This window comes from Myodes glareolus, chromosome 7 (assembly GCF_982192425.1).
Source record: "Myodes glareolus chromosome 7, mMyoGla1.1, whole genome shotgun sequence".
Classification (NCBI taxonomy): domain Eukaryota; kingdom Metazoa; phylum Chordata; class Mammalia; order Rodentia; family Cricetidae; genus Myodes; species Myodes glareolus.
Window position 1 is genome coordinate 62,412,334 of NC_142032.1, and position 143,888 is coordinate 62,556,221.

A 143,888-nucleotide genomic window follows, 5' to 3' on the forward strand; every position below is an offset into this window, starting at 1 on the left:
CGGGGGTACCAAGGACTGGGGTCAGTGTTTAATAGAAGTGAATTTCAGTCTGGGAAGATGGAATGTTCTAGAAGATGGTGGGGGTAGCTGTAAGACATTGCAAGTGTGCTTCTTGCCACTGAGGTGTGTGCTTCACAATGATAAACAAAAAAAAATGTTGAGTCAGGGTTAAACTGTGTATTCCTGCTGGCCTCTAGCTTACAGTCCTTATGCCTCAGTTACCCTGCTGGCACTATAGGTGTAAGTCATCACATCTGCCAAAAACTAAAATTTTAATGTTTAAGTATTTTATTTCTGTGAACGTCTGAGTGTGGATATGCACATAGGTGTGTGGACACCTACAGTGGCCAGAAGAAGGCATCAGAGACCCCAGGGCTAGAAGTTAAATATATGGGCTACTGTGATCCACCCAGTGTGGGTGCTGGGAACTAACTGGGGTCCTCTGTAAAAGCAATACATGCTCTGAAACACTGAGCCTTCTCTCCAGGCTCAAAGAGAGAGAGAGAGAGAAACCATTTTAAATAATAAATAAATACGTAAAGTACAAAGTGGCCAGCCATCACCTGAGATCCAGAGAGGAAGCATCCAGAAGGGCAGTCCTGGCACATAGGCCTTACTGTCCCTAAGATGGAGTAGAAAGATGCAGCTTACAACCTCCTCCACCTCAGGACCCCAGGTCACTTTGTATAGAGTGCTGGTCTTTGGAGAACATGGGTGAGATCTTGATATTTTCCCTATTGGACATTAAAACAGAAAATTATACGATGCATCCTTCACTTCAAAAATAATAAGTACATTATATAACAGCACACCTAACACTTTTATAAAAAAATAATAACTTTATTTTCCAAGAGAAGAAAGTTGAGGAGCTAAGAGGATAATACTATTCCTCTTGTTTTGTTTGGGGGTTTTGCATCTCCCAGGGCAGGTTCCACCCAAGCAGGTGGGCTCTTCTGGTGCCTGTCCCAGCTGCCAGAACACATGACCTTGGGGGAACGACCACCTTAAACATCTCCTTGGTCATCAAGGACCCCGTGACCAGCTGTCAACCTGGGAGCAATCCCGTGATATTCCAAACGTTAACACCACCTACGTATTGATTGCTCACAGTTCTCCCTCAGAAAAGTCTTTAGACTAGGAAGCCACCCTCATGCAGAATTCAGATTTTCTCTAAAAAGCAAGAATTTATCGTAGCCACTAAGGCCATCGCTTGTCTTTACTTGGTCCACTGGAAGAAAGATTTCTGCCAAGAAGCTGGGTATGTGCATTCTCCCTACTACAGCAAGAGGCTCTTCCAGTCAGCCCAGTCCCATGAACACCAGGCCAGCGCACATGGTGCTCACACTCCAGAACCCAAAGGAGAATGCAAAATAACTCAATGACACGAGCTTCCACGACCATCCCACCTTCATCTGCTCTGTCCCTATAACCATGGGAGGTCAAGGAGTCTGTTACATGGGGACACACGGGGTCGGTACAGGTACCAGGTCAGTGGTGTCTCACCTTACTTTGAAAATAATTGGTCAAGACCTCCCTGGAGACTGATAGACTCCCACAGAGAGCTGTGAGGGTAGTGTATCACTCAGGGGGATAATTAGTGTCACCAGATGAATGTCTGTCCTTATGTGGGGACTCAGCCCAGTTGCAGCCAGAAGGGAGCCAGAAAAAAAGTACTGTCATTTCCCCACACTGGTCCCCTTTCAAAACTGAAGTCAATAAGAGTGGCCCTGGTGGCCACCCTGTACTTCATCTAAGTTAAGCCAGCCATAGGAGAGGCCTGCCCAAGATGAGCCACTGGCCCCTGGTCCCACCTTAGAGAGCTGCCCTTTTTGATCTCTGCCCTGTGTGGACTTCAGTCTTCCTGCCCAGCCGCTGGCAGCCTCTCCAGGTCGGCACCCATGTCTAGAGAGAAAATCAGGTGCAGCCCCCAGCTTTACGAAGGAGCTTGAGGACCGGCAAGCAAGAGCACCAGCGCCTTCACGGAACAAACAAGGCCGACAGCTGCAGGCTAGGCCGGGAGGAAAGTCCACCAGGAGGGTCAGTTCTCCACACCAGGGCTTCACCCCACCCAGCTTTATGGCCAGGTCCTGTTGCGGGCACAGGTCCAGCACCACCACCCTTCCTCTTGTTGGCATCGTCCAGGAAGCATAGGGCACAAGGCACCACGACTTAAGAGCTAGGCCTGGCAGGGAAGGGAATTTATTTCTTGACAGACCTAAGAGCTGGGGCAGTGTAGAAGAAAATGGGACTATAAATTAACCCCCTAGCATGTGTCCCTCCCATGCCAGGATGCTGGGTGTCTTCTGGACGGGGGTAGATGTACCAGGAATGACAAAAGTGACTAAAGGGGATGGGACCCACTAATGGTTGTCCACCAGTCCTGGAGGTGTAGTCTGCTATCCTCTCTCCAGCAAGAGAAGGGGAGGATGGAGGTGTGGAAGGATAAGCTTGAAGATTTCCAGGAGACATTTTTTGAGACAGGGTCTCTCTATTATGTAGCTCTGGCTGTTCTAGAACTCAGTATGTTCTAGACTGGCCTCGAACTCACAGAGATCCACCTGCCTCTGCCTCCCGAGTGCTGGGATTAAAGGTGTGCGCCACCACACCTGGCTTGCCAGGGGACTTTAGGCAGGGAAATAAGGACAAGGTTGTAGGTCAAGGGTCAGGGCCTGAACTACAGGGTAGACCTTAAGACTAAAATGTGGGGGTCAAGAAGTTCAGGTAGGATGTGTTTTTAAGGCCAGGAGTTGGAGTGATCTGTGAGAGTAAGGACTTGGGCTCAGGAATCTAGGGAGATGCTGGAGGCTCAGACACTGAAGATGCAGGACACAAGGCCCTGAAGTACAGAGAGAGAACTGAGCAACTGGGTACCCATTCTACACCTGCAGGGCTGTCCCATCCCACCTTCAAAGAAATCTGCCTGTTATCTCCCAGGCCTGAAGGGCAGTGGATTCAGCCCTTGGTCCTTCTCCCTGGACAGGAGGCACTAGCTGCACCCAGCTGTCCCCTCCCATCACTGGGGGCTACAGGGTCACCAATGGAGACCAGCTGCCCTGAAAACACAGCTTGAGCAGGTACTAGGTGTCTAGGTAGCCTCTCTGGCCCTGCCCAGGGGACACCCAACAGGCACTGAGCCCTATTAAGACATTACTACTGAGTCTGCCTCTGCCTAGGTAAGAGTTCCTGGGAAAGCCACTTCCTCCATGCCGCATGTCAGCTGCAGAGAGGGGTGCAGTTTTTACACCCACCACTACCCACATGGCCTCTGTGACTGGCCAGGGAGGGGAGTAGACCCTGCTAGTGGCTTAGAGCCAACAGGGCCTCAGTGACCCTTCAAGGATCTCTCACCCTCAGCATGCTCTGATCACCTGGCTCTAATGGGCTTGCCCAGAATGCTGACCTAGGGTGAGGGCAGAGGTAACCTGCCCAGGGCACCTCACCTGCTACTCTGATACCCCTAGATACACCATGGTGTTTGAAAAATACCCCAGTCTTGAATGGGGTACCTGGGAATCTGCAAACCTAGCCAATATCCCAGCCTCTCAGAAACTTCAATGCTCCTGCAGAAGGCCTGAGGGCCCAGCAGGAGCACAGCAGTGTTTCCATACCCTTCATGGAGTGGGTAATGGCTAATGTGAGGCCTGTGGGCATAGTTGATAGTTTGAACATTACCACAAGGGTTGTGATCTGGTCTGAGCCGGGAGATAAGACGGGAGGAGAGCAAACAGACTTGGGTGGTGGAGACTCTGTGTTGGGGTGTGGGTAGCAACAACCATGATGTCTTGTGAAGTCCCAGCGATGCTTTGGTCTCCAGGGTGTGCAGGACCACACACTTGGCCAAACCCAAAGCTGTGAAGGGCAGGAACTGTGCACCCGCTTCCTGATGGAGTTTCCAGAGTCAAAACTTCTGGAATTGGCCAGCAGAGACCACTGGAGAACCTGCCTGGGCCAGATTGGCTGGACTCCCTGGCCCTATGGAGCCCCCCAGAAGACCCAGGAGATGATCCTGCCTAGCTCTAAGAAGGCAGGCAGAGCCAGGTTATGAGGTCCTAGGCTTGACAACCTCCTACCCCCATTTCCTCCCTGCCTAATTCAGGTTTTCCTCTCTGAATCCATTGTTTACTTACTCTACCCAAGCCAGCTCCAGCTAACCTGGAGGCTACCGGTGTATGAACCAAGGAAGATTACAGAGTGCCATACTAAGATGCCTTCAACTACCAGCAGGTGGCACCTGATGTCCACACAATGTCTCAGAGGAAGGCTGGGCCATCAGTGCTGACCAAAGGAAATATTCTGTCTTATGAGTCTCAGTCACCTCTGGACACACCAGGCTCCATTGTGGTACATTCTAGAACAGGCCAAACTAGTTAGGATAAGAGAAATCTGAAGTGTGAGGCTGGCGAAGCATAGCTGAACAGGCAAGGGGGACACAGGTGTGTAGGTATATGCAAATTAACAGAGCTGCATGGGTAAGAGCCGTGCTATCCGATTTAAACACATTATACCTTGGATTAGTTTACATTTGTTTTTTTTTTTTTTAAAAAAATCATGGTGACAAAGTACCTGAGACAAACAATTTACAGGAAGAAAGATTTGTTTTAGTTCATGACTTCAGAGGACTCAGTTCACAGTCACTTGTCCCACATCATGGTGACAGCACTGTGTGGTGGGCAAAGCTCTAACCTGTAGAAGTTAACATAAAACAGAAACAAGAAGTCCAAGCTCAACTGTGCTGGAGGAAACCACACGCAGAGAGAGCACACCTGGGTCGCTTCCCCCAGCTCTCCCCTGCTTCCCCCAGCTCTCCCCTGCTTCCCCCAGCTCTCCCAAGCTTCCCCCAGCTCTCCCCTGCTTCCCCCAGCTCTCCCCTGCTTCCCCCAGCCCTCCCCTGCTTCCCCCAGCTCTCCCAAGCTTCCCCCAGCTCTCCCCTGCTTCCCCAGCTCTCTCAAGCTTTCCCCAGCTCTCCCCTGCTTCCCCCAGCTCTCTCAATATTCCCCCAACCCTCCCCTGCTTCCCCCAGCTCTCCCAAGCTTCCCCCAGCTCTCCCAATATTCCCCTCAGCTCTCCCAATCTTGCCCAAGCTCTCCCAAGCTTTCCCCAGCTCTCCCAAGCTTCCCCCAGCTCTCCCAAGCTTCCCCCAGCTCTCCCAATATTCCCCCCAGCTCTCCCCTGCTTCCCTCAGCTCTCCCATTCTTGCCCCAGCTCTCCCCTGCTTCCCCCAACTTTCCTATGCTTCCCACAGCTACGTCCTATTTCCTGGAGTTCTCTAGCGCCTTTAAAATGGCTCTATGAGCCTTTTCAGAAGACACTTTATATTTAAACCATAACACAACTTGATAACCAAAAGAAACATACATGTGTGTATGCATGTGCATGGATGTATGTGTGCCCACTATGGGAGGAGCCTATGTGGCCCACGTGTGAGAGTAAAGTGCATGAGCATGTGAGTACATGTTCTCATAACCATGAGAACAGCTGCAACTGTCACTGCTGTCTTCCCTGAGGTCCTCTTGCAGTGGGAACATGCGCAACAGGCCCCTCAGGCGCTGACCCTGTCCTACTTTGCTTTCTACTGTGGTGATAAACAAATGACCAAAAGCAAGCTGAGGAGGAAGGGGTTTGTTCTGGCTTAGGGGCTACACGCCATCATCAGGAAAGCCAGGGCAGGAGCTCAAGGCAAGAACCTGTGGTAGGAACTGACACAGAGGCCACGAAGCAACATGCTACCTGATTTGTTCTCATTGGTTCCAGTGGTGGTCCTACCCACAGTGGACTGGACTTCCTCACATCAGTCAATCAGATGGAGGTATTTTCTCTGTTAAGGTTTCCTCCTCCCTGGTGACCATAACTTGTGACAAGCTGTAAAAAACAAAAACCTCTAACCCGCACAGTCCCCATCATTCATAATACCTCTGGGGTCCACCTTGTTGCTGGCCCTCTGGAAACCAGATGTGCAGTTTCATGTTATCTGGAACCACAAAGGTCAGAGGTCATCTGCTCTTCCATCCCATCTTTGTCTTTCTGACCCTCAGACCCAGACTCCAGATGATTATGATCTAACACAGTCACCAGGACAACAGGGTCTATCTCAGTCAATAGAGGCAGAGGACACACAGGATGAGCCCCAAGGTCTTGGCTCCTCCACACCTCCCTGAATGACCGCGGAAAATCCTCAAAGGCAATACAGGTATTTTTGGTACATACCACTGTGACTCTGAACATCACTGGAAGGGAAGCAGGATCCACCAAGGGCCAGAAGCACCTAAATGAGGTCCTGTGTAAAAATATGGAAAAGTCCCCTCCATTATTTTTTTTCTTGAGCCTTAGGTATGCTAGCTGAATGTTCTGCCACTGAGTCATATCCCTAACCCTTCCATCTGTCACTTTTTAAAAATTTTTTAAAAGATTTTATTTATTTATTTCTGGTTTTGAAAGACAGAGTCTCACACTATGTAGTATTGGTTGGCATAGAACTTGCTATGTAGACCAGGCTGGTCTCAAACTTACAGAGATCTGCCTGCCTCTCTTCCCAAGTGCTGGGATTTAAGATATGCATCACCATATCTGGCCTGTTTTTATTTTTAATTCTGTCTGTGTATGTGTGTCTATGTGTGAGTATACACTCCTGAGTTGGGATACCCTCGGGGGTCAGAAGAGGGTGTTGGGTCTCCTGGAGCTTGAGTCAGTCACAAACAATTGTGAGCCCCCTGAGGTGGGTGCTGGGACCTGAACCTCAATCCTCTGCAAGAGCAATACGTGCTCTTAACCACAAGCCATCCTTCCAGACCCTGTCACTCTTATTCATTTTTTTATATGAGTGTTTCACCTGCAGGCATGTGTATGTACCCTGTACATGCCCAGTACCCTTGGAAGTCAGAGTGGGCATTGGATGCCCTAGAACTAGAGTTATAGATTACTGCGAGCTTCCATGTTGGTGCTGGACGCTAAAACCAGGTCCTCCGGAAGAACAACCAATGCTCTTAACCATGGAGCCATTGCTCCAGCCAGCCCCCTTGCCCCCGTCACTTTTCTGTTTTAATTATTTTTCAAATTTATTTTTGCAGTGCTAGGGATCAAACCCAGGGTGTTGTGAGTGCCTGGCAAGCACTCTAACTTTTGAGCTACATCTTCATTGAAAAAGATAACCTAATTAGGCCAATAACAGTTACAGAAATCTGCATAACAAAATGATACAAAATATGGGTGGAAAGGAAAGGCCCCATCAGAGCTTACACAGGGCATCTCTGGGAGACAGACTGTGGTGGGAGACACATGCTGGACCCCTAAGGTTTAGGGACTAGACTTTAGGCTACAGATAAAATTAACAACAAAGAATGATAAGCTAGATGTGGTGGTGCACATCTGTATTCTCAGCACTAGAGACAGAGACTAGAGGTTTGGCTCTACAGCAAGTCACCCTGAGCTATATGAGACTCCACCTTTAAAAAGATGCAAGTTGAGCAGTGGTGGCACAAGCCTTTAATCCCAGCACTCCAGAGGCAGAGACAGGAAGATCTCTGAGTTTGAGGCCAGTCTGGTCCACAGAGCGAGTTCCAGGTCAGCCAGGGATACACAGAGGAATCCTGTTTAAAAAAAGAAAAAGTAAAAAATAAAGTTACATTACAGAAGAGAGAAAGGTACCTGTCCGTCTCCCTTCTGTTTTTGCTCAGTACCACAGTGGAGGAAGGACGGAACAGATGGGAAATGAACAGCAGGTGGCAGACTTTGCCCCAGACACATCAATAACACGCCAGTCAAAACATGCACGGCTTGCCAGATAGGATCAAAAGGCAAAATTATCCTATACGGCATCTAAACTCACTATAGCAGCTATCATGGTAATGCTGGTCTGGAATCCCAGGACTACGGAGGCTAAGACAGAAGATCAAGGCCAGGCTAAGCTATCTATATAGCAAGACCCTGTCTCTAAAAAGAAAAAAAAATCATTATAAGGGATAAATAAATTATTTAAAGGATAGAAAAGGATCTATCATGCTTATGGGAGGGCCAGAGTTCAAGATTATCCCAGACTCAACAGGCTCCTGCCCCACGAGACCCTGCCTCAAATCCATTGCATTAACAGTGGGCCCTCTTTCTTCTAGAAGGCTTGCCAACATTCACATCAGACAGGATAGGTTTCTGAGCAATGATATTACCAGGTACAAGGCTACTCGATAATGAAAAGACTGCCAAAGATGTGTGACCTCCAAAGAGTTCTGGGCTCCAATAATGAAAGCATAATGTTAAAGAAACACTGGTAAATACGATCCTTTCAAAGTGAAGAACACCTGCTCTGGGAAAGATATGAGAAACATAACAAAGAGGCCACGACCTTGATAAACTTGCAGATAACAAAGGACTTGAAGGATGGGGACAAAGCTCAGAAAGTAGAGTGCATGAAGCTTGGGTTCAATCCCCAGTTCGCACACGTGCACACGTGTGTGTACACACATACAACTGAAGGACTTCCAAGTGAACCATAGTTAAACAAATAATTCAATCTGAAGATAGACCAGGGATTTGAAGTACTTCATTGAAGAAACAGAGTCAGAAAACAGTAAATAGAGGAAGCCCACTGAAAGCTGCCCTTCCACAGCACTGCGCACAGTGGGCACCGTGGACTGCCATTCTGTAGCACTGTGCACAGTGGGCACCGTGGACTGCCAATCTGTAGCACTGAGCACACAGTAGGCACCATGGACTGCCATTCTGTAGCACTACACACAGTGGGCACCATGGACTGCCATTCTGTAGCACTGCACACAGCGGGCACCGTGGACTGCCATTCTGTAGCACTGTGCACAATGGGCACCGTGGTCTGCCACATGGCATCACTGATCGCATACCTAGAGAGATATGAAGGGCCTAGAAGTTTCTTGTGCTCCAATGGGACACAGTTCAAAGACACCAGCTATGTAGCCATGAAAAACTTGATCATGGCAAAGTGTGAGTACCTGAACCTCTACCCACATATTCCCAACAGCCCACCTGAGGGTAACTCAAGCTGGAAACAAGCCAAGTAATCAACAAAGGAAGTGAGCATGTTCCAGGCTCCAAGGGTTTGGACACAAGCACACGGACATTACATTTATTTTCTTTTTTTTTGTTTTATATTTACACTTTTATTTATTTTTGGATAGGAGGACAAGCAAGCCAGAGCACCTATGTGAGGTCAGAATACATCTTTTGGGAGTTCGTACACTCCTTCCACCATGCAGTCCAGGATCCAGATCCGGGCTGTCAGACTTGCACATGCACTTTTCCCTGCTGCATCATTCTGCTGCCCCGGGACATTAAAGTTATTTCCTTGGTGCTGAGACACGTGCAGTACCACTAAGCTATACTCCCAGCCCTACGAATTTCATTTCTAAGGCCAGTCTCAGCCTTTCTTAATCTGACACTGGGCAGGAGAGGCTAGAGCCCAATTCCCTAGGACCCCAGAAATCGACCTGTTCCCATAGTCTCTGCTTCACCCAACCCTCTGAAGCTACAAACAATGGCCAGTGCCATAGTCCTTCTGTGCCCAGACCTTCCCTCCCACCGGCTGCCTGCACTGTTCTGACTGTGGCCACGGTGTTTCTCATGGCAGAAGCCACGACTTTCTAGAAATTCCCTGCAGGATCTGTGGCCTCAGGGCTGTGGCCTTTATGCATGTCTGTTTATCAGGCTGCTGGCAGAGTCAACACATTGTCCTCAGACTCCACTGAGACACCTTACCCAGACCCCATGTAAGTGCACACCATCTTCCTTATTCCCATGGCTAGTTCAAAGCCCCCTCACTGCCATCAGCTCTTAGGTTTGGTTTACCCTTTTCTCCCAGCTGACTCTAGGTCCAGAATGCTCTGGAGTACCTGCTGCTGGCCGAGCCTGGCCTCCACAGTCCTCCCCAGATGACAAGGAAGCCTCCTGTAACTTTGGCTGTTACTGACCTGATCTGAAATGCACCTGGCATCAGGGGCCATCTGACTGGCGTTTCTGGGGCCCTGGTGAATCCCCAGAATGATCCATCTGTGACAGAAACTTAAGATGCCTGGGGAGGAATGGCCTTGTGCCCCTCCAGCTCAACACCTGACCTCTAACTTCCAAAGTCACGCACGCAGTCTAGGACCTTCCTGTACTTCTCAAATCCCCCTCTGTAGCTCCCAAAAGTGGGCAAGTCTCCCCTGACGACATATGCTGCCAGTGCTCGCAGGACGGACGGCAGCCCAGGAAACCACAGCCTGACAGGTATTGGTCCACAGTGCCACCTGGGGCAGCCAGGGGGTTGAGTCCTGTGTCCAAGCCAACGCTCTCTGTTTTTCACTCAACATCCACTGATCGGCACTGCAGGGGGCAGGGCAGCTTGGACAGGGCTCTCTGGCAATCAATCCTGTACTGTTTCCTGCTTGCCAGGCTGAGGGCACCCTTACATGAGGCCTGGAAGCTGAAACATTAGCCAGGTTTGGATGCAGTCCATCCTTTGGGATCCTGACGTCTTCCCAGGGCTAGGCTTGGTAGTGCCCGTGTGATTTTGGAGTGCCTGTTGTGAGCATGACTGAGAGAAGGCTTGTGATGCATCTAAGCAGTGGGAAAAGTCACATCATGGGCTCCTGTCTGACGGTCGATGGGGTCGATGGGGTCCAAGGGTTCCCCTCCCACTTGCACACAGAATGAAGGGTATGAGGAAGTCCAGCATAGGACTCAGAGGTGCAGGGTCTTCCCTGACCCAACAGACAGCTGAGTCAGACTTCCTGTCAAAAGGTGGGTATCTCAGACTGGGGGTGTAGCTCAGTTGGTAAAACATTCACCAATATAGACATAGCCTTGAATTTGATCCTCAGCACCTCCTATATCCAGTCTGGTGGCTGACTCTCAGCTCCTGGGAGGTAGAGGATGGAGGAGATGTAGTTCAGGTTATCCTTAGCTACATAGCAAGTCAACACCAGTCTGGGCTACATCAGACCAGATCTCAAGAAGAAAAAAGAAGATGGGTGCCAGCTACAGCCACCCTTACCCCAGGCTAAGACCTACTGGCTCCCTGGGAGTTCAGGCCCACTGAGCACCCCTTTCTGATGCCACCCCTATTACCTGCACTCCTTCTACTAAGTACCAATACAAGACATCCATGAACAAAAGGGACTATAGGGTCCCAGCCAGAGGAGTATGATATTGAGCTCTCCATCCATTTCAGAGTACAGTTCCATCCCACCCAGGTAAGACCTACCTTAGGTAGTCACTTCTCTGCCAAGGCCAGAAGTCAGGGCCCTTATCCAGAGGGAGGGGCTGATCACAACCAAATCCCAGGCCAAGAGACAAAGCCAAAGCAAGTGGTGGAGTCTAGGCACTCTGCTAGGTAGAAGCTGAGGAAGTCACCAAAGGGGGCTGTGGAGGGCACATACACCCTCAACTGTGAGCCACAGCACAAGATTTCCTAGTTTCATTGTTACCTTCATCAGAATTAACTCCAGCAGCTCAGGGTAAATTCTACAAGAGCCAGAGAAACAAGAGTTGGCGAGAGTAGGGGACCAGAGGCCAGGAGTTAGATAGGATCTTGAACATTCTGTAGAGCTAGTAGGAAATAGCACAGCGTGGCTCCAGGTAGGAGTACCAGCCGGTAGGATCCTAGGGCAAGAGTTGCAGGTTCCTGGAGAAGGTGGACCAGGACGACTTTATCTCCTGTGTACTCCCAAGACAACCAGGAGGCCAGGGCATATGAGAATTGGGGTTGGGGTGGGGTTGGCAGACCACTGATACTTGGGACAGAGGGGGAGGAGGGCACAGTCCCTTCTGGTACAGCTAACGAAGCTGAGGTCCCACTGAGCCACAGAGGACAAGGCTCACTGCCACCTACTACACACAGGACACAGCAGCATGACTCCCACTCCAAGGCTTGAAATTCCTCAGCCACTTGTGTTCAGGGTCACCAGTTCCCACCACCTCCTCACGAGCAGGTGCCTATGAGCCAGCCTTGAAGCTCACTGACCACCAAGGTATAGACAGCCCACCCCCAACCTTCAAGAAACATCAGGCCCATGGCCCCACACTCTATACCCAGTTCTTGGGAATTTTGAGCATCAACCTCTACCCAGAGTCCATACTGGCTGATTGGTCCTGGCTCACCCCCCCTAAAGCAGGGCTCAGCCACAAAGGAGAATTCCTACTTCTGGTGTGGACATCTTTCACAAACACCCTCCCGCTAAAGTCTTTCCATCTGATGGTGTATGACTGCCAAGCCAAAGGAATTAGGAAAACACCGGCTCTTCCCCCAGAGAATGTCACGCCTAACCCAGATGAGCCCAGAAGCCAGGGACAGATGGTCTGGATGGTCTGACCAATGTGTTAACTCTTGTACCTCTATGAAAGAGACAGAGCAAACCCAGAGTTTGGGGCTTCTTCTCTGAGGCAGGAGTGAGGACCCAAACATAATGGAGGATGCTGGAAGCACCTGCTAGGGACAAGAGCCCCCAACCCCACAAAGAGGCCTGCTTTTAGCTGGGCATGATCCTGGGCCACCTCTCTCTAGATCAGTGGTTCTCAACTGTGGGACATGACCCCTTTGGGGGGACCTTTCAAGGGTTTGCCATCAGAAAACACAGATATTTACATTACAATTCACAATAGCAGCAAAATTACAGTTATTAAGCAGCAATGAAATAATTTTATTTTATGGTTGGGGGTCACTACAACATGAGGAACTGTATTAAAGGGCTTCAGTATTAGAAAGGTTGAGAACCACTGCTCTAGACGCTGACTCTAGGACCAGAGCTGGCTTAGGCCATACTTCAAAGCCACGCCTAGGCCCTGGGAGGCCACTGTCCAGGGCCTGACCACACTGATGGATGTGGAAAGCAAGGGTCTGAGCTGGACATGAGAATGGACAATCATACACTTGTCCAGCTGTAGCTTCCGCTTTCCAAGCCCGCCAGCGGAATCTGGGGCTTATCTCTGTGATAGCTGAGGGAACAATGGCGCACACACACTTACCTCCCGGTCAGAGCTATCTCAGCCGTCAGAGCTGTTTGCTCAGTGCATTCGCTCTCCCAAGTCAAAGGACAAAAACACTATTGAGCCGTGATTTCCCACCAATCAAGTGTGTTGCAGAAGGTGGGCCCTGATGCCCTCCTGGGGCCCCTCCTCGCCAGGATGGAGCCATCAACCCGGGAAAGGCCATGCCGCTCCCTAGAGCTACCTTCTTGCCACAGGTAGAAGCACAGGTGTATGCAGCCCAAAACAGCCCAGAAGATCCTGGAAAGCACAGCTCTGAGCCACTCATATGAGCTCACATGCACACGCCCCTGCAGACTGTTAGACAACCACATCCATCCAGCCAAGCAGACACAGGGCTCCTAGCCAGACAGGGTCATAAGCCCGTTCTACATGACTGCCCTGTGTCCGGGTCCACCCTGAGTCCCTCCTCACCTGCCCAAGCCCAGCTGCAAGGCTGCAGTCAGAGCTAAACAAGTTCCATTTGTATCACTTTGGGTGAAAATGTCACTCTGTTTCCAGTTTCTCGCCTGAGTGGGTGCTGCTGAGTGCTAAGAAACCACCAAGAGGGCAGGAGGCACGGCTCTGTGGTTAATATCACAGCCCAACACTGCCTACAGCTGGAATCCCAGCTCCAGCTCCGACTCCTCCAGCCTCGCTGGCATCTGCACTCACATGCCCATACACACATAAATACCACATACATATAAATCAAAATATGAAAACTAAAAAGGAGAAAAATTGCTAAGAGGGTAGAGAAAGAGTTCAGCCATCGAGAGCCCTTGTTGCCATTACTGGACTGTTATCTCAGTGGTTAAGAGCACTGGTTGCTCTTCCAGAGAAACAGGGTTCAAGTCCTGGTACCAATATGGTAGCCCACAACCATATATAACTCCAGTCCCAGAAAAGCTGATGCCTTCTGGCCTCTGTAGGTACCAGTCACACAATTAGTGCTCAGACATACATAGAGGCAAAATACTCACACACATAAAATAAAAATAAATAAACCTTTTTTTTTAAAAAAAAAAAAAAAGAAGCACCTATTGCTTTTATCAATAATCCAGGTTTAGTTTCCAGTATCCACACAGCAGCCTATAACTGCCTGTAATGCACTCAGGTTCCAACCCTTTCTGGCCTCTGCAGGCAGGCACCTACATGCACATGGTGCACATATACACACTATGGCGCTCACACACATGTGCACATACATGCACACACACACACACACACACACACAAGACAAATAAATCTATTAGATAGAAAGATGGGAGGAAGGAAAGAAGAAAGTATAAGAGCAACAACAGGCCACCCAGAAGCACACACAGCAGTAAATGACCACTCCGCCCCCCGAGGCTGAACTCGGAGTTTCTGTAAAGATCATGTTATTTCTCTGATTCGGTGGAGAGTTGCTGGTTTCTTTGAGGGATGGTGCTAAGGTCAAAACGAGGCCTCAAATATGCTAGACACACACTGCATCACAGTGCCACACCTAAAGGTCAGAACATCCTGATAAAGCTGAGGTTTATTTACAGCAAACAACATCCGCTGCTTTGTCACAGGATCTGCGGGGTTTGCTCTGAGCCAAGGGAGAAGAGAGTCTTGAGAGCTACCAGTGTAGAGACGGGAGACCAGAGGAGACAACCCGGGTCCAGGCTATGGGGCTTGTCTTAGGTTGGCTATGAGATAGGCTCATTTGGGAATCCAGACTCAGGTAGGGCTAGAGCCAATACCAAGCCTGCAATGGACACAGCTAAGGGCTGGTCCTGAGTTCCTTCAGGGGTGCAAGTGTCTCCCCTCAGCACTCACTGGAGTGACCAAAAACACCAACAGGAGATCTCTGTTTCTTGCCCCTGACTCCCAATGGGACTGGACAAATTCAGTGGTTTGTTGGATCCCAACTCATATTCTGGCTGAAAGATAGTCTCAAGGAAGAACCTGCTCTTTCCTCACCCCAACCTTAACCCTGATTCTGGCCCTCAGCCTAGCCTTTGTCCTAACCCTAGCATTAGCCCCTTAAGGGCCTGCAATGCACCCCACCTTTGGCCCCCACCTCTCATATTCCCAGGAGTCCATCTTCCCAGTAGGTTTGGCCAGCTATCTAAGGGAACCCCACAGCTCACTCAACCCACAGAGATGCTGCAAAGGTAACTTCACCTACCGAGCAAGAACACAAATCACAGCAACCAGTGCTGGGGAACCCCTCAAGTACAGGTAGCAGGACCCCTCCCCAGGTGATCTTTCTCCTGGAGAGAAAACTCACAATGAATGGAGTAAACCTGGCAAACAAATGTTTCTTGAGGTTCCAGGATCCAGGGTGGAGGCTGGATTACCTGGCAGGATCAGCAGGAGGCCCAGGCTCTCTGATACCCCCCTGGACCAGGCCCATCCCAGGCACCCAGGTGTGTGACTGATGGTATCCATGGTGATCTGGCAGTTAAGACGGATTGTGACAGGACCCACCATGGCTCCAAGGATAGCCTGACCGGACGCAAGAGGTGTTTGTGGGCCCCTGGAGTGAATGTGTAAGGCCCCCCACTGGGAGTAGAAAGATAATGGGGCCACAGCCACTGCAGAATTTTCCAATGAAGTCTTGAGCCCTGATAAAGCAGAACCCCATATCCTGTTTGGCCACTGCTGTGCCCAGCAGGCGGTGGCGATCACAGGCCTGGAGTATGGGGCACAAGTGGGTGCGGCAGGGGAAGGGCACACCATCCCTATATAAGCTTCGGAGAGCCAGACACTCAAGTCGCAGCAGAGGCAGCAGCAAGACTGCCTAAGCGCCCAGCAGTAGAAGACCGGGGCTGGTGGCCACCTTCTGCTCCAGGAGTGCCACCATGCTCAGGGGTCAGCAGCTGCTGCTATTGCTGTTCTTCAGGGGATCACTAATCAATGCTGGTGAGTGGGCATCTGCCAGGTTATGCCCGGGGGAAGGGGCAGGCACCCAATGCCCTCCACAGGACCCTGTGCATGGGGGAGTCTTCAGGTCTTCTCGCCTCATTGACTCTGCCTAAGACGGGCTAGCCACGCAGACACTGATGGATAGGGGGCAGAAGCGGCCCGACAAACTACTCAAACCTGTCTACCTCCTGTGAGCTGGGTTTGGTGGCCAGGAGAGGAACATGCTCCCCTGAAATGGGGGGGGTGGGGCTCCCTCTTGTACAGTCTCAGCAGTTCTGGTGACAGCAGCACACAATGGTAGCAGCAGGGCAAATCTGGCATTCCTGCCCTCTCTCCCATGGCTCTGGCCCTGAGAGGTCTTTGAGGAGCCTAGGGTATGTAGGGACAGGGGCATGAGTCACCCTAACAGAGTTGCTTCTTTGGTGTTGAAGTCAAAGTTTCCAGGCTCCATTACTCCTGACATCACCCACTAACAGAACTATATGGTGGGCTCCAGGTCTCAACTTCCCCTTCTGTTAACGTGGGGAGGCATCTTGTGCCACCCCAACCCACAGTTCTGCATGCCAATCACCAGCTGTCAGAGACTTCTGCGGGGAAATCATATAGAGCCCACCCTCAAAAAAAAAAAAACAAAAAACCAGCCTGGGGGTAAAGGTGCTACGAGGGTCTCAGGCTTGAAATAACATGATGCCCCTCCCACCAGGCTGCTCTGCTTCTCTCCAGCAATGGTCTTCCCACTAAATAAGGCCAGTTGTCCACAACAAAGGTAGCACGGAACACCACAAAGCAATGCCTATAGGCCCTACCAGATCACGTGGGACTCTGTCTTGCCCCTTACCCAGCATGTGCTGAATAGAACCAGGTCCCTTGGGCCCAGAGCCAGGGATAGGGGACTAAGTCCCAGGAGGGCCTGAGGGGGGCTGGGGGCTGAAGGGACAGAGCTGCTCCAATAGCAGGCTGAGTGCCACCTCTGTGCAGCCTAGAGGGAGGGCAGAGATGGGAGAATATGAAGTTAGACAGGCCAGATGGGACCTGAGGCTACAGAAGCTGGGAAGGAGACACCTGAGGCAGTGGGATTAACCCGAGACAGGTAAGGTCACCAAACAGACTGAAGGAAAACCAACGAATGAGTCCCCTTGGGCCATGGCAGAGGAGTCAGCTAACACAAGGTGCAGATGGTCTGGTCGAAGCAACAGTGATGCTGGTAATCTCCTGAACATCTTCAAAAAGGCCTGTCGCTCAAAGAAAATCAGGGAAGCCAGACTCAAGCTGGGGCTCGGGAAAGGGGAAACTTGTCAGGGGAGGGAGCCACCTACATGGGATAGGAGCCCCTTGGGAGCACACTAGACAAAACAGTGAGGCAGTGGAGCCAAACCCAGGTCTGGGACCAAGAAGGACCAGGACCTGACCATTTGCTATTCACACCTCCTAGAATGAGGTGGCCTCCAGCGTTCCCATCCTGCCTGAAAGACAGCGAAATCTGAGCTACTGAGGGTGTTGACCAGGGAACCTAGCCCCTTCTTCACACCCTTAAAAATCACTGGATAGGGCAGGTGCCAGACCCCCAGGTATTGCCAGAGAGAGCCTAGGTCCCAAGAAGCACCCAGAAATGCCATGATAGTTCTTCCTCAGCACAAGTCACATAAGCCCTGGGCTGGTCCATTTTGCTCTTGATATCACTCAGAAGTGCACATATTCAGGAAGTGACTAGCAGTAGTGACAGAGAGAGCATCTTGCCCAAAGCTCATGGGATGACGTGAGGACTATCTGGCTGTGACATCTGTCGTGTTAATGGGGAAGCTGATTCTTGGCTGATCTGGTTAGCTAAGCAAGCATCCCCTTCCTCTCTCACTGCTCCATGTGAGACCCTCCTGGAGCTATACTTGGTTCAGGAGGATGCCCATCCTCAATACCCATCCTGTTTCTTGATCAAGAGTGTGTATATGCGGAGCTGTGCTCCCCAGCTAGAAACAAACGCCCCCAAACACCTCAGGAGAGCTTGGGGTAGGGCCCAAGTAGAGAACTAAATCCCAAAGGGTGGAGTGTGGGGGCCAGCTGGTCAGCAGGGTGGAAAGTGTGTCAGATAAGGTGCTGGCAGAGGGACCAGGACATTACAGCCCATGGGAACCCCAGAAGAGCCCGGCCTCACATAGTCATCTTGTGGTTGCCTGTCCCTGACTGGCGGTCACCATGACCGATGCTATTTGGCAATGGTTACCACATTCCAAGGGCCCACTAGAGCTGTCTTAGAGGCTGCCAAGGAGGAAAAAGGGAAGAGAACCAAGCACAGGACCCCAGATGGGAGAGTAGGCAGCTTCTGGGTAGTTTACGGGATAGACCCACAGGGAGACCAGACAGCCAGAGCAGGGACACACTGGGTGTGGCCTGGCAGAGGAGACAGCCAAAATCTGTCTCAGCCCTCTGTCCTCTCCTACGCAGTCACCTCTCAGCACACCCCAGGCCCACCCTCTTGTATCCTTCCTTACCAGAGTTTCACGGAGATGAGTCCTGTGCAAAGGAGATCCCCTCGGAGCCTAGTCCTACATTTAGAGTCTGTATGCAGGGCTCTGCAGCCTGGCTCAACTGAGCAGTGAATGGGAAGTGATCCTGGCAGACAGGCGTCCATACCTAGGATATCCCTACCTGACATGGCACTTGCTCCCCAGGGATGTCCTGCTAGCCCTACTCCAGCCATAGGACAGTGCGTCTCTCCAGCATGCCCCAGAGTGGCAAGCACTCTAGGCCCTGTTCTCATGTTACGCCCTTAGCGAGGCTGCCCTCCCGTTCCAGAATGCACAGCGACAGCTGACTACTCTCCCTTGCTTTGTGTGCCTATCCCTCCAAGTCACTTAAGCAGCATGTGTGTGCTGTATGAGTGGGTGCCACCTTCCTGGGACCCTGCAGGAACAAGCCGTGTGCTGTGAATATGGTGAGAGGCACCAAACAGGAGCTTCATGCAGCCCAGGCCAAGCCAAAGGTGGAATATTTGAATGAGTGAACTAACCAGGAAGTAATGAGAGCAGGAAAGATGTTACAGCTGGGGAAAAACTGAGTTAGGATGCCAGGGCTCGGGCTGGACTCCGCCCTCTGTCCTCCCTCAGAGCCTGCTACCTACTCAGTTAAGCATACTGCGGACAACTTGTGCCGTTCACAACAGGCTGCCGCTACAAATGGCAGGCAAATGGGGGGTATGCACTTGGGCCACAGCACTCACCACGAGTCCTGCCCATGCAGGTCTGGACACCACCTCCTTTGCCAGCCTAGGTCCCTGGAAGCTGAAGGATTCTCCACAGACAGGTGAGAGAGCCAACAGCAACCACATCGCTGTTGACCAGAGTACCAGAGGCCCAATGGCCCCGTGTGCAGAAAGGAGGGGGGCCACACCTCAACACACACACACGCACACACATGCACACACACATGCTTGACTGACCACACCCAAGTATAGCATGCAGGTCTTGGGAGTACTGTGGTTTGGGGTTTTCTCAAGAAGGATCCAGCAATGAAAGTCACAGTTCAGGCTCCAGTCAAGAGCTCTCATCCAAGGCGCTGTGACCTCTGTGCCTACCCCTGGGGGACACTGAGTTGTAGCTTCCTGCCTTATAGGTGCCTGGACTGGAGATGTCACCGATTCCAACACTGAGGATAGTCTGCAATCCTGTAAGGCCTAGACAGAAGGCAGACCCTGGGCTAGAGCTGGGTGGGCATGTGGGGTTGGGGCTACGGTGGGTTCTCCAGGGTCCCAGCTTCTGGGTCAGGCTGTCCCTTGTCTGGTCACTGGACCCAGGACTGGGAATGTATTATTTTCTTTGCAGCCTCAGAAAAGGGCTGGTGCTCCACGTGGGGAGCTGATCACTTTTCCACCTTTGACCACCATGAGTATGAGTTCAAAGGGATGTGCAATTATATCTTTACGGCCACGTGTGGGGATGCCTCGCCCACCTTCAGCATCCAGCTGCGGAGAGATAGGGATGGGAACATCTCCCGGATCATCATGGAACTGGGGGCCTCTGTGGTCACCGTGAACAAAGCAATCATCTCTGTCAGGGACATTGGGTAAGCTATGGGGCAGGGCAACCAGGGGCAGGGGTAGAAGGGACAGCTGCTAACTTGTCTTACCCACAGGGTTGTTAGCCTGCCCTACACCAGCAATGGCCTCCAGATCACACCGTACGGCCAGAGCGTGCAACTGGTGGCCAAGCAGCTGGAGCTGGAGTTGGTTGTCATGTGGGGACCAGATGCTTATCTTATGGTGAGAGCCATGAGCTGACAAACAGCATTCAGGAAGGGCCCTCCTCAGAGGGAGTCCCGGGAGCCCAGACTGGCAGAACAGCACTGACTGTAGGCCAGCAACCCAAGAGAACCCAAGCTTAGAGAACAGCTCAGTTTCCCCTTTGAAAAGGAGGAGGAGTCAGACAGGAAAGAAACCCTACACCCCCCAGAAAGGGCAGGGTGGGCAGGTGGGAATACCTGAAATCTGGGTGGGGAGCCCCTATGCATTCCCACAGGGACCAACAGTGTCACCCCGCAGGTCCTGGTAGAGAAGAAGTACATGGGCAAGCTGTGTGGGCTGTGTGGGAACTTCGATGGGAAGACAGATAATGAATTTCTAAGCGAGGACGGTAAGCTGGCTTGGGGCTGAGTGGCTGAGGCCCAGGTCCCTCAGTGGTCTGTTCCTCATGCTGATCTCTGTCCTATGTCCCCAGGCAAACTTCTGGAACCTTACAAGTATGCTGTACTCCAGAAGCTAGATGATCCCAATGAGATCTGTGCCTATGAGGCTATTCCCAGCCCTACCACCCTGAAGACCAGATACGTATGTGAGGTGGCCCGGAACCCAGGGTCAGAACATGGGTGGCACGGTGGAGGGGGGGGGCATATAAGGGTCTCTGCTACCCCCACTTTTAGCTTCCCAAGCTCTGGGTATGTATGATACAAGAGGTGACCTCACCCTTATAACTTTGAGTGGCTCTCTATTCAGGCCCAGATCTGCAACCAGCTACTGACCCTGGTGTCCCCTGCGTGTGATGTGCCTAAGGAGTCACTGGTGCTGAGCTGCCAGGCAGACATGGCTGAGTGTGCCCAGCCAGGCCAGCAGAATTGCAGCTGCGCCACCCTGTCTGAGTACTCCCGTCGCTGCAGCATGGCCGGCCAGCCTGTCCGCAACTGGAGGACCCCTGGACTCTGCCGTGAGTCCTAGTCAGGGTCAAAGGGAAAGTAGCCTGGGTAGGGGAGGAGCTACGCGACAATGAAGTGGGAACTGTGGAAGGCGGGCAGGATCTTCTTACCAGACCATGCCTCCTGCCTGCAGCCGTGGGCCAGTGCCCAGCCAACCAGGTGTACCAGGAGTGCGGTGAGGTCTGCATCAAGACTTGCTCCAACCCACAGCACAGCTGCTCCAGCTTCTGCAACTTCGGCTGCTTCTGCCCCCATGGTGAGGACAATATACCAGCACCCACTTTCTCCCAAACTCACTTGCATGCTGGCCCAGCTTGGCCTAGACATTCTATATCTCAGTCCTGGGTCCAGGCCTTATCCACCCCCCACCCCCAAACTTCCAGTGAACCCAGGACTCCCTGCAGAGTGAGCAGGAGGAAGAAGGACCTCAGAGTACTAAGGAGAGGTGGGCGTGGAGTCATCCAAGGCAACTCCCTAGGGCTGGCAGGGATGGGGGAGGGGCAGAGCCGGGACCGACTGACCAGCCAGCTGGGGAGAAGTCCTCACAGTGAAAGGCCGCCTAAGGAACATCCATCCAACCTGAGCCCGTGCCCTTAGGTACACTGCTTGACGACATATCCAGAAACCACACCTGTGTGCCAGTCAGCCAGTGCCCCTGTATGCTCAATGGTGTGATTTACGGCCCTGGGGAGATCACGAGAACAGCCTGCCAAACCTGGTGAGTACAGAGGACGAGTTCTACTGGCATGGGACCTGAGAGGGGGCACTATTTACCTTGGGCCTCATCATCCACCGGGGCCTATTCCAATGCCCACCTGTAGCCAGTGTACCATGGGCCGCTGGACGTGCACAGAGCAGCCATGTCCTGGGCACTGCTCCCTAGAAGGTGGTTCCTTTGTCACAACGTTTGACGCCAGACCCTACCGCTTCCATGGCACCTGCACCTACACGCTTCTCCAGGTAGGAGGAGCCCCAGGGCTGGGGGGAAGGGAACAGTGTGCCCATTCACTCACCCCTCCCCCACTCACTCACCTCCCCAGAGCCCGCTGCTACCCAACAATGGCACCCTCCTGGCTGTGTATGACAAGTCAGGTTACTCACATTCAGAGACCTCCCTAGTGTCTGTCATCTACCTGTCCAAGAAGGTAAGGCTACCTGCCTTGAATTAAGCACACGCTGGGGACCATGGCCTACAGACCTAGCATCTGGCTCCTGCTTCTCTTACTCCCTACTCGCACTCCTCTGCCCCTCCAGGATAAAATTGTGATCTCAACGGATGAAGTGATCACCAACAATGGAGACACCAAGGTGCTGCCATACAAGACACGTAAGTCCTTTTGGGTCTGGCACTGAGAATTTTGTGTTGCTGTGTCTTTGGGGGTTGGCAGCAGGGACAGCCTACTTAGCCCTGAAATCTTGCAGACAACATCACCATCTTCAGGCAGACATCTACCCACCTCCAGATGGCTACCACCTTTGGCCTGGAAGTCGTGGTCCAGCTACAGCCTGTCTTCCAGGCGTACATCACAGTCGGGCCCCAGTTCAGAGGCCAGACCAGAGGTGAGTCACTCACTGTCCTGCTGGTCACTCCCAGAGTCTGCCTGGCTGTATCTTCTGCTGCACCTAGATGCAGAGGGGACCCAGGAGTGCCTTGCACTGGCTCTCCACATCCAGGGAACCCACAGATACAGCTTCCTGAGGACAGTGATGACCAATGAGAAGGGCATAGCTGGGGAGAGGAGATAGGGTATACAGAGGAACTGGGTGGGAGGGCCAGGACTCAGTTGCTCTCACATCCCACCCCTTTAGGGCTCTGCGGCAATTTCAACGGAGACACGACAGATGATTTCACGACCAGTATGGGCCTTGACGAAGGCACCGCCTCACTCTTTGTGGACTCATGGCGTGCAGGGAACTGTCCAGCTGCCCTGGAGCGTGAGACTGACCCCTGCTCCATGAGCCAGCTCAACAGTGAGTCCCCTGCACCCCCACTCTCAGCCACCTAAGCCTGTCGGGATTGGGAGGGAACAGAATACCCACAGCTGTACCTGTTATCCCCAGAGGTGTGTGCAGAGACCCACTGCTCTATGCTGCTGAAGAAGGGCAGTGTGTTTGAGAAATGCCACACTGCAGTGAACCCCCAGCCCTTCTACAAGGTGGGTCCAACGGGCAGTGGAGATGGGGAAGTGGTAGCAGCAGATGAAGTCCTTAACACCTGGGTCCTACCCTCCCCACAGAGGTGTGTGTACCAGGCCTGCAACTACGAGGAGACCTTCCCTCACATCTGTTCTGCACTGGGGGCCTATGCCCATGCCTGCTCCTCCCGAGGCGTCCTGCTCTTGGGCTGGAGGAGCAGCGTGGACAACTGCAGTGAGTGCTGGCTGTGGTGAGAGGGTGGAGAGGAGTCAGAAGGAGCAGGGCTGTGGACACAGGACAAATGGGAGTCTGGACCCCAACAGAGCCCCTGTGCGCATCTTGAGGAATCTGAGGGCCTTAACCTCTGCTCAGCCATTTCTCATCCCCAAGCCCTAGACCCTTTCCCCACAACGCTCTGCCCGAGAACCTGACCTCTAGTTCCCCACAGCTGTGCCTTGCACTGGCAACCGCACGTTCAGCTACAATAGCAAGGCCTGTGACCGCACCTGCCTGTCCCTGTCGGACCGTGAGACAGAGTGCCACACGAGTGCTGTGCCGGTGGATGGCTGCAACTGTCCCGAGGGCACCTACTTGAACCACAAGGCAGAATGCGTGCACAAGGCCCAGTGCCCCTGTCTGCTGGACGGATCCAAGTTTGTCCAGGCTGATCAGTCAACCATGATCAACGGAGTCATATGGTATGGAAGGCAGGGCTGGGCAATGCCTGGTGATGAGGAGCCCTGCATACCTGTAAGCTCATGGGTCCCTGCCCCTTTCTTACAGTTACTGCATCAATGGCCGCCTGAGCTGCCCACGGCAGGCAGAGATGTTCTTGGGTAAGTGTATACTAGGAGCTGGCCATGAGGCCATCCCATAGGACCCTATACCACCTGGTGTCCCCCAGTCCACCTGACCCGTGTTCCTCTTCCCTGCAGAAACCTGCCTAGAGCCCAAGACCTTCCAGTCCTGCAGCCAGTCATCAGAGGACAAGTTCGGGGCTGCATGTGCCCCCACATGCCAGATGCTGGCCACAGGCATTGACTGTGTAAGTAGTGAGAAGGGTTTCCACAAACCTGCAGGAGCCCGATGCAGGGCAGGGGCCATGCTGCTCCTATAATATCTCTCTAGTCATATCTACATCTCCATAGCCAGTGCTGGTACTGAGTCAGGAGCTGATTGGCAGCGAGGTAGCTGGAGGATAGGGTCTTTGTCTATAAACTGTGAGGACATGGACTGGCTCCAGCTTGGGAACTATGGCCACCTGTTTCTGTGCATGTAGCAGCCCATTCTGATAAACACACACGCACAGAGAAAGGGGGGATGGCGGGAAGGAGGGAGAATACATTACTGGAAGGGTGGCTTCTCTAGAAGCAAAACTCAGCTGCCCACAGAAGGCTGGACAAAAGGAAAAGACATGGGGAAGAGTCTCAGGAGCTGGAGCTGGGGTAGCACAGTGCGAGAAACTAAGAACCCTGTCTCCCTACCAGGTACCCACCAAATGTGAATCTGGCTGTATTTGTCCTAAGGGGCTCTATGAGAATAGCGATGGGCAGTGTGTGCCTGCAGAGGAATGCCCATGTGACTTTGCAGGGGTGTCCTATCCTGGTGGTTCTGAGCTCCATACTGACTGTAAGACCTGGTAGGTCATGCCTTACTCTGAATACACAGAGCCTAAGGGCCATCTGGGCAGGGAAGGATTCCCAAAAGTAGTTGTTCCAGGTGGGGCTCTCAGAGGTGGGGTATCCTAGGGTCATGGCCCAGGTCTCCAGCCCACCTCCTTGTGTGGAAGGACTGTCTCTAACTACTCCTCCCCCTTCATCTCCCCAGCACTTGCTCACAGGGAAGGTGGACCTGCCAGCTTAGCACGCAATGCCCATCCACCTGTGTCCTCTATGGCGAAGGCCACGTCATAACTTTTGACGGACAGCACTTTGTGTTTGATGGCAACTGCGAGTACACTCTGGCCACGGTAACCACTGAGCCCAGTGCCAAAGGCTGCAAGAAGCTAAGGTGGGGACCATGAGGGCTTTTCCTTACCACCTTTTCCTGCAGGATGACTGTGGTGCCAACAGCTCACAGCCTACCTTCAAGGTCCTGACAGAGAACGTCATCTGTGGGAAGTCAGGAGTCACCTGCTCCCGAGCCATCAAGATCTCCCTGGGTGTAAGTGGCTGGGCCCCACAGGGTGGAAGAGGGCTGTATTTTGACCACCGGTTCCCAGGTCTCGCAGCCTCCACATCCATTGCACAGCCCGTCCACCATCTCTCCTCATTTGTATCACAGGAAGGGGTGGGCGGAGATTGGTGACCGACTGGGTAGCCACTCAGAATTAGTGGCGACATGGTCTCCACCAGTTTCCCTGGGATGTGCAACATTTGGGGGACAAAAAGAAAGGTGCTTTCCAGGAAGCTAAGCCTGAACCTTCTATCCAGAACTGGCTCCCAGCAGATACTCCTACACATTGTTTCATTGTTCTTGTTCTTGTTTTCAGACAGGGTCTCATGTAGCCTAGGTTAGCCTCAAGTTTATCATGCAGTTTAGGCTGGCTTTGAAATCTTGATCCTCACAAAGATGGGAATTTATTATGTTGGATTACACCTCTACTTTCCAGACACTCAAATCACAGACAGCCTGGGTACTGGGGTAGGCAGGAGAAGAAAGCAAATGGTGACAGCCCTCCCCATACAGGGGCTATCCATCACAATGGCAGGCAGAAACTACACAGTCAGCGGGGAAGAACCCTTGGTGCACCTTCAGGTGAAGCCCAGCCCCCTGAATCTGGTCCTGGACATAGACATTCCTGGAAGGCTCAACCTGACACTTGTGTGGAACAAGCACATGAGTGTCTCTATCAAGATCAGCCGCACCACCCAGGTACGCACTGCACGTCTGCCAGCGAACCATGGGTCCCAGCTGGTCTCAGGTGAGGGATTCCCCATGAAGCCTACATGGCTCCCCATCAATTGCTCCCACAGGATGCCCTCTGTGGCTTGTGTGGCAACTCCAATGGGAACATGAAGGATGACTTTGAGACACGCAGCAAGTACGTGGCATCCAGTGAACTGGAATTTGTGAACTCATGGAAGGAGAATCCACTATGTGGGGATGCAAGTTACGTGGTGGATCCCTGTAGCCTAAATACCTTCCGGCGCTCCTGGGCTGAGCGCAAATGCAACATTATCAACAGCCAGACCTTTGCCGCCTGCCACAGCAAGGTAGGCCCTGTCCTCCAAGTAGGAGGCATCAGATACAGTCCTCCTACCACGGGACTCCGGTTTGGCTGAAGGTATCAGGTGTGGAGAGGGGAATACCCATCACCAGAGGCCAGGGCCATCCACAAGCTAAAGAGATGGTTGAAGTGCCCAGACCTCTGTCCACTAGAGGACCATAGCAAACAACAGTAAGTCAAGTGTCACCTCAGGCAGACGGCTGGCTGCTCTGGGATGCATGGTCCAGAGAAGAGATATTCAGTCATAAGGGACCAGCCATGGCCAGGGGTGTTTTCATAGACAAGAGTTTTTAGTACAGCCCCTGATCCTTGGTACTCAGTAAGATGACAGGGGGCTACCCCAGGCAGTGCAAAGGCCCTGTAGCCAGGGGCCATCTGTGTTCAGGAAGGTGAAGAAGGAAGTAGAGAGGATCAGGTATGCAAGACAGAGACACACTGCCTTGGTTTGCCACACCCTGGTCCCAACAGGAGTTTTCTCTTAGAGACACCGCTAGGCAGGGTTGACTGAGCACCAATAGCACCCACTTCTAGAAGGTGGCAGCTACTGACAAGTACAGCTTACACTAGAAGGTGCTTTCTCAGAGTGCCAGGACACTCCCCCAATACCTATACTCCAAGGCTGCAAAGTCTAACTTCAGCCTGCCACCACTGTAATGCCAACAGGAGACCCTTCCACTCCACAGGTATACCACCTGCCCTACTATGAGGCCTGCGTACGTGATACCTGTGGGTGTGACATGGGTGGAGACTGTGAATGTCTGTGCGATGCAGTGGCTGCCTATGCCAAGGCCTGTCTGGACAAGGGCGTCTGTGTGGACTGGAGGGCCCCAGACTTCTGCCGTGAGTGTCTCACCCCATGTCCAAACCTGCTCCACCCAAGGGCCTACCCTGGAAGCCTCTCTCGAGGCTGGCAAAGGATGCCCTGCAGGGCAACCCTGGGTCACAAGCTGTTCCCCAGGCTCTCCCACAGAACCTAAGCCCTTCATCCTGGTACTCGGGCCTTGATGCCAGCTGATGTACATCCTTCCTCTCAGCCGTCTACTGTGACTTCTACAACATCCACACACTGGTGGGTGAGAACGAATACCAGTATGCTCAGGAGGCCAACTGCACGTGGCACTACCAGCCCTGTCTCTGCCCTGGCAGCTTGGGGACTTTCCCGGACACAAACATTGAAGGTATCAGGCACGGGGATGCACATGCAGTGCATGCGGCTTTTGTTCGTGCATGTATTCACATAGGTCTATTCGTTTATTCTCTCATGCAGATATATTCACAATGCATCCATTCGTTCACACGCAGATCCACTCTCATGTATGCATTTACCCACACATTACTCAGCACATATCTGCCCTACAAGTACACTCATTCACACACACAATCACTCATGCACACTCAGCAAGTGTGTCCTGAATTCCAGGGCTTGCTCTTGACGGGTACATGGCCTCACACAAACTAGCCCTGATCTCTGGCCTGGGGAAGAGCCTTAAAAACCAAAATAAGGAATTAAACTGCCCAATGACACACCCCACAGTGGGAGGTTATGACAGGTGTGCCACAGTTAGATGGGTTGCTGCTGCTCTAGAGTCTCTGGCAGAGTAAAAGGTAAGAGAGGCCAGGAGGTGGGACAGACAGGGGTTTCCACATTAAAAAAGAGCAATTAGGCCAGTCATGGTGGTACTCGCCTTTAGTCCCAGCACTAGGGAGGCAGAGGCAGGCAGATTTCCCTAAGTTCAAAACTATTCTGAGTCACATAGTGAGTTCCAGATCAGCTAGAGCTAAATAGTGAGATGTCTCAAAATCAGAAGCATAAAAAGGCAGTTAAGACACAGGCACCAACTGCTCTTAGGGATGGAGAGGGAGGAGGAGAGGGAGTGGGGGGAGTGGGAGGGTGTTGGGAGGAGGGACGGAAATGGAAACTTTTATAATTTAATAAACTTTGAAAAAAAAAAAGACACAGGCACCAAGAGCCAAAGCAAGGACACACAGGGCAGAGGTCTAGAGTCAGGAAGGTGACTTTAAAGCTGGTGTGACTTGAGAGGAAGGAGGTGGCGGCAGGAGAGTTGAGAAGGGAGCAGAGAACGGTAGTGGGTGCGAAAAGGAGGCTGAGTCTGACCTTTTTCTGCCCCAGGCTGCTACAACTGCTCCCAGAATGAGTACTTCGACCACACAGAAGGGACCTGTGTACCCTGTGGTAAGTCTAGCAGGTGTCCTTGTCACCAGGTAGTACAGCCCTTGTGTGGGTAAAAACCATCAAGCCTGTCCAGCCCAGTGACTCCTTCCTAGATCCTCTCCCTCAGGACACTGATGCATAGGCTCGAACAGTGTCACAGGACACAGCAGAAACAAAAATGCAGTACTGGTCACCTTGGCCTCGGTTCTATTCCCCATCTCAGTCATTACTTAGCCACAATCTTAGGGCAGAGTACCCCAAGTCAGCAAGGTAACTTGGGTACATGGTGGGAATTTTCCTATGAACCCAGCTCTACCCTACCCTGCCATGGCACCTGCTAGTCTCACACTCTCCCTGCCAGGCTGACGAGGGAGGGAGGAAAGAGGCAGGAGAGGAATGCGAAAGTCAGGCAGCAATTCCTGATGACTCCCTTCTCTTGCAGCACCACCCGCTACCACACTACCGCCAGCCACCACAGGTGATTGCTTACCCACTTGGTACCACAGGATGAAGGCTTCCCGCCTAGGGCTTACCCTAGCTTCATTGGACAGCTCTCTCTACCCCACCAGCTCAGTCTCTGCATCTGCCGGGTCCTGGGAGGGTGGGTAATGTACCTTGCAGTCCCAGGTCAGAAGGGAAATAGCAAATAGCATAGAAAACTTAGCCCTTGGCCACCTGACTGACTTTATGATGAAGTAGGAAGCAGGGCCTCAACAGACAAGTCTGCCAGGAGTCCATGTTGCCTTCATAGGTTCATGAGCCACTCTGAGCCTTTTTGCCTAGCGTTCAGTCGGCAGATCAGTCTCTTCCCAAAGAGGCACCAGAGCCAGGTCCTGCCCATTCATGAGAGTACATCTGCCCCACACAGGTTCACAGCCTACCACAGCAACCCCCACCAGCACTGAGTTCCGCAGTTCCAGCTCTGCAGCTACACCCATGGGCCCCTCCAACTTCCCAGGGATTCCGACTCCACCACCTTCAGCTCCATCTTCCACTGAGGAAGTAACAGAATGGACCACCCCCAAGAAATCTACAGTCTCCTCAGGAGGTAAACAGGAGGGGATGCAGTAGAACCCCAGGGTAGGGAGAAGGCATCACCGCCTTCCCACTGAGATATGCCTGCAGGCACTGTCTCAGCACAGAGTTCCCTGGGTATGAAAGGCTGGGTGAAAATCTTTATGAAGACCTAGCTTACAACTCAAGCTAGCTGGTCACTCAGAGTGGACACTCAAGGTCATCTGAAATTCCCACTAGAATATACGAGGGATCTGCTGGGCCTCCATCCTGAACCCGCCCCACTCACACACGGCAGCAATCCCAGATGCTGCCGGGGACACCAAGGAGAAAGGAACATCTGTCCAAAGAGCAGAAGTGTGGGCAGAGGGATGACCAGTGGCCCATGAGAGCCTGTGGTCACTGCCCTTGAGGTGAGCCCATTCCAGCTAGGTGAAGTTACAGGCTGGGAAAGAAACAAGACTACTTCATCCAACTATGAAGAGATAACAAGAAGAAACCCGAAGGCAGGAGCAAAGGGGAAGGGGCTCAAATATGCATCTGGAAAAAGCAGGTGGGTAGAGAGGTATTGCCATGACTTTCCTCTACAGAATACTCTCCGACTACTGTGGGTACCACACCAATGACATCACGTTTGCCTCCTACATCCATACCGAAGTCAACACCTACAAGGCTTCCAGTGACACAGGCTACAACTAAGCCCACAGCATCTTCCTCCAGCTCGTCCACAAAGACCACAGCTGAGTTCACAGAGAGTACCACAGTGACATCACTAACCTCAGCAAAACCTGGGATGTCCACCAGCCAAGGTGAGTCAAAGCCCATTGGAAGCCAGGGCACCTGAGTCAAATGTTCATCTTTGACCCTCAGTATTGCACATCCAACTCAAAGAGAGAGTCTGTACTGCTCAAGGGGTGAGAGAGAAAGGGAGTTAATGGGGCAAACAAGCGGCAGGAGGAAATGGACACAGCATAACTCCCATACATAGTCACACCATAGGCCACTGGACAGTCAAGTATAGGATAAAGGGGTTACATGAGGATACATGGACAGAAGGGATGGTAAAACAGCAGAACATGCTCCAAAGAAAGCCAAGTGCCTCACTGGGCTAGGAAACTGGCTTAGAAAACAGAAAGTTAGAAAAGAGAAAACCCAGTCCAGGGACACAGCACAGCATATATGAAGGACTGTGAACATAAACTGAACATTGTTCACTGCCATGATCCACAGTGACATCAGCCCAACAGGAAAGTCACCGTCCAGCCACAACCAGCCGAGCAACTGAGACCACAGAACTACCTCTCTCGGGAAAGACTACCCTAACCACACAACAAACAGGGCAAAGCAATACCCTACCAACACCTACTACAAGTACTTGGACCCAAAACACATTATCACAAACCAAGCCGACTCTCATGACCTGGACCACACACTCTCAACCAACCGCTTCTTCCCACAGTACAGAACAGTCCACAACTGCACGATCAGAAACACCTATCCAGACAACTATCTTTCCTCAGACGCAGAACTCACTGCCCTCTGTAAACCCAACACTTACTACATCACAGGTGACACCAACATCTCAGGCTCTCATGACGCCAACTGCATCACATGTACCGCCTTCACCATCCACAATAAACACATCTACCACAAAATTTCACACCACCACAGTCAAGGGAGCAGACACAACACACACATTAGCCTCAGGCACCTATACAACCAAATACACGACACAAAATCAAAACTCATTCTCCACAGAAACCACATCAGCGTCCTTAACACACCCTTCCAAAACAACACAGCAACGGTCCACATCACTTCATCCCACTACAGTATGGAAAACATCAACAATGGGTGTAAATAGTAGCCCTGAAGTCCACACGACCTCAGGAACAACTAGTCCCAATACACCACAAATCACACATCTTTCACCCACTGTTCCTGTCTCCAGTACAATACACACCACAGGACCCACGTTGAGTACATCTATGCAAACAACTATCACATTCTCAACCCCTTCAACTCCTCAGACTACATCCACACAACTGCCATTAATTTCAACTTCCTCTGTGACATCAAATTCAATGACAATTAGCAGCCACACGGTCCAACACACATTATCATTACCCTCAACATCCATGACAAAAAGGACTGCTACTCCAATCACAATGGAGGACACCACAAGACCACCACAAACAACAACACCTGATACTTACAGGACGAGTGCCACAACCCAAACAAAGAGCTCTTTCTCCACAGAGAGGACATCTACTTCGCACAATCCACAAACATCCATGTTGACCTCATCTCAATCAACATCAGCTCCAGTCACCCCCATCTTGACCACATTTACTATGGGTGTAACTGGCACCCCTGTGGTACATACCACCTCAGGTACACATAGCAGCACCAAGACTCCACAGAGCACACACTCGACCTCCACAGCTGCTACCTCTCCAACAACACACACCTCAAGTACCTCAGGAATTTCCCAAAGGACCACCATAACCTTCCCAACACCATCAGTGCCTCAGACCTCTTTGACCACACCACAGCCATCATTATCAACCTCTTCTGTCACAACTTCTGAGGCACTTAACACTCCTACAACCCAACAGACATCATCATCATCAGCTCCCACATCCTGGCCACACAGCACCCCTCTACAAACCACAGTGGAGACCACAGGGACCCCACATACACAAACAGCTGTCATTCACACAACCAGCGCTACCACACAAGCTCAAAGCACATTCTCCACGGGCAGAACCTCTACTTCCCACCTTTCACACACTTCCTCCATGACTGCCCAGCAGTCCACATCAGTTCCCGCTACAAGCATATCAACTGGGACTACCATGTCTGTAACTGGTACTCCCGTGTCCCAAACCACCACAGTGACACCTAGTCGTCCTCAAACGCCACACACCACACACCCTTCATCCACTGCTGTTTTCTCCAGCACAGTGCACACCACAGGTCTCCCCTCACAGACGTCCATACAGACCACCTCCAATGTCCCATCCCCATCAGGGCCTCAGACCTCGTTGTCCACACCACAGCCACCACTACCAACCTCCTCTGTGACACCAACTACCAAGATATTTAAGACCCCAACCAGCCCTCACTCAGTATCACTGGCCTCCACCTCCATGTCATTAAGGACTGTTCTGCCAACCACCCTGGAAGGCACAAGACCATCTCAGACATCAATATCTGTCGCTTATACAACCAGTGCCACCACCCTACCCAAAAGCACAGTTTCTACAGACAGGACCTCAACTGCCCTCCTCTCACAATCTTCCTCCATCACACCTACTCAGTCAGCATCAATTCTCGCAACTACCATGTCGATGAAGCCCACCACGGGTGTAACTAGTACTCCTGTGTTCACAACCACGTCAGGCCTGTCGAGCAGTACAAACACTCCATACACCACACACTCTCAAACGACAGCGGCTGTCTTCAGCACAACACACACCACCTCTCCTCACTCTACATCACCTGAGCAGTCCACAACAACCTTCCCAACACCATCAGGGCCTCAGACCTCTGTGACCACACCACAGCCATCATTATCAACCTCCTCTGTCACAACTTCTGAGGTACTTAACACCCCTACAAACCAAAAGACATCATCATCAGCTCCCACAACCAGGACACAGAGCACTCCACAAACCACAGTGCAGACAAGAGAGACCCCACATACAACAACAGCTGTCATTCACACAACCATTGCCACCACACAAGCACACAGCGCATTCTCCACAGAAAGGACATCTACTTCCAACAATCCACAAACTTCCACATTGACCTCGTCTCAATCAACATCAGCTTCGGTCACCCCCATCTTGACCACATCTACTACGGGTGTAACTGGCACCCCTGTGGTACATACCACCTCAGGTACACATAGCAGCACCAAGACTCCACAGAGCACACACTCGACCTCCACAGCTGCTACCTCTCCTACAACACACACCTCAAGTACCTCAGGAATTTCCCAAAGGACCACCATAACCTTAACAACACCGTTACCTTCTCTGACCTCTGTGACCACACCACAGCCATCAATGTCAACTTCCTCTCTCACAACCTCTGAGGCACTTAACACCCCTACAACCCAACAGACATCATCATCAGCTCCCACATCCAGGCTACACAGCACCCCTCTACAAACCACAGTGGAGACCACAGGGACCCCACATACACCAACAGCTGTCATTTACACAACCAGCGCTACCACACAAGCTCAAAGCACATTCTCCACGGGCAGAACCTCTACTTCCCACCTTTCACACACTTCCTCCATGACTGCCCATCAGTCCACATCAGTTCCTGCTACAAGCGCATCAACTGGGACTACCATGTCTGTAACTGGTACTCCCGTGTCCCAAACCACCTCAGTGACACCTAGTCGTCCTCAAACGCCACACACCACACACCCTTCATCCACTGCTGTTTTCTCCAGCACTGTGCACACCACAGGTCTCCCCTCACAGACGTCCATACAGACCACCTCCAATGTCCCATCCCCATCAGGGCCTCAGACCTCTTTGACCACACGACAGCCATCAGTATCAACTTCCTCTGTCACAACTTCTGAGACACTTAACACCCCTACAAGCCAACAGACTACATCATCAGCTCCCACATCCAGGACACACAGCACCCCTCTACAAACCACAGTGGAGACCACAGGGACCCCACATACACCAACAGCTGTAATTCACACAACCAGCGCTACCACACAAGCTCACAGTTCATTCTCCACAGAAAAGACATCCACTTCCAACAATCCACAAACTTCCACATTGACCTCGTCTCAATCAACATCAGCTCCCGTCACCCCCATCTTGACCACATCTACTATGGGTGTAACTGGCACCCCTGTGGTACATACCACCTCAGGTACACATAGCAGCACCCAGACCCCACAGAGCACACACTCGACCCCCACAGCTGCTACCTCTCCAACAACACACACCTCAAGTACCTCAGGAATTTCCCAAAGGACCACCATCACCTTCCCAACACCATCAGTGCCTCAGACCTCTTTGACCACACCACAGCCATCATTATCAACCTCTTCTGTCACAACTTCTGAGGCACTTAACACCCCTACAACCCAACAGACATCATCATCATCAGCTCCCACATCCAGGCCACACAGCACCCCTCTACAAACCACAGTGGAGACTACAGGGACCCCACATACACCAACAGCTGTCATTCACACAACCAGCGCTACCACACAAGCTCAAAGCACATTCTCCACGGGCAGAACCTCTACTTCCCACCTTTCACACACTTCCTCCATGACTGCCCATCAGTCCATATCAGTTCCTGCTACAAGCGCATCAACTGGGACTACCATGTCTGTACCTGGTACTCCTGTCTCCAAAACCACCTCAGTGACACCTAGTCGTCCTCAAACGCCACACACCACACACCCTTCATCCACTGCTGTTTTCTCTAGCACAGTGCACACCACAGGACTCCCCTCACAGACGTCCATACAGACCACCTCCAATGTCCCATCCCCATCAGGGCCTCAGACCTCTTTGACCACACGACAGCCATCAGTATCAACTTCCTCTGTCACAACTTCTGAGACATTTAACACCACTACAAGCCAACAGACTACATCGTCAGCTCCCACATCCAAGACACAGAGCACCCCTCTACAAACCACAGTAGAGACAACAGAGACCCCACATACACCAACAGCTGTCATTCACACAACCATTGCCACCACACAAGCTCACAGTTCATTCTCCACAGAAAAGACATCCACTTCCAACAATCCACAAACTTCCACGTTGACCTCGTCTCAATCAACATCAGCTCCCGTCACCCCCATCTTGACCACATCTACTATGGGTGTAACTGGCACCCCTGTGGTACATACCACCTCAGGTACACATAGCAGCACCCAGACCCCACAGAGCACACACTCAGTCCCCACAGCTGCTACCTCTCCAACAACACACACCTCAAGTACCTCAGGAATTTCCCAAAGGACTACCATAACCTTCCCAACACCATCAGTGCCTCAGACCTCTTTGACCACACCACAGCCATCATTATCAACCTCCTCTGTCACAACTTCTGAGGCACTTAACACCCCTACAACCCAACAGACATCATCATCATCAGCTCCCACATCCAGGCCACACAGCACCCCTCTACAAACCACAGTGGAGACCACAGAGAACCCACATACACCAACAGCTGTCATTCACACAACCAGCACTACCACACAAGCTCACAGTTCATTCTCCACAGAAAGGACATCTACTTCCAACAATCCACAAACTTCCACATTGACCTCGTCTCAATCAACATCAGCTCCCGTCACCCCCATCTTGACCACATCTACTATGGGTGTAACTGGCACCCCTGTGGTACATACCACCTCAGGTACACATAGCAGCACCCAGACCCCACAGAGCACACACTCGACCCCCACAGCTGCTACCTCTCCAACAACACACACCTCAAGTACCTCAGGAATTTCCCAAAGGACCACCATCACCTTCCCAACACCATCAGTGCCTCAGACCTCTTTGACCACACCACAGCCATCATTATCAACCTCTTCTGTCACAACTTCTGAGGCACTTAACACCCCTACAACCCAACAGACATCATCATCATCAGCTCCCACATCCAGGCCACACAGCACCCCTCTACAAACCACAGTGGAGACTACAGGGACCCCACATACACCAACAGCTGTCATTCACACAACCAGCGCTACCACACAAGCTCAAAGCACATTCTCCACGGGCAGAACCTCTACTTCCCACCTTTCACACACTTCCTCCATGACTGCCCATCAGTCCATATCAGTTCCTGCTACAAGCGCATCAACTGGGACTACCATGTCTGTACCTGGTACTCCTGTCTCCAAAACCACCTCAGTGACACCTAGTCGTCCTCAAACGCCACACACCACACACCCTTCATCCACTGCTGTTTTCTCTAGCACAGTGCACACCACAGGACTCCCCTCACAGACGTCCATACAGACCACCTCCAATGTCCCATCCCCATCAGGGCCTCAGACCTCTTTGACCACACGACAGCCATCAGTATCAACTTCCTCTGTCACAACTTCTGAGACATTTAACACCACTACAAGCCAACAGACTACATCGTCAGCTCCCACATCCAAGACACAGAGCACCCCTCTACAAACCACAGTAGAGACAACAGAGACCCCACATACACCAACAGCTGTCATTCACACAACCATTGCCACCACACAAGCTCACAGTTCATTCTCCACAGAAAAGACATCCACTTCCAACAATCCACAAACTTCCACGTTGACCTCGTCTCAATCAACATCAGCTCCCGTCACCCCCATCTTGACCACATCTACTATGGGTGTAACTGGCACCCCTGTGGTACATACCACCTCAGGTACACATAGCAGCACCCAGACCCCACAGAGCACACACTCAGTCCCCACAGCTGCTACCTCTCCAACAACACACACCTCAAGTACCTCAGGAATTTCCCAAAGGACTACCATAACCTTCCCAACACCATCAGTGCCTCAGACCTCTTTGACCACACCACAGCCATCATTATCAACCTCCTCTGTCACAACTTCTGAGGCACTTAACACCCCTACAACCCAACAGACATCATCATCATCAGCTCCCACATCCAGGCCACACAGCACCCCTCTACAAACCACAGTGGAGACCACAGAGAACCCACATACACCAACAGCTGTCATTCACACAACCAGCACTACCACACAAGCTCACAGTTCATTCTCCACAGAAAGGACATCTACTTCCAACAATCCACAAACTTCCACATTGACCTCGTCTCAATCAACATCAGCTCCCGTCACCCCCATCTTGACCACATCTACTATGGGTGTAACTGGCACCCCTGTGGTACATACCACCTCAGGTACACATAGCAGCACCCAGACCCCACAGAGCACACACTCGACCCCCACAGCTGCTACCTCTCCAACAACACACACCTCAAGTACCTCAGGAATTTCCCAAAGGACCACCATCACCTTCCCAACACCATCAGTGCCTCAGACCTCTTTGACCACACCACAGCCATCATTATCAACCTCTTCTGTCACAACTTCTGAGGCACTTAACACCCCTACAACCCAACAGACATCATCATCATCAGCTCCCACATCCAGGCCACACAGCACCCCTCTACAAACCACAGTGGAGACTACAGGGACCCCACATACACCAACAGCTGTCATTCACACAACCAGCGCTACCACACAAGCTCAAAGCACATTCTCCACGGGCAGAACCTCTACTTCCCACCTTTCACACACTTCCTCCATGACTGCCCATCAGTCCATATCAGTTCCTGCTACAAGCGCATCAACTGGGACTACCATGTCTGTACCTGGTACTCCTGTCTCCAAAACCACCTCAGTGACACCTAGTCGTCCTCAAACGCCACACACCACACACCCTTCATCCACTGCTGTTTTCTCTAGCACAGTGCACACCACAGGACTCCCCTCACAGACGTCCATACAGACCACCTCCAATGTCCCATCCCCATCAGGGCCTCAGACCTCTTTGACCACACGACAGCCATCAGTATCAACTTCCTCTGTCACAACTTCTGAGACATTTAACACCACTACAAGCCAACAGACTACATCGTCAGCTCCCACATCCAAGACACAGAGCACCCCTCTACAAACCACAGTAGAGACAACAGAGACCCCACATACACCAACAGCTGTCATTCACACAACCATTGCCACCACACAAGCTCACAGTTCATTCTCCACAGAAAAGACATCCACTTCCAACAATCCACAAACTTCCACGTTGACCTCGTCTCAATCAACATCAGCTCCCGTCACCCCCATCTTGACCACATCTACTATGGGTGTAACTGGCACCCCTGTGGTACATACCACCTCAGGTACACATAGCAGCACCCAGACCCCACAGAGCACACACTCAGTCCCCACAGCTGCTACCTCTCCAACAACACACACCTCAAGTACCTCAGGAATTTCCCAAAGGACTACCATAACCTTCCCAACACCATCAGTGCCTCAGACCTCTTTGACCACACCACAGCCATCATTATCAACCTCCTCTGTCACAACTTCTGAGGCACTTAACACCCCTACAACCCAACAGACATCATCATCATCAGCTCCCACATCCAGGCCACACAGCACCCCTCTACAAACCACAGTGGAGACCACAGAGAACCCACATACACCAACAGCTGTCATTCACACAACCAGCACTACCACACAAGCTCACAGTTCATTCTCCACAGAAAGGACATCTACTTCCAACAATCCACAAACTTCCACATTGACCTCGTCTCAATCAACATCAGCTCCCGTCACCCCCATCTTGACCACATCTACTATGGGTGTAACTGGCACCCCTGTGGTACATACCACCTCAGGTACACATAGCAGCACCCAGACCCCACAGAGCACACACTCGACCCCCACAGCTGCTACCTCTCCAACAACACACACCTCAAGTACCTCAGGAATTTCCCAAAGGACCACCATCACCTTCCCAACACCATCAGTGCCTCAGACCTCTTTGACCACACCACAGCCATCATTATCAACCTCTTCTGTCACAACTTCTGAGGCACTTAACACCCCTACAACCCAACAGACATCATCATCATCAGCTCCCACATCCAGGCCACACAGCACCCCTCTACAAACCACAGTGGAGACTACAGGGACCCCACATACACCAACAGCTGTCATTCACACAACCAGCGCTACCACACAAGCTCAAAGCACATTCTCCACGGGCAGAACCTCTACTTCCCACCTTTCACACACTTCCTCCATGACTGCCCATCAGTCCATATCAGTTCCTGCTACAAGCGCATCAACTGGGACTACCATGTCTGTACCTGGTACTCCTGTCTCCAAAACCACCTCAGTGACACCTAGTCGTCCTCAAACGCCACACACCACACACCCTTCATCCACTGCTGTTTTCTCTAGCACAGTGCACACCACAGGACTCCCCTCACAGACGTCCATACAGACCACCTCCAATGTCCCATCCCCATCAGGGCCTCAGACCTCTTTGACCACACGACAGCCATCAGTATCAACTTCCTCTGTCACAACTTCTGAGACATTTAACACCACTACAAGCCAACAGACTACATCGTCAGCTCCCACATCCAAGACACAGAGCACCCCTCTACAAACCACAGTAGAGACAACAGAGACCCCACATACACCAACAGCTGTCATTCACACAACCATTGCCACCACACAAGCTCACAGTTCATTCTCCACAGAAAAGACATCCACTTCCAACAATCCACAAACTTCCACGTTGACCTCGTCTCAATCAACATCAGCTCCCGTCACCCCCATCTTGACCACATCTACTATGGGTGTAACTGGCACCCCTGTGGTACATACCACCTCAGGTACACATAGCAGCACCCAGACCCCACAGAGCACACACTCAGTCCCCACAGCTGCTACCTCTCCAACAACACACACCTCAAGTACCTCAGGAATTTCCCAAAGGACTACCATAACCTTCCCAACACCATCAGTGCCTCAGACCTCTTTGACCACACCACAGCCATCATTATCAACCTCCTCTGTCACAACTTCTGAGGCACTTAACACCCCTACAACCCAACAGACATCATCATCATCAGCTCCCACATCCAGGCCACACAGCACCCCTCTACAAACCACAGTGGAGACCACAGAGAACCCACATACACCAACAGCTGTCATTCACACAACCAGCACTACCACACAAGCTCACAGTTCATTCTCCACAGAAAGGACATCTACTTCCAACAATCCACAAACTTCCACATTGACCTCGTCTCAATCAACATCAGCTCCCGTCACCCCCATCTTGACCACATCTACTATGGGTGTAACTGGCACCCCTGTGGTACATACCACCTCAGGTACACATAGCAGCACCCAGACCCCACAGAGCACACACTCAGTCCCCACAGCTGCTACCTCTCCAACAACACACACCTCAAGTACCTCAGGAATTTCCCAAAGGACTACCATAACCTTCCCAACACCATCAGTGCCTCAGACCTCTTTGACCACACCACAGCCATCATTATCAACCTCCTCTGTCACAACTTCTGAGGCACTTAACACCCCTACAACCCAACAGACATCATCATCATCAGCTCCCACATCCAGGCCACACAGCACCCCTCTACAAACCACAGTGGAGACCACAGAGAACCCACATACACCAACAGCTGTCATTCACACAACCAGCACTACCACACAAGCTCACAGTTCATTCTCCACAGAAAGGACATCTACTTCCAACAATCCACAAACTTCCACATTGACCTCGTCTCAATCAACATCAGCTCCCGTCACCCCCATCTTGACCACATCTACTATGGGTGTAACTGGCACCCCTGTGGTACATACCACCTCAGGTACACATAGCAGCACCCAGACCCCACAGAGCACACACTCGACCCCCACAGCTGCTACCTCTCCAACAACACACACCTCAAGTACCTCAGGAATTTCCCAAAGGACCACCATCACCTTCCCAACACCATCAGTGCCTCAGACCTCTTTGACCACACCACAGCCATCATTATCAACCTCTTCTGTCACAACTTCTGAGGCACTTAACACCCCTACAACCCAACAGACATCATCATCATCAGCTCCCACATCCAGGCCACACAGCACCCCTCTACAAACCACAGTGGAGACTACAGGGACCCCACATACACCAACAGCTGTCATTCACACAACCAGCGCTACCACACAAGCTCAAAGCACATTCTCCACGGGCAGAACCTCTACTTCCCACCTTTCACACACTTCCTCCATGACTGCCCATCAGTCCATATCAGTTCCTGCTACAAGCGCATCAACTGGGACTACCATGTCTGTACCTGGTACTCCTGTCTCCAAAACCACCTCAGTGACACCTAGTCGTCCTCAAACGCCACACACCACACACCCTTCATCCACTGCTGTTTTCTCTAGCACAGTGCACACCACAGGACTCCCCTCACAGACGTCCATACAGACCACCTCCAATGTCCCATCCCCATCAGGGCCTCAGACCTCTTTGACCACACGACAGCCATCAGTATCAACTTCCTCTGTCACAACTTCTGAGACATTTAACACCACTACAAGCCAACAGACTACATCATCAGTTCCCACATCCAGGACACAGAGCACCCCTCTACAAACCACAGTAGAGACAACAGAGACCCCACATACACCAACAGCTGTCATTCACACAACCATTGCCACCACACAAGCACACAGCTCACTCTCCACAGAAAAGACATCCACTTCCAACAACCCACAAACTTCCACGTTGACCTCGTCTCAATCAACATCAGCTCCCGTCACCCCCATCTTGACCACATCTACTATGGGTGTAACTGGCACCCCTGTGGTACATACCACCTCAGGTACACATAGCAGCACCCAGACCCCACAGAGCACACACTCAGTCCCCACAGCTGCTACCTCTCCAACAACACACACCTCAAGTACCTCAGGAATTTCCCAAAGGACTACCATAACCTTCCCAACACCATCAGTGCCTCAGACCTCTTTGACCACACCACAGCCATCATTATCAACCTCCTCTGTCACAACTTCTGAGGCACTTAACACTCCTACAACCCAACAGACATCATCATCAGCTCCCACATCCAGGCCACACAGCACCCCTCTACAAACCACAGTGGAGACCACAGGGACCCCACATACACCAACAGCTGTCATTCACACAACCAGCACTACCACACAAGCTCACAGTTCATTCTCCACAGAAAAGACATCCACTTCCAACAATCCACAAACTTCCACGTTGACCTCGTCTCAATCAACATCAGCTCCCGTCACCCCCATCTTGACCACATCTACTATGGGTGTAACTGGCACCCCTGTGGTACATACCACCTCAGGTACACATAGCAGCACCCAGACCCCACAGAGCACACACTCGACCCCCACAGCTGCTACCTCTCCAACAACACACACCTCAAGTACCTCAGGAATTTCCCAAAGGACCACCATCACCTTCCCAACACCATCAGTGCCTCAGACCTCTTTGACCACACCACAGCCATCATTATCAACCTCTTCTGTCACAACTTCTGAGGCACTTAACACTCCTACAACCCAACAGACATCATCATCATCAGCTCCCACATCCAGGCCACACAGCACCCCTCTACAAACCACAGTGGAGACCACAGGGACCCCACATACACCAACAGCTGTCATTTACACAACCAGCGCTACCACACAAGCTCAAAGCACATTCTCCACGGGCAGAACCTCTACTTCCCACCTTTCACACACTTCTTCCATGACTGCCCATCAGTCCACATCAGTTCCTGCTACAAGCGCATCAACTGGGACTACCATGTCTGTAACTGGTACTCCTGTCTCCAAAACCACCTCAGTGACACCTAGTCGTCCTCAAACGCCACACACCACACACCCTTCATCCACTGCTGTTTTCTCTAGCACAGTGCACACCACAGGTCTCCCCTCACAGACGTCCATACAGAGCACCTCCTATTTTCCAACCTCATCTGGTACTTGGTCGTCATCCACACCACAGTCATTATTTTCAACGTCCTTTCTGTCACCTACTTCCAAGACCCCTAGCACCCTAACTCTCTCATCAGTTTCCACATCTCTCCTACTGAGTACAATTCTTCCAACAACCCCAATGACCGGTACACGTTCTCCCACAACAGAACCACCTGTCTCTTCTAGTACAAGTGCTACTACCCAAGTTACTTCTGCATTTACAACAGCAAGAACTTCATCCTCGGAGCTGAGTCCATCCTCAGTTCCCCACAGTTCTGTTTCCCCTTCCTCCTCTTCTCTTCCAACAAGCTTCACATCCACTGTGGTTTCTCTCAGTAGTGTTCCACATTCTCCTTCTGTTTCATCCCCTACCTCTTTCCACTCTTCCGCATCCTCCCCATCTTCTTCCATGACGTTCCCTCTCACACCTACTCCCAGCTCAGCGTCACCTTCGCCATTGTTCACTACACCCACCAGCGTGTCTTATCCTTCATCTGTTTCTTCCTTTGAATCTCCAACTGCCGCCTCTACTCCTGTTAATTCCTCTGTTTCCCCCCTTGTCACCTCGTCCATTTCTTCCTCTGCTCTCCCCACCCTCCCCACGATGCCTACCCCGTCTAGTAGGCCAACCGTCAGCATTAGCCTTCTATCCACTGCCAAGACTACATCTCACGTCCCCACCTTTTCTTCGTTCTCCTCAAAGTCCACCACCTCCCAGTTTACCTCCCTCACTACCCAAGCCTCTACATCCGGGCTACTGTCTTCAACCATGGGCATGACAGTCTTCCCAAGTTCCCCAGACACCAACCACACCACTAGACCTCCTGGTACCAGCCCACTGCCTACAACTGCGTTCCTGAGCAGCCCTGCTACTACCAGTGGAAGCTCCTCACCTTCTACCCTAGTGTCACCCTCCAAGCCGGACTCTTCCATCTCTCCGTCCCCTCAACCTGGTAAGTGGTGACACTGGCTGACTCCTTGGTCCCAGCCTACTTACGTTTCAACTGTTTACTCCACAGAATTCTTCACAAGAGTGGTCTGGTTTATAGTGTGTTTTTTCTTCCCATTATCACTTGGTGCTTCCATGAAGGCCTGATCTTGAAGCTTCTTTGGGTATTTCTGGACCTAACTGCAAGTTCCTTTCTCTTTGCCTCTAAGGAGCACTATTCTGTATTCCCCCATCTGTCTGAATTAAGGACTTGATCCCATACATTTCAGGCCCATTTGACTTCTCTAGCCCTCTGTTTCCTGCAAGGAACTCACCAGTGGCCCGCGTGCCTTCCTAACGTCTCTAAGCAGCGCTCCACGCCTGCCCCTTGGGAAGCTAGCATGTGAGATCTAGTTGGGCCCTGAGTTTAGAAATGCAATCTACGTCAGTGCTAAAGAAAATGATAGCCTAGTCCTGGCACATCTCATCTGAGGGGACATGCAGGAGGCAGAGGTGGGATGGAGGCCAGGTAAGGCCTGGAAACTAGTGTGTACATTTCTCATTGCCATGGTTTCCACTAGCTCTCTACCCAACAACAACCAGGGTCCCCACAGGGCAGTGATCTCTGTGGATCACAGGGTCAACCTGCACAGGAACATGAGTTCAACATATACTCTGAGGACACCCGATTGGAGTGTTCCTCTCGAGACACCCACCTCAGGACCAGGCTCCCTACACATGCTCTAGGCCTCCCTTGTTCAGGAAGTCCTCACAGAGCCAGCAATCAGTTCCTGTCTTATGGTTACCGACTGTCACTTTAAGTTCAGGCTCTTTTCCTAGAAAATGGCCTCAGGAAGTGAGGAAAGAAAGCAGAGTGTCATTTGAACAGAAGAGCACCAGACTCTCTTAAGACAATCAGAGCAGGGATAAATGAGCACAGGAGAGAGACAATAAATAAATAGAGCATATCTGTCACCCACAAATCATTTTTAACTTAAACCGTGTTGTGTGGAAACTTGCAGGAGCCAGTTTTCTCATCATGTGACTTCTAGGGACCTGTTGGATCATCTTACCAGTCCCCAACTTTTTGTTTTGTTTTTCAAGAAAGGGTTTCTCTGGCTGTCATAGAACTCTCTCTGTAGACCAGGCTGGCCTTGAACTCAAAGAGATTCAACCCCCTCTGCCTCCCAAGGGCTGGGATTAATGGCATGCGCCAACACCACCCAACCCCAATTTTTAACTTTGTAACCTAAGTACCACTAGGCAGTATCTAACATGGGTTCTTCTTGAACTCATTAACTTCCTCCTTGAACTCATTAATCAGCCTCCTGAGTGCTGATTCTACAGGTGTCCACCTCTAGACACTGCCCACACTGGCAGTTCCTAAGGTCAAGAGAGCTGCCTGCCTGCTGAGACATCACCACCACCATTTGTCACTGGATGTCATAGCCTCTGAAACCCTTGCAGAAGTACAGAGCAAAAGGCTTTCTCTGTGTGTCCCTTAACCCAGGTGGCACAATGCTTATTCTCAGATACTGCATGTTCTTTTGTGAGGGACATGGACATTCTCCTTCAACACCCTCCTTTGGTCCTTAGTATGCCCTACATCCAACAGACCTAAGACACTTTTACTGGGGATTGTGGGTGACTGACTCAGATCTACCTAGGCCTGGTTCAATGTCAGATTCTTTAAGGAAGCCTTGCGTACTGAAGGGAAAGCTGCTACGTAGAGAAGGAAGTCGGGTGGGGACTAGGATGTAACTGAGACCTGCTCTTGGGCCTCCATCTCCAGAGACCTGCAGCTTGCAGGAAGAGGAGCGAGAGATCACCTACCAAGGCTGCACAGCAAATGTGACTCTAACTCGCTGCCAGGGTTTGTGTGCCTCCTCTGTCAGGTGAGTTTTTGGCAAACACCCTCCTTTTTTGCTGGGACCCAAACCCTACCAGGAACTGGGTTCTCAAGGTCACCTACTCTGATAGAGTGGTGAGTGCTTCTCAACCTATGAGTTGTGACCCTGGGGCGGGGGGGGGGGGTCAAATGACCCTTTCACAGCCACCTAAGACAATTGGAAAATACAAATACTTACTTACGATTAATAACTGTAGCAAAATTAGTTATAAAGTAACAATTAAAATAATTTTTATGGTTGAGTATCACTATAGTATAAGAACTATACTAAAGGGTCACAGCATTAGGAAAGTTGAGAACCACTGCTCTAGGCAGTTCATTCTGGCCACACTTTCCTTACCCATAAGCAAGTGCTGACTCCAGAGGGTCTGACCTACAAGTCAGTTATAGTATCCATTCTACTTTGGGACTGACCTAGAGGGAGGGGGCCAGTCCTGACCATGCTGTTCTCTGCTTCTTGACAGTTTCAATACCGACACCCTGCAGTTGGAGACCCACTGTGGCTGCTGCCAGCCCCTCAATATCTATGAGAAGCAAGTCTCCCTGCCCTGTCCAGATCCCAATGCACCAGGTCAGCAGCTCACACTCACCCTCCAAGTGTTCAGCAGTTGTGCATGTAGCTCCCTGCAATGCAAGGACTAAATAACAACTGGTTTCTTGGGCACAATGGGGTCAAAAACAGACAGACACACACACATAAAAGTCATTTCTGATACTTCCCCAACACTGTAACAAGCAATCCTCTTACTGGCCACGGGCATGGCCTCAAAGAGACCTTGAACATGGCTCACCCTGAGGCAGCAGAGAAACAGAGCAACAGCTGTCATGCAAAAGCCTTCTACCATCTACCTCCTGCAGACCTTGACCTAGCAAAACAGACCTTCAGTGGAAATGAACTACTCACATCCCTTCAACCTTTGATGCCTTGGGAATTTCCTGTCCACCTGTATACACCTTCCAGTCTCTGGCTATAATGCCCAAGAGATCAGAGCACCAAACAAGGTGCTGGGAAGACTGGACAGGGTACCTGGGGAGACACTGGGAATAACAGGAGCAAGATGCAGAGGTATGAACCTTGGGTAGGGGCAGGCAGCAAGATCAGCACCAGAGAGGCACAAGGAAAGGTCTCCCCAGAGTCAGGGAGAAGTAAAAGGCATTGGCACCCGCTGGACAGGAGGTCACCACCCAACAATGAGCAGATTCCAAATAAACTGGTTCTTTTCAAGGCAGAACCTGGTGTGTGCATGCTGCTGTCTTCTTCCAGGATCCTGAGCATGATGTCACAAATACTTGCACAGACCAGGTCATCAGGACCTGGGACGGTGCTCGATGGGGCTAAGGCAGAAATGCCCTGGTTTTGAGCTGCTTCCATCCAGGATTTTGCTAAGTCTGTGATGAAACCCACTATCTTCCAGGCTTCCCAGGCAAGGACCATCTCTTATGTGCAGCCCCAGAGTGGGGGAGGGGAGAGAAGTCCTGAGTCCATGGGTCCTATGTGCTTAGACCAAATCTTCCAGGTACAGACTTCAGTGAACTGTAGCCACAGACTTATGGTAGTGTGTGGACCCATGCTAGGTTCAACACACCCAGCATCACACAGACAGAGCTAAGACAATCACTCCCTGAGGTACTCCTGAATTGAGAGGCAAGTAGCACTTCAGAGTCCTTGACTCTGAGTCGTACTCAATTCCACAGGGCAAGGACTGAGGCCAGTACTGGAAACTCCCCATAAAGATCACACACGTGTTCCAGTTTCCTGTCCTAGCATTTATTTTTTTTTCCTCTGAGAACAAGCACACTGTACTGACGGAGGCCCAGGAGTCACAAAGAGTGGGCCTGTGCCCCAGCAGCTTTCATGTGCAGGGACATTACTGAGTTAAACACCATCACTGGATAGCACATGGTACATAAGCCACAGCCACACAGACTGAGCGCTCCACATGGTCCTGCAGCAGTGCGTGGATTGCATGTAATGGAGAGCCACAATGTCCAGCTACCGGAGCAAGAGAACTCCAGAGGCTCACTGTGGCCACAGCTAGATGATCCTCCTGCAACACAAGCCTGTGTCATGGCAGATATGGATCACAACATATGATAGCCAGATTAAGGGCTTCATGGAACACAAGGGTCAGCATAGCAGGTGTTGGTTGTTCTGAACTAACTGCCCGGGCTGTACAGAGTGGGGCTGCAGGAGCTTGAGTGGGATAGGAACCCTGCTACTATCCTCAGACCCACCATGACAGGCTGGCAGCCTGAGGGGGGAAAAAAACCCTCATGCATATGTGACCACACCTAGTGCTCTAAGTGACAAGGGGCATCAACATTGCTGTGTAAGTACAGATAAGCCTGTACAGCAGCATCCACAGCAATCCTGGGCACCATCTCAAGGCCGAGTGCAGGATTCCAGCCCAGTATCCCAAAGCTTCTGACATGGTCTATGTTCTTCCCCTGATGGGCTGCACATACAGTCCAATGCCTCCAAAAGGGTAACTAACAATTGAGCTGCCAGTGCTCAAGCTAGAAGTCCAGTGCATTCTTAGCACAGTACCTGCCTGGGCTACCATTTTCACCCCTGCCTCTCACTTCATTACTGCAATTAGGCCTCCCTTTTCCACCCGACCACAAGGGCTTCACAGAAGTGAGAGTACAATACTGGGGCACCAACTAAGACCCTCTGGAAAGAAGCACACTTTATGAATTATTACTTCACCACCTGACCCATTAACCTTCAAGTCCCCAGAATGAACCATAGGAACAGCACATTCATTAAAAAACAAAAGATGGGTGATGTCCATGTTTTCCAAAGTCAATAGGAACCCCTCTACCCACCATGCTGCAAACCTAAGGTCTCAAATAAGTAGTAAAATGTTTAAACTGTCCCTTTAAGAACACTGGTATGCTAGGCACAGGATCCTGCCATGAATGAGGCATGGAGTTTGCCGACAGTCATAAACACAAGCACTCCAGCACCATCAGGTAGTGCTATAGCAAACCCCAAGAGCTCTCTGCTCAGCCCATGTGGTTACACATCTCTAGGCCACTGCTGTTACCATTCAGCATGGCCACACAGCCCTGTGTTAACCTTATAAGCACATGGCGCTGTTTCTGGATTCTGAGAATGAGTCAGTGGCATTTTAATAAAATTTGAACAAAATTTCCACTTTCGTTCAAACTTCTAATTTCCCTTTAATTTGTAGTTGAACCACAGGGCTGCCTTGATTTTCCAGGTCCAGGCACCCTTCTTTGATGGAGCAGGCCTGCTGCAGCCCTTCTCAAACTGTGTCCTGCATTCCCTCCACACCCACGGGGCTGGCTGTAGGTGTACGACTGGACATGCCTTGAGTGGCAGTTTTTCAGACAAGGGGTGTTTATCTGCAGTGTGGTACAAAGACAAACGGTAGAGACAAGAGAGACACACAAACAAAAAGCCTGCTCTTCTGGCCTGTGGATTAGAACTGTTCCGACAGCAGTTCACATAGTCTCTGAGAGACGGTGTCTTTGCTGGTACGCAGCGTGAGTCGGTACATCTGAAACAGAGAGCAGCAGGGTGAGCAGGCACTGAGCCTCAGGCTCTTAGCAGGTATTTTTGTGGCACAGGCTTCATCATTCACAGAAGCCCCTCCCGAAGCATCAGTTTTACCAGTAAAAATAGAGAAGTCTAATAAAAGCAAGTGTTTGCAGCAAAGGGGGATGGATGTTGGTGAGGTGGGAGTCAGCCTTTTGTATTTTGAGATACAGTCTTACTATGTAGCCCAGGCTGGCCTTGATGTTAGGCATCCTGCCTTCTCGTCCTGAGTATTGAGATTATAGGCATGCACCACAATACACAACAAGCTTGAGAGCTTCTCATCAAGTTAACTATGCACCACCCTTAGAGATGATCGTTACACTCCCAAAACCACCTAAGTGTTGTGAAAACAAGTACCCATAATCAATAGAATACATAGACTGGAGTCTCTAGAATACTGCTGAAGCAAGCAGCAATGTATACCACATTCAGGGAGGGAGGAAGAACAAGATAGCACCAGGAGAGCTGGGCAGATACAACTCAGAGCTAGGCTGCTACATGGGCAACGTGGTGGCATACCAGGCCTTCTGTGAGGAGAGGGAAATCTATGTGCTCTGATGGCCAGTTGCTGTCTAAGTGTCTGCACTGTCATATGACCAACACTTAGAATCTGATTGTCTCCATAAATAAACTTCACCAAAATAAAAAACAACACAATCATATTTATCCTCCTGCTGTGGAGGCCTCACCTGAGCTTGCAGATTTGGCTCCAGGCGCAGCAAGCAGCCGATCTGGGTGGTTTTGGTATGGATTATGCCAGCACCCACAAAATTTGCAGGGTTCGGATCAACTTCCTCAAGGAGTGCAGAACCAAATCCAATAATCTATACAGAATGAAGAGGCAGGTCAGGATGCACTGGTCACAATTCCTGCCTCAGCGACATCGCCATGCAACCCTTTACCTTTGCTTTAGTGATCTCTGTGTCCATCGGATGCTTTGCTTTGAAGATATTCTGCACTTCTTGCTGAGGACTACAAAAAGCAGCATGTTAGTACTAAAAGCCATGCTGAGACCCATAGATCATCCTGTCCGAGGACAGCCCCAACCTCTCTCCACCCATAGTACAGCCCTCTCACTTGCTCAACTGCTTCCAACGTTGAAAGAAATCCTGAGAAGCCATTTCTGTGGGCTGAAAAAATTTGTTGAGCGTAATGGGCAGCTTAACAGACACATTCTGGAAGGTACCACCATACCTATAACAACAGAGTCATGTTATGGAGAACAAATACCTGGTCAAAATGTTCCAGTTCATGAAGTCTTCAGAACTTAGAGAATGGCCATGTGGCCACCCATCCCAATAACAGCCACTAAGACTGCATACCAACAATATTCTTGGAGGGGCTAAGCCACATCTTCCACCCATTACAGTCCATGTCCATGCCATTCACAGGTGAGCAAGGGACCAAAGTCACTGCTTTGTGACAAGTGTCAAAGGACCAGTTCCTCTCAGTCCTACTCCTTTGGCAAATGAAGACCCAGGACAGGCCCAAGAAGACTATCCAATCAATTAGCCCAAACAAGGAACCATTGTGATGACTAAAAATAAGACTACATGCCATAACCCAGAAGTCTAACTCCATACCAGCTACCATCATTGTCCCTCAAGCTGTCCTTTCAAGACAGCCTCAGCAGACAGCACTGATATAGGCTAATGCTCTTGTACACTGTAAAGATTTGTCACTCATATTGGTTTAACAAAATGCTGATTGGCCGGTAGCTAGGCAGGATATATAGGCAGGGCAACTAGACTAGAAGAATTCTGGGAAGAGGAAAGGCAGAGCCACAGTCACGAGAGACGTAGGGGAAGCAAGATGAGAATGCCTCACTAAGAAAAGGTTCTAAGCCATGTGGCTAAACATAGATAAGAATTATGAGTTAATTTAAGTTGTAAGAGTTGATTAATAATAAGTCTGAGCTAATAAGCCAAACAGTTTATAATTAATATAAACCCCTGTGTGTATTTGGGACTGAATGGCTGCAGGACCAGGCGGGACAGACACTTCTGTCTACACAGCAAGAAAGCCTGGCTCTCTGCCTCGCGGGAAGCACGCCTTTCCATTTCTCACCACAAAATCACCTAGGTCAGAAACAGCCTAGCCCACAGACCACACAGGAGACTCAAACCCCATGGGTGCCACGTCATGGTCACAGAAGCCTGCTCCCTCTCCACTTGCTCCTATCCTCTGGAAGCTCCAGGTCTGGCAGTAGTTTGCATACATGCACAGTGGCACAGCAGTAACTAATTAACGCCCTTGAGAAGCACACAGGTTGGGAAAGGACACAGGAAGCACACACCCCTCACCTGAACTGGATGTTGAGGACAGGCGCCTCTGTGAAATCAGATATACACTCAATGTTGACCACCTGTTGCACCTGTGCACCTCCATCCACAGTTGGGTCCACAGGCTTGGTCTGCAGGTTCAGATGTGAGCATATTAAGGAGTCCAGGCAGGCAGGGAAAGTGGGGCTAGCACAGCCAGCCCACAACAGAAAGCAGCAGGGGCCCCTACAAACCATTCTGCCAGCATCATAAATTGAGGCCCAAAACTGTTGCCAGCCTGTCCTTCCACCATTCAACATGTCCCACTGGCCCAGACCACCCACAGTCATTATGTATCTGACTAGTCCCTTTCTCTAAAAGACCTTGGATGTTGTACACTAGCTGCATACTGGCCTTGACACTGCAGAAGTGAGCTCCGGAGCTCTGTGATGACTCCTGCTGTACTCAGTAGAAGCTATGAGTTAGTAGAAGCTATGCCTGCTAACTCAAAGGCTTAAGAAATCAGTGTAGCTCTGCACTTCTGCAAGCCAGAGGTTGCAACATGTGAACAGAAGCCTCTAGGCTCACTGAAACACCTTTGTATCCAGGATCCATGGAATCATAACTAGACTTGGGCAGTTTCTGCTTCCCTCTGCATTCTGCATGGCAACCTGTGCCCACAGCTCATGATCCTTTGAAGCCCAGGAAAAAGAGATACATAGGCAGTAGTTCTGTAAACATCGGTCCTTTGTGTGTGTAACAAGGGGACGCTGGAGATAGAACTAGGCTCTTGCTTATACTATGTGTGCTTTCCACCACTGAGTCACATCCCTAAATACCACCCCAGTATTTCTGACTTATTTCCAAATAGTTCTATATTTAAATATATCATCTCCAAATGAATATAGATCTACTACAAAGATGATAACCCATTGCGCTACATACTATGAATTGAGCCCAAGGTTCGCATCCCTAGCCATTGTGGATCCTGGTCTGTACACTGCAGCAGACCCCAGCTGTCCATCTCTCACAGCCCCTCAGCTGAAGCCATCCAACATTCCTGATGGCTACATGGAGCAAAGGATGTGACAAATAACACCTAAGCCCAGCAAGCACGAGACGCTCCATACTGGCTAGTTACCACAGGATCGCTCTGCCTTCGGCCACAGCACCTACAGGGGGACTTCAGAGTAAAGGGCAAATAATATCCACAGGAGAGCAAAACAAGCAGAGAGTGACTCACACAACAAGATGAAAGGCACAGCTGAGTGGGTGGTGTCAGATGCACCATCAGGACAACTCAAAGGGAAGACCCCTGGTTTGACTGGGATATGGAAAACATTGCCATTTGAACAAAAGCAGCCCCCCCCAAGCTTCCTCTAGCCCTAATTGCTGTCTGTCTGTCCGAGACACTAGAGATAAACAAGGATATTAGCCTGAAGGTCATCAGCACAGATTAGTGTTGGAGTGAAGTTCAGAAACTGCGTGGAGGTCTTGTTACCATAAAATATGAACATTCGGCCTAGGAAGAAACAGAGATAGTTTGTTTTATAACACATTATGTCACACTTATCATGAATAGTCAGTCAAAAGCGGCCCCTGCAATTCCCAGTTAGATATATTATTGTAAGCTATGACTATTGCTAAAATATAAAAACAACTGTGTGTGTGTGTGTGTGTGTAACCAAACAGTTGTTTGGTCTCATTATATAGCTGCCTCTGGCCTAGAACTCTCAATGTATTCCTGGCTGGCCCTGAACTCATGACAACCCTTCTGCCTCGCCTCCCAAATGCTAGGATTATACACACAGGCCACTATACTAAGCTTCTAGTTTAAAAGTAGCACAGAAGGCGGGCAAAGTAGCATTTGCCTGTCATCCCAGTGATCAAGAGGTAGAAGCAGGAAGACCAGGAGTTCAAGGCCAACCTTATTTACATAGAACATTTGAGGACAGCCTGGGCTACATAAACTGGGCAGTGGTAGCTCTCGCCTTTAATCCCAGAAGAGGCAGGCAGATTTCTGTGAATTCAAGGCCACTCTAATCTACAGAGCAAGTGCCTGGACAGCCTCCAAAGCTGTAGGGAAACCCTGTTTTGGGGAAGAAAAAAAAAAAAAAAAGAACCTGTTTTAAACAAAAAACAAAAGCCAAATAAAAAATAGCATGGCAGAATTAGAAAAGGGAAATAGGGGTGGTAAGGTATCTTCTCTTCTGCCTCTCACACCTGCCCTTAGGCCTCCTTCTTATGTAGTTACTCAAGGGTAGAAGTCACATTTCTGTAAATCAGAACCACAACCACAGACACCAGGTCAGGGGGGTCAGTAGCCCAAGCAGGACACCAGAGCCTTCTGAGGAACAGCCTGCCCTGCATTGAAGGCACCTAGACCCACCCATATATCTTCCACTTTTGTCTACCGACTGACCCACTCAGTGATACTAACAGCCAGGACTGTCCTTCTAACATGCCATGCCCCTACAGTGACCAATGAGGACATGCTTCCTGTACCAAATGGCCAGATCCTGTTGACACTTATACCCTTGGAGTTCAGAAAGGAAACCAAACACTAAAAGTTCTGAAAAAACAGTTTAGCTTCCCTCCTCAACCAAACGTGGTGAAATCACCATGACAAGGGGCAAAGCCTTGGTCAGACCAGACACAAGGGAGCAGTCTCATCAGCCTGGCCTCTCTCAGAGAAATGCTACTGGTCCCCAACATCCTGCAGGGCTACAGGGCAGGTCTACTCCCTTTTCACAGACATTGAATCCACCTTAGTAGTAACTCCAACAGTGTGATGGGCAAAATGTTTTCTTTTAGGACTCAAGAAAATTCCCTTCCTTTTTAATTGTGGTAAAGTGTATGTAAGTTAAGTCATACTAAGGGCATAGCTTAGTAATATATAGCTATCCCCAACATCCAATTTTCCATGTTACTAGTCAGTGCACAGATTATAAACATTTCTCATTATATAATTTTCCCTAATTCTTTTTGGTTTTTTAAAATTACTTTATTTTAGACAGGATCTTACACTATTACCAAGGTTGGCCTGGAACAAATGACAATTCCCCTGCCTCAGTCTCCCAAGTGCTAGAACTAGAGATGTAAGCACCATACCTGCCCTTAAATTTTTGTTTTTTGGTTTTCTGTTGTTGTTGTTGTTGAGGGAACTCTTGCTATGTAACCTTCGCTTGTCTGGAACATGCTATTTAGCCCAGAGTGCCCTCAAACACACAATTCTCCTGTCTCTGCCTCCAAATGCTGGGATTAGTTGTGTGTCACCATGCTTGGCTATTTCTAATAATTTCTTTTTTTCTTAAAGAAACTGTCATTAAGTAAAACACATACCTAAATTCTGCCGAAATTCAGACTTAAGTCCAATTTGAAGCAGCTGGTTTTCAAACAACACACCATTATTTTTACAAACAAACCTAGGAGAAAAGGATAGTGAAGCATCACTCAGAGCCACCTGCAGCAAGTAGAGTCTGTTTTAGAGAGGGTTTACAGTATTTTGGAGCTGAAATATTTCTGTGGAGATAGAGAGACAAAGTGAAGAGCTTCAAGGATTTTACTTATCCCAGTCTTTAGAGCTAGAGCTAGAGCCAGTGTCTGGTGGCAAGCTTCCTCAGGTGCCACTCAGAAACAGATGGTGTCACCTGTGACTATCACCCAGGGAGATCTGGGGTAAAAAAGCTAGGAATAGGGAATGTGCAGAGGGTGCTTGAGACAGTGACATTTGGCAGGAAATTTTAAGGTCTCAATGCACACTTGAGTAGGCTCAGGGACCAAGCTGAGTGACCTCTGCCCTAGATCACACAGCAATCAGCTCAGCCAACTTTTCTACAGTTGCTACTCCTAGAGACCTAGAGCTGTTCCCTTGTGCCCGGGCACTCAGGGAAAAGGACCTCTGCAGCGCCCACTCTGCACTGTGCCACAAGAACAATGGAAACGGAGTATCCTCTGAACATACCATAGGCCCAAATGCCAACAGCTCTACCAAGTCATCCAGTCACAACCCAACACTATCTGCCCAGTTCTAGCAACAGTGAAATGTCCCAAAATATAAAACACTGTCTATTCTGTATAAGAGATAATTTTTCCAACACTTCTGAGACCATAACAGCACACATGAGAATGACTGTTCTCTTGTAGTATGTGGCTGAGCTCCAAACACTAGCATAGGGCCCGCTACCCTAGGCCAGCACTCTACTCAGGCCCAGCTTGGATGTTACTCAAGAAGCCTAAGCAGAGGTTATGGGGCTCACACATTTAGATCTGGGTATCAATCTATCATCCAAATGATAAAGATGTCCTGCCATCCATGAATGTCCAGTTGGCTATATCTAAAAAGTCACTTCAATTGCACTTGACCTAAGGGAACTCAAAGGTAAACAGTCATGTTAAACTTATGGAGGATGCAACCTCCCTCATGCATGCTGCACTGCCCAAAGCAACAGACCCTTCCCAATGTACCACACAAACATCATGTGGTAACTTTGTGTGGCCACATCAAAGTCAAGACAGGCAAATCCCTGCACAGAACCTTAAGAGATGGTATCAAGGATCAGGCCAGTAGGCCAGGATAAAGAAAAGTGCATGACCTACTGGAGCTGGACAGCACGAGCCAGAACCTTACACTAACACAGGAAGACTCAAGTCTGCAAACAACTCACACCCATATTCCCTACCCCCATCTTCACAGGACACCAAGGAGTAGCTAACCCACAGCTCATGGCTGTCATGGAACAACAGTAAAGCAAAGCTAGGGTACTCCTAGATACAGACCCTGTAAAAACTAGGGTACATAGCTGAACCCCATGTTGCCCCTTCAACAAGGGTCTAGGAAGATGGTTTTTTCACAGCTGTCAAATACCAAGCTCAGCAATTCTCAAGCCATCAGAGGTCTGTTCACAGCCTACTCCAAACACGCATTTCCTAACAGGAAGGAAGCATCATGTGCAAAATGAATACAAGGAAACGAAAACACTAAAACCACAAGAACCCTAGTATCATCTCCAGGCAGGAAACAAAGGTTATCCCAAGATGCATTCTAACCTCCCCCAGACAAAATCCACTGCCAATGGAGGGTACAAGTGAGGAGCTTCACATCAGCCATGAACCAGGACACAAGTGGAGTAAGGAGCAGCAAGGGAAGCTGGCAAAATCAGCCAACAAGAAGGAAAGCAATTCCAAACCTTTCAAAGTGGAAAACAGAAAGTGGGTAGACAAGAGACATGTAAGAGGCATGACCTAGGGAGTCAGCAAGTGATACGGGATGTCCTTCTTGTAGATGTGTTGCTTTTATTAGCTAATGAACAAAGCTGTTTCAGCCAGTAGCTTAGCAGAGTAAAGCCAGATGGGAAATCTGAACAAAGATATAGAGAGAGTAGGTGGAGTCAGGTTTGGGAAAGAAAAGAAAAAGTATTAACAGTGTAAAAAAGAAGTAAATAGTTATAAAAAAATAAAGTTTTAAAGAAACAGTAAACGTAATATAAAAAGTACAGACAGTCATAGATTAGAGTTAAGAAAAATAAGCCATGTAAAGATGGAAAATACACAAAAAATCTGGATTATGTGTATTATTATGTTTTCTTTGAATATTTTGACTGTGAATGAGCTAAGTACAGAAAGACATTCCATTGTACAGGCTGCTAAGAAAAACCAACATATATATTTTAATGGAATCTTGACTTCAAAATTTGAGTCAAAGGATGTGTTACCTTGGAAAAGAGTCTCCGCATATGTATATTTCTACTCTTGTTTAAGATATTATGCTTATGCGGCTCATTTAAAATATAATGTATAATTAAGAAATATAGGTTAATAGATAGTCATCTTTAGTAATCAAACTTTTGGTCATGTTAGGTTTTCTAGATGTAGAGATACATTTCAGTTAAATATTCTTCAAACCTTTCAAAGATCTACGGAATACAGCATTTAAAATGCTTTAAGAACTTAAGACTTTTCTCGACAGTGAGACATGTCTGCTTCTGGCAGCACTGACTATTTCAGAGAGGTTCATGGACACTGAAGAAACTGGTTATAGAATTTGCCTTCAATGTGACAAGGCTAGCCATTTGGTTCTTGCTTGGACTGCTTGATTAGGTATGCTGTATAGACTGGACATACAGGACCCACAGAAAATGGTCCTTCAGGGTTCCTGCTTCACTTCACAGAGGAAACTGCCTGACATTCTGCAGGACACAGAAGAAAGCAACTGATGAACATTACCATTACAGAACAGATCTTTAAATTTCTTGTTTCATGCAAAATCTGCTAGATACTACGGGCCTGTGGACTAAAGATGGATGCACCAACAATACAGAAGAACTTTAGGTGACTGACTGTCCAGGCAGTAAGATGTCTCTGTCAATTCTAGAGTTTGGAAGTTGCTTACTTACACTGCATTTCCTGTTTACTTAGGTAATATTATATCCTTCTGGGGTCTTTGAAGAGTTGAAGACAGACAGTTATAGTTTACCTTAGTTATGATAAAGGATCAATTATATATAAAACTTTAGACTCACAAAGATAGAATAGGTAAGAGTATTTTCCTTAATTTGTCAAATGCAAATGAACTAAATATTGTAATTATAATTCTTGATAACTGTTTTGTATATGTAATTTTACTATGTTAAAATTAAAACCTTCCTTTTTATTTAGACAGAAAAGGAGAGATGATATGGGATGTCCTTCTGTATATATGTTGCTTTTATTGGGTAATGAATAAACTGTTTTGACCAATGGCTTAGCAGAGTAAAGTCAGGTGGGAAATCTGAACAGAGACATAGAGAGAGAACGGGTAGAGTCAGGGAGACACCATGTAGCTGCCCAAGAAGTAAGTGGTAACAAACCGCAAGCCTTGTGGTAAAATACAAAATAACAGAAATGGGTTCATTTAAGATATAAGAGTTAGCTAGAAATATGCCTGAGCTGTTGGCCAAACAGTGTTGTAATTAATATAGTTTCTATATAATTGTTTGGGTCTGGGCAGCCAGGAAACTAACAAGTAGTCAGAGTTCCTGCTTCAAGCAAGAAAGAGCCAGGCAGGTGCCTGAGGCAATAGTGAGAAGGCAGCTATTTATGCACAGCTGCTGAAGGGGATTTTATCTGTTAGAAGTTAATAAAAAAGCCAAACTGACAGAGAGGAAAGCACATAGGGGACATGGGGTAGGAGGGTTGGGGAATAAGTGGAAAGAAACAAGCTCAGAGTATTTATCAAATGTCGCAAAGAAACAGCAAAGTTACCATCTGACTCCAAAGCAAAGCACAAGCACTCACATGCTCTCAACAAGAACACCAGCCCCCTCTCTAACAGTACTTTAGGTGTTAAGGACTAAGCACAGAATCACCCATGAGGAACAGCTCCCACCATGCCACCCAGGCAGTACTCAGAAACTGGGCTACCTGGCAAAGTTGTCTTCGGAGCCGGGTGCAAGAGGTGCAACTGCAGAAGCTGAGTCTGAGAACACGTCCACTAGTAGCCCACCGCCAGAAGAGGGAGGGGGCCCCGTGGGAGCAGGGGGAGCAGCTCCCAGACCCAGCAGGTCTGCTGATGGAGAAGGTGTAGACTGGAAGATAAGAAAAGGGAACATCAGCATAGATCCTTGGATGTTCAAGATTCACACAGCCCTGTGTCCGCTCCCAGGTCAAGTAATGGGGAAGCTGGGGAAAGAGGGCAGGGAGCAGTCCAGAAACTACAGACCAGCAAGAGAGAGCTGCTGGCCACATACAAAGTAAGCCTACCCGTGAGTTCAGATGAAGACATTCACCTCATGGTATCGTCATAATTTCATACAACTAGAAAGTTGTCTGCATTTTCCCCACAAATGCTATTTGAGCAAAACGACAAAGTTCTAAAAATGTTTTGCCCCCAAAAACGTTGAAATTACAAGGGTTAAGAAATAAGTTAATGCACATTACTGTCAACTGTTCAAAAACAGTAAGGTTTGCATATGGTGGAAACAGGAGAATAGAGAGTTCAAGGTTATCCAATGCTACATAGCAAATTCTAGGTCAGTTTAGGCTGCACAGTGAATTCCTGGCTAAGTTCAAACAAACAACAAGAGAAAAGTTTTGGTGTGTGATCTACTGAGTTTAACAAGGGCCATCTACATAAGGTTGTGGAGCTCTCTGTTGGAGCCTGGTGTGCTCAGCAGTGAATGCACAAGTGAAGACAATGATTCTACCTCTCTCAGAATCTATCAATAGCCAAAAGTTCATCAGCAAGGGTTAGAGCCCTGTGAATCTTTCTCTCATCCACAACTGACTGTTGACAGGAATGAAAGAAAGAAACGTGCAGGAAGGAAAGTAGGTGGGAAGAGAGTAATCAGTATATATTATACACATATGTGTAATTATCAAAGAACAAATTTAGTTAATGAACCTGTAAAATTCAAAAAAGTAAAAAAAAAATGCAAAAGTAAGCAAACAGATTGCTAGGATGCATTCTCAGCTCAGCATTAAGTCTGGTTCCATTATGAAAAGAAGCAGATAAACAAGCACATATACTTCTTACAAACCCTTGTTTTTCAGTCCAGGCAAAAGCATAAGAAAAGAGCACTTGAAGTCAGGCAGTGGTGGCGCATGCATTTAAGCTCAGCACTCAGGAAGCAGAGGCATGGGAATCTCTGAGTTCAAGGCTAGCCTGGTCTATAGAGCAAATTCCAGAAATGCCAAGGCTACACAGAGAAACCCTGTCTTAAAGAAGAAGAGGAGAAGGAAGAGGAGAACAAGGAGAAGGAGTCCTTTAAGTCATTACTATATTGCACAGGACAAGGGCATAGCTTGTCACCCCACATTCAATACCTAACATTCACAGACCTGACTTACCCAAAGGTGCCCTGCCACACCACAGCCAATTCACACATCTGTGTGCTATCCACAGGGCTCCCCAGGTCAGTCTATAAATGTGGGGTGCTACTGGAAGGAGACCCTGTGTTCAAGAGTTACTTTGAATAACTTTTGAACATCCACTGGTCATTCACAAAGGCAAACATCAGGAAACTAGATCCTGAAGCCATTCTAATAGAGCACATCTTGTGCAGAGCGGCTGCCCAGCGGCTGCAAGTACCCTGCACACAGATGGCAACGGTCTGTCCCAGTCACAGAAACTCCTTCAAGTAGGGGCAGAACTCAGAGTGGGCCTCAGCAAATAATGCTGAGTGTAGAAATATATTAAAAGAAAAGCTAAAATGTTTATTCTTTGAAACAGATGTAATATGCTGTGCTTTCAGAAGTTCATGTGTAGGCATGTGACAATGTGTATGAATATTATTTCAAATAAATGAGACACCCAGAGTCTTTGTCATGTAAGGGGCCAAGGTATGAGTGACAGCCTTACCAGACCTTAGACCAGGCACTTATGCTGCTGCTGGTCAGCATAAAGTATAAAGAAGGAAATAAGGAGGCTGGGGACAGAGTAAGCTCCTGGGTCCCCTCATGTGGCTGCATAACTTTCAAAAGGGCTACCAAACATAGCAACACATATGTCCTGTCAGAGGTGGTTCCCTTCCAAAAGGAATAAGGTCAACAGAGAGGCTGGCCAAAGAAGAACTAGAAAAGCCTGGGATCATAGCATCTGATGAACCACATCTACATCAACCCAGGGCAAAGGTGGTCACAAGACCACATTTCTAGCCCTGCTTTAGTTAAAAGACAATAAGGAAACTCTTCAAATGGCATCTCCCATCAATGACCATCAGATGTTGTGTTCTTCCATCCACAGGAACAGTTTCATTGTGTCACATCAAAGGGAAGTTTGTTCTACTTCAGTCACTAAGAGAAACCTCCAAGAGGAAAAAGGTAAGCAATTCTAAATTTATGAAGAACACACACCAGGTCTCCTCCAGAAGTGTGTAGTCTTGGGTCTAAAATAAGTCCACCACAGAGGGCCACAGGTGCTCATCTGACCCCAAATAGCCAAAAACTGGTCTCATAGAATAGGTTGCCCTGACCACATATCCAGCGCTGGATTCCACCGGACTACCCACATCTTTCTCACAGACACCCAGACTGTCATTCCCAAGCCTAGGATATGAGGCCCTGATGGACACCAGGTACAATGGCAAGACCCACCGCTGCACTGGTGCTGGCTGGAACAGGCTCAGGACCCCCATTCACGTCGATGCTTCGCTCACGCTTGCTCTCCTCCAGGTCAGTCACTGTGCTCGGGCCCTTCTTCTTCTTCAGCTTGGCCAAGATGGAGGACTCACGCTCAGGGAAGGGTGGCATCTCCTCCAGGACAGTTGCCTATTGAAAGGAATAGAAGTTGGTGTGGCCATTCTGGCACCCATTACCAGCCCAGTGGCCCCAGCACCAAACAGCCCAGCCAGGAGCCCGCACCAGGATGTCGGTGCTGGCAACAGTACTCAGTCGCAGGTACTCCACAGCCCGCTGCTGCAGCTCCACATCTGCATTCTTCAGTTGGCTGTCACTGCGCAGCACATCCTGAATGGTAGCCTTTACCTCTGGAAAGAGGTTCACGAACTTGATGTAGGTGGACAGCAGGAGTGCCCGGGTGGGGACGCTGCACAAGTGGAACTTGGAGTGGAGCAGGTTGAACTGGATCAGAGGGCTTGAGAGGGCAGAGAGCACAGACGGGGTCACACTATCTCACCTGTCCCACATGCTGCCTTGTGTTCGGCCTGCACCTGCAGTGGGGACCCTATGCTAAAGCAGTGCCTCTTTAAGGAGGGCACACTGCCAGCTCCCAGTGTGAGGGTTTCCTCCTCCCTCAGGATGTCAAAGCAGTGTAGATAGGGAGCAGGGCAGTCCAGTGCAGTGCATATCCCTGGTTCCCTGGGGTCTTTTACCTGGAACGTGGGTCCCCAGCTATCAAGTTTCCAAACTCCCCCAGGATGTAGCCGCCCACTTTGACCAAGTTCTCATGACACGCTGGAGCCTGCAATGCCTGTGAAACAAGGAACACCAGGAGCTAGGCCACAGAAAAGGCAGCTGACATAAAGTGAAGCCACAGCAGACACAGCCAGGCCCTTCCTTGCAAGGTATATTTTGAAGTCAGTGAGAGCTTCCCCCTAAAGTCCTGGCAAACCCTGGCTTCCTACAGCTGGCTGCAGTGTCAACAGCAGAGGGCCCAGCAGCAAGACCAGTGACTGTCCCTAGAGACTCTTGAGATACAGCAGGCATATGATGTCCCTCATGCACAGGACAGCTAATAGGTTGCTCAACAGCCCCATCAGCCCTCCAGGCTTTTGGAGACTAGGATGAGAGGAAACTGCCGCTTGGTGGGGGACATTAGTTCAAGAAGGGCATAACTACCACTGAGACAAAGAAGGGTGAGAAACAACACCCCTGAAGCCCACCTCTGTCCCCTCAAGCTTAGAAACCACTGCCCCTAGTGAGGGTGTGCACCCCTCCCCCACCATACCTCAAACACTGTCTTGGCAGCATAACCCTGGACATCGTCACGGTTGATGACAATCTGGATGACGCGATACCACACCTCTTCACTCACATAGTCGCCTGCGATGCGAATGAGGTTGAGGATGGTGTCCACATACCAAGTGTAGTCCACTGCATACTTCTCAGCTAGGATGGCCACCTTCAGCACCTGCAGAGAAGACAGGGCCTTCAGAGAGATACTACTGAACACACCAAGAATAGGCTGGCACACAGCCTATGCTGGCTTGCAGAAGGACCTATCGCAGGGTGGACAGAAAGCTTTCAGCAGATCTTAAGAGGGCCAGAGAGTGGAAAACACCTGACTCAGGTGAGGAAAACTGGTCAACTTCAGGGACACAACAGTGCAACTGTGCACAACAGCTGTGCCTAGGATAAGGTGCTAACACTCACAACAATCTACTGAGGTCAGGCACACCCCAGCCCTGTATTACTTTACCTCCCTGACTCCATAACACTTCCAAAGTTTGATAGTTTGAATGAGCCTATGCATGGTTCCCATAAGCTCTTACATTTGAATGCTTGGTCTCCAGTTAGTGGAACTATCTGGGAAGGTCTTAGAGTGGGTGTGGTCTTGTTGGAGGAGGCTTGTTACTAGGGGTGGGCTTTGAGGTTTGTAAAAGCCCAGTCTGCCTACAACTTACAAGCCATATGAGCTCTCAGTGTTCCAGAAACCATGCCTGTCTTCCTGCCACCACACTCCCCACCGTAATGATGCTCACACACTAACCCTCTGAAACTAAAGGCAAGTCCCCAATTAAATATTTTATTTTAAAAGTTGCCTTGGTCATGGTATCACTTCACACTGACAGCATGGACACTGAAAATAATAAACCAAGAAAAAAATAAAACCAAGAATAAACGGGGCCTCATGAAGCTTAAAAGCTTCTGTATGGCAAGGATACCTCCATTCCAGCAAAGCACAGTCTACAGAATAGAAAAGGTCTTTACCAATAACACAGCTGATAGAGTGCACCTAAAATACATGAAAAACAAAAAATAAACATTAAAAAAAACTACTCAACTTAAAGATGGGATACAGAACTAAACAGACAGTTCACAAAAGATGAAATATAAATGGCTAAGAAATACTTGAAGACATGTTCAATATCTTTAGCTATCCAGGAAATGCAAATTAAAATTACTTTGGGATTTCACCTTAACCAAGTCAGAACATCCAAGATCAATAAAACAAATAACAGTGCATGCTGGCAAGGATTCAGAAAAAGGGAGTACTTGTTCATTGCTGGTGGGAGTGTAAACTTATACTGCTACTAAGGAAATCAGTGTGGCAGTTCCTCAGAACCTCAGGAAACTAGGAATAAATCTACCTCAAGATCCAGCTATAAAACCAGGCGTGGTGGTGCAAACCTTTAATCCTAGAACTCGTAGGGCACATAGGCAGATCTCTGTGAGTTCAAGGGCAGTCTGGTTTACATAGAATTTCAAGATAGCCAGGGATGTCTCAAAAAAAAAAAAAAAAAAAAAAACCAAAAAGATCCAGCTACACCATTCTTGGGTATATACCCAAAGGATTCTATATCCTACTCCTAGAGACACTTACTCATCCATGGTCATTGCTGCTCTATTCATAACAGTCAGGAATTGGAAACAATCAAGATGCCCATCAACTGATGAATGAATAATGATTTTCTTTCTAGCTCCATCCATTTACCTGTGGATTTCATAATTTTATTTTTCTTAACCGCTTTGGAGAATTTTTCCATCATGAAATCAGCTCACATTTGCTTGGCACAGATGACTACATCCTGCACTAACAGACATCCACCTTGGAAGGTCAGAGAGACAGGAAGCTGATGCCAAGGAATCTTTTATGTAGCGTCTCACAGACACTCATGTAAGCCTGCCAGGCACTGAAAATCATCCAAAAATTATCCACTGGAGCTCACGTCCACAGTAGGGACAGCTTGGACAGCCCTCAGGCTGCAGGACTCACAATTTCCTCTCGGATGGAATAGTCAGCCGTCTCTAGGTAGCTCAGCATCTCAGCCACAATCTGCTGGGCGTTGCTGCGATCACACATGGCATAGAGCAGGTCCACTGCCCGTTGCCGTACACTCACGTCTCGTTCCGTCTGGGAAATAAGGCAGAGTCAGAGCCACTCCTGCAAAGCACAGGTTGGGGGAGAGTGCCTACCCACTGCTATATGAGAGTCCATAAGGTAGCATCTATTTATCCCACAGGAGCTGTCTTGTGGCACCCTATAGCACTGTCCCCATCAGGCTGGGTGCTCCCCTATCTAAAAGTCCCTTAATGGGCCCCTTACTATCAATACATGGGACTCAACAATTTAGGCCACTTGGAACCCACAAACAACTCACTGCCAGTCCCCTCATACTTAGTCCTCAAACTCCTCCCTGACCAGCTCTTCTAAGACTACACTCAGGCCTAATGAGCAGTTGACCACTAAGGCCTCTCCATTGTGTGGGCACAGACCAGCACCTTCCATGTTGCCTGGGAGCTGGTTCCGAGGCAGGTTCTTAGGCCCCTCTCCAGGTGGCATAGGAAAGAAACCCTACTGCACACAATGCTTGAGAAGCATGATGCAGGTATCTGTAGCCCCCTGCAGTGGTTAAGAACAGTTGCAGGATGACCCAGGGCAGGACAGATGAACCTAACAAGAGTTAGCGCAGCTTGAGATGAGAGCTGACTTTATGACCAAATGAATGATGAGAAAAGACATCAATCAGAACTAGGAAGAACAACAATTTCAAGTTCAAGACAGGCACCAAATGCCTATTGGGTTACACAAAACACAGATCAGGGCCAGACCTGCTCCCCTACAGTTGAAGACTCACCAAGATGAAGAATCTGAATCCACAGTTCTCTAATGAACTAGCCTAACAAGCAGGTACAGTGTATAGTGTGAGCCACGCAGACAGATTTCTCACCCAATTGCTGCATCCACCCCATTTGTCTGCAAGTGACAGGAGCCAGGTAAACACCCTGGGATCCAAACCAAACAGCTTGAAGGAACTCATCTATGCCTACAGGAGACACCTCTCAATTTTCTGGCATCCGCACATGACCAACAAGGAGCACACACCTTCAAGGCATTGATGACAGTCTCAATGTGGGTCTTTACAGCTTCGTGAGAGAACTCCGAGCTGGCCAATGTGCACATGCTCTCCAGAGCCAGGTAGCGCAGGTTTGTCTCACGGTGCTGCAGGAATTGGCCCAGCTGGTTGCAGGCACGGACAAGCAAGTTAGGCTCACTGCAAGGAACAAGGGACATGGTGAGAGGGGAATACAGGCAGGGAGGGCTGGGAGCTATAAGAGGACACAGTAGAGGAGATGCAGTGAGGAGGGGGCACCATAAGGAGGGAGTAGAGAAGTGCAGTGAGAAGCAAGAGAGAAGAAAGGGTGCTGTAAGGAAGGAACATAATGAAGGATTATTGTAAAAAGGGCTACAATTGAGGAAGAGCTGCAATGAAGTGGGGTGACTTCCCAGTGAGTCTGCAGGATCTCCTCTACTCCAGAGTGGACTCTAGAAAGCTCTGGAAGACCAAGGGCTTCACTTTCTTCAAGTTGTGTACAGAAAAGTGACTAGGACAGCAGCCAGCCTGGAGCAGGGCTGTGCAGGAAACTGAACCAGGCTAGGGTGAGTGGTGAAGGCTAATGGGGAACTCAGGATAAACCATCACAATTCCTCCTTATATAAGTTTGTTAAGGACAAATAAGACTTTCCTCACATTGCAAGATTTGTTTTTAACAGTTCGTTCTCAGCCTTGCTCCAGTCTGACAGACTGTTTCTGTCACAGTAATATTTATCTAAATAATGTAGCAAAAACAGCTGTGCCCCTGAGTCTCATGCCTCTGGCAGAGATCCAGAGCACATAGCCACAGGCATACACAAGAGCAAGAGCATGTCACCAGGATTGAGCAAAAAAAAAAACAAAAAAAAAACAAAAAAAACAGAAGCAAGCCTGTGTTGTATAATGCTGTATAAGACAGTCACAGCCTGTGACCCATCCATGGCCCTCTACAGGAGCTGGGAATCATCACTATCATTGTCCCAGGAGACCCCAGAATACCGGAGTGTCCCTTCCTTTCAGAGAAGCCTCTTGGTGACAGAGACACAGCAGTTCTAGGGACGCTGCCACAGCCAAAGTATCTAAAAGGGACGTGCTGGGGCGAGAGGGGGCACGTGAGCTGGAGGAGTGTGAGGAGTTACCTGTCACCATCTGCACAAACAATAGACACCAAGTGCCAACCTCCGTCTGCTATCTCTGAGAGTGATGTGTTGTTGACAGTGGCTCACCTGTCATGGTGGATGATCAGGCTGATGGCCTCAAACAGCACAGCATTCTTGGCATTTGAGTGTTGGACCTTCTTAGACTTGGGTGGCTCCTGAGCTTTGTTCAGGATGGTCTCCAAGCACTCAGTCAGACGGCCACGCACCGCAGGGTCTTCTGGGCAAGACACAACTGTCGGCGGGGCTCCTAGGCATTCATCCCACCAGCCCAACCCTACACCTTAGCAAGAGGCCTCTGACACTGTCCTGTGGGTGCCTTTGATGGTTACTCCCAGTTGCAGATATGACAGGGAGCATTTGTAAATTGCCATGGGACAGCTCCCTGTTCCAGTGTCATAAACATAAGGTGGGGATAGAGCAGCTGTGGTAGCCACATCTACTTCTGATTCACATGGCAGAAAGTACTTCCACTGAGACAAGAGTATGTTAGTCATAAAATCTAAGGATTATGGGCGAAACAGCTAAGAAGCTTCAGAGGCAAGGAGACTAGTTTTTATTATTACCCACAAAAATAGACAAAATATATAGAAACATAAATAGAAAGAAATTTTTAAATTTGGTTCAAAGCAGAAGTAAAAATTGTGCAAAAACTAAAGCCAGCCATGGTGGTACATACCTGTTTCATAGTACTTAGAAGGCAAAGGCAGGAGGATTAGGAGTTTAAGACTACATAGTAAGTTTAAAACCAGAATGAGTTACAGAAGACCCTATCTCAGTAAGAACAAAGCTAGGGCCATTGAGATGGCTCAGTGAGTAAAGGTATTTGTCATTAAACCTAATTAAGTTCAATCCTCAGAACCCATATGTGGAAAGAGAGAACCAGCTCCCCACAAACTGCCCTCTGACCTCCGCATACATGTTGTAGTACATGCACTCCCAATACAGACACATACACACAAAGTAAATGTAAAAACTAGTAAAACAAAAACCTATAGAGAGCAAAGCAAATTCGAGTCACAACGGTAGGAGGCTGAAGTAGGAAGATTACTACAGTGAATCCCAGGACAGTCTGGGCTGTGCAATAAAAACCTATTGCAGCTGGGTGGTGGTGTACACTTTTAATCCCAGGACTAGGGAGGCAGATGCAAGCAGATCTCTGTGAGTTTGAGCCAGCCTGGTCTACACAGTAAGTTCCAGGACAGCCAGAGCTGTTACAGAGAAACCCTGTCTCAAAAAACCAAAACCAAAACAAACAACAAACAAACAAAAACCTATTACAAGAAAGAAGAGGAGGAGAAAGAGAACAGCAGAACCAAGGCTCTCAATAAATTTTATGCGTGGTACTCAAGTAGTTGTATGTGGATACATGCACATGTGGGAGGGGTCAGCCTCAGGTTCCACCACATCACATTTTTGAGATAGGGACTCTCACTGGGACATGAGTCTTGCCAGTAGCTTACACTAGATCCTCCTGTCTCTGCCTCCCTGTTACTAGGATTACAAGTATGTACCACTAAGGCTGGCTTTTCAGTTGGTGCTTTAGATTGAACTCAAGTCTTTGTGTCTGCCATGCCAACACTTCACTAACTTGACCTCACTCTGAAGCACCTTCTAATAAACTTTCAAATCTAATACACAAGATTTTTGGCTGGACAGTGGTGGTGCACACCTTTAATCACATCACTCGGGAAGCAGAGGCAGGCAGATCTGTTTGAGTTCAAGGCCAGCCTGGTCTACAGCTAGGGCTGTTATACAGAGAAACCCTGAATGGGGGATGGGTGATCTAGTAAACAAGATTTTGATCAACTGAAGAATTAAATTTTCCCTCATGAAGAATCTGGAGTGAATTGTCATGGAGTAGGAGCTGCAGGGAGCACCAAGGAAGGGGTATGGAGAACGCTATTTGGCGGGGTCAGTGCTATTAAAAAAAAACACCTAGACGGACTGCAGGGAACATTACCTGGGGGTGGATAACACTGCAGCAGTCTCAGAAGTTTGACTGACAGCCAAGGAGCTGGGACAAAGTAGTAAGTATAATCCTGAAGATCTGTTGATGCCGACGTCACAATCTGTAAAACAGGTGAGTGGATAAAAGGCACTGTCCTCAGAAGCCTCTGTGGGACCCTTAGAAGAGCCACACTAGTTCCTTGGCCCATGCTTTCTGAGAAGTTTACAGTGTTAGCTATTTTCAATACTGTTTCCTATCTCCCCTTGAAGACAAGCTGGCATGGCCAAATCAGTTCACATTGAATGGAATGGTGTACCCCTTCTAGAGAACAGCTCCAAATGCTCTCTCCACAAGGGCTATGGTGCCCCGAGATACAGACAACCAAGGCTGCTTCCAAGCAACAGCCAAGCAGAAACCATCCCTTATTACTAAACACTGACACCTGAAGAAGGAAATCTGTCTTTTGTAGGATAGAAAATGAACAAAACTCTAAAAGTGCCTCAGGCTCACTCAGAAGGGACAACCCAAAGAGCTAATGTTCTCACCCCACCCCATGGCCCCCAGCCTGAGCCAGGTTGTAAATTTGCAGAGCCAGGCAGCACTTGCTCTACTTATAATCTCCACCTCATAAAGCAATATGGCCCCTGGCCTAGCTGTGACAACCTCTTGTCTTGTCTTGTCTACTTCTTTTTATTGTTCGCAATGTTTTTCAGATAGGGTTTCTCTGTGCAACAGCCTTGGATGTCCTGGAACTTGGATGTCCTGTAGACCAGGCTGGCCTTGAACTCACAGAGGCCCACCCACCTCTGCTCCCAATTGCTGGGATTAAAGGCATGCCCCACCACTGCCAGGCTGTTACGTCTCATTCTAGGGACCCAGAATTGCTCCCTCCCTAAAAGTGCACCTGTGTGACCCTTGAGCCATGTGAGCACATTCTAGAAAGCTCATCCTGATGATACTAGCCTGGAGAGTCAGGAAAGGACTAAACAGGGCAAGAAATCAACAGCAAACAACCAAGCCAGGCAAAAACAAGCCCCAAACTACCTCTGGGAAATGCAGAAACAGGTCAAACACGATTTGTCTTCCAACATGTACCTTCCAGCTACAGAATGCTCAGAGAGAAATCTGAAGCTTTAATTGTATTCAATTACAACAGAAAGGCAAGAATAACTCTTGGGCATTTAGGAAGAAATAAAACAATGATGCAAACAAGAACAAAATAGTGTTGGGGAATATTTTCAGGTGTGTGGTTTTTGTTTATGCTGCATTTGTTTGACTCTGTGAAGCTGTGTTACTGTGCCTGTCTAAAACACCTAATGGTCCTAATAAAGAGACGAAGGGCCAATAAAGAGGCAGAAGCAAGGATAGGCAGGGCTGGCAGGCAGAGAGGATAAATAGAAGGAGCAACAAGGAAAAGGAGGCACAGCAAGAAAAAAAAGAGAGGAGGACATCAGGGGCCACCCAGCTACACAGCAAGCCATGGAGAAAAAAGTAAAGAAAGGTATACAGAAATAGAAAAAGATAAAAGCCCAGAGGCAAAGTTAGTCGGGATAAATTTGGTTAAGAAAAGCTGGCAAGAAACAAGCCAGGCTAAGGCTGGGCATTCATAACTAAGACTAAAATATGTGCTTTATTTGGGAGCTGGGTGGTGAGCCCCCCAAAAGAGTTCAAAGAGTAAAAAACATCGCACAACAAAATAGGAAAACACAATAGAAGATCACGAAAAAGAAAATGACTACTTTCAGAGGAATTAGTATAGTCAATGGAACACAACTCAGATATGGTCCATAAGTTACAACAGAAAGTGGGCTAGAGACACAGCTCAGTGATAGAAAAACCGCACAGATTCAGGTCCTAGGTCCAATCCCAACACTTCCTTCCAGGGGGGAAAAAGGAACAAAAAGCCTGAGACTTGCCACTTCTGCAGATGAGAGAAGCACACGGCCAATAAGCAATGAAAAGATGCCCAACCTTGTAACATGGGTTTGCTTGTCGGGGTTTCTGTCCTGTCCAGTTTCCCGAAGAAACAGGATGTGATCTGCCCAGCTGAAAAAGGTACTGAGCCACGAGGCTAACATAGATAAGAATAATGGGTTAATATAAGCTACAAGAGCTAATAAGAAACCTGAGCTAATGGGCCAATCAGTTTATAGCTTATGTAGACCTCTGTGTGATTTTCTTTAGGATTTACCGACTGGGAACTGGGCAGGACAAAAACCCCAGCAAGCAGGCCCTCATGTTATACAACTTCATCATTAGGAAAATGCAAATCACAGGATACACCGCCATACCTGTGAGGAAAAGCAAGAATAAAAAATAAAACATGCCAGCATAATAGCAAGGTGGTAGGTACATATCTACAATCCCAGTACTTAGGGGTGGGGGGTGAGGAGGGTGATCCAAATGGCTCAGTGGGCAAAAGAACTTGCCTCACAAGCCTGACAACCTGAGATCAATCCCTGGAACCCATTAAAGATGGAAGAAGAGAGCTAAAGAGATGGCTCAGTGTTTCTTCTAGAAGCCCCAAGTTTAATTCCCAGTAGCCACATTAAGCAGCTCATAAGTACCTGTAACTCTATCTCCATGGGGAATCTGATGTCTCTGCTCTCACATGTACATACCCACATGCAAACAGATATGCCTACACAAAATTAAAAACAAACCCTTTAAAAAAATGGGAGAACCAATTCCTAAAAGTTGTCCTCTGACCTCCACATGAATCATTATGTGCATATATATATAACACACTAAAAGACACACATTGGTGAGGATGTGGAGAAATTAGACCCTTGTGTGCCATTGATGGGATATAAAATGGTGTAGGTACTGTGCAAACAGTATAACAGTTCTTTAAAAAATAAAATTAGCATATAATCCAGCAATTCCACTCCCCCCAAAAAAGCAGTATGTAGGAGACATTTGCACAGTCACATTTATAACAGCTCAATCCACAGAAGCCAAAATATGGAAGTAGTTCAGCATCCAAATAGCCCAAGAAGTTAGCAAAATACATGAGACAGAATATTATTCATCCCTCAGAGCTGAAGAGATGGTTTAGTGGTTAAGAGAACATACTGCTATTCCAGAGGACCTTAGTTCAGTTCCCAAGACCCATATTGGATGGCTCACAACCACCTATAACTCCAGATCCTAGGGATCCATCTCTCTCTCTCTCACCTGTGTGAGCACTGTGCATATGTAAGTACACACACACACACACACACACACACACACACACACACACACAAATCTTAAGAAGTAAAGATTATTCAAGCCTAGGAAGGAAGAAAATACTGACAAGTCTAGCAACACAGGTAGAACCTAAGGACAGTATGTTTAATGAAACAATATTATGTGATTCTACTTGTGTAAGATAGTGTTGTCAAAGCCAAAGATAGTCATGTAGAAGGTGCCAGAGACTACAAGGGACAGGTGGGGTATCAAAAGTTTCAAGTTTACAGGTGAAAAGAGAAATAGAGGGCCAGTGAGAGGGCTCACGGGGTACAGGTGCTTACATTAAGACTAATAACCTGAGTTTGATCCCTGGGGCTCACATAGAAGGAGAGAACTGACACCCTAAGTTGACCTCTGATCTCCGTGTGCATGCCATGACATACATGCATACATGTGTGCACAAATAATAAATACAAATTAAAAAACAAAGTTATACTACAAGGAGATTTGCTCAACTATGTTGTTCATAGCAACATTATTTGAAATAGCCAGAACCTGGAAACAAACCCTCAACTGAAGAATGGATAAAATAAAATGTGGTGTATTTACACAATAAAGTACTACTCAGCAGTAAAAAACAATGACATCTTGAAATTTGGAGCCAAATGGATGGAACGAGAAAAAACCATTCTGAGTGAGGTAACCCAGACCCAGAAAGATGAACATGGTATGTACTCACTCATAAGTGTATATTAGATGTAAAACCTATCATCTATGACCCTAGGTAACAAGGAAAACCTAAGAGAAACATATATAGATCCCCCTGGGAAGGAGAAATAAACAAGATCTCCTGTGAAAATCGGGAGCATGGGGGTGGGAGGAAAAGAGAGAACAGAAGGGGAGGAGAAGTGGAAGAGGGAGAAGACCATGCGGGAAGGCTGAGATAGGGAAGGACAAAGAGGGAGAGCAAGGAAAGATATCTTGACTGAGGGACTCATTATGGGGCTAGCAAGAAACCTGATACTAGGAAAATTCCCAGGAATCCACAAGAATGACCCCAGCTAAGACCCTAAGCAACAGTGGAGAAGGTGCCTGAACTGGCCTTGCCATTATAAACAGACTGATGACTATCTTAACTGTCAACATAGAAACTTCATCCAGTAACTGATGGAAGCAGATGCAGAGATCCACAGCAAAGCACTGAACTGAGCTCTCAAAGTTAGTTGAAGAGAGGGAGGAGCAATAATACAAGCAAAGGGGTCAAGATCATGATGGAGACACCCACTGAAACAGTTTACCTGAGCTAATGGGCGCTCACTGACTCCAACTGGAGGTGGGTGGGTGTACGACACATGACAACCAGCACTGGATCAAACTAAACCTTCTGAATGTGGGTGTTAGTTGTATGGTGGCTGGGGCAGTCTGTGAGGCCACTGGGACCAGGATTTATCCCTACTGCTTGGACTAGCTTTGTGGAGTCCATTCTCATCCTAAATATGGGGGGGGGGGGGGTCCCTTGGTGCTGCCTCAAAGCAATGTGCTAGACTTTGTTGACTTCCCATGGAAAGCTTACTCCCTCTGAGAAGTGGATGGCGGGTGGGGTAGAGAGAAAGAAGGTAGGGGGAGAGGGGAGGGAGTGGGAAATAGGATTGGTATGTAAAACAAGAAAAGATCATTTTTTAAAAAGATAAACAAATTTTAAAAAAATTATAGCAGTAGACACAGTTTATGGATCTTCTTAACACCAATGAACTATAAGATTTTATATGTATGCCACCACACTATATCCATTTTTTGAGACAGAGTCTCACTATGTAGCCCTAGCTGGCCTTGAACTCACAGAGATCTACCTGCCTCTGCTTCCCAAGTGCTGGGATTAAAGGCAGGTGCTACCAAGCCTGCCCCCACCCCCAAAAAATTTTAAGCAGTTGCATAAATAATGTTATATGATAGTTAAAATACAAATTCAAGATTGGTGATACAGTTCAGCGGAGGAGTGTTTACCTAGCATACACAAGGTACTAGATTCAACCCCTGAACATATAAATAAATAAATAAAGTAAGTAAGAAAGAATATTAGGTAATCACTGAGAAGAGCATTTAAACATAAAACAGAGCTGTCAGTCTAATATAAGGCGTTGGCGGGGTGACTGATGATGGAATGGCTGTGGCAACAAGGTCCTGGGACAGCTTCCTCAAAACCTGAAACTAAGGCCAGTAGCAGGTGGATGCCATGGCAACTGAAACAGCATTCCACTCTGAAGGAACAAATACCCTTCCTATCCGGCATACTAACATGGACACCCACCCTCCCCTCAGAACTTCAAAAGGGCAATCTTTCTCTTCCACTTACTGATGAGACCAAGAGCAAAATTTCCAAGAGGAGGATGGCTGTGCTGCAAACTAAAATTATGCTTTACTTCCAGGGCCATTGTCTGTTTTGTTTTTTATCTTGGGTGAATTCTAAAAGGAAATACTACAATAACTTTTAAAAAAAGTTTTAAAAAGGTTAAAAAAAAGACAACCTTTTAAACTTTGTATTGTATCATAAAAATTTTTAAAAAGCTACAAAGGTTACAGAGACACCTTGTTTGCAAAGACAAGTGACACCACAGGACTTGGGGGTAGGGACCAGGTACACAGATGATTTGTGAGACCACAGACTGACTGGGAAAGCTCCAGAGAGCAGTGTAGGCAGAGCAGGAAGTAGAACTCTCAGAGTAGAAGGTTCTCCAATATGGTCCATGATATTGGGTTCCTCACATCTGTACCACCTAGGTGTGGCCTCACAGCAGATGACTTCACAAGCAGGATTTACTATGTTAATTAGAGGAGGTTCAGAAACTTAAAGTCTCTAACCAGAGGACTCTGCAAAACATGGTAATGTATCTGGCCACAGAGAAAGGATTGTCAGTTCAAGGCCAGTCTGGACTACACAATAAGAGCCTGTCTCCAAGCAACAAGACATCCAAATAACATGTCACACCAACTTCTACACACAGATCAGGGAAGGTCATATACACCCACTACCTTTGAAGAATAACAAAGGCTAAGTGGTGGCAAGTTGTATGTTCCAATCCAATGCAGTCAACAGTGCCAACAAAATCCACATGAATGATTCCCAGCCTCAATGACTAACAGGCCCTATCACAACAAAATACAAGTCCAAGAGGCCAATGTGAGCAACCTCAGGCAGTACCAAAGCAGAGGAGCCAGCCACATTGCTGAAGATGGCACAGCAAGTACTGCAGAAGCTACTGAACACCCCACAGCCTGGGCAATGTCATGGAACTGGGCTGCTCACGGTCAGCGACTAATGATTGTCTCCAAGCAGAAAGTAACAAAAGGCTTGAGAGACCAGGGATGACTACACTGCAGTCCACTGAACTGTCACTTCTCTGCAGGATCAGAAAAGTAACAATAGCTACTCCAAACTTAAGTGAGGGGTTTACACCCAAGACTTCCAGACAGACACATGTAAAATAAACAAGTCACAGACCCACTGACAAAATCTGAGACACAAAGTCACAGCCAGTCCTAGCTACAGAGAAGGTGGGTAGGAAGTACACCAGCTAATGGGCTCTCCCCTTTAGGAAAGGAGACAGGAGAATGCTTCACACTGGCAGCTGCCCCTCAACATGCACACTGGATAGAGCAGGGTACTTCTCAACCAACAGAGAAAGAAATGTCAACATGCACACTGGATAGGGCAGGGTACTTCTCAACCAACAGAGAAAGAAACGTCAAGGACTGGAAGAGGTAATTTTCACTCTGAAATTTACAAAGTGGGCCAAATATCCTGCATTATAAAATGTAAAAATTACTTCAGTCAAGCAAAGATCAAAACCACTCTGCTGTCTGTCCCCACCACAGACTTACTCTGCTCAGTCGAGAGACAGCTAAAGAGACAGAAGTCTTGAACTCCTCGGGATTCTTCTGGGCCAGTGTGGTGATGAGGCTAGTTGCAGCAGTCACTACACCCTGAAAGACAAAGACTCCAATCAGGAGGCCCACAGGAACCACAGGTGACAGGATATATAAAATGCAATCTATAGTACGCAAAGTTCCAGGCCTGCCCTAACCAACCCATGAGGTTTGCAAAACTGAGACAGGGAATACTGGCTTCTTCTGTTTCCACCTTCTCTCTGGAAACTGGAAATCTAGTCCAGCTTGGTCAAGATACTTGCAGGTGAAACAGGGTTGGAGTTGGAAAGTGTGTAAGCCTTATTCTGTCCCCATCTACTCTAGTTGCTTTTAATTTAAATCACTGTGCCCACTATAGTGGGAGACAGAACCTTCCAATTCATTTGAATTTTCATAATCCTGTTGTGTCTGAACTTGGATGGGTCCCAGACCCAGGGCTCCCTTGCAGAGACCCCTACACCCTACCTGGGCTCAGATTGGAGCAGCTGAAACCCCAGTGCATCATGGCAGTTACCCATAAGGTCTTAAGTCTACCACTGTACCAGGAAAACAAACAACTGTGTCCAGCACATTATCTCTTGAAAGATTCTGGTTAAGAAATTCCTAGCCAGGCAGTATAGTACACCTGTAATCAAAGTACTTCAGAGGAAGAGGAAGAAATGTTACTTCAAGGCCAGCCCAAGCTATATAGCAAGACATTGGTTCAAAAACAAAAGTAAATTTTGTCAGGAGTCAGGCACTTATGGGATCCCAGCATTTGGAATAGGCCAAATCCACATGAAATGTAGCTACTCAAGCTAAGTGCAAACACCTGAGTATTAGCCACCAACTCAGTCTCTCTCCAGGCCATGGTTTGAGCTTGTGTGGTCTCACAGGAAGCTAACAACAAGCACACTGCTTTATGGTAACACACGGCCCTCGAATATCTCCTGGCCTCAGGTGAATATAGAGCAACCCTGGCCTTTTGCTTCCTCTCCAAATCTCTTCCCCAGATGGCAGGTTCCACCTCACTACCCTTATGGATCATCAGGGCTGATCCCTGCCTTTCCACCAGTAGATCCTCTTCTGTGGCCTTTGTGTATTCCTGATCTCACCTGCAGATCCTTGGCCTCGAGATTATACACTGTTTTCAAAAGAGGCCACCAAGCTCACTATAAGCAGGCATCTGACATCTTAACCAGAGTCCCTGGGCTTGAGGCTAGGAAAGCAGTGCCTCAGGCCTTCTCCAGTGGCAAAGCTGAACATGGGTTTGGAGGAGCTGAAAGGACAACATGTCATGCAGCAGCTGAGGAAGGCAGAGCATATGGATATAATGCCCCATCCTTTTTGACTCTGAACTGAGTTCCTACCACTAGCCAAGATGCTAGGAAAATAATATGCATGTGAAAAACCAAAAGTAACCAAGAAATTGGAGTCAAAAAATCAGTATCCAGAGATGTGATGTCCTGGCACCAAAGAACCAGCCTTTCTACCTGGAAATGACTTGATGGCCATGGCAATGTGACTGTAGGAAGCAAGAAATAACTTCTGCCAGAATTCTACAGACAAAACTATCCACAGAAGCTGCTGAACTAGAGCAAATGCTGCTCAATGCTCCTCACAGCTGGCTCACCCGCACATCTCTGTGACACCTGGCTTTCACAGCCTCTGAAAACCTGGTTGAAATCTGAACACTATAATTTGACTATGAGAATCTTCATCTTTCTGAGCCTTGGTTTCTTCAGCTGTAAAACTGGGAAATCCCTACATGATGGTGGATCCATGCACCACCTAGCACCCAGGAGGCAGAGACAGGTGGATCTCTGTGAGTTTGAGGACAGTCTGAAAGAGTTCCAAGACAGCCAAGACTGTACATAGAAACCCTGTCTCAAAAAACAAAAACCTGGGGGCTGGAGAGATGGCTCAGAGGTTAAGAGCACTGACTGCTCTTCCAGAGGTCCTGAGTTCAATTCCCAGCAACCACATGGTGGCTCACAGTCATCTATAGTGAGATCTGGTGCCCTCTTCTGGCGTGCAAGCATACATGGAAGGAATGTTGTATACATAATAAATAAATCTTAAAAAAAAAACAAACTGGGAAATTCCCATTGTTTACAATTTACAAAGCCTACTGATGGTGAACTACCATTTCTCTAACACAGCTGATGGCCTCCAGCAACACCTTCTGATCCCCAAGTGGTCAAACCTGCAAGAGCTCAGCTATGTGCACCAGTGCTCAGGACCTACTCACAAATCAGCATTAATGGCTCACCTCCAGGACCCTCTGCCTTCTCTGCACTCCCTGCAAGATCAACTCATATCTCAACAAGCACAAGAAGTCACAACACAGGGACAGTGTGAATGGCTGCCATTCCAGAATAAAATGTCCACTGCAAGTCCCATGTACTGTCCTCTGAATGTTCATATAACAATCTTTAACTTTCACAACAGATTTTCCTGGGGTGTAGAGATAACTAGCAAACACACTTGCCTGACTCCAGGTCATTAGACTCACTTGCTCAGCAGTCCAAGCACAGAGGCCATGGCCCACAGTCAGAATCACCATTACAGACCTCCAGTCCTCTTCTACAAAATGGGTAGTTTAGTAAGACTTGCACACTGAAGCTTAACCAAGAGGTGGAACACACCCATCACAGCCCCCACACAAGCAGCTTATAAGAACATAGGTGCTGAGTGGGAATCGCCCTGCATAGAGGGAATCCCTGGAGAATGTCTTGCTGCAGGGAGATGCTGGCAGTCTGTGTGCCTGACTGCAAAGGAGACAGTACATCACCTTCATCCTTCTAGAAGCCTCAAAGGGCCACTTCTACAACGCTCTTCTGAAAAGCTTATTGAGTAGTTAAGAGTGGAATGAAACACAGACACTTACCAAGTGCTGGTCATTGAGGAGGTGTACCACTCGGGATGTCCAGTCTCCCATGGGAACTAGGTCAGGTGATGTCCTATATAGACGCAACAAGCACAGGGCTGCACTTTGCTTCACACTATCCATGGTGTCTCTGGAAAACAGACATCATCAGTCACTCAGGAGAATGGTGGCCTCTCAAGGTACCACAGGTTAAGCCAATCAGAACAGAGCATGGATCTGTGTAGAGAGCATATCACGTTCACCAGGAGACCAGTGGGTCAAGAAAGCCTGCACAGTTCAACATGCCAGCCCTGCACAGGTCATTCTTAAGGACAAAGATCAAGCAGGAATCCAGCCCACAGGTAAAAGCCTACATGTTTGCTCTCTGGCCTCCAAAGGCTTCAACTCTCATCCCTTCCCAGACACTGAATATGCAAGATGGGCTACAGAGGCCAGGCATGTATATGACACTCCTCTCTGAACCGTAGGACTCTTCTTCCCACTCTGCACCCAATTCATCACAGCAAGAATAGATTGGAGGCCTGAAATAAAAGAGTGGTTTCTACACAATGTATCCTGCCCCACTACTCTGAGGAAGCAGGTTCAAGTTGTCTTGTCCCGGTGAAGAAATGCAGTTTCTTTTTCTTTTGCTTTAGATTTTGTCACTGTTTGATGCAGGGACATGTCATGTCATGTCATGTATCCTACACTCACCTCAAACTTAAGATTTTCTTGTCTCAATCTCCTGAATGCTAAGATTACAAGGATATATCACCATGCCCAAAGCTAAGATTATCTTAAGAGGAAGCACGCTTGTGTCCTGGCGCAGCCCGCAACCTCACATCAGCATCTGCTGCAGCTATGTGTAAGCTGTGTGTCAGCTGTTGTGCTCCCTTCCTCACCTGACATGCAGCTGCTGGCGTCCAGTCACACTGTACCTGAGAGGGCCTGAGGCAAGCAGCCTCGGGGGTCAGGGAGTGCTGTCCTCTCTCCACTCGCTCCAAGGCCAAAAGTTTTAAGTGAGTGCAGACACTAAGCAAGAAGGCAACTGTTTTCTAATCTGTTGAAGACAGGCGCTCTGGGGGCTCCCCTTCACCATACCAGACCTTGCTAAGAAGTAGAAAAGAGGCCAGGTGTAGACCTGACACTCAGGAGGCAGAGACTGAAGGATCCCTGTGAGTTCCAAGCCAAACAGGACCACATATTGAGACCCTGTCTCAAAAAACAGTCAAATAAAGCCAGGTGGTGGTGGCGCACGCCTTTAATGGTGCACTCGGGAGGCAGATGCAGGTGGATCTCTGTGAGTTCAAGGCTAGCCTGGTCTACAAGGGCCAGTTCTAGGACAACTAGAGCTGTTACACAGAGGAATCCTGTCTCAACCCCACCCCCAAAAAAGGCAAACAAACAAGCAGTGGGAAAACAAAACAGGTTGGTCAAGTTAGTTGGAGGAGAGAGCATTCCCAGAAGAACCAGAACCCGCCAGAGTCCTTACGGCTGAGACAGGAGCTGTGGCTGTGATGAAAAGGAAAAGAAGGGCCGGTGGTCCCTAGCTCAGCTAACTTTTTATTCCCAAATAAAACAAAAATCAAGAGGAAAACCTTCTAAATCTCCCCCAGGACTATTCCAATGAAGAAAATTACTACTCTGAATAACTTTGGCTTATGTATAGTGCTGGGGATGGAAACCAGGGTTTCACACATATTAAATAAATGCTCTACCACTAAGCAGCAGTCTAGCCTAAAAGTCCTTTTAGATACTCATCCCATGCCTCATTCTGGCTTTATATCAACCCCATGGGAGCCACTGGCAGGTGTCCTCACTGTAGGCTACAACTGCAGGGTCTGTGCAACAAGAACCATGCTTGTTTCTACACATTCAACCAGGATGCTGAACCAGGAGACCATCTCCCCTTGTTCCCAGAAACCTCAAAAGAAAGGAGCAAGCACCTGTAAGCTCAGAGGTAAGGACACGAGCACCCTCTTACACATCCACTGAGCCGAGTAGCTCCCACCTCTTGTAGGTATTCTTTCTGATCCTCTACTGTATCCTATGGGACCAATGCCACCTCCCACCTCAGCACCACATCCTAATTGCTGCAGAACTCTCCATCATCGATGGCATCTACATTCACTGGCCTCCATCCCCAGGCGCCACACTAATCAGAATCATCTAGTGTTCACTAGGATTCGCCTCTTGCTTACAGGGTATCACGGTAAGCTTTGCCTACGAACTGGCCCTACAGCCCAATATTCTCCAACTGGAAGGTATCACCTATCTTCTGCTAAAGAACCTTTACTCAACATTGGGCCTTGGGGTCATCGTGCATGTGTGCTTGCAGATTTCGGAAAATATGCCTGTTCAATGTTTTTCAAGGATTACCCTGTCTGCACACTCTCCATTGGACCAGCCCTGTGGCAATGCCAGAAGGCAGCAACATAACTGAGACATCCAAGCCAGAAACCCCCATGGAGCACAGCAGGCAACACACAGGACTCCATGGTGACTACTAGGGAGGAAGGCCCGGGAGGCCTTACTAGCAGCTCACACTTGCATTCTGCCCAACTTCCTTTCTCTCTGGTCTCAACTCTAGCCTTTCCTCTACCCCAACATCCACTGTGATCTCCTACCTCAGGTACCCTGCTGTTCTCTATGATTTATGCTTACAGTCTACAGTAACAAAGCCTTTGAGTTCCCACTGCTGCTCAGCTCTGTAATGCTCGTTGTCATCAATCTCCCATGGTTCACACCTACATTTCCACAGGGCAGTACTTTCCAGCTTGATTCTTCTACCTACCTGTGCTTCACATCGCTCAGGGTTGAGGTGCCAAGGCTAACGTAAAGCTCCTACACCCCGGCACAGCGACAGAGGCCTGCATTGTTCTCTATTTTGTGTCTGTGACACACGTAGGACATTTAGTAGCATCTTTGGCCTCTGACTACTAGTAACAGAAGTAGGCCCTCCACAATAAAAATGGTAAATGCTCTGAGTCTTTGTTCAGTGCCAGCCCCGTCCATTTCCCCAGATAGCTAAGTAGAGAATGTGGGTTAGCTCTGACCTATGGGAACCCCCCCAACCTATACTCCAGCTTCATAGGCAACAAGGGCTGGTGACAGCTCCAAGAGCCTTGACACCCCGTTCAACTCACTAACAACTATCCTATCCTGTCTCCTAGCCCATGATGAATGTAACCACTATGTCTGCAGTCTGGCTGGACAACAGCATAAAGCACATGACCAGGCAGAGGCTAGCCTTGCCTTTGCCAACCCTGAGACCTGACACAGCCCAGGGCTGCTTCAAACTCTTCCAAAGCAGCCCTTTGACACCATTTGACAGTTCTCCAAATGAACTGAGGGGAGAGATGATGCAGAATTCTCAAGATACAGGGGTTTGGCCTTTGCCCCAATGCTTTGGGAAGGGATAAGACTCAGCGCTATGCCAAACAACTTTGTTTCTTTCTCCGTGGAGTTCATGCAAGGCTGGAGTTCTTTCTGGGCTGTCAGGCTAAGAAGGGTTTTCTTCTATGATCTGCTCTAAGTGTCAATGATCTCAGGGAGAGAATATGACAGTGCCTCTGGGCTCTATACTAGGGCTTTGTGATGTCTCACACTACACATAGTGGAGTGTGTTCAGATGGAGAGTATGCTGTACCCAGATACATACCCTGCCACGAGGATCTTGGGGATCTCTCCAGCGAAGGCCTCTGCCATCTCACGGCTACCCACATTGGCAATGCAGTGCAGAGCCAGGCCCATAAATGTGGGGTTGCGGCTGGCCAGGTCATTCTTGATGGCATTGTTAATCAAGCGGATCAGTTCACTGTTCGAGTTCACCAATACAGAGATGAAAAGGTAGCCCTGTATTCCCAGAAGGCAGGGACAAAAAGCTTATGACAAGACGTCTAATGCACAGTGCACAGATAAGCAAGCCTAGAAGGTTTCAAGCACCATCCCAATGGGTGCCAAAGAGACTTGTCGCTGAAGACAGTCCACATTCAGACAATGTACCAGTGAACGATATTTTTGCTACCATCTAGCCCTGATGCAACAATCCCATTAAAATGTGTGCATAGTCAGAGGCACAAGAAAACCAGACCACTTAGTCCTTCCCCAAGCCTCACTTCTTTCTCAATAGTTCACACGTTTGTGTACAGAAACCATGGTATCCTCAGGTCAGGATGGCACTGTTGACTAACAAATATACATACATGTCTGTCCAGAAACCTAGTTTACTTCTCTCCTCTCCTCTCTCAAGTTTATCCCCATTGTTACCTCACTACCTGTTCAAACCCAGTCTCATATCACCATTCTGTCACAAGATGGAAATGTGGAGCCTGAAAACACAGAAGACTAATTTTCTTAAAGAAAATCCTAAGATATTGACTTGCTATTTTGAATTCTGTAAGTTAAATTTTTAAGAAAAAGAGAAAGCTGTTCATTAAAACACAAACAGCCTTACTACAAAAGAAAGCAGAGCTAAAACACCAAGCCTGAGCAAGTCTGAGCAGACTGCATAGCAGGGACCCTCAACTCTAGTGCAGGGGAGGACAGGAAGGGGACAGCACCTTCTATGGCTTTATTTCTTGTCACTGTGGGCACAGATCCCATTTCAGACAGTCGTGCAAAAGGTCAGGGAGTAAAGTCATGACTGGTACTGTACTCTCTAACAAGCGCCCTTGAAAAGAAGGCAATAAAGCCTGTGGGCAGCAGACACAGGGGTGTGAGCACAGAGAATCTACCAGTCTAAGCCAACAGAGCAGCATGGGGAAGAAGGCCACCCCATCAAAGTCCATCCTTGGCTCCCTAGAAGCAAAGAACTAAGTTGGAATGGACATGGCTCCTAAATACCAGCATCAGGCAGTAACATGGGCCAGATGCACATGTGGTGAATACCCAATATGGAACAAAGTAGAAGGAAGAGATTCTACGAACTGCACACAGGGTACAAGGCCCTGCCCCTCAACCATACTCACAATCTGCTTTTCCGTGTATCTGTTTGAGCTCAGAAGATTCACAGCTTCCATGTGTCCAAAGTCAATGTCATGACCAAGGAGAAAGATGAAGAGCAACTTGCAGACATACTTCTTTTTACTGTAGCCATCAAGAGCCTTGTCACCTACAGGAAAGGTGAAGAAAGGTTTACATCCAGTGGGCAAGGTGAGGAAGGAAGAGAACTGTGTAGCAGAGGAAAAAACTGAAGTAAAGGTCTCAAAGAGGGCACAGGCCTTCAGCCAGACATGCAGCTACAGATGCAGGCAAAGCAGCTATCTCACCTGGTAATCACAGTGCACAGCAAAAACCAGAATACCTTGCAGTTAGTGTTCTGTACCCAATAAGACCTGCTAGTGCCTGTCAGTGGAACCTTGACCTCCTTCAACCTGCCTTGGTCCCCAAAAACCCCGAAGGGATAATATATCTGCAAGCCCTGCATAAGTCATCAAGATAATCCTTTAACCAGGCTTACTGCCTGAGGCAGATACATTTACTATAAATTATCTTCCATTTCACAACAATTACGGGGCAAATCACCTAGCCATAAAACCACACAGACACAGTCCAGGAACACGTGGCTGAACTCCCTCCTGATCACAGCAATCAGGTTCAACTATAACACAAAAGCTCCACATGTAACCAAGCGTCATCAGCACTACTGCTCACTTCATCTAAGCACAGGAATAATCCTGAGCTGACCTGCAGCAGTAAGGAAGGGATGCTGTCATATGTTCTTCTCACTGGGCTGGGCCTTCCAATGACACTGAGTCAGTATAAGGCACGTATGGTCTAAACTCTGTGAGTTCTAGGCCATCCTAACTCCTCATCCAGACTCTTCAAATCTCATTCCTTTTTTGTAGTTGTGAACAGTGAGAGGCTACAATTAAGAAGTAATTCTTTCCAGAATGATGTTTTAATGATTTCACAGTTTCTGTAACTCACCCTCAAGGTTCTACAGCTGTAGACTACTACTGTGAATCCCTGGCTTGCTCATGCCCAGATGTGGTTTGCAACACCAAATTTCTGCCTGTTAGTGACGGTTTCACATGTGCAACTTTGTAAGGGGTGATGAGTGAGACAAAGCCTCGTTCTATATCCCAGGCTGGCCTGAAACTCACTATGTAGCCCGCGCTGGCCTTAAACTTACAGCAATTTTCCTGTAGTATAGCACCACATATCTATAATTCCAGCACTTGGCAAGAGGTGAGAGGATCTAAAGTTCCTTGGCTGTACAGCAAGTTTGAGACTAGACTAGACTATACGAGCCCATGTTTCATTTTAAAAAATTAATATTGTACCTGAGAACCACTGTATTTAAATCGACCAACACAATGCTGTAACTATTTGAGGTAGCCAAGTGTAAACTAAAAGGGCTGGAAACACAGCTCATTGATAGAATGTCCAACATGTAGGAAGACCTGGGTTTGATCCCCACTCATCTGCCACAGAAACCAGGGAGCAAACACCTATAATCTCAAAACTAGGGTGGTGCAGGTAGGAGAATCAGAAGTTCAAAGTCAACCTTCATGACATCACACTTTCTAGGCCAGCCTGGTCCTTCTAGGTCTCTAAGTCTAAATTAAAGTAGTGCCCTTTTGTATAACTCGGCATCAATCATTCAGTAAGTTTAGACTACCATAAAAATAAAGAGATATAGATTCAACTATCCAATGTTCACTGCTCACGTTTTATCTGCTTGCTATCAAGGACTTTATGTCTACATAGACTTTAAACTCAGGACATCATTACCACACATAATCACCTTTTAAATTTACCCAACATCCTCTGCTTTATCATTCCTTTCTGTGTAACTGACCTTGTACCTAGAATCATGAATCTGTAAAAGTTCTTCTATCAGAGAGGCCTGCTGTTAAGAAATTCTTCCTCTTTGTATTTAAGACATTTTTAAGCTTTATTATTATTATGTTAGGGTTTTGGAGGGGTTGGTTTTTGGTTTGGTTTTGTTTTGAGATGGGGTCTCACTATGTGCTATTGGCTGGCCTGGAACTTGCTTCCATGTAGACAAGGCTGGCCTCAAACTCACAGAAATCTGTGCCACCATGCCTAGACTTATTATTTGGCTTATTTTGTTTTATAAGTATGGGTATTTTGCCTGCATGTATCATCATGTGCATTCAATCCCAGAAGAGGATCCTGGATCCCCTAAAACAGGAGTCACAGATGGTAGTGAGCAACCATGTGGGTGCTGGGAATCAAATTAAACCCAGGTCCTCTGGAAGAGCAAGACTCTTAACCTCTGAGCCACCTCTTCAGTCCTTATTTCGTTTTTTGACACAAGGTCTCACTATAACAATCAGACTGACCTTAAACTGGCAATCCTCCTGACTCAGTCTCCTGAGTTTTATAAGAGTTTGTATGTATAAGCTTGCACTCACTTGTGTCTTCTCCTCTCTCCCTTCCTCCCTCTCCCTCCCACCCCTTCTCCTTTCCTCTTCCTCCCCTACTCACCATTGTTTTAATTCTCTTTTCCTTCAGCTTTGGTTTTGTTTTTCAATAAGACACTTTTCCCAGAGTCACCCCTAGAATGGACTTCCTCAATGTCTGGACTTGGCATCCTTCTTGCTGCTCCTGCTGTTCCTGCTCAAAAGCTGCCAGCCTTGCACAGCTGCTATGGAGACAGGACTCTGACCTCACTGCTCAGGGCATCTGTCTTTGAACTCACACATTGTATACTAACATATTCAGTGGAGATTTCCTTTCAGCTATTCTGTCTGTTCCAGAGATTCTGAGTTTTCTAAAGCCCATCAGATCTGCCCACCCCAACCCCAACCCCGTTTCTCTAAAACGCCAAGCAATGTTCCAGCATCAACATTAGTCTGTATCTCCCACCATTCATCCACTACCTTTTCCTCCCTCTGAGCTACAGTTTCCATCTGACTAGCCTTCCAGAACACCAAGGTTTTCTTAAATTACCCCTGACACCATAGCCATCCACTGTATCTTCATTTAAGTTACTGTAACTGGTCTTATTTCAAAGTCTGCCCTCACTTCTGACACTTTCTAAGTTTCCTACCGAGTTTGTCTTTTAAACCTTTAAAATGCTGTAAACCTAGTTCACTGTAACACAAACCTGACGTAAAATCTTCATGATTCCATCTCCTGGGCCTCTGTAGGCCCCAGTTCACAGGATTCTGTTTCTCTGAGCACTCTTGTTCTCTCTGACTCACTAAGGAGGTATTTAAACCGATTGCATTCAAGGTCAGGGAGATAACACTTTCCTAACAAAGGGACTGGTACTCCTCACCTCAACCCACGTCTAAGTGTGAGGCTGTATGTAGCGCCACGTGCCAACAACAGAGCCCAGCTGCAGTCTGAGAGAGGCCAGTGGACCCAGTTCCCGGAGCTCTGGGGTGATTTTGGTTTGATGTAGAAGAGGGTCTCCAATCTAGTGGACTCCAGACTTTGGCTTTTATCTCTCTACACAGGGAATCCTGACAGGATTATGGGGGTCCAAAGCCTCTAGTCTCTGCAACCTAGATTTAGCTATATCCTACCCCTAGCTGACAACCAAAAATGCATTTCTTGGAAGAAAGACAAGATCATTGCAACCAATGGTCAGGGCTCTGAAGTTCTTAAGGCCACCAAAACAGCTCTGTCTGGACTCCTTTTCTCAGGTTACTAAGGATAAAGGCACAAACAGTGCTGGTCCTAGACTCACAAGCCATAGCCGCTTCCTGGGTGACCTGGGAATGTTTCTTTTTTCACTTCATTCTGGTGCTCTCAGGATGCCTTGGAACACTGTCTACTCCCCAGCTGACTTCCAAAGGTAGAACAGGTCTCCTGTGGTATTCAGTAGAGGAGGCATGTGCCACCTAGGCTGCCAGACACCTGGGGATGCAGTGGGTCCAAATGGAGATCAGTTCCAAATGTGAATGAAACACAAGAGGTATCAAAGAGTTACATGAAAAGAACAGAGTACACCTCTGTAACTTTTGCTACCAATAACATGTTGCAGCAATATTTTAGAAGCCTGAGCTACACAGAGTACACTATCAATACTAGTTTCATCTATGTCTATTTACTTTTTTCTGTGAGCCATTTGGTGCCAGGTGTGGTAGCACATACCTTTAATTCCAGCACTTGGGAGGCAGAGACAGGCAGACATCTGAGTACAAGGCAGCCTGGTCTATATAATGAGTAAGTTCTAGGACAGCCAGGGCTACATCGAGAGACACCCGAGCCACAGGCTTACCAAGGACAGATAATGGACTTTCTATCTGGCCAGTGCTCAGGAAGGCCTTCCTTCCTGCACAGAACAGCTAACTTTCCCAAGACTTCCGGTTCCACAACACTCAGACAATGTTTGTAGAATAGATAATTTAACACTGCTCCTTGATTTTTTTTCTGGGGGGGGGGGGGTGTCTGGGAATCAAATGTAGGGCTTTGTACATGTCAGGGGAATACTTTACCAGTACACTATAGACCCAGCCAAAGTCCTTAACCTCTTTCTGGCTTTTTTTTTAAAAACATTTGTTAATTTTCAGGGGGAAGGGTACATGTGCGAGTGCATGGGGGAGCACACATGCCAGAGTGCAGATCAGACACAATTTACAGAACTCAGTTCTCTCCCCTGCAGTGTGAGTTCCGAGGATGTGTCAGGACGATGTCATAACCAATGAGCCCTATCTCTCGGGCCCCAAAGTCTTTAATCTTTAGCTTATACATGAACAAATTAAATTATTGATATTAAAACTGACAAAAATATTAACATTTAGGGTTGGAGAGATGGCTCAGTGGTTAAGAGAACTAGCTGCTCTCCCAGAGGACCCAGGTTCACTTCCCAGCATCTCCCTGGCAGTTCACAACTATTTCTAACTCCAGTGTCAGGGCATCTGATGCCCTCTTCTTGCCTCTGTGGGCAGCAAGCACATTCATGGTGCACAAACATACCTGCAGGCAGAATACCCATACACACAGAATAAAATATTTTTTCAGCTGGGCAGACATAGAATAAAATAATTTTTCAGCTAGTAGTGGTGACTCTGCCTTTAATTCCAGAACTTGGGAAGCAGAGGCAGATGGATCTCTGTGAACTCAAGTCCAGCCTTGTCTACAAAGTGAGTTTAAGACAACCAAAACTGTTACAGAGAGAAACCCTGTCTTAAAAAACAAATAAAATATATAATAATATTAATATTAAATTTTTATTTCAATATTCAAATTTAATCCTTCCTATTCTGTAGGAAGTCACAAACTCTGTATTAATCATATAGATTAAAAATGTATTAGGTGATCATCTTTTATCAAATAAGCAAGTAATATGCATTTTCTCATGTAACACAGTTAGAATAGCAGACACAAGCACTTCACAATGAGGGCCCAGAGCTGCCAGCATGTGAGAGCTGGAGGGGTGGCTCTGTCCAACTCTGCTCACTTTTGCCTGAGCCTGAGCAGGAGTGACTGAAGGCCCCAGAGGAAGGCCTGACTTCTCAGCTCCCCAGCAGGTTACAGGTGACTATCAGTCAGTACCCCTGCCCAGGGCTTCCCTCCACATTATAGTATACTGTGTGTCCTCTGTAAATCTTCGGCATCACAACCCCATCATGGGGTCTGTATTGGCAGAACCAACCATTAGCATTCCCAAGCTGCAGAGAAGCAAATGGGCAGCCTCCCCCCCCCCCGCCCCGCCCAAAGCAAAGAGTGTCGAACTCCCAAAAACACAAGACAGTCACTACATAGTGTCAGGGCTTTCAGAGGCCTGTTTAAAATACTCAAATTTAATACTTTCTGCCAGCTCAACATCAAATACTCTGAGTAGTCAATTAAATTTTACTAGTTTTCACCCTGCCTGACCAACCAGGAAATTCACTTTCAAGGCTCTTTGGGACGCCCATTCTACGAGTCTAGAAGATCAAAAGGCTAACACTTACTGACCTTGCACCTCTTGGTGGGGTACAATCCAAGCTTCTCCTCTACTCATCATTTCTGGGAAATTACAGCTGTTCTCATGGTAAAAGCATGCTCGGCTTAAAGGGTTATCTGGGCTTTCCCAAAGGTCTTGCAGACAGGAGTCTAGGCCTGTGCTGTGTTGTGTGCAGTGTTTCAAGGTAAGAGTACTCAGTGGCACACATACCTTTTTAGCAGAAGCAACATGGTAAAGACAGGTTTCTACCTTCAACTGACAGGGCAGATACACTGGGGTTATTCATCACACTTCAGATAAACAATAGCAAGGGCCTTTGGTGTGTTTAACAGATAGAGGCACCCAGGGGTCCCTGGCCTGTCAAGACAGCTCCACCTCAGCATAGTGCTGAGCAGCACTTTCCAGACAAGACACAAGGTCAGTGTTATTTCCAACAACCAGGAAAAGAACAGGGCCACAACTAGGAAGGGGCTGATCACCCAATTCAATACAAGCTGTTCTCACTACCTGGATCCCTCAATGAATAGATTCAGTGTACTAAGAATCTGATGTGTTTTAGGAATTTTAAAGAAATGTTAAAAGCTGGGTGGTTGGTGGTGCACACCTTTAACCTCAGCACTCAGGAGGCAAAAGTAAGTGGATCTCTGTGAGTGTGAGGCCAGCCTGATCTACAGAGCAAGTTCCAGGACAGCTAGAGCTATACAGAGAAACCCTGTCATGAAAAAAAAAAATGTTAAAAGATTGTTTCTGTGTTTATTACTCTTCTGATAGTTGTGACAGAAATACCTAAGAAAAGCAATTTAAGGGAGGGTTTATTGGGTTTATTTCGGTTCACAGTTCAAAGGTATGTCTGACATGATGAAGAAGTCAGCTGCAGGAACACAGCATCCAGTCAGTATGACCAAGTAAGATGAATCCACAAACAGGCCTAAGAATCACTTATCTCCTGTGCACACTTGCTTATATGAGCAGGGATCACTAGGGCTGAACTCTGAACACTCCTGAGGCTGGAGGGATATAGTCAACTCACTTTCTTCTTTTAATTCAGTCTAGAACTCCAACCCATGGTGCTGCACACATTTAGGGTATCTTCCTTCTTCAATGACCCTAACCTAGATATCCCTCACAGGCATGCCCAGATGGATCCCAGATCATCAGGTTGACAAAGGACATTAACAACCATCACAAGGCCCTTACTACATTTAGGAAAGGGTAGCACTTACCTTTAAATTTTGATCTAATATTTGCCAGTTCCTTGTTTATCCTTTTTATTTCAGCTTCTTTACTTTTACCTTGGAAAAAAGAATAAAAATACATTTTTTTCACTGCCTCTAAAGAAGCACTCATTTCTTCTAAGACCCACATTGAGAACTATGCCAGAATAAAGGTTTTCAGTGGTGTTGGGGTAGGGAAGGGCTATGAGCCACATGGATGTCCAACTACATGAGACATGATCACAGACAAAGCCCTGGGGTCACCACTCAGCCTCATAACTTGAAGACAAGAGGCAAGACCGAGGAACAATTAAAGGCCAGCAGCAGAACCTGAAACCCTAGTTGACTGACCTAGTGTGGTGACAGCAAGGCGAGCACCCCATCAAGACCAGATGAACTGGACTCACAGCCCCTCACAAGGGGGCACCACACCACACCACTGTGTATTTCTGTGCCATAGCTCTGAGGCTAGAAAGCACCCACAACACCCACTGAGAGCTTCCCCAAGTAAGCCATCATTTCTAGCTCATGAAGCTGACTGCCACCAGCAAAGATGAAATAACAGTTTAACCCCGCAGGCTTCCAACCGTCTTCCCTTGGAAAATCTATAAACCTGTGAAACCTAGAAGTCTGCCCCCAAGGCAAAATGAAGAAGAAAAGAAATGGAAGAACAGCTACTTCGAAACAGTCAAAATTCTACTACATGTAATATTCACTACTGGGCATCACCCTTCCTTCCAGGAACACTAACTTGTTACACGCCTGTCTTTTAACTTTACCTGGACTAACAAGCAAATCACAGTCCAGAGAGTGCAGTGGAATTAACCAGGACCACACATCTTATCAAGTAAGGATAACTGTGTGTACAAATAAGTCGCTGTATGTTTAAATCACTTTTTTAAACAGGAAGAAAATAATTAAAGGAACCAGAAGGCAGCACAGTGGGTAGGATACTTGCTACACAAGCCTGGTAGTCTGGGACTGATCCCCAGAAGCCCAGGCAAAGGTGGGAGGTGAGACCTCACTCCACAGAGTTGTCCTCTGGCCTCCACATGCACATCATACTCCCCACACACATGCAATATTAATAAATAAGATTAAAACTTTAAAAATAGCTTTGCCAGGCATGGTGGAGCAAACTTTTAACCCCAGCACTCAGGAAGCAGAGGTAAGGCCAGACTAATCTATTAGTGAGATCATATCTTTAAAAAAAAAAAAATCACTTCAACAACTTCAAGTTGCTTCAAATCACTCCAAGTTGCTCAAAGAGGGGGCGAATCCTTCTGTGTGAGTGTGGGTGTCACTGGCAGATTTCCCAAGTCCCAAATCTGTGCATATGAGCAAAATTAATTGGACCTAGCGAGGTATCGGACAGAAACAAAACTGAAGACGACATGAAATTCAGAGAGCGCTATGTTGGGGAGGAAACACAGGGGATATTGAAGGAGGGAAATGAGATATGGATATGACAGAAATTTCACTGTGTACATGTATAAAATTCTCAAAAGAATAAAAAAGCAAAAGAAAAATGTAAGTTTCATGCACAAAAGCATTATAGACAATGCATACACAGTACCACACATGGTACCCAACTAATATGTATGATTTTTGTGTTTTTTACAGACAACTTAAAAATAAATTTGAATTTTAGGGTTCTTTTTTAAATAAAATTAAAATGGTTTCAAGTAAAAATAAAACAGATTCAAGGCCAGAGAGATGGTTACAAGCATTTGCTCCTGCTGCAGAGAGAGGACTCAAGTTGAGTTCCTAGGACCTACCTACATCATGCAGCTCAAAACTCCTCCAAGTTCAGCTCCGAGGGATCTGATGCCCTATTCTGGTCTATGAGAACACTATAAATACATGATGTGTATACATAGCATACATACAGCAAACACTCATACAAATAAAAGTAAATCTTAAGTTGGAGTTGGGGGGAGACTGGAGAGATGGCTCAGCAGCTAAAAGCATTGTCTACTCTTCCAGAGGACCAAGATTTGATTCCCAGCATCCACATGGCATCTCACGACTGTCTGTAACTTCAGTCCTAGGGATCTGAATCCCTCCCGTGCACAGACATATGTGCTGGCAGAACACCTGTACACATGAAATAAATCTAAGTTTTAAAGAATAAGTTAAAGAATCCTCTCCATGACAGTGAGAAATGCAAGTGCTGGGGTTGAGGGGGGTGGATATGACTGAGATACACTGCATTCATGTACAAAGTTAAAATAAAAGATATAAACAAAAGATAAAAATAAGCCAGGTGTGAAAGTGGACATCTTTAGTCCCAGTCAGGAGGCAAAGGCAGGCGGGTCTCTGGGAGTTCCAGGACAGCAAGGGCTACACAGAGAAACCCTGTCTCAAAAAATTAAAAAACAACAACAAAAAAAGATTAAAAAAATTAAGTACCCTCTCATCTTGATTTTACAGTTGATCTTCCAAAAGGAACAACGCATCTGCAACACCAAACCACAGCACAGGCCCAAGGCTGTCAGAGCCCCAACACTGACTTAGCCACATAAAACCTTGCAGGGCCTGGCTTCACACTGCTGCTGCCCAGCTTATCTGCTTCCCAACAAGGCAGGCCCGAGTATCACTTATCTCCTGTGCGTACTTGCCCATGAACAGAGCTCACTGTGGCTGAACTGAGAGCATGTCTGAATCCAGCTCTGCCCTAGCAAGCTCAAGATGCACAGGTGAGCAGGACAGGCAAACAGGATTCTGTGCAGCTGGGGCACAGAGCAGCAAAGCCTGGAGCCCAACATCCTCTCCTCGCTGTCACCTAGATGGAGCAGGCCTTAGAACCCGGACTCCCATGAGCAGCTGAAGGCTCCATCAGGGTGGGCACAGACTTAACACTGGTCCTTGGTAAATTGCGAGGAGCAAGGTAAGGAGAAGTCTTAAAAATCTAAAAGTTTTTATTAATCCTATCCTTAACCAGGTATAGTTCAAATTTATAATCCCAGTATTGAGGAGACCGAGGAGTTGGAGGTTAACCTGGACTAATAGTAAAAAGAAAAAAAAGAAAGTAAAAGTTAAGAATAAAAAGCCAGGCTTGGAAGGACACACCCACCCTACCCTAGCATAGGCCTCATCACCTCCACATCGCCTTTGGGCATCAGGCCCCACCACATCCTGCTCTAAAGAGATATGGGGTATCCCCTACAAGTGGCCTAGCCTTAGGAGAGAGCCTCCTGGAACACACAGTTGTCATCTGAGGCCACAAAAAACTTGGACTGTAGCTGTACAATTCCTCTGCTGACACAGAACCGCCTGTGTAGAAAGGCTGCTCCTCCTTCCAGACTGTGGCTATGAACTGTATCATACACAACATTTACAGAGAAAACAGGGTTGTAGAGTTTCATTTCGGCAAAGAAATATTTGAAGTAAAAGGGGCAACTCATATTTGAACCTACTTGTTATCCAGAAGGAGTTTGCCTGCGATGGTGAAGGAAGGGTTGTGGGGGCTTCAGTTATTCCAGAGAGAACTAAGATTTAGGCCATGAATAAGAAATTAAAAAAAAAATCTTAAAAATGAAAAGATTCGCCTACATTGTTTTGTGTTTTACATGAACTTAACAGCTTTAACTTGTAAAATATTTCATAATCTTTTTTTACCCTCCCCCCATACTTTGAAAGAGGGTCTAACAAAGAATGTGGTGGCCTCAACTAGCCTGGAACTCATGGAAAGCCTTTCCACCTTGGCGTCAGTCACCACACTTGGCTCTCATTTTCTTATAATAAAGGAAAGAGGACCTCTATTAGGAAACATATAAATTCTGATATTATCCGTAACAGATCATTCCATGTAAATCTGCTTTGCAGAGATGTAATACAAACACCCTTTAAAGCCGGGTGGTGGTGGCGCACACCTTTAATCCCAGCACTCGGGAGGCAGAGGCAGGTGGATCTCTGTGAGTTCAAGGCCAGCCTGGTCTACAAGAGCTAGTTCCAGGACAGGCTTCAAAGCTACAGAGAAACCTTGTCTCAAAAATAATAAATAAATAAAAATAAATAAAATAAAAAATTATAAACAAACACCCTTTAAATTAGGTGTACAATTACAGATTCTAAATACGTTATTTAAATTTAAAAAATGACACTCTTTCAGAAAAAAAAACCTAAAAACACAAGATATTGGCTAACACAATGACAATCATAAGAAACAATCTTATGAAAAAGAATGTAACTGAAGAGGTATAGAATGTCTACCTGGCATGACAAGCCCCAGGGTTCAATTCCAAGCACCACACACATTAAAAAAAAAAAGACAGTATGGTTGCCATGTGTTCAAAGGCAGCCTGGAGTAGAGCAATGCTTTCAAAAAGGCTGGTGAGATAGTGGTAAGTAAAGACGTTTACTACCACACTGAAGACCTAAATTAAACCCTGCATGCTGTCCTCTCGCCTCCACAAGTACAGCGACACTTGCACCCCCTGGATACAAAATAAAGCTTCAGATAAAAGGTCTACTGTACACGGCAGCTTCTGTTTCGTGTGTGGGTGTTGTATATGTGAGCTGCTTGTTGTTCTTTAGTTTCTTTAGGCAGGACTTCATGTAGTGGAGGCAGGGGGATGCCTCAAAAAAAAAAACAACAACAACAAAAACTAGCTACCTGTGGTGACTTTCTGTGAGTCCAAGAATATAGTCTGGTCTACACAGTAAGTCCCTAACCTGGTCTATACAGCAAGTTCCAGGACTATGCCTCAAAAATAAAAAAAAATAAATAAAATAAAATAAGGGCTGGAGAGATGGCTCAGAGGTTAAGAGCACTGCCTGCTCTTCCAAAGGTCCTGAGTTCAATTCCCAGCAACCACATGGTGGCTCACAACCATCTGTAATGGGGTCTGGTGCCCTCTTCTGGCCTGCAGGCATACACACAGACAGAATATTGTGCACATATAAATAAATAAATATTTTTAAAAAATAAAAAATTAAAAAATTAAAAAATAAAATAAGCAAGTAAATAAATAAATAAATAGGGGGCTAGGTGGTCAATAGATAGGCAGGAAGAGGTTAGACGGGACTTCTGGGGACAAAGAGAACTCAGAAAGGAAGAAGTGGGGGGGGATATCAGCTGGGCGTAGAGGAAACAGGATGTATCAGAAGAGAGGTAAAAGTCACAAGCCATGTGGCAGCATATTGATTAATAGAAATGAATTAATTTAAGTTATAAGAGCTAATTAGAACTAAGGCCAAGCTTTCATAATTAATAAGAAGTCTCTCTGTCATTATGTGGGAATTGGCTGATGGGACAGAAAAAGACTCATAACATTAGACCAACCTGCTCCCCAAATTCTTTGTGGGCCATGGACTTCAGACACCCAGAGTCACATGAAGAACCACAAAAAACATCAGCATATGCATATGACTGTGTGAGGAGCATGAGTTGGGGGTGAGTGTAAGAGTGAACATAGGTATTTGGCGGACAGTCTAAACGTACAGGATGGGTGAGTGTGCAAGGGGAGGGCATACATAAGTGTGCAAAGGGAAGTAAGGACAGAATCATTATGTCCAGGCAATGTAAAAGATGGGCAACTGTCCCACACACCTCCCACGGGAGCACAGCAGGACAGGAGGTGGCAGTACCTAGCTGGAGGAGAGTCATCACTCAGAAAACTTCAGCTTCCCCACTCAGTGGTCCCCAGTGAGAAGGAAGACCCATCCACCCGCAACCCAGAAGCAGTACTGCCCTGAAAGCGTGGTCAGTCCTAGCTCTCTCCAAGTGGAGATCCCAGGTTCACTATTAGTAGCCCTGGCCTTTCCAGTGTTTCTGACCTACCCTGTCTCTGCTCCTGGGTCCTTCAATCCATCTGATCATGGTTTCCCCTATAGAAAATTCAAGTCTTCTAAGAACAAAGAATGACCCTATTCCTTCCATTTGCCACCAGCACAGTCCTAAGGCAGCTCAAAGAGATAAGCCCTCCAATGTTCTCCTTCATCCTCAGGCATCCCTGTCTCGCTGGTCTTCCACTAAGAATAGAAGCCATCTCAACTTCTCCTGGACTGATGTCCTCAGTCCTTCTCCTGGACCAGAGCACTGTGTCTGCTACCTCCCAGCACTGCAGACTGAGGAGCAGCAGGGAATAGAAAAGAGAGCAGGTACAAACCTCCTCTGTGAGGAATAACCATGAGCAGAGCATGTACACACAGATTCTGATACTGCTGCCCCAACATGGGCAAATGTTGCCCAGCTCTGTGATGGTTCTAGGCCTGCTCTGATACGGAAGACAGCATCACAGAACCCGACGTTACGTGAGGACTAGGTAGCATGACTGACACAGGTCATAAACATCGCCCTCTACAAGGTGTTATTATCATTCAGTTGAGCACGGTGGTCACCAAATGTTGAACTCTGGAAATGCCACAGAGGAAATCACACCAGATGAAGTGATATGTAAGATTTAGAGAACAGGGGATACTAGCAGACCTGCCCTCATACGCCCAGATGTTTTGCAGGACACATCTGCATTACATGGATGCCCCCCGCTTTGTGTCACACTTCTAACCCTCAGGCAGAGGGCCTCATCTTGCTAACAGATCTAGGGAGGGGAGAAAAACCCACACTGGAAAAGCATTAGCTTGGGGTCAGATGAAGTGGTATATGCCTTTAATCCCAGTATTCAGGAGGCAGAGGCAGGCAGATCTCTATGAGTCTGAGATCATTGGAGTCAGCCTGGTCTACATAGAGAATTCCAAGCCAGTCATGGTTATAAAGCGATGTTACAAAGTGTCCAAAAAATAAATTAAAAATGGATGTATGCAAAGACAGGGGTTACTGACTTATTCTGACTTTAGAAATCAATTCTGAAAGGGTAACACCAGTCTGAGTAACTAACAGGCCTGTGTCAACAAGCCTGCCAGACAGTCTGAGCTGTGATATTCTGGTCTTAGCCACCTTGACTCTCTAAAATACAGCAGCAATTTCAGCATGGACTTCGGAGCACCCCTGGCTAATAAGTGACCCAGACTAACTGCAGACATTGGTCAGGAACAAGTTGTAATTTGCCTCAGTGAGTCTCAAAGAATGCACAGAATGGGGACAGGTTGGGATTGAGCACCTAGGAGAAAGCTCATTCCTCAGCAACAGGCTAGTTAATCATTTCTTCTCCACAGACCAAACTCATCCCTGATGGTACTGGTAGGGAATGGCCTATATTACAAAATACCTGCCTAGGTTGGACATGTTGGCAGACACCTCTAATCCTAGCATTCAAGAGGCTAAAGCAGGAGGATCACAAATTTGCAGCCAGCCTGAACAGAGCAGTAAGACCTTGCAGAAAGAGAGACAGATAGACAGAGGTATCAAAACTGTGAGCTTTGACATGTACAATAAAACTCTGTCTAAAGTGAAGAGTTTCAGTCAATCGTATGCAGAGGCTGAAACTCTTCGTTCTAGACTGTCCACATTAATGAAGAGAAACACTGAAGATGGTGGCCACTCACAACCCAGCCACAAGCTGCAAGACCCAGGCTGCTGGACTTTCTCACCTCAGATCTTCTACTGACAAGACTGCCATCAATCAGAATGCTCTGAAGAACACAACTTCAGAAAATGGGTTTGACATGGTTATAGTTAGGGATGCCTCTGTGGTCTGTATTAACGTGGCAGGGGTGATCAAAATCCATACCAACAAACACAAGTGAAAGAGTGCACAGACAGCCTGGTGGTGCATGCCTGTGATCCTGAGAATGTGAGCTTAAAGCAAGGTTGACAGCAGGGATATGAAATGAGGAAGGGAAGGAGAAAGGAAGAAGGGAAGAAGGAAGGAAAAACTAATTCAGGGAACATTATCTATCTGTCCTCTATCTCCCCAAAGGAAATCATGAGCAGTCACTCACCAACCAGCCTGGGTCGAGTCCTGGCAACCTCATTAGCTCTTAATAGGCTTCCCTCTTCTCAGCCCTTCATCCAAGTGGGAAAGCACAAGCTTCTTTCCCTCAGCACAATGCTGTCGAGCAGCAGTTAATTTTATTGGTGATGTGCCACTGTGCTCCGTATTTTGTTACCTAGTAGCTTTGGGGTTTTTTTCTTGCTTTTAGGCTATCAAGAATAACATCCTGGGGACTGGAAAGATGGCTCAGCGGTAAGTAGCACTTGTTCTTGCAGAGGACCTAAACTCAGTTCCCACACTCACAGGGCAGTTCACAGCCATTCACTAACACCAGCTCTAAGGTAACTAACACCCTCTTCTAACTTCCATGGGCACCAATCATGCACAGGGTGCAGATACATGCATGCAGGCTAAACAGTCACAGACATAAAATTAATAAATAAATCTTTAAAAACTTATGATGCTAGAGGAATGTCTCAGCAGTTAAGAGCACTTATTCTTGCAGAGGACCTAGGTTCCATTCCCAGCATCCACGTGGTGGTTCACGGCAGTCTGTAACTCCAGTTTTGGGAAATCCAATGTCCTTTTCTGGACTCCTTAGGCATAGTGCATATGAGGTACACAGACACACGCAGGCAAAATGCCCAAACACATAAAATAAAAATAAATAAATATTTAAAATGAAAAAAAATACTTGCCAAGCAATGGTAGCACATGCCCTTAATCTCAGTACTTGGGAGACAAAGGCAGGTAGATCTCTGTGAGTTCAAAGCCAGCACCTGGTCTACAGAGCTAAGTTCCAAGACAACAAGGACTACACAGAAAAACTCTGCCTTGAGAGCCCTTAATAAATTAACATTCCACAGGGTCAACCAAAGCTACAATGAGACCCTGTCTCAAAAAAAAAGAAAAAGATCACTAGGAATATTTACATGCAGGTTATTTTATTGTATGCACATTTCCTTTTTCTTAAACAATGCCTCCCAGAGGAATTCCTGCTCTTATGGTAACCGTATTTTACACGAAGCCACCAACTCCACTGTATGTACCCACCCTCTAGACTAGCAGCCAGTCAAGGAGGGGACTTAAGCCCTCCCATGGGAGCCACACTCAGCACATAGCTTGTAAGTAAAAAAGAGAATTTACCCGTTTCAGCCACCAGAACAATCTATGAGACCCACTCAAGTAAGGTGTGAGCCACAGTGACTAGGGGTCATGCCTTCCTTTTTTCTCTTTCATGTGTGTATGTGTACACATGTCTGCGGATGAACCTGCCTGTGTGCGCACATGTAGAAGCCAGAGATAACTCTCAGATAGCATTCCTCAGGCACCATCTATACCTGGGGTAGTTTTGTTTTTTGTTTTGTTAGTTGGTTTAGGTTTTTTGGGACAAGGTTTCTCTGTGTAGCCCTGGAACTCAATCGATAGATCAGGCCATCCCTGAACTCGGAGGCCCACCTGCCTCTGAGTGCTGGGATTAAAGGCCACCACCACCTGGTCCACCTTGGCTTGTTTGTTTGTGGGGTTTGTTTGTTTTGTTTGTTTTATGGGGTTTTATGGTTGTTTATGGTTGTTTGTTTTGTTTTGCCACTGAACCTAGAATTCACCAAGTAGGTTAGACTGGCTGGTCAGCCAGGCCCAGAAATTCCCTGTCTCCTCCTTCCCAGTGCTATATTAAAAATGTATTTCATGGTCAGGCATGGTGGTGCATGCCTTTTAATCCCAGGACTCAGAAAGCAGGGGTAGGCAGATTTCTGTGAGTCTGAGGTAAGGCTAACCTGGTCTACACATTGACACCTTGCCTGGCCCCCAAAAGGGCAACCCCACATGCAATTTTTTATTTGGTTGGTTGGGGAGAGGTGTTGAGACAGTCTCCCTATGTAGCTGTAGTGTAGACTAAACTGGCTTCAAACTCAGATTTGCCTCAAACTCAGACTTTGCTTCTCCAGTGTTGGAATTAAAGGCCTATGCCACCACTACCAGGCCTACACAGTTTTTCACATGGGTTCTGGGGGTTGAACTAAGACTTTCACACTTATATGGCAAGAACTTTAATAAGTGAGCTATCCCCCAAGCCCCACTGGTGCTTGGGTGTGCTACGGTTTTAAGTGAACCTGTCATGAAGTAACAGGAATCCAACATACCCACTACCTCTGCAGTCACCACCCATCCTCATTGTCTATATAGCAAAACTCTTGGAAGGGTTAAGCCAGTTCTGATTGTCCCTTGAGCCACCCCACCAGACTTACCTAAATCTTCTTCCTTACTGGTCTATGATGCTCTCCACCCCAATACATTTAGGACATCCTCAAAAGAGGGTATGCACTGTAGTCTGTAGTATCCATGACCTGAATCTGGGCCCCAGCACTCCGCAGCAGCAGTAGCCACAGCAGCTGCCTCACTTGCTCAGCCAGAGTAGGGAAATGCACAAAACTTGCAGTCAGCTATAAACTAGGGTGGCTAGAGTGATGGTTCCATTTCTCCTCCTGGGCTTGTACCTTTCTGCCCTCACCCAGTTCGCCCTCCACTTCAGCTCTAAATGTAATGGTACCCTGTATTTCTACCTCTAGCCCGCATCTTCTCTAAACTCCATGCTCTTTGTAACAAGTCTTCCTACTCTCCTAAAGATCTATTTTGTAACAAGTCTCCCTACTCTCCTAAAGATCTAAGACACTCAAGAACCAGGCAGTGGTAGCACATGCCTGTAATCGCAGCACTCAGGAAGCAGAGGCAGACAGATCTCTGAGTTCGAGCCAAGCTGGTACACAGAGTGAGTTCCAGGACAGCCAGGGCTACAAAGAAACCCTGTCTCAAGAAACAAACAAACAAAAAAAAAAAGCTAAGCTTTGGCTACAGCCTCCTGCCAAAGAGAGGGGATTCAGGCCTGCTGTCTCACTTAAGCAGGAGAGGGACTCTGTGGGAAGTGACTTGACAACCACTGACCTGGTTAAAAGGAAACCACTCAGCTACAAAGAGCTCATTGTGGCCAGCTTCTGGAGAAAGACCCTGCCTTAAACGAGGGAATGAGAGCCAGGTATTGTGGTTCACACCTGTAATTCCAGTACTCAGTAAGTGGAGACAGAAAAATCATGTGTTCAAGTCCAGTATCCACTGCACAATAAGTACACAGTAAGATGGAGGTCAACCAAGCCTACAAACTCTTGAGAGAGGGAGAGAGAGAGAGAGAGAGAGAGAAGAGTGAAATTAGCCCTGGGCGTAAGGCCACTCTAGTCCTTCCTTGGCAGACCAAACTGTCCCCAAATGGCAGGGCTTCAGGCCAGAACAAAGCTCTGTGGTACTTATAGACAAGAGGATGATTCAATACCAAGGTGAGACTCACAATGTCTAAATCCTAGAAAAATGGCACCCGTGGGCAACAAAGAAGAAGAAGAAGAAGCAGCAGCAGCAGCAACAACAACATAAAAGGAACAAGAAGCCAACTAACAGGCAGAGGTTGTGAATGGCAGAAGGGTAGAGCCGGTGGAGCAGCACAGGGCATTCAGGAGAGATGAGCGAGGCACGTGGTGTCCAGCATCTCGACCAGACCTAACACTGCAGGTCAGCAGCTGGGAGGGCAGTCCCAGGGATTTAAGAAAGCGGAGCAAATAGAAAGAAAGACTACTGGTGAGGGCTGAGGAACTTCATGGGGTCTGACAAGCAACTAAAGTGTGGATCAGAGTGTAGATGGGTTTCAAAATTGATGAGAACTACAGCTACCATTTCCGGAATCTGGGATGTCCCCCAAAAGTCAACATGTTAAAGGCTTGTTCCCCAGCTTGAGGAAGAACATGACCTCCCAGCACTGGCCATGGGTGGAAGCAACTTATAAGAAGTAGGACACAGGGCAGGTCTTTTGAGTCATGGGGGCTTTGCTCTCCTAAGGGGCTGTGGCCCCATCCTCTTCTACCCTTCATTTCCTGATGCTTAGTTAAGTGACTTTGCTCCATGTGTTCCTTCCAAGAAGTCCTGCCACAGGCCCACGAACAATAGGACCAATCACTCAAGAACTAAAAACTCCAAAGCTGTGACACACAAATCAACTTTTTCTCTGTTTAAGTAGAATATCTCATCTGTCTTTCAAATTTCGAAACTATAAACTCACTGGCCTAAAATAACTCAAATCCCAAGGATAAGAAACATTAACTACCATCAGCCAGGCAATGGTGGTACACTAACTGTGAGTTCTAGGAACTGAACTCTGGTCCTCTGCAAGAGCAGAAAATGTTTATACCACTGATAAATCTCTTCAGTACCTATTTCAAACAATTTTAAAAGCTGGGGCACTCAAGCCAAGAGATCAGGCAGTTGACAAGGGCCTCCTTCCTGATGATCCACTCAGGATGGAAAGTGACAGGTAGAACAGCATCACAGCAGATCTAGGCCGGGTACAGGGCTCAAGCCTTTAATCAAAGTACTAAGAAGGTAAAACAAGCTACCTCTGTGTAAGTCTAACCTAGTCTACACAGAATTCCAGGCCAGTAGGGGCTACATAGTGCAACCTGTGTTAAAATATTAATTTCAGATGGGTGTGGTGGCACAGGCCTTTAATCCTAGCCCTCAGGAGGCAGAGACAAGCAGATCTCTGTGAGTTTGAGGCCAGTCTGATCTATACAGCATAATCCAGAACATGAAGAGCTATGTAAAAAAAAAAAAACTCTCTCAAAATCCAAAATAATAATAATAATAACAATCTTATGTATTTATTTAGTGTTGGTATTATAAGTGTGTGTCAAGATCCCTGACCAGTTAATTTAAAAAAAAAAAAGTGCTCCAGTGCCCATGCATACACACAACCTAGAAATAAAAATAAAGGAAATTTGAAATATACATCCTCAGAATACACTTCAAGAATGGTGCTGTATCAAAATCATAGCAAAAATCCTTATCCCAGTACTCAGGAGACAGAAGCAGGTGATCTCTGAGTTCAAGACCAACCTGGTCTACCTAGTGAGACCTTGTCTAAAACCAAACCAAACAAACAAACAAAAATCCATAGCCACACAAGTGTGTTAGCGCCTGGAATCCCAGCACTAGAAAGGCTGGGGGGGGGGGGGGGGTATCAAAGATCAAGGCCAATGTAGCAAGGTGAGACCTTGGTTAGAAAGAAAAATCACCTGCAATTTACTATATATAGTACAGAGAGCATGTGCCTAGGGATCCCACAGCCCCAGCTAGCAAGGCTAAAAGAAAAGAAGAATAAAAGTATAGCAAAGGAACAAGAACATAACACAGAGATCTGTGGTTTTTCTTTTTTGTCTCTCTAGTCTCACCTCAAACCCACTATCCTCCTGCCTACACCTCCAAAGTGTGTCGATTGTAACGGTGCACCTTCACATTCTGCTTGTTTTCTAGGTTACTTGTTTAAAAAAAGACAAAGAAGCACATTTAAATTAGGTCTGCAGCAAAGGTCACATCAGAGGATATCAAGGATATAGCACTTCACAGAACTGGATCCACACCCTCCCACCAAAAGGAAAACAATGACAAGAATGTCAGCTTCAAAAGGCAGGGATGGTGGTATACGCCTTTAATTCCAGAGAATCCCAGGCCAGCCTGGTCTAAGAAGTGAGTTCCAAAACATCCAGAGCTACCTAGTGAGACCTGATCTAAAAACAAAGCAAACAAACAAACAAAGAATGCCAGCTGAGCCAATCTCAGCAGTAGAAGGACATGCCAGGGAGTATCTGCCTTACTCTTACTTCCTAGGAGAGTGATTTGCTACTCTATGAAGGGACAGTTCAGCTAAATACAGCAACAAAGGTTTAACAGGGAGAATTGACTGAATGCAGCCAACAGGGCTGCACATCAGTCTTCCCAGCTACTCCTGAAGCTGAGGCAGGAAAATAACTGAACCCGGGAAATGGAGGCCAGCCAAAGCGAAGTAGCCATCACCACAGTGTGTGTGTGTGTGTGTGTGTGTGTGTGTGTGTGTGTGTGTGTGTGTGTGTGAGAGAGAGAGAGAGAGAGAGAGAGAGAGAGAGGAAAGAGAACATACTTTAAATTCCTTGTAAATAGACTCACAAAAGCCCACAATACCAATAAGCTTAGAACTGGTCAAAGATTTTCTAATTTCTATAGGCACAATGGGGTTAAAAGCAAGGCTCTGATCTGTTGGGAATGTGGCCAGCAACAACCACAACCACCAAAAATTAAAAAAGATAATGATCTGGGTTTTGTTGTTGTTTGTGGGTGGTTTGGTGTTTTGGTTATGGTTTGGTTTGGTGTCTTTTCAGAAAGGTTCTCAAGTCATCCAAGGCTAGCCTCAAACTTGCTATGAAGCCAAAGGTAGCCTGATCCTCCTGCCTGCCTCTGCTTTCCAAGCACTGGAATTCCAGGCACGCACAGGCTGGGCTTTGGTCAGAAAGGTTTCTGTAGGAGCCACAGGATACAAAGCTGGGCTGCTTGCTTGCTTGTTTTTTGGTTTGGTTTTTTTTGTTTGTTTGTTTTTGCTGCTGTTGTTTGAGATAGGTCTCTATTAGCTCTGGCTGTCCTGGACTGTGTAAACCAGACTGAACTCAGACTCACAGAGATTCACCTATCTCTGCTCCCCTCCCAAGTGCAAGGATTAAAGACATGAACCAACACACCCAGTCTCAGAACTATATTTTGAAGTATAAAAAACACACAGAACTTTTCCAAAATACTCAACTTGTATTTTCATCATTTAAAAAGAGTTCACCATAATCTAGTACTTTTGAAACTGCAACTAGAACACAGACTTCCTCTCCACCACCTCACAGAAGGAGGCATAGCCTGCCCTCAGGCAGCTGTCTGGGAACCCAGGGAGCCAGCAGCCTAGGCCCCAGGGCAACCTGAGGGTTCACCACACCTACCTTACCACCACCACCAAAACACACTTGACCTTCATCAGAAGACAAACCTCCATGAACCTGGCCTTCTGTCTTTAAGCTATCCTTGAGGCCAGTGCCAACCAAGAAAGGTAAATGGGAGAGGGGTAAATGCCAAGCCACCGTGGTTCTCATAGGTTGAAGTTTCAGGCTCCAGATATGCACAGGCAGAGAAACCAGACTAACACGAAACCCTGGCTACAGGTTTTTCCACATGAGCACACAATGCAGAAAGAGAGGCACTGGCTCAAAGCTTTGGTGGCCATGTGAACTGCATACTACAGCACCTGACAACAGAGAATGGGACCTCCACAGCAGGACCCCTCTTCCACTAGCGCACAGGCAGATATGGACACATCCCTGCCCACCCCTCTCTGAAAATCCCACTACCAGCCCAGCTTTGTACCCTGTGGCTCCTCCCACAGAAGCCCTTCTGACCTAACCTACCCTCATTCCTACCTCTAATTTCCAGCCCTTCTTCTCTAACAATACTGAAGAGAAATGGGTGAGGTTGGTGACGGAATTCTTGGCTGCAGGGGCCACAGGGTGGCCAGGAATAACACCCTTTTCCACCCAGTTCCCTGGAGGGTTATGGCAACACTGACTTTGTAACCTCAGGCTCCACACTCTAGGTCTTCAGCAGTTCTGGGTACAGGACACTATTTCCCAGTGAAGCCTCTGTTTACTCACAAGCTATCTATTTTATACATCTTGGCCAAGCCTAACAATGCCTCATCCACCCCAGGACTAATTATGAAACACTGCCATGGCCCTCATCTCAGCACAGCAACACCCAGTTAATCCTAGACACCCTGAAACTCTCCCAGAATAAAACTGCACATGTGGCACTGTGTTTTCAGGACGTGTCATCCTTGTTGACCTTCACACGGAAGTCAGCAAAGTATAAAAAGCAAACCCTTATTATATATTTTTGCAATCTGAGTGTAAGGCAGCATACAATTAGTAAAAACCATCCGTTTGATTTTGTTCTCTGGTTTGGGTTTGTTTGTTTTTTCTTTTTTGTTTTTTTCTTTTTTGTTTTTTGAGACAGGGTTTCTCTGTGTAGCCCTGGATGTTCTGGAACTCGCTCTGTAGACCAGGCCTTGAACTCACAGAGATATGCCTGCCTCTGCCTCCCAAGTGTTGGGATTACAGGTGTGCGCTACCACCACCACCCCGCCTGGAGTTTGTTATTGCTACTGTTTTCAAACAGGATCTTCCTCTGAAGGCCAGAATGATCTGGAATTCATGATCCTACTGCTTCACTCAGCCTCTGCAGTGCTAGGATTACAAGTGTGCAGAACACCTAGCTTTTTCATTTAGGTTTTAAGTGAATGCTATTCAACTGCATTTTTGTCTAACTAGGGAGATTTTTATTTAGCATCTACATACAGAAGTTGAAAGAAGCCATCCAACTTTGTACCTCCCATAGCTTCCATATCAGGCCACATCAGGCCACATGCCATTCACTGCTGACCAGATGGGAGGGTGGGAGCGGAAGGAACATTCCAGTATTTTATTAACCTACAGTCAGGTGGGGACTACACCACACACTTCCATTCCACCTGAAAAGAATGCTTGCTGGGCAAGGCCACACCCAAGCACACAATCCTCCAAAGTTACCTTGGAATTGCAGATTTGTAATATCCAAATACCTTATGTAGCTCTATCATTTCTCTATGCTTCCTGTAGGATCACCTGCCTCCAATCAGAGAAGTCCATCAAGAGAGGTGTCCATACCACTCCACCTCTAGATCTAAGAAATCTATCCGGCAAGAGCCCACCATGTCCATCCCAATGGCAGTGCTGGTTCATTGTTTTTGTTTTGTTTTGTTTTGTTTAGTCTTCTGATTTAAGAGAGTTTTTTCTTTGTGATGGCATTTCACTGAGAAACCCAGGCTGACATCAAATGCAGTCTTGCCTCTGGAATTAAAGGTTTACACTACCATGCATAGCTTCAGCAGAGTTTTTTGGTTTTTTATTTCTTTTTAAATTACATTTACTTATTTGTATATGTGTGAACATACACATATGCTTTCATACATGTGTTGAAGTCAGAGACAACTTGAGGAAGTCAGTTCTTTCCTTCCATCATGTGGATCCTAAGGATCAAACTCTGGTTGTCAGTCTTAACCCTCTGAGCTATCTTGGCTATCTAGGCCAACCAACACTTTTGACAAATTTATTACAGATTAACAAAAATACTTTTGTTTTTGGAACCTTATAAATCCTTAAGTTTGAGCTCAGGGGTTGGCCTCATGCTCAAGAATCTGCCACAGATGAGATCCACCAGCGCTCAACCCTTCTGCTCAAGAGTTCACACTATATATTTCAGCTCTTCTCATACTATGTAAACTCTCTTCAAAATACCATTTTTGGGGATGGGAAGATGGTTAAGTGGCTAAGAGAGCTTGTTTTCTTGCAAAGGCCCAGGGCACGTTTCCCAGCACCCACATAGTATTCACAGCCATCCAGAACTCCAGTTGCAGGGAATCCAACACCTTTGGACCTCAGGCATCAGGCATGCATTCAGTACTCAGACAGACATGCAAACAAAACTCATACACATAAAAGCAAACTGATTTTAAAAAAAATTTTCTATAGCAGATGCTCATCTGCCCTTCTAGTCTGACTCATTTGTTTTTTAAGAGCCAAGGAAATGCCATTTAATCCCACAGAGACAGCCTTTCTAAGAACCATGCCATAAGCAGATGCCAAAGCAGCAGAGAGAACCACTCTAAGAGGAAAGAGATAGCAACCATGGTGCCACACACTGCAATCCTAGCACTAAAAAGGCTAACCTGGACTACATGTGAATTCAAAGATGGGTGCAGGGAGGGCCACTGTGATCACTGCTAAGTTCTGACATGGGAAGATGCTATGAGATATGTAATGGGACAACCAACTTGTCATAAAAGAAACAGTGACACCACCCTTCAGAGAAGGGAGAGAAATTGCTATGACGATGGCACTATGGTGCTATGAAGTGGGCATTGCCTGTAAGCCCTGACCTGACACTGTGCTACAGTGTAGCACAGGAGCCCTGCCTGTAGCAGAGACTTCCTTCCTCTTCATACAGTCACAAGCTTACAAAATGGGTTTCTAAGGAATATGAATTATGCAGAAGATTGCAAAAGAAAATGTGCAAGACAAGCGTTCTTCTCAAAAAGTCAGCACTTTCAATGGGGCAGTCAGGAAAGAAGACAAAGTGAACTGCATAGACTTTAATTTTGAAGGTTCTTTTTAAAATTCAACAAAAAGTTAGGCATGGTGATACATGACTATAATCTCAGCACTGCAGAGGCAGCCTGGACTACCCTAAGAAGAACTTATTTCCAAATTAATGAATTAGTCAATTAATAAATATGCCAAGTGTGATAGCTCACACTGTGCTCAGACAATAGAACTACACAGTGAGTCCCAGGTCAGCCTGGACTACAGTATGAGGCCCTGTATCACAAAAGTAAAAATTTGTTTGAACTAAAACGAAGGTTGGAGAGATGGCTCAGCAGTTAATAGAGTTTGCTGCCCTTACAGAGGACCTGAGTTCAGTCCCAGCACCCACATCAGGTAGCTCACAACCACCTTCAAATCCAGCTCTTGAGTATTTGATGCCCCATAGGCACCTGCACACTTATGTGCACATAACCACATCAAATACAATTAAAAATAAAGCAAGTCAGTCAGGCAGTGGTGACGCACACCTTTAATCCCAGCATCAAGAAGCAGAGACAGAGGCAGGTGTATCTATGTGAGTTCAAGTTCAGTTCAAGTTCGAGGCCAGCCTGGTCTACAGAGCAAGCTCCAGGAAAGGCTCCAAAGCTACACAGAGAAACCCTGTTTCAAAAAAAAATAATAATAAAAATAAAACAAAATAAAATAGAGCAAGTCAAACAAAAAAACAAAAATTAAAAAAGGGAAAACCCTGTCTCAAAAAAAAAAAAAAAAAAACGGGTCTGGAGAGATGGCTCAGAGGATAAGAACACTGGCTGCTCTTCCAGAGGTCCTGAGTTTAATTCCCAGCAACCACATGGTGGCTCACAACCATCTGTAATGAGATCTGGCCCAAAGGGTGCCCTCTTCTGGCCCAGAGAGATACATGCAGACAGAATATTGTATATATAATAAATTAATTAATTTAAAAAAAAAAGCCAGGCAGTGGTTATGCATGCCTTTAATCTCAGCATTCAAGAGGCAGAGATGAGCAGATCTCTGTGAGTTCAAGGCCAGCCTGGTCTACAAAGAACTAGTTCCAGGATAGCCAGGGCTATTACACAGAGAAATCCTGTCTTGAAAACCCAAAAAAATAAATGAATGAATAAATAAATAAAAATATTCAACAGACCAAGTTTAATTTATCTTTACCATTATGCAGGTAAATCAAGTAACAACTTTATATTTAATGTTTACATGGAACTTAAGCAGAATTTGAATTGCTATGCTCCATTTCTCCATGTCCAACTTATAGCTAATAACTGAGGTTCTATGAATAAATAAATATTTGAGATTTTAGTAATGCAAATTCAAAGAGGCATCCACAAAAGCAGACCCTGATAGCTGTGCACAACAAACTACATTCTTCTCTTAGGAACATTCAAGAGATACCACTTGGCCACCCTTGTCTTCCTTCACTTGAGCCCTAAGGAGTCACCTAACCTACATTGTCTCCAAGCCCCAGACCCAGCCCCCACACAGGGATAAATGGCAATTTTTGCAGTTTCCTGCCCATGACAACATGACTACTATCACAAAGACCTTCTGTCTTTCTGTTGTAGTCCTGCCTGTTCTGCATCAATTCTCAGAACATGCTGTGTTCAGCACAGTCATAGAAAGATGCTCTTCAACTTGTGATGAAGTTGTGCCCCAGCAAACCACAGTAAGGTAAAAATAGTGCAGCAGAAAAGGCACTGAACACACCTAGCCCAGAGCCACAAGCTCAGCAGCACACTGCAGAACCACACTTGTCTACACTAATGGCCAGGGACTGAGGGGATGCTGCACTCACTGCCACCGCTCAGTGTCAGGAAAGGATGATGCCACAAGCAGTCCAGGAGAAGATCCAAACTCAAAGCCAGATTTTCATGGACTGTGTATTGCTTTTATGCACATTAACAAAAACCCCATCGGGCCAAAGCACCTTAGTCGGGGATCATGGTATTCCTGATCATACTGGATTGTTGGTATGTCAACAGCAGTAGACAAGTTCCATTTGACTGAGGCTGTGGTCCAGTGACAGTGCTCTCATCTAACATGAGTGAGGCCTGGGTTCCATCCTCAGCACTGCAAAGCTAAAGAGGAAGGCATGCTTATTTAAGTGATATATGGTTCTGCCTGATGGACATACATCACTCGTGGAAAAGCAAGTGAAATTTCAAACCCCCAATGTCAGAAGGGTTGTGGTTTCCTTGGAACACCATCAATACAATAGACTACATAGGTGTCAAGAACCATGCTGAGTGAAAAAGCCAACCTCCAAAGGTCACATGCTGTACAATCCATTTATGTGATATCCTTGAGATCACAAAATTACAGAGCTGGTGAGCAGATTAGCGGTTGCCATGGTGCGAGGCGGTAGGTGTGGTTATAAGAGCTGATGCCACAGAGTTTCATGGTAACAGAACAGAGCAGCCTCTCACAGAGGTGGAGGTCACACGAAGCTACTCAAACTAAAACCACACAGCACCACACACACACACACGCTCGGATACACATAAGTACAGGTAAAACTACTGACATCTAGGGGCTGAAATACTCAAAGCCTCAATTCAAAATCCAGCACCAAAAATAAATAAATAAACAAAGAAAATAATGATATCTATATAGCCCACTGGTTTGTACTGTTTTCCAGTGTTGAAAATATCCTATTTACAAAAGATGTCCACATCAGGAAAGGTGGGGTAAAGGATGCCAAGGACTTTCATATCAATTTCTTCACAACTTCTGTACTAACTGGTTTTGTGTGTCAACTTGACACAAGCTAAAGTCATCAAAGAGGAAGGAGCCTCAGTTGAGGAAATGCCTGAGACCCAGCTGTAAGGCATTTTCTCATTTAGTGACCAATGTGGGAGGGTCCAGCCCATGCTCAGTGGTGTCATTCCTGACGCTGCTGGTCCTGGGATCTATAAGAAGGTGGGCTGAACAAGTCATAAGAAGCAAGCCACTAAGCAGCTACCCTCCATGGCCTCTGCATCAGCTCTACATCAGCTCCTGCCTCTAGGATTCTTCCCTATTTGAGCTCCTGTCCTGACATCCTTCAGTGATGAACAGCAATGCTGAAGTGTAAGCACAATAAACCCTTTCCTCCCCAACTTACTTTTTAGTCATGGTGTTTCATCGCAGCAATAGAAACCCTAACTAAGACAACTTCCTATGAATCCATAAATATTTCAAAATAAGAAACTATAGCTGGGCAGTGGTATCACATGCCTTTAATTCCAACATTGGGAGGCACAGCAGGCAGATCTCTGTGAGTTCAAGGCCAGCATGGTTTGCAGAGCTAGTTCCACGACAGTCAGGGCTACACAAAGAAACTCAGTCCTGAAAAACCAAAAGATTAAAAAAAGAAAGAAAAAGAAATTATTTTAAAACTTAGACTTTAAAAAAAAAAAAACTAGAATTTTTCTTTTTTTAACATCTAGTGGGGCAAATATGCCAGAGCAAACACGCAGCGATGTGTATGGAGATGCTAAAGAACACTGTTGGGAGTCAGTTCTCTCCTTCTGCCACATGGGGTCCAGGGATGGGGCTACAGGCATGGGATTGGCAGCTAGTGCCCTTACCACTTGAGCTATCTTATCAGCTCAAAATTTTTTCTTCATGACAGCTTAAGAGAGAAACAGCAATGGCTCAGCAATTAAGAACACTGGGTATGTCAGGCATGGTGACACACATTTAATCCCAGCACTAGGGAAGCAGAGGCAGGGATGTCTCTGTGAGTTTGAGCTTGGTCTACAGAGCGAGTTCCAGAAAAGTCAAGACTACACAGAGAATTCCTGTCTCCGGGAATAAGAAAAGAAAAGAAAAGAAAAGAAAAGAAAAGAAAAGAAAAGAAAAAGGGAAACTGAAAGAAAAGGAAAGGAGACAGGGAGAGAAGGAGGGAGGGAGGGAGGGAGGGAGGGAGGGAGGGAGGGAGGGAGGGAGGGAAGGAGGGAAGGAGGGAAAGAAAAGAATACTGGCTGCTCTTGCAAAGAATACTGGTTCAATTCCTAACCCCCACATGGCTCCTAATAACTGCCTATAACTCCAGTTCCAAAGGATCTGATATCTTCTTCTGATCGCCACAGGCAACAGGCACACATGTGGCATACATATACACAGTCAGATCATCTTCTTCTGATCGCCACAGGCAACAGGCACACATGTGGCATACATATACACAGTCAGATCAGACATGCAGGCAAAACATTCGTCTTATATATGTATATAAAATGTATATACGCATGTATATATATACACAGGTATACATATATATAAATATATATAAATAATACTGGCTGCATACATATAGGTGTACGTTGTCAAAAAAGCAAAAGTCAAGCTGAAGTGGCCCAGCAGTCAAGAATACGTGCTGCTCTTGCAAAGGACACAGGTTCAGTTCCGAGCACCCACCAACCACATGGGTAGATCATAACCACCAACCACCTGTTCCAGGGAATCCAACAGCTGGCCTCTTCTGGAACCTGCAGGCACATGATACACATATAAACAAGCAGGCACACACATACACATAAATAAAAATAAAGGCAAGAGAAACAGAAGCAATTTACAGGATTCTGACATACTGAAATAACATTACTGAATTCATGGCCCTGGCTGAAGTAGATCAGGAAAGAGCAAGTTAGTCTCATGAGACAGAATTTGTCTGTTACCTGAGCTGAAAAGCTACAGGTCTAAGTGACATGGGAGCAGGTTGGTGGCTGCGTATGCTAAGAGGGTAAACTAGTAATCCAAGTGCAAACAGATGCAGAACCTCCCTGCTCACATCCCTTTGTACCCCTTGATTCTTCCCTTTCTCTCAACGTTCAACACAGGCCTTCAAAGAGAGAAGCATGGGGTTAAAAAGCTGCTGAAACAGACTCCGATGACACTGCGGCCTACAAGCAACCCTTAAGAATGCACTGGCAGGTGGCTTCCAGTTACCGGGCTGGATGCGGAGCCAGGATACAGCCCTGGACCTTGGGGGCTGACCTGGGACCGCCTCTCCACAGAGCCAGCACTCATTCTCACCATGAGTAAACAACAGTGGCCCCCTACCCACCGCCTAGGGATCAAGTTCGCACCAACTCTGATCCCTGCTCCCCTATGAGAGCTTCTGTGTCTTACTTGTAGCTGACTCACTGACAGAGGACATATTGTGTGCCAGACACTGAGGGGCACGGAAGGGATAAAGTGAAGAGCGAGGACAGAGGGCCCTTACTTTGGTGCTTCCTGTACAGCAGGACACAGACTCCACTGGAAGACAACGTCACAACAGAGGACACAGCTCCCTAGAGGAGGCCACAGTGTCAATGGAGGCCAGACAGTAGGGAAGCCAGACAGAGACCTGGATCCCAGATAGGCCCAGGTATCCCCTCTTCAATGGTCCCTCTGGGAATGATCTTGTACACTTCCTACACCTTTGGGGAACAATTTACCACTATTACAACTGAGGCACCCGGTGCTGCCAAACATATTCCAAGACAAAGAATGGTCCCCCCACAACAAATGCCAATTATTCCCAAAGATCAGCTGCTCCAACACAGGGAAGGCTTGCTCTACAGTCAGCCAACAAGTCATTTACCAAGTTCTCACTATGTGCCACCTCTGATCAAACACTTGGGTAAGAAACTGGCTTTCACTTTCAATGTCCTGATCAGCTGAAGTCTCCTCAGAGAACACAAGGACAGGACTGGGGAGATGGCAGGGACAGCGGGCCAGGCTGCCATGCTATACCTGAAGACACACATGATGGAAGAAGAAAAGGGATTTCTCAGAGAGATGTCCTCTGACCACCACCTCACAGGCACCATGGCTTGTAGACGAACACACCGACACATACACGCACCTATAAGTGTAGTTTTTTAACAAAAATTTTAAGACAAAAAATGCATCATGACTACAAATGCTATTGTCTACAATTTTGGTAAGCCCTAGTCCAAGGATGCTTGCATCTTTGCAGAGGACAGCAATCTACTCCTCCAGAATCCTGCAGACCCAGGCAAGCCGGTGTCCTGCACCCAGTCTTAGGGAATACAATATTAAATGAAGTGTTAGTATGATGACAACACCGGACAAAGTTCCTCAGGACACACGTTAATCTCTAAAGTAACAAAAGTCATGGAGTCAGCTATTTGCTGGATTGGGGGGGGGGATTTAATAACCAACTGACAGGAAAATGGCTTTTCTTCTCTTCAGTAAGGGGATGTCTGATAACCCTCCGAAGTTTCTGTAAGCCAAAGTCCTGGGCACCCGCCCTATCTGACCTTTAACCTTCCGACCCATTTCACTTTGGGCGGATTTTTTTTTTCTACCCAGGGGACTCTGGCTACAGAACTGCTCTCAGCAGAGAAGCAAGAGCAGCTTCCAGCATCCACACCCGGCTACTGCCGGTTCCCTGGGGGAATGAGTCACTTTAATCGCAGTGGGTGAGATCTAATCATCGCCCAACACTCCGCCTGAATCAGGTCCTAGACGTACGGTGTCCTGATCCCCGCCCAAAGAGAAAATCCACGCTGTTTTGGAAAAGGCTGGGTTAAAAGCTCCATTACTAGAAAGACCAAGATGACATCATGCTGGGGAGGGGCGTCTTGGGCCGGAAGCCCCTCGACGGTGCCACAAACCCCACAGACACCCCACCCCGCCCCACATTCCCATCGCTACCCCTAGCTCTCAAGACACCTAAACCCCGCATCTCGGTCTGAACACCCACAGGCAATCCCCAGACGTCCAAACCAATTCACGCACCCACTCCACCCGGGGTCCGCACCCCCTGATCTCTGCGTAGCACCTCTGCTTCCTACCCCCACCCCACTGCCAGATTAGCACGGCCAGGACCCAGCCCCGCACGCTGGCCTGAATCTCCACTCCATACCCCCCACTGTCTGCCCAGCACTAGGGAAACAACCACCCCCGCCTCAGCCTGGGTCTCCGCAGCAGGCAACCAACTCCCGCCAGATGTGCACCCAGGACGCGCGCTCTGTACCCTAAGTGCCCGCGCGGGACCCCCCGCCCCACCGCGCGATCTGCACCCCGCAGCCCTCATTCCCAGGCCTCCGCCGACCCGCGCGCCCGCTCACATAGCCCTCCCCATCAGGGCAGCACCCCCAGGCCCCCGGCCGCACCTGCGGACCCCCAGCCGCGCCCCCACTCAGGCCCTCCCGGTGCCTAACACTCACAATTGCGGATGTCGGAGATGAAGACCGCTAGGCCCCGCATCCCGTCCCCCTTGGATACGGCCGGCATCTTCGCGCCCCGGGAGCGGCCTCGGCGGCGGGCTGGAACAGCGCGGGTGCGGCCGTCACGCCGAGGAGCCCTGGAGCGCGGAGCCGCCTAGCCACAGCCGACTCGGGCCCCCGAGCGCCGCTCGCTGGGCCGCGCGCGCGAGCACGCACGACGCACGCGCCGACGCGCACGCTGAGCCTCGCGCCCGGCAATGGGCGGTGCGAGAGGGCGTGCACGTTCTCGCGGCGCAGGGCTCGGGGGCGGGGGGAAGGGGGCGTGGCTCTGGTTGGGGCCGAGTCGCGGCCGGGGAAAAGCCGAGCTGTGCGGAGCGCGCAGGCGCCGCGCCTCCTGTTTTCACCGCCAGGCAAAGGAGCCTTCTAAAGTAAACCTGACTAGCCCACGGATCTCGCTGTCATGAGTGGGCCCGGCTTCACGTAGACAAGAACACCGACACCAGAGCCGGACCAACCCTGTGCCACGCAAAATGCGGGGGTGACGGGGAGACGGGGAGGAAAGTGGGGTGCTGTGCTGCTATACTAGCACCTGCCACGGTCAACCTTCGCCTGTCAAACCCGCCTCAGCCTAGCTCTCTTGTGGTGGGACTGACCTCTTTCCCCTACCACCCATGTGGAGCCGGAGCTGGAGGCGCTTGGGAGCCTCTAAACTGGGACAAAAGGAAGCGCTGCTCCAGGACCCCACTTCCTTTACAAAAGGGGAAACGGAGGTCTGAAGATATACTGACCACCCTTGCTGAGGTGACTGTTGTATGGAGTACAACTTCTCAGCACCCATTCAGAACCCTTTGCTTCTTACTTCTGCTCCCCTGTTCCACTCTCTAGCCAAGTGGACCCAATGAATCCTTCCTGTGATCCCATTTTGCAGAGGACCTGGCTGGGCCTGACACTTCGGGAAATGGAAAGTATGATGGCCCTTCCCCAGCTCTCTTCTGTGAAACCAGGTGGTTTTGAAGAGGAAACTCCCCACTTCAGGTGATTATTCTGGCCCAAATCCATCAGGCAGACTTTTGTCCTTTCCCATACTTTTTTGCAGAGTCCACGTGAAGTCTAGCCAGGAGATGGAAGAGGCAGGAGGGCCGTTTTATAAAAAGCCAACTCTCTGGCAAGGCTGCTGAGTTTGCCTAAGTTTGTTTTTGTTTTGGGTCTTTTTTTTTTGTTTTTGTTTTGTTTTGTTTTTTGTTTTTGTTTTTGTTTTTGTTTTTTTGTTTTCCGAGACAGGGTTTCTCTGTAGCATTTGGAGCCTGTCCTGGAACTAGCTCTTATAGATCAGGCTGGCCTTGAACTCACAGAGATCCACCTGCCTCTGCCCCCGGCTGCCTGCCTAAGTTTTCTAAGGCAAAGAGCCAGCACCAGAGACTAAACTTCCCACAGTTGCCTCCTGGCAGAGTTATTGACTCTTCAGCTTGTTCTCCCCATCAAAAGGATGCTTCTGGACCATATGAGGAGTGCTAGGCAGGAAGTAATATGAACCCCCAACGCCTCTGTCAGACAGGAACGTGGCTGCAGGAGAGGCTCAGACTCCTCCATTGCCCTGACTCTGAGATTCACCACAACTGTCTGTGATGGTTAATAGTTAAATAAAATTTTATCATAATTTATTCATTGAGGGGTATGCAATGTGGAGACCAGAAGACACCTCATGAGAATCGGGTCTCTCTTTCCATCCTGTGAGTCCCAGGAATCACCCTTACCCGTTGAGCCATCTCAAAAGATGGTTAATCTTGATTGTCAGTTTGAGGGATTTATAATCACCATGAGAACAAACATCTGGGCAAGCCTGTGAGGAAGTTTCTAGATTAGTTAAATTGAGCTGGGAAGGCCCACCATAAATATAGGCAGCGTGGATCCCATGCTGATTAAAAAGAAGGAATGGTAGGAGGTTCCTCCGTCTTTGTGTTGCTTTCATTGATTAATAAAGGAACTACTTTGGGCCCTTGATAGGGTAAAACTTAGGTAGGCAAAAAAGTAAAACTAAATTCTAAAAAAAACAAAACAAAACAAAACAAAATTTTAAAAAAACTCTATAAAGCCACCAGAGTCAGACATGCTAAATCTTTCCCAGTTAGCCACTTTTCACATGGCAATACACAAATTAATAAAAATGGGTTAAATCAAAATATGAGAGTTAGCCAGTAAGAGACTAGAGCTAATGGACCAAACAGTAATGCCTTGGCCTAGTTGCTAGGGCAAAACTTAGGTAGGCAATAAAAACAAAACTAGCTGGGTGGTGGTGGCTCACACCTTTAATCCCAGCACTCAGGAGGCAGAGGCAGGTGGATCTCTGTGAGTTTGAGGCCAGCTTGATCTACAAGAGCTAGTTCCAGGACAGGTTCCAAAGCTACAGAAAAACCCTATCTCGAAAAACAAAATAAAACAAAACAAAAAATTCTAAAAAAAAAAAAAAAGAAAAAAGAAAAAAGCCATAAATCCTCTACCTGAGACAGATGCTAGTTAAAATCTTTCCCAATAAGCCACTGCCACATGACAACACACAAATTAATAGAGATGGGTTAAACTGAGATGTAAGAGTTAGCCAATACAAAGTTAGAGCTAATGGGCCAGACAGTGTTTTAATTAATACAGTTTCTGTGTGGTTATTTTGGGTGTAAGCTAGCCGGGTAGCCACAACGAACAAACAAGCCCTCACTCTACAACAGAACAAGAACTGAATTCATATCTTTGTTTCCTGGCTGTGGTCAGAATGTAAGCAGCTGCCATGGTGTCCCCACTGAGATGGACTATATCCCCCAACTGTGAGCTTCAACAAGGTCTCCTTTTCTTTTTTTCTTTTTTTATATTTATTTATTTATTATGTATATAATATTCTGTCTCTGTGTATGCCTGCTGGCCAGAAGAAGGCACCAGACCCCATTACAGATGGTTGTGAGCCACCATGTGGTTGCTGGGAATTGAACTCAGGACCTTTGGAAGAGCAGGCAATGCTCTTAACCTCTAAGCCATCTCTCCAGCCCAAAGCCTCCTTTTCTTAACTTACTTTTGTCAGGTGTTTGTCACAGCAATAAAAAAAAAAAGAAAAAAGTAAACAAGTACCCAGATCACATTCACCACGCAAGCCTGGAACCTGAGTATGTGGTCCTTCAAGGCCACTCCTCATTGGAAGAGAGGCTGCTGATGTGCAATCCTAAGGAATGAGAGCCCCACCTTTCACCATAACCACTAGGCAGTAAGGGCTCTGCAGGCTCCAGCTGGGGTTGTTCAGAGAGACTAGCAAAGCATCCCAAACAGACAGCTTCTGCAGCACCACCTGGCCTTGTCTCGGTTCCTATGCTCTACTCACACCTTCTGTCGGTTTTATAAATGGCCCAGTTTTCCTGTAATTTCTTCATTAGGTTGCAGATAATGAACCTTGTGGAGTGTTTGGGGGGGGAGGGGATCTCTGTCTAGCGCAGATGTGCCTAGATCCTGAGCTTATTGAAGTATAGAGATGTAGAAGTCCTCAGACCCAGTGGCTATCTCTGTGATTAGATGACCTGTGGTCATCAGAAGTGACAAAGAGCCAGGGAAGCCCAGGTACTGAAAGCAGAGTAACCCATCCCCCAAAACAATGTGTACATATGGAAGGATTCAAAAATTCTAAAGTGGTTGTGGGTGTGGCTCAATGGTAGAACATTTTTCTTGAGTGTATGAGACCATGCCTACGATCCCCAGGACCATAGAAAAATAAATGTCATTGAGCATGGTAGTCCATAGTTTGTGATCCCAGCTGATTCAGATGCTAAGGAAAGAGGATTGGAGGTATAAGATCAGACAGGCAAGTTAATGAGACGCTGTCTCAAAATTAATTTTAGTTTAGACAGGATCTCTTTTGGCTCAGGCTGGCCTCAAGCTTGTTCTGTAGCTGATACTGGTCTTCAAATAATCTTTTCAAAGGCTAGTGCTGTAGCTTAGTGGCCAAAGTCTTATCTAGTGTAGAGATCAGGCTGTACCCTGCTCTGAGTTACTACATTTTATGTGAAACCATGGCTTTCAGCCTGTGCCTTGCCTTGAGTGACTCCATTTTACAGGTAGCGTTTGACTCTATTCTGAGTGCAGAAGTAGAGGCAGGGCGACTCTATCTCATTCAAGCACATAGGCACCACCACCTTTCCAGCACTACCCATGAGGCACAGACTGATAATTGACATTACTAAGAAATTGCAAAGTTACCACCTACGAGCTTATCAAAGTACATTGGAACACAGGGACACAGGGGTGCATTAAAATGGTCTCAGAAAAGCCAGACCTTTCTGGGTAGTGGTGGTGCACACCTTTAATCCCAGCCCTTCCAAGGCAGAGGCAGATCTTTGAGTTCAAGGCCAGCCTGGTCCAGGGCTACACAGAGAAACCCTGTCTCTAAAAATCAAAAAAGAAAAAAGAAATTGAATGTTGAATACACCAGACACTTAAAAGGAGAGACAATTAACACTCCCATGGCAGCAGTGGTGGCAGAGATAGTCCCATAAACTGACATCTGACCATCACATGCACTATGTGCTTTGAAGGATGTATAGACAGAAAAAAAAAAGCTCCTTATTGTTACCTGGGGCAGGATGTGTGACTAATTGTCACTGTCCACTCAAATTTCAGTCTGTCCACTTTTCCGCCTGGACACAGTCCTGCCATGGCCCTGCTCCTGCACGTCTCCAAAAGCTCTCCCTTTTCGTTAGTTAATTAATATCTTATCTAACCACATGCATACAAGCTCTCTGCCTCTGTCCTCAGTGAAACCTCTCTGAATTTAGAGGCCTCTTTACCTCTGTCTTTGTTAGAGTTACTATTGCTATGATGAAACACCATGACCAAAACCAGCAATTTAAAAGGTTTGTTTGGTTTACACTTCTAAAGTCACAATCCATTAAGGGAAGCCAAGGCAGGAAACTTAAACCCAGCTTGCTCATCATAGCTTGTTCAGGACTCTCTCTCTCTCTCTCTCTCTCTCTCTCTCTCCCCCTACCTATCTCTTTCCCTTTCTCCCTTCCTCCCTCCCTCTCTCCCTCCCTCCCTCGCCCCCCCCCTTCAGTTTTTCAAGACAGGGTTTCTCTATGTAGCCCTGGTTGTTCTGGAACTCACGGCTGGCCTCTTGTCTTCTGAGTGCTAGAATTAAATGCAAGCAACACTAAACTCAAGTCAACCTGCTTTCTCGTAGAATCTAGGACTACCAGCTGAGAGGTGTCCTCCACCCACAATGTGCTGTGTCTTCCCTTATCAATCACTAATTAAGGAAATGTCATACAGGCCTGCTTACAACCCAATCTTACAGAGGCATTTTCTCCAGTGATGTCCCCTCCTTTCTGATGACTCTGGATTATATCAATTTGGTATAAAATTAGCCGACCCAACCTTTTCATTGTTATTGTTTCTTTTTTAAAAAAGATTTACTTTTAGTTTATGGGTATAAGTGCTTACCTACATGTGTGTATATGCACTATATGGGTGTCTGGTGCCTGCAGAAAACTGAAAGTGACACTGGATCCCCTGGAAATGGAATTACAGATGGTGTGAGCTACTGTGTGGGTGCTGGGAACTGAGCTTCGGTTCTCTGCAAAAGAAGTTAGTTCTTTTCATCACTGAGCCAAATCTCTGGCTCTTTTGTTTTATGTATATTTGGTTTTGCTTGTTTTGGATTTGGGGATTTGGAGGATCTTTGTTGTTGTTTGGGGTTTTGTTATTTTTGTTTTGTTTTGTTTTGTTTTGAGATAGAAGCTCCTGTAATTCAGGCAGATCTCAAACTCACTATGGAACCAAAAATGAACTTCAGCTCTGTTTTTCTACCTTCACATCCCAAATGCTACCTACTCATCCCTTTAACTCTTTACTAGCCATTCTGTAACCAACATTCTGATGCTGTGGAAAGACATACACATATATATTTCTCTGTGTGTGTGTGTGTGTGTGTGTGTGTGTGTGTGTGTGTGTTGCTATGTGACAAATAATGTATGATCTGTGAGTTAACATTAGTAATTAATACTGAAACAAAAAACAAACAACAAAAGACTGGGAATAAAGCTCAGTTGGTAGAGTGTTTGCCTACCATGCACAAACCCCTGGGTTTGATGGTTAGCATGACATAAAACATGGTGTGATGGTGCATGCCTTTAAGTCCAGCACTGTAAAAATGGAGATGAGAAGATCAGGAAGTGCAGAGTCATATTCTGCTCCTTAACAAGTTGAAGGACAGCCTGAGCTATGTAATATCCTGTTTCCAAAAATTAAAGATTAATATAGAAGAACCTATGGGGACTGGACAGATGGTTCAGTAGTTAAGATCATTGACTGCTCTTGCAGAGGACCTGGGTTTGGTTCCCAGCACCCACGTGGTTCACAACCATCCATAACTCCAGTTTCAGGGGACCTGATCGCTCTTCTTACTTCCAAGAGCACCAGACACACATGTGGTATACATACATGCATGAAACCAAATAGACAGATAAATAAACCCTTTTTTAAAGTGAAAAAAAGCTGTGCTTGCTAATTACTCTCAAGAGAAACTGGAACTGCTTAGTAAATTACGGGCAGCAAAACTGATGTGACTTGTGAATTTATTGTCAGTAAAGTCTAACGCAGTGGAAAGGCACGACCACGTCCAGTTTGGGCAGTCCACCAACCCTACCATTTTTGCTGTTGTCAAATACAATTAAGATTCCACAAATTCCTAGAATTAATGCATAAAAAGGAATTTACAGATGTCAGTGCTTGAACCTGCCTGGCCCCTCCTTTGACTTGGGAACTGTATAAGACACAGAAAGTCAGCATCTTCTCAGGCTCTTGGAGATTACCCCTTAGACTGGCAGAAATGGTGGCAAAGGTGAGCTCCTTGCTTTAAAAAGCAGTTGGTCAAGATGATCCTGGCCCAAAGAACAGAACATCCTGCTGGCTAGAGTCTATGACATCAAAATGATCTGCTTCGCGATGGCGCTGGAAGGGCCTGCACAAGGGACCCTTTAGCCAACCAATTGCCAACTCTCTAGTCCCTGCCTGGTCATGAAAATTCCAGATTTGGAATTTAACTAATATAAGTCATTAACTCCTCCCTGATATCCAAAGCCAGGCCAGAATCCAGACCCCAGAGCCTCCCAGAAGAGGAGATAGGAGCTGCTGAGAAGAAGCAAAGCCTACAGTAACATTTCAACTCTGCCTTCCCTTTCTGGTGGACTATCAGCAAAACAGGGGAAAGAGACACCTAGGGCCAGAGTTAGCAGACAAAGCATTAGACTCTACGGTAGAAACTCTCCTTTGGCCTTCTGGCTGAGAGAGTAAAAAATGACCACTGGGTAGGACTAGGGTAGGATAGCTGGGTGAAGACCTTGGGAGGGAACACCCCTACTGCTCACTGATGCCAGGCCCACCTTCAGAAGTTCTGATGAAAGAGCCTGGTGAACTACATATGTCGCTAAGGATAATCTTGAACTCTTGATCCCCCTTCCACCATTTCCAAAGTACTAGGATAATAGTTGTAGGAAGGCATTTCTGGTGTGTGTGTGTGTGTGTGTGTGTGTGTGTGTGTGTGTGTTTTATAGGGCGCTGAATATCACACATGCGAGACAAATGCTCTACAACTCAACTACATTCCCAGCTCTACAGTGCTGGAAGTTTTTCAAATATTCTCAGTACCAGACTGAGAATGGAGTGTGGTCTGTAGCAGTTAACTGCTCTGCCCAGACACTTAAAGGAGTAAGATTCAGGAAGTGTTCTGGATTGTCAGGTATATAGCTGTAATGGTAATGGTATCTCAGTTTTATTATTCACAGAATCTAAAAGAAAAGCTAGTCAACTTGTAAATACACAGACCCTGCATCAAAAAAAAGAATAGTACATGCTAAACCAGACCAGACAGGGCTACACAGCAAGACCTTGTCTCAAAATCGGAAAAGACATACATACATGCATACATACAAACATACGTACTAATAATATGTCAGTAATCCCAGGACATGGGACATGGAATCAAGAGGATCAAAGCTTCAGGGTTATCCTCAGCTAGATAATGAGTTAGAGGTCAGCCTAGACAATGGTCTTCTACCCTGTAAAGATATGTTGCTTGTATTACTTTAATAAAATGCTGATTGGCCAGTAGCCAGGCCGTAAGTATAGGTGGGGCAATGAGAACAGGAGAATTCTGGGAAAAGGAAAGACTCAGTCTGTAGTCATCCCCCAGATGCAGAGGAAGCAAGATGAGAACGCCTCACTGATACAAGGTACCAAGCCATGTGGCTAACACAGACAAGAATTATGGGCTAATTTAAGATGTAAGAGTTAATAACAAGCCTGAGCTAAAAGGCCAACCAGTTTATAATTAATGTAGATATCTATGTGCTTCTCTGGGACTGAATGGCTGCAGGACTAGGCAGGATAGAAATCTCTATCAACATGCATGCATACATACATACATACATAGTTACTAATAATATGTCAGTAATCCCAGGACTCGGGACGTTGAAGCAGGAGCATCAAAGCTTCAGGGTCATTCTCAACTAGATAATGAGTTGGAGGTCAGTCTGGAATACAAGAGACTCTACTTCAAAAATACACAAATAAATCAAATAAATGCTAGGATGTAGCATAGATGTAGAGTTTTTACCTGTCTTAATTAGGTTTGTCAACTTGATACAGTCTCTATTCATCTGAGAGAAAAGCTTCTTGATTCAAGAAATTGTCTGGATCAGATTGGCTGTGGGCATGTCTGAATGATTGTCTTGAACAGTAACTGATGAAAGAGTATTTGGCCCACTGTGGGTGGTTCTATCCCTAGGCAAGTGATCCTGAGCTGAATAAAAAAGCTAGCTAAAGCTGGGCAGTGGTGGCTCACACAGTTCAAGGCCAGCCTGGTCTACAAGAGCTAGCTAGTTCCAGGACAGGCTCCAGAGCTACAGAGAAACCTTGTCTGTGGGGCAGGGAGAAGCTAGCTAAGTAGGAGGCTGTGAGCAAGCCAGAGAGTGAGCCAACAAACAGCTTTATTTTATGGTTTCTGCCTCCAGGTTTGTGCGTTGAGTTTCTACCATACCTTCCCTCAGTGATGGACATGACCTGGACATTTAAGCCAAATAAACCCTGACCTCTTCATGTTGCTTTTAGTTGGTGTTTTATCAGAGCAACAGAATGAAAGTAGAACACTGCCTAACATGTATGAGGTCTTGGGTTCAATTTCCAACACTGGTGAAAAAAACCGTCAGCGTTTACTATGCATGGTGTCAGCATCTATAGTCCCCGCACTCGAGAGATGAAGGTAGGGCGTTCAGGATTTTGGTGTTCACCTCAGTTAAGTAATAAGTTCAAGGCCAGACTGAGTTACCTCAAACCCTGTCTCAGAAAACAAACAAGGTTGGAAATTTTGCTGTACAAGCATCTAAGTTTCAAACCCTAGAAACCGGGTTAAAAAGCAGGTCATGGTGACATCCTGAATCCCAGTACTGAATGGCTTGTCTTAGTTTCTATGGCTGTGATAACATACTGTGACCAATCCAATCTGTGGAGGAGAGGGTTTATTTGGCTTACACTTCCATATCTCAGTTCATCACAGAAAGGAGTCAAGACAAGAATTCAAGCAGGACAAAAAACTGGAGTCAGGAGCTGATGCAGAGGCCATAGGGGAGTGCTACTTGTTCCTCATGGCTTGCTCAGCCTGCTTTCTTATAGGACCTGGGGATATCCCCACCCACAATGGGCTGGGCCTTTCTTCATCAGTCACTACTTCAGAAAATACCCAATAAGCTTGCCTTCAGTCAAATCTTAGAAAGCCATTTTCTCAGTTGAAGTTCCTTCCTCTTAAATCACTCTTGCTTGTGTCAGCTTGACATAAAATGAGCTAGGAGAAGCTGGAAGGTGGTGGTGCACACTTTTAATCCCAGCACTTGGGAGGCAGAGGCAGGTGGATCTCTGTGAGTTCATGGCCAACCTGATCTACAGAGTGAGTTCTAGGACAGCCAAGGCTACACAAAGAGACCCTGTCTCAAAAACAAAACAAACTAACTAACTAACCAGGAGAGTGGGTGACCCTTTGGGGTCACTGGAGAACAAGTCTAGCCTAGTTAGTGAGCTGTGAGCTGATGGGAGCCTTCCTCAAAGGAGGTGGCTTGAGTTTCTGAGGGTGACACTCTAGGTTGTCACCTGACCTCTACACACACACACACACACACACACACACACACACACACACACACACTTGGAAAATATACAAAATACAAATAAATAAATAAAAACTGAGAGACCAAAATTTGATAAAGGACATGGGATTGATTGCAAGTTGGTCAAACCTGAACTAGAAAATGACAAAATCTATCTTAATTTCTCTCCACCTTTCCTGTGGTACTCCTATAAATTTTTAATTATGTATGTGTGTATGCCTGGTGTCTGTCTGCCTGCCTGTTTATGTGCATGTGAAGGCCTAAGGAAAACCTTGGGTATCATCCTTAGGAATTCCATCCACCTTCTTTGAGACAGAGTCTGGCAATGACCCAGGGCTCATTAATTATTCTAGACAGACAGGCTAGTAAGCCCCGGCCATCCTCCTGTCTCTACTTCCTCAGTGCTGATTTTACAGGCATGCCTTTATGCAGGAACCTGTATCATTCATGTCTTCAAGACAAGCCCTTTGCTGGCTGAGCTATAGCCCCAGAACCTCAGTCTTACAGTTTACAGAACAGATGAAACCACAGAAATGAGTAAATCCAGCCATGAGACAAATCAATGTCCTTTCCAGGCAAAGGCAGCTCCTCCTGTGGTTGTGCCCAGGCTATCTACTCTCAACAGGGCCTTAGATCACTGTTAGACTCTTTCTGGGAAGACAAGGGCAGGCAGATCTCTGAGTTTGAGGCCAGCTTGGTCTACAAAGCTAGTTCCAGGGTAGTCAAGAAACCCTGTCTCAAAAAGAAAAAAAAAAATCTTTCTGGTTCAGCATTAACTTCCTTGCTGAGGATTCCAAGGGAAATATTTTCTCCTCCTTATGCAACAAATCCCGTCAGCTCAGGCCCACACCCAAAGCTATTGACCTGGCTAAAAGTGCTTTGTTTTCTCAAATGCATGAGGACAGAGGCCAAGCTGATTAGAACTTCAGATATAGTGACTTAAAGAAAAAGAATGCTATTGTTCCCTTATGGAATGTCCACAGGTCGACACCGCAGGGCTGGCAGAGGGCTCTGTGTTCCCCAGCACACATCATTTGTCTTTGGCTTTTGAGTCGTTGTTTCACCTGTCAGTCTCAGGTAGCAGAAAAGGAAAGAGTAGAGCCAGGCGTTCCATATCATGCTGGAGGCTCCGAGTTGATCCTTAGCACTATATACACAAAGCAGGGCCTGGTGGTTTAAGTCTGCAATCCCAGCAGTCAAGAAGTTAAGGCAGGAAGACTGTCACAAATTCAGAGCTAGTCTGTAGTGATATTTTGTTTATGTTTTAACAAATAAAGCTTTCCTGAAGATCAGAGTGCAGAATCAGGGAGTGGTGACACACACCTTTACTACCAGGACTCGGGGAGTCAGAGGCAGAGGGATCTCTGTTAGTTCAAGGCTACCCTAGCCCAGGCAAGATTGGATCTGTCTAAAAGAGAAACAGAGCTCACACAAAGATGATCCCGGCACTAGTGAGGTGGGGACAGGAATGATATGGCTGGGCGGAGAGAGGAATATAAGGTGGAAGGAGACAGGAACTCAGTGCAGTCTGAGGATGCAGTCTGAGAAGAGAGTCTAAGGACAGGATCGCGCCTTCAGTCTGAGCAATGGTATGGTAAAAAGGTCTTTATTGTTGTGGCTGGCCGCACTGCTTTTCTGATCCTTCAACTTTCACCCGCTAATATCTGAATATTAGAATTATTGCTACACTAGTTCTGGCTACCTAGTGAATTTCAGGCTATCATGGACTACAGTGTAAAATCCTCAGGAGAGCTAGAGATGTCTCGGCAGTTAAGGGTACCTGTTGCCCTTCCAAGGACCCAGGATCGATTCTCAGCACTCATGAAGCAGTTTCGAGCCATCTGTAACTCTAGTTCCAGGAATCCATTGCCCTCTACTGGCCTCTGTGGGCACCAGGCACGCATAGGGTCCACAGACATGACACACAGGCAAAATATCCATATATGTAAAATAATTTTTTAAACAAAGAAGAAAAGAAGGAAGTAAGGACAGGAGAGATGGCTCAGCAGTTGAAGGTGCTTGCTTCTCTCACAAGGACCCCATTAGATTTCCACGGCCCATATCAGTAGACTCACAACAGCTCTTGGGAATCTGACACCCTTTCCTGGGGTCTGGGAGCACTTGCATGCACAGACACACACAGAGACACACAGACATGTGCACACACACACACACACTCTCTAAAATAAATTGTTTGCTTGTATGTTTGTTGTTGTTTGAGATGGGATTTCTCTGTGTAACAGCTCTAACTGTCCTAAAACTTGCTTTGTAGACCAGACTGGCCTCAAACTCACAGAGATCCACCTGCCTCTGCCAAAGGAGTGCTGGAATTAAAGGCGTGCACCACCATCACCACCTGGCAATAAACTGTTTTGAGACAGGGTTTCTCTTCATAGCCCTGATTGTCCTGGAACTTGCTCTGTAGACCAGGCTGGCTTCGAACTCAAAGATATAACAGCCTCTGCCTCTCAAGTGCTGGGATTAAAGACATGAGCGACAGCCACCGTCTAAAATAAATATTTTTTCTTGAAAAGAAAAGTCCCCAGAGAGCCACAAAAGAACTCCTCTTGAGGTCTCTCTACAGAGTTGAGCTTCCAAGGCCTTTGTTCGTTGCATCATCCCACAGCTATTACACAAAGAGGACCTGCTGAGCAGGAAGTAGCGGTGGGGAGACTTGCCTGCCAATGGTAGAGATTACAGCTGATTCCTCCTTTTACACTCAGCGAACTCCTGATCCTAAGCCTAAATGGACATGTGGCCACCCAGAATAAAGACTATATTCCCCAGCCTTCTCTGCATCTAGACGTTGCCAGGTGATAACAGAACATGAAGGATAATATTAATTTCTTGCACCTTCCACAACTAGCACCACAGTGGGCTAGATTGGATGTAGCAAGCACTGGCTCTCACACAATCCTGGAGTTCTTTTATACCATTAAAATTTCAAGATCAAGAACTGACTCCCGGGCTGGAGAGATGGCTCAGAGGTTAAGAGCACTGACTGCTCTTCCAGAGGTCCTGAGTTCAATTCCCACCAACCACATGGTGGCTCACAGCCACCTATAATGAGATCTCTTCTGGCATGGACGAGATCTAGAAGGAATGTTGTATACATAATAAATAAATAAATCTTTAAAAAAAAAAACTGGCTCCTCCATCGCTGAGGTAGCAGATCCCAGCCAGAGACCTCTGAGGGATCTGGTGTAAATCAGCAACCTCCAAGGGAGCAGGCCTGAGTCAGCAACCTCTACCAGAGCAGGCCCAAGGCAGCAACCTCAGTGGGAGCAGCCCCAAACAAGCAACCTCTGTAGGAGCAGGCACAAACGACCTCAGGGATTGCAGAGTGACCCCTAGAAGTACTGAGCGACCTCCAGGAATGCCCAGTGACCTCAAAGGTGACTGGAACTGTGATCCTGACTGCACCACTATGAGCAACGATCTGAGCCTTGGAACCACTGGCACTTGGAAAATTGATCACCAGAGACATAACCCCAACTACACAAATCATAGGAAAAGATGGGTAGACAAGGTAAGAACTGACTCAACACCACAAAGAGCAACACAACAAAAAAAATAGTGACCCTACAACAGCAAGACTTGAACACCCAAATATAGATGAAGCAGAAGAAAATGACCTGAAAAATAACTTTAGGAGGATGTTTGAGGCCCTTAAAGAGGAAATGAAAAATTCCCTCAAAGAACTGGAGGAAAAGACAAACAAAAAAAAATGGAAGAAACCAACAAATCCCTTAGTGAAAACCAAGAAAAAGCAATCAAACAGATGAAAGAAATGATTCAATACTTGAAAACCAAAATAGAGACAGTAAAGAAAATACAAACCAAGGGAACTATAGAAATGGAAATTATGAGAAAGCAATCAGGAACCACAAATGCAAGCATAAACAGCAGAATACAAGAGATGGAAGAGAGAATCTCAAGTGCTGAAGATACAATAAAGGAAATAGACTCATTGGTCAAAGAAAACATTAAATCTAACAAAAGCTTAAAACAAAATATCCAAGAAATGTGAGACACCATGAAAAGACCAACCCCAGGAATAATAGGGATAGAAGAAGGAGAAGAAGTCCAACTCAAAAGCACAGAAAATATATCCAACAAAATCATAGAAGAAAATTTTCCCAACCTGAAGATATGCCTATGAAGATATAAGAGCTTACAGAACACCAAATAGAATGAATCAAAAAAAAGTCCCCTCACCACATAATAATCAAAATACTAAGTATATAGAATACAGAAAAAATATTAAGAGCTGCAAATGAAAAAGGCCAAGTAACATATAAAGGCAGACCTATCAAAATTACACCTGACTTCGCAATGGAAATAATGAAAGCCAGAAGGTCTTGGTCAAGCGTTATGTAGACATTAAGAGACCATGGAAAGCAGCCCTGACTACTATGCCCAGCAACGCTTTCAATCACCATAGACAAACAAAACAAGATATTCCATAGCAGAATCAGATTTAACCAATACCTAGTCACAAATCCAGCCCTACATAACGTACTAGAAGAAAAACTCCAACCCAGGGAAGTTAGCTACATCCACAAAAACACAAACAATAGATGATCTCACAACAACAAATCCCAAAGAAGGGAAAATACAACACAATAACAGCACTAACAATGAAAACTAAAATAATAGGAACTAGCAATCACTGGTCATTAATATCCATTAATATAAATGGACTCAACTCACCTATAAAAAGACACAGGCTAACAGATTGGATACGAAACAAAACCCATCCTTCTGTTGCAAGCAAAAACACAACTCAACCTCAAAGACAGACATTGCCTCAGAGTAAAGAGTTGGGAAAGAAATGTCCAATCAAATGGACCTAAGAAACAAGCTGGTATAGCTATTTTAATATCTAACAAAATAGACTTCAAACTAAAATCATTTAAAGAGACAAAGAAGGACATTTCATATTAGTCACAGGAAAAATCCATCAAGAGGAAATCCCAATACTGAAAATCTATGCCACAAATACAAGGGCACCTTCATATGTAAAAGAAGCACTACTAAAGCTTAAATCACACATTAAACCCACACACTAATAGTGGGAGAGTTCAACACCCCACTCTCACCACTGAACAGGTCTGTCAGACAAAAAATTAAGAGAAAAATAAGGGAACTAACAGATGTTATGACTCAAATGAACTTAACAGACATCTACAGAACATTCTATCCAAACCTGAAAGAATATACCTTCTTCTCAGCACCTCATGGAACATCTCAAAAATTGACCACATACTAAGAAACAAAGCAAACCTCCACAGATACAAAAAAACAATTGGAATAACCCCGTGTATTTTATTGGATCACCATGGCTTAAAATTAGAATTCAACAGCTATCAGGGGTTGGAGAGATGTCTCAGGGGTTAAGAGCACTGGTTGCTCTTCCAGGCGTCCTGAGTTCAGTTCCCAGAAACCACATGGTGGTTCACAACCATCTATAACGAGATCCGGTGTCCTGGCATGCGCGCAGGTAGAGCACTGTATACATAATAAATAAATAAAATCTTTTTGAAAAAAGAATTCAACAGCAACACTAATTTTAGAAAGCCCACAACACAAAGAAATTAAACAATGCTCATCTGAATCATCAATGGGTCAAGGAAGAAATAAAGGGAAAAATGAAAGACTTCCTAAAATTCGGTGACAATGACCACACAACATACCCAAATTTATGGGACACAATGAAAGAGGAAAGTTCATAGCATATAAATGCCTACATAAAGAAGCTGTAAAAATCCCACATTAGTGAGTTAACAGAACAGCTGGAAACTCTAGAACAAAGATACGCAAACTCACCCAGGAGGACTAGATAGCAGGAAATATTCCAATTGAGAGCTGAAATCAACAAAATAGAAACAAAGAAAACAATACAAAGAATCAATGAGACAAAGAGTTGGTTCTTTGAGAAAATCAACAAAATAGAGAAACCTTTATCCAAACTAACCAAAAGGCAGAGAGAAACTATCCAAATTAACAAAATCAGAAATGAAAAGGGGGACATCACAACTGACATGGAGAAAACCCAGAGAATCATCAGGTCATATTTCAAAATCTTGTACTCTGCCGGGCGATGGTGGTACACGCCTTTAATTCCAGCACTCAGGAGGCAGAGGCAGGCAGATCTTTATGAGTTCGAGGCCAGCCTGGTCTACACGAGCTAGTTCCAGGACAGGCTCCAAAGCTACAGAGAAACCCTGTCTCAAAGAAAGAAGAAAAAAAACTTGTATTCCACATAATTAGAAAACTTAAAGGAAATGGACAATTTTTTAGGTAAATATCACTTACCAAAATTAAATCAAGACCAGATAAGCAAATTAAACAAACCTATAAGTGTTAAAAATAGAAACAGTCATCAAAAGTCTCCCAACCAAAAAAGTCCAGGGACAGATGGTTTCAGAGCAGAATTCTACAAGATTTTCAAAGAAGAACTAATACCAATACTCCTCAAATTGTTCCACACAATAGAAACAGAAGGAACATTGCCAATTTTTTTTTATGAGGCTACAGTTACCCTGATACCCAAACCACACAAAAACATTACTAAGAAAGAGAATTACAGACCAATCTCACGCATGAACATTGATGCAAAAATACTCAATAAAATACTGGCAAATCAAATCCAAGAAAACATCAGAAAAATCATCCATCATGATCAAGTCAGCTTCACCCCAGAGATGAAGAGATGGTTCAACATACAAAAAATCTGGGGGGCTGGAGACATGGCTCAGCAGTTAAGAGCATTGCCTGCTCTTCCACAGGTCCTGAGTTCAATTCCCAGCTACCACATGGTGGCTCACAACCATCTGTAATGAGGTCTGGTGCCCTCTTCTGGCCTTCAGGCATACACGCAGAAAGAATATTGTGTACATAATAAATAAATAAATAAATAAATAAATAAATAAATAAATAAATAAATACCTGTCAATGTAATCCACCACAGAAACAAACTGGAAAAAAAAAACTATAATCATCATATTAGATGCTGAAATACCTTCGACAAAATACAACATTCCTTCATGATAAAAGTCTTGTAGAGATTAGGGATACCAGAACATACCTAAACATAATAAAGGCATTATACTGTAAACCAACAGCCAACATCAAATTAAATGGAGAGAAACTCAAAGCGACACCACTGAAATCGGGAACAAGGCAAGGTTGTCCACTCTCTCAATATCTATACAATATACTACTTGAGGTCCTAGCTAGAGCAATAAGACAACAAAAGGAGGTCAAGGGGATACAAATTGGAAGAGAAGAAGTCAAACTCTCACTATTTGCTAATGATATGATAGTTTACATAAGCAACCCCAAAAATTCTACCAAGAAACTTCTACAACTCATAAACACTTTCAGTAATGTAGCAGAAAACAAGATTAACTAGAAAAAAATCAGTAGCCCTCCTTTACACAGATGATAAATGGGCTGAGAAAGAAATCAGAGAAATATCACCCTTCACAAAATCCACAAATAGCATAAAATATCTTGGAGTAACTCTAACCAAACAAGTGGAAGACCTGTATGATAAGAACTTTAAATCTTTGAAGAAAGAGCTAGAAGCAGACACAAGAAAATGGAAAGATCTCTCATGCTCTTGGGTAGGTAGAATAAACATAGTAAATATGGCAATTTTATCAAAAGCAACCTACAGATTCAATGCAGCGCCCAGCAAAACCCAGCAAAATTCTTCATAGACCTCGGAAAAAAATACTCAACTTATTGGAAAAGCAAAAAAACCAGATTAGCCAAAACAATCCTGTACAATAAAGGAATTTCTGGAGGCATCACAAACCCCTACTACAGAGCTACAGTACTAAAAGCAGCCTGGTACTGGCATAAAAACAAACAGGTGTACCAAAAAGATCTGAACCAAAGACCCAGATATCAATCCACACACCTACGTAACCTGATATTTGACAAAGAAGCAAAAGATATAAAATGAAAAAGAGAAAGCATATTCAACAAATGGTGCTGGCATAACTGGATATCAACATGTAGAAGAATGAAAATAGATCTGTATCTATCACAATGCACCAAACACAAGTCCAAATGGATCAAAGACCTCAACATAAAACCAACCACACTGAACCTCACAGAAGAGAAAGTGGGAGTTATACTTGAACACATAGGCACAGGAGACCACTTCCTAAATAGAACCCCAGTAGCACAGACACTGAGGGAAACAATTAATAAATGGGACATCCTGGAACTGAGAAGCTTCTGTAAAGGAAAAGACACAGTCAACAAGATAAAACAACCTACAGAATGGGAAAGATATTCACCAACCCCACATCAGACAGAGGTCTAATCTCCAAAATATACAAAAAACTCAAGAAATTGGTCATCAAAAGAACAAATAATCCAATAAAAAAGGGGGTACAGACCTAAACAGAGAACTCTTAGCAGAGTAATCTAAAATGGCTGAAAGACAATTAAGAAAATGTTCAACATCCTTAGTCATCAGAGAAATGTAATTCAAAACAACTCTGAGATTCCATCTTACACCTGTAAGAATGGCTAAGATCAAAAACACTGATGACAACTTATGCTGGAGAGGTTGTGGGGAACACTTCTGCATTGTTGGTAGGAGTGCAAATTGGTACAGCTGCTTTGGAAATCACTATGGTGATTTCTCAGAAAATTAGGAAACAACCTACCTCAAAACCCAGCAATACCACTTTTGGGTTACAAATCATAATTATACCACAAGGACATGTGCTCAACTATGTTCATAGCAGCATTTTTTTTGTCATAGCCAGAACCTGGAAACAACCTAAATGCCCCTCAACCAAAGAATGGATAAGAAAATGTGGTACATTTACACAATGGAGTACTACACAGCAGAAAAAAATAATGACATTTTGAAATTTGCGGGCAAATGGATGGATCTAGAAAACATCATACTGAGTGAGATAACCCAGACCCAGAAAGACAAATATCATATGTACTCACTCAGAAGTGGCTTTTAGACATAAAGCAAAGAAAAACCAGCCTACAAACCACAATCCCAGAGAACCTAGACAACAAAGAGGACCCTAAGAGAAACATACATGAATCTAATCTACATGGAAAGTAGAAAAAAACAAGATCTCATGAGTAAATCGGGTGCATGGGGACCATGGGAGGGGGGGAGAGGGGAAAGGGAGAGGAAGAGAGGTGAGTGGAGAAAAATATATAGCTCAATAAAAACAATAAAAAATTAAATATAAAAAAGTAATAAAATATAACTGGTCCCTCCAAAGGCCCCTCTCCTTGGCTTGTAGGTAGCATCTTCTCCAGGTGTCGTCACACGATGGTGCTGGGTTTGTTTGTGTTCCATTCCCTCTTCTTACTAGAATTCTACCAGGATTGGAGAGATGGCTCAGTGCTTAAGAGCATATGATGCTCTTGCCAAGGACCAGGATTTAGTTCCCAACACCCACATAGCAGCTCACACCTCCTAACTCCAGTTCCATGGGATCTGACACCCTCTTCTGGCCTCCACAGGTACCAAGCATGCATGTGATACACATACATACATGCAGGAAAGTACTCACCTACATGAAAATAAATAAATCTTAATTGTACCATATATGATTAGGAGCCATCTTCCCTCGTGACTTCATTCTGAATACTAAGTCGAGACTTCACCACATGAACTGTGAAAGGTACAATTCAGGCCGTAACAGAGGTGATGTGTGCACATTTGCAGACATGGTTCGCATTCCTATCCTCTCTCCTAGACCTGGAAACTTGGTGTTTTAAGGTTTGCTTGTTTGTTTTTAACAATTAATTAACTAATTCATTATTTCGTGTGGCTGGGCATGTTTGTGTGAGGGGTGGCGGTGCTACAGCACATGTGTGGAGGTCAGTGGACGACTTTCAGGAGTCTCTCCTTCTACCATGTGGTGTTGGGGATTAAACAAGGGCCCTTAGGCTTGGCAGCAAGTGCCTTTACCTATAGAACCATCTAACCAAACCTCCTTCACTTTTAATAAAATATATTATTTATTTTTATTTATGTGTGTGGGTGTTTTGTCTGCATGTATGTCTGTGCACCATGTGCATGCAGTGCCCTTGGAGGTCAAAGAGAGCAGCAGATCCCTGAGTACTCTGGAAGAGTGAGCAGTCACTTGTTTTGACCATTCAGCCAGACCTCCAGTCCCCAGGTTAGTTGGGTTTTTGAAACAAGGTCTTCTTTTGTATCCCTAGAACTCACTATGTAGCTCAGGCTGACCTCAAATTTATGGTAATCTCCTGTCTGGGGTAGACTGAACTTGAACTCCTGATCTTTCTGTCTCTACCTCCAAAGTGCTGGGTGTATGTGGACATGGTTAAGATTTTTCTTTTTTCCTTGTGTGTTTGTTTGTTTTCTTTTCTTTTTTCTTTTCTTTCTTTTTTTTTTCAGACAGGATTTCTCTGTAGCGTTGGAGCCTGTACTGGAACTAGCTCTTGTAGACCAGGCTGACCTCAAACTCACAGAGATCCACCTGCCTCTGCCTCCCAAGTGCTAAAAGCGTGCACCACAACCACCCAGCAAGACATTTTCTTAATGGACTCCCACTTCGTTGAAAGAGAGAGACAGAAACAAAGATACCGAGACATGACAGAGACAGAGATGAGACAGAGACAAAATGAGACAAGACAGGGAGACTCAAAGACTAAAGACTCAGGCCTCCAGGATCCCAGAGAATCCTGTCTAGAAATATTCCCCTTGACCTGAAAGGCAGGTCCTTATGTCTAGAACTCATTTTGTAGACCAAGCTGGCCTCAAACTCACAAAGACCCCTCGGCTTCTCCCTCCCAAGTACTAGAATTAAAGCCCCCATGCCAGACTTAGTTAGGGCTTCTTTCTATTGCTGTGATAAAAACGCCATGTCCAAAGCAACTTAGGGAGTAAAGGGTATATTTTATCTTACAAGTTGTAGGTAACCATGGAAGGAAGTCAGGGCAGGAACTCAAAGTGGGAACCTGGAGGCAAATACTGAAACAAAGGACATGGAAGAATGCTGCTTATTGGCTTGCTCCCCATGGCTTGCTCAGTCTGCTTTCTTATATACCCCAGAACCACCTGCCGTGGGCAGGAGTGGCATCACCCACAATGGGCTGGACCCTCCCAGGACACTGGGAATAGTGCTTTGGACCACTCAACACCACTGAATGATTTTCTTGAAGCTGTTGAGATACTGTCACCAAATTGGATGTGTAGTGGTTTGAATGAGAATGCCCATAGGCTGATGTTGACTACTTGGTCCCCAGCTGATGGAACCCTTTGGGAAGGATTAAGAGGTGTGGCGTTATTGAAGGAAGTGTGTCACTGGGAGTGAGCTTTGAAGTTTAAAAAGACTTGTGGGGGGCTGGAGAGATGGCTCAGTGGTTAAGAGCATTGCCTGCTCTTCCAAAGGTCCTGAGTTCAATTCCCATCAACCACATGGTGGCTCACAACCATCTGTAATGGGGTCTGGTGCCCTCTTCTGGCCTTCAGGCATACACACAAACAGATTATTGAATTCATAATAAATAAATAAATAAAAAAGACTTGTGGGACTGGCAGTGGTGGCACACGCCTTTAATCCCAGCACTTAGGAGGTAGAAGTAGGAGGATCTCTGTGAGTTCGAGGCCAGCTCTGGTCTACAGAGTGAATTCCAGGATAGCCAAGGCTACACTGAAAAACCCTATCTCAAAAAACAAAAAAAAAAAGAAAGAAAGAAAAGAAAAGAAAAAGAAAGAAAGCGAGGGAGGGAGGGAGGGGAGGAGGGAGGAAGGGAAGAAGGAAGGAAAGAAAGACTTGTGGATTCCCAGTGCTTTCTCTCTGTGCCTTGTGGCTGTGAACCAAGACGTAAACTCTCAGCTGTTCCTTCACTCCACCATCGTGGACTCTCACACTCTGAAACTGTAAGCCAAATCAGAAACATTCTGCTATAAACTCTTTGTCATGGTATTTCATCACAAGAGTGGAAAAGTATCTAGACAGAAGTTGGCGCTAGGAGTGGGGTATTGCTGTGACAAATATGACCCTGTGGGCTTTTGATGTTCTTGCTGTTTGTTTTGTTTTTTAAAGTTTTTTTTTGAGGAATTTGGAAAACTTTTGGACTTTGGATTAGAAAAGCAGTTGAATACTGTAAGATCGTTGTTTATTTTTTGTTGTTTCAAGACAGGGTTTCTCCATGTAGCCCTGGCTGTCTTGGAACTCACTCTGTACATCAGGCTGACTTCAAACTCAGAGATCCACCTGCCTCTGCCTCCTGAGTGCTGAGATTAAAGGTGTGCACCACCACTGCCCGGCTTTGTGAGCAGATTTATTTTTGGTGATGGGTGGGGGTGAGACAGGGTTTTTGTTGTCAGAATTTTCTGTCCCACCCAGTACTGCAGCAGTTCAGTCCCGAATAAACACACAGCGGTCTACATTAATTATAAACTGGTTGGGCTAATAGCTCAGGCTTTTTATTAACTAACTCTTACATCCTACATATTGACCCATTATTTTTGTCTGTATTAGCCACATAGCTTGGTACCTTTCATCAGCGAGGCATTATCATCTTGCTTTCTCTCTGTCTGGGTGATGACTGCAGACTGAGCTTTCCTCTTCCCGGAATTCTCCTTTTCTTGTTGCCTTGCCTCTATTTCCTGCTTGGTCACTCCACCTTTACTTCCTGCCTGGCTACTGGCCAAGCAGTGTTTTATTAAAAAATAATACAAGTGAAAGGAAAAAAGACCATTGTCCCACAGCACTTCCCCACCCCTTTTTAAAAAATAAAAACAAAACAAAACAAAAAACAAGAACTCTGAATCTAATATTCTTTGTTTAGTTTTTTTGTCCAGACCATTATCTAAAACCTCTTGTAACCAACACACTAAACAAAGATAGATATCCATAATCCAGGCTACTTCCTATTAATTGGGGTTGCTGATAATCTTACAGAGACCTAAAGAAAATTTAGAATTATGGTCAAGTCCTGGCTGGAGTATCCTGTGAGTCTTGATCATCTCAGGCAGCAGTCTTGAACCTGTTCTGGATGTAGAACTCAAACATCTGGGCCATCTGCTCCTATCAGAGATTTCTTAGGGGGCCTTCCTTGATCAAACCTTATTTTTATTAGCCCAGAATGAATCCACAGACTCTCATTTCCTGTGGAAACAAAATCAAAACCTCTTCTCCAAAGTAACATACTTTTAGAGTTAAATTTTAAAGTCAAGGCATCTTCAAAATACATAGGTTGGCTTAATCCAGCAGCATTTATAATCAAATGTCTTTTAACATCTGTTGCTCCTTCCTCAGGAAGCATACAATTCAAAGACAACACAATAATACACAGTATTCAGACTCTCTGTGAATTTTCCATCTTTATGTGGCTTTATTTTAAACTCTGTCTCTTTCATTTTTATTTTTATTTTTTGGCTTTTTGAGACAGGATTTCTCTGTGTATCTTTGGCTGTCCTGGAACTCACTCTGTAGACCAGGTTGTCCTTGAAATCACAGAGATCTGCCTACCTCTGCCTCCTAAGTGCTGGGATTAAAGACATGTACCACCTACCACCTAGCTCTTATAAGTAGATCTTACTGGGCTAGCCTATTAGGCTTGAAAGACAGCAGTGCTGACAGCTAATATAAACTATGGAGGCCCAGTTGGAGAGGTTTCAGAGAACAGTATTAGCGATGGGTAAAGAGAAATTCTTGTGATATTTTGACCCAAAATGTGGCTGCCTTTTTCCATTGTTCTAATAATTTTTCTGAAGCCAAATTAGAAAGTAATGGGCTAATTTCTTTGGAGGAGATTTTGAAACAATGTAGTATTATTGACTCTGTTGTATAGTTACTAGTAATCCCCCTTATGTAGTTCTACCATGAAAACGAGCAAAATGGAATACAAAATGTACAATTTGAAGAGAAAAAAAATAGCACCAGGAAATTTAATGTTGAACCCAAGGTTTGTGATGGAAGAGATGAAGAGATCAAAGAGTGGCCTGACCCATAATGGAATAGAGGGAGTGGTATTCTCAGGACAAGACCCCACCCAGATAGACTTGTGAAAGGAAAAAGACATAAATTTATGTCCTTAAAAATCAAAAACAAATCAAAGCTGTTACAAATGTGATTCAAGGGTCCAGAGTTCACTCCAAGTTGGTTATCAAACTTAACAGTGTCTTCTAAGTGGTTCAGGCTTCAGAGTCATGAAGGATACATGAGTGAAGAGGTTGTGGAATCCTCCTTCAGAGTTAAGAAGAGCCACTGAGGCCAGGTGGATGGCAGGGTAGGCCTGCGTGGAGACCCTAAAAGGCCATCGTGTGAAGTTCTGAAAGTGAAGCCTAGATCGTGTTGTAAATTCAGTGTGTTAGAAGTTGCCAGAGCTGTGGAATATCTGCAATTAGAGCTGCACACAGGGAGCAGAACTAACTGGAAAGAGAGCTATATCTTAAGGCAGAGCTATCCAAGCCTTTGACATTGAACATAGAGCTACGGTTACAGTAAAAGAGTTTGCCTTGCTATGGTCAGTCTTAGGTCCAGGATTTCCTCATTAAGCCTCAGTTCCTCCCTTTTAGAATAGTAATGTGTAGTCCGTGCCATTGTAGGTTTGTAGGAAGTACATAATTTGCATTTTGGTTTTATATAGGGTTATAATTAAGAAATTTCTTTCAATGTCAAAAGACACTTGGATTTTGGACATTAAAATGGTATTGAGACTGTGAAAGAATATAGGGACAGGATGTGGACTGTGGTGGTTTGAATGAGAACGCTCCTCTTAGGCATATATGTTTGAATACTTGGTCCCCAGTTGGTAGAACTGTTGTGAGATAATCTTTTTGTACACTGTAAAGATGTGTCTCTGTCTAAGGTGCTTTCTGATTGGTTCAATAAAGAGCTGGATGGCCAATAGCTAGGCAGGAGAGAATAGGTGGGATTTCTGGGGAGAGAGAGGATTCTGGGAAGAAGAGAGGTGGAGATGCCAATAAAGTATGCAGGGAGTAGGACATGCAGAATTAAGGAGAGGTAAAAAGCCATATAACAGAATGTAGATTAATAGAAACAGTTTAATTTAAGTTATAAGAGCTAGTGGGACAAGCCTAAGCTAAAGGTCAAACTTTCATAATTAATAATAAGTCTCAGTGTCATTGTTTGTGGGTTAGTGGCCCAAAGGAAAGTCTGACCACATAGAAGTAGTTGGGAAGGATTAGAAGGTGTGGTCTTGTTGGAGGAGGTACGTCACTGGGGGAAGCCTTTGAGGTTTCAGAAAACTGATGTGAGTCCCAGTGCTCACTCTCTGCCTCACGGGTAGGAATCAAAATGTGAGCTCTCAGCTGTTCCTTCACTCTGCTATTAATGACTTTAATCCTCTGAAATTGTAATTCAAATTAAACACTTTATAATTTGTCTTGGTCACAGTGTTTTATCACAGCAACAAAAAAGTAACTAAGATAGGATGCGTACAAAAACAGGAGTTTATTTCTTCACAGTTCTGGAGGCCAGAAATCCAAAATAAAGCTGGCATGAGGACAGGGTTCTTCTGGAAGCCTTGAGGCAGCTGCAGGTAGCTGTGGGCATTCCTGGCTTCGGAGCTGAGTTACTCCCTTCTGTCCTCACCCTCACATGGCTTTCCTACCTGTGTCTGTCTCAAATCTCTCTCTCATCCTCTTAAGGACACCCTCTCCTTACATCACTGGATTTAGTATCTAATCCTTAATCTAAGATTCTTAATTTAATTATCTGTGCATACTTATTATTGACAAATAAGGTCACATTGAAAAGTAGTAGAAGTTAGGACTTGCACAGTGCTTTGAGGAGGGGGCGCCATTCAACATAATCATCCAATAAATAGTGCCCTTTGCCTATCATTGCCACCCACCCATCACTTCCCTTTAGTTTTGGGTTTTAGGTTAGTTTTAGAATACTAAGAAGCATAAAAAAAATCCCCTGCAGGCACCTTGAGGCATCGGTTCTTTGCAAAATTCAAATGCTGTAGCTATAGGGCCACATGCCATTACAGATGGTTCCCCAGTTGCTGACGACCAGACACCTAGACACAGCAATCATCATGGCCAAGGCCAGCCAGGCCAGCCTTGTGGAACACAAAAAAAATTTGCTGTGCTGTCCGGGAGCTCTTTCCAGAAACTTCCTCCTTCCTTCTTTCCTGGAATTGCTTATTCCAGCACTGAGAGGATGTCTCTATCCACAATGGGGGAGGGATCTGCAGCAGGGACTGCTGGGATGCATCCGTCCTTCTGGACTTGTACCCTTTGCACTTGGGTGTCTCTAATCTAGGAGTGGCATGAAACAGACAACTCCAGACAACCCAGGCCAAAGCTTTGGTTAAAACAGAGTAGAGACATGGGTCTTTACTGTCAGGCAGAGCCTTGTTGGTGCTGACTTGGCAAATGAGGCCTGGCACAGAGCTGGCTTCAAGACTCTACCTTCACCCCACCTAGGGGCATTGTTGAGGTGATGATCACTTGCTGGGCTGTTAGCATAACTCAGGGACACCTCTTACGTTGTCCTCATAAAATAATAGCCTTAGGCTAAAGATACATAACTGACCATGTGCATGAGGGTGGTGTGTTCCTAGAACAAAAGCAAGAATCTCATTGGCAGCAGAAAGGCCATTGGATGAACAGTAACTGCCCTGCTCCTGTCTACTTTCCAGTGCCAACTGCAGATGGTAGTACAAGCTAAAGAAAGAGTCTCAGAACACCAGCTGGGGGCCCAGAGCTCAGAGGTGGAGCATGAACCTTGGCTGGGGCATTCCAACATTGCTGTGGTAACAAAGGTCAAGAAACTGATTGAGGCCTGCCTTAGTGCTCTGGCCAGGGGAATTATACTCAGATTGACATTAAAGTTAAATAATTAGGACTTAGGGTTTTTCATTTAGCCCAGGCTGCCTTTGAACTCACTGAATATCAGATTTCAGTTATGAGTCACTGTGCCTGCCTTTTTACAGTCACTGTTTAGATGCCTTTGCATCATACTTTGTTCCACTTCAAACACAGTTAAATATAAAAAACCTTTTTCAACATTTTAAAATGAACATATATATGTATGTATATGTATATCTTGATATATAACCCAGGCTTGCCTTGTACTTGCAGCTCTCCTCCTGTATCTGCTTCCTAAGTGCTGATATTACAGAGGTGGGTAACACCACATCTGCTCTAAATTTCAAA

General features: G+C 46.8%; 2 protein-coding genes across 3 annotated transcripts; one reads left to right on the top strand and one right to left on the bottom strand.

Annotated features, from left to right (window-relative positions):
* Positions 1-15,648: 15,648 nt before the first annotated feature.
* Muc6 (mucin 6, oligomeric mucus/gel-forming) lies at positions 15,649-47,243 on the top strand. Its single transcript, XM_087908279.1, has 33 exons — positions 15,649-15,858; positions 19,468-19,521; positions 19,677-19,917; positions 19,987-20,113; positions 20,393-20,483; positions 20,568-20,677; positions 20,843-21,050; positions 21,173-21,295; positions 21,637-21,757; positions 21,861-21,999; positions 22,080-22,184; positions 22,294-22,366; positions 22,462-22,599; positions 22,849-23,010; positions 23,101-23,195; positions 23,277-23,409; positions 23,624-23,873; positions 23,959-24,011; positions 24,111-24,220; positions 24,663-24,814; positions 25,003-25,144; positions 25,228-25,338; positions 25,864-26,049; positions 26,151-26,390; positions 27,088-27,244; positions 27,439-27,582; positions 28,536-28,598; positions 29,020-29,055; positions 29,446-29,625; positions 30,182-30,400; positions 30,822-44,153; positions 45,921-46,023; positions 46,502-47,243. The coding sequence occupies exons 1-33, from the start codon at positions 15,798-15,800 to the stop codon at positions 46,677-46,679; spliced, it is 17,637 nt and encodes a 5,878-aa protein (XP_087764405.1). The 5' UTR covers positions 15,649-15,797; the 3' UTR covers positions 46,680-47,243.
* A 540-nt stretch (positions 47,244-47,783) lies between these two features.
* On the bottom strand, positions 47,784-116,707 carry Ap2a2 (adaptor related protein complex 2 subunit alpha 2). 2 transcript variants are annotated; one of them, XM_087908277.1, is made up of 22 exons: positions 116,538-116,707; positions 91,488-91,556; positions 84,362-84,504; positions 83,053-83,246; positions 79,413-79,542; positions 76,499-76,600; positions 69,458-69,566; positions 67,564-67,714; positions 66,349-66,517; positions 65,239-65,376; positions 63,250-63,432; positions 62,675-62,772; positions 62,205-62,436; positions 61,938-62,111; positions 59,268-59,431; positions 55,209-55,291; positions 53,297-53,388; positions 51,909-52,030; positions 50,683-50,799; positions 50,508-50,577; positions 50,295-50,429; positions 47,784-49,564 (listed from the first exon to the last, which is right to left on the bottom strand). In XM_087908277.1, the coding sequence occupies exons 1-22, from the start codon at positions 116,602-116,604 to the stop codon at positions 49,487-49,489; spliced, it is 2,820 nt and encodes a 939-aa protein (XP_087764403.1). In that variant the 5' UTR covers positions 116,605-116,707; the 3' UTR covers positions 47,784-49,486. The 2 variants fall into 2 exon arrangements, with proteins under 2 accessions (XP_087764403.1, XP_087764404.1); XM_087908278.1 differs by having other exon boundaries at positions 67,564-67,711; positions 116,538-116,706.
* Between the last annotated feature and the right edge of the window lie 27,181 nt (positions 116,708-143,888).

Coding starts and splice junctions, on each gene's coding strand:
- Muc6 (XM_087908279.1), top strand. CDS start 15,798: ATGCTCAGGGGTCAGCAGCTGCTGCTATTGCTGTTCTTCAGGGGATCA. Junction 24,815..25,002: donor CATACTGACTGTAAGACCTG/GTAGGTCATGCC, acceptor TCATCTCCCCAG/CACTTGCTCACAGGGAAGGT. Junction 44,154..45,920: donor CTCTCCGTCCCCTCAACCTG/GTAAGTGGTGAC, acceptor CTCCATCTCCAG/AGACCTGCAGCTTGCAGGAA.
- Ap2a2 (XM_087908277.1), bottom strand. CDS start 116,604: ATGCCGGCCGTATCCAAGGGGGACGGGATGCGGGGCCTAGCGGTCTTC. Junction 55,292..59,267: donor TCCGAAGACAACTTTGCCAG/GTAGCCCAGTTT, acceptor CTTTTCTCCTAG/GTTTGTTTGTAAAAATAATG. Junction 50,800..51,908: donor GTCCTCAACATCCAGTTCAG/GTGAGGGGTGTG, acceptor CTGTTGTTATAG/GTATGGTGGTACCTTCCAGA.